Source organism: Canis lupus, chromosome X (assembly GCF_048164855.1).
Source record: "Canis lupus baileyi chromosome X, mCanLup2.hap1, whole genome shotgun sequence".
NCBI classification, from domain to species: domain Eukaryota; kingdom Metazoa; phylum Chordata; class Mammalia; order Carnivora; family Canidae; genus Canis; species Canis lupus.
In genome coordinates this window covers 49,056,726-49,196,591 of record NC_132876.1, presented here as the reverse complement: position 1 = coordinate 49,196,591, position 139,866 = coordinate 49,056,726, and the positions used below count along the sequence as shown (strand labels likewise).

The following is a 139,866-nucleotide window of genomic DNA, read 5'->3' as shown; positions in this document are numbered from 1 at the left end:
GTCTTCCCAAGGAGCATAATAAATACCTGTGAATTAAAGTCCACTTTTAAGTCATGTAGCAAGAAAGCAAATTTTTTCAGCTTTCCAGAGCCAGAGGCTGGATGTTGAGGAGTCCTTTCATTGCATTCATTTATTTATTTATTTATTTATTTATTTATTTATTTATTTATTTTTTCTTTCATTGCTTTTAGTTTTAGATCTATCATTAATGAATTGTGTGACCTTGGAAGTCACTTAAGTACTTTGCCTCTTGATTCCATCTTTGGTAAAATTCAGATTCTATGTCTATCTTTCAAAGGTCTGGTATACAAATGATAGAAATCTGTGAAATTTTATTGAAAATCCATAAAGGGGAAAAAGATATAAAAGTTTTTCCTACCTTTGAAGTATGTCCATTCAAAGTATAACAATAGAAATGCAATTGAAGCCTGTCCCAGAAGGTAGTAGGTTACTGAAGTAACACGCATTTTTCTGTACTTCACCTTCTGTGTGAACAGAGGTTGCCTGAGCCTTTCTGGAAAAAGTGCTCAATATATGAATAAGCATTTATTTAAAAATTTGACATCCTGGTCATTTATGAGTATTTCAATCCTGGATACAATAACCCAGTTAATATTACTTGAAATTGAACATGGCTACCATTTTTATATGCTTTACTTTCCCCTTGTATCTATTTGTAGACAACATTCTGTTACCTGGGGTAATGAGAGAGAAGATAGTATATAATTTTTAAAATTGGGTATTACTTTTAGCTTCAAAAAATTAGAAATGGATCATTTTTATAATCAGCTTTGTAGATAAATTAAATTCACAAAATTGATCACCAGTTTCTACAGTCAGTTAAAAATGAAAATGGAGAGGTTTTCTGGACGGCAATGTGAAGACTTCAATGGAACTCCCCAGAGAAGTATTTGTCTAATTGGTCAAAATTAGCAAAGAGTAATCATTCAACATCTCTGGAGAATAATAAAAGGATTTACAACAAATTGAGAACCATAAAAAAATAAAAACCAAATTGAGAACCATTTATTCAAAATCTACAGAATTCAGTAATAGTAATAGTAGGAGGCTGTAACATCTGAAGTAGAGGCTATAAACCTATTCTCTCACCCAACTCTGTTTCAGAAGAGGGATTCTAGGACAGTTGGAAACCAAGTGGCAGCTCCTGTCAGTACCAGATATTATTCTATAATACAGAGGTTCTGCCGGGGAGAGGTCAGAGAAACGCTGGCCCTGGCCTGAGGGGCCTGACTTTATTTGGATGGTGGAGCAACTTATGTCTCCAAGGAACTGTTCAAAATAAAAGTCAACATTTATTGGGGGCCAAAAACATAATATGATACTAGTGGAGACAAGTCAGAAGTTTAACAGGGAGATCAAAAAGAGACAGCATTTATGTAAGGCCACACTCTTAGGAACCACTGGAGAGGAAACTCTATTAGTCGTTGGCTAAATGTAGAACAAATTTTTAAACTCCCTGTAATGTGAAAGCAGTCTCTATGCCATCCAGATCACGTGGCAAAAAAATGAAAACCTTTAACTGGCTCAGGGCTTAAGTACAACTCTGATCAATCAGTGACTGACTACTAAATTGTGATGAACCAGGGATGACCCTTAGGATGCCAAGTTTAAAGATAAAACCAAGAAAAATCCAAACAGAAAAAGTAAAGGCTGCCCACTGTGAAGGAACAGGTTTCACAGAATTAGTCTAGCCAAGTTATTAAACAACAGCAATAAACCCAGGAGCAGGAACAATCAGTATCCAGAGCTGCTACAATATATTATCTGAACTGTTTGGTTTCAAGGAGCAAAGAAACGGGAACCCATACACAGGGAAAAAAGTAGAAATTTCCTTTGAGGGCATCAGATGTTGAACTTGGTTGACAAGGACTTCAAAGCAGGTATTATAATTATGCCTAAGGAACTTCAACCATGTTTAAATAATTAAAGGAATATATGATGATAATGACATCAAAAAGAAAATATCAGTAAAGAATAGAATGCATACAGAGACACTCCAAATGAAAATGCTGGACTTGAAAAGAGTGAAGAAAAATGAAAAGAACCTTATAGAAAGTGGTACACCATTAAGCACACAAACACATTCATAATAGATATACCAGAGGAGAAAACAAAGGGACAGAATAAATATTAGAATAAATAATGGCTGATAATGATAATGGGCCGAATTTGATGAAAACAATCTATATATTCAAGAAGCTCAAGGAAATACTAGCAAATCAAATCCGGCTGCATGAAATGGATTATACTCCATGACCCAACTGGGATCTATCTCAATCATGCAAGGTTGGTTTAACATCAATGTAATACACGATATCAAAATTGTTTTTTTAATAAATTTATTTTTTATTGGTGTTCAATTTACCAGCATACAGAATAACACCCAGTGCTCATCCGGTCAAGTGCCCCCCTCAGTGCCCATCACCCATTCACCCCCACCCCTTCCACCACCCCTAGTTCGTTTCCCAGAGTCAGGAGTCTTTATGTTCTGTCTCCCTTTCAGATATTTCCCACACATTTCTTCTCCCTTCCCTTATATTCCCTTTCACTATTATTTATATTCCCCAAATGAATGAGAACATATAATGTTTGTCCTTCTCCGATTGACTTACTTCACTCAGCATAATACCCTCCAGTTCCATCCACGTCGAAGCAAATGGTGGGTATTTGTCGTTTCTAATGGCTGAGGAATAGTCCATTGTATACATAAACCACATCTTCTTTATCCATTCATCTTTCGATGGACACCGAGGCTCCTTCCACAGTTTGGCTATCGTGGCCATTGCTGCTAGAAACATCGGGGTGCAGGTGTCCCGGCGTTACACTGCATCTGTATCTTTGGGGTAAATCCCCAACAGTGCAATTGCTGGGTCGTAAGGCAGGTCTATTTTTAACTCCTTGAGGAACCTCCACACAGTTTTCCAGAATGGCTGCACCACTTCACATTCCCACCAACAGTGTAAGAGGGTTCCCTTTTCTCCGCATCCTCTCCAACATTTCTGGTTTCCTGCCTTGTGAATTTTCCCCATTCTCACTGGTGTGAGGGTATCTCATTGTGGTTTTGATTTGTATTTCCCTGATGGCAAGTGACGCAGAGCATTTTCTCATGTGCATGTTGGCCATGTCTATGTCTTCCTCTGTGAGATTTCTGTTCATGTCTTTTGCCCATTTCATGATTGGATTGTTTGTTTCTTTGCTGTTGAGTTTAATAAGTTCTTTATAGATCTTGGAAACTACCCTTTATCTGATAGGTCATTTGCAAATATCTTCTCCCATTCTGTAGGTTGTCTTTTAGTTTTGTTGACTGTATCCTTTGCTGTGCAAAAGCTTCTTATCTTGATGAAGTCCCAATAGTTCATTTTTGCTTTTGTTTCTTTTGCCTTCGTGGATGTATCTTGCAAGAAATTACTGTGGCCAAGTTCAAAAAGGGTGTTGCCTGTGTTCTCCTCTAGGATTTTGATGGAATCTTGTCTCACATTTAGATCTTTCATCCATTTTGAGTTTATCTTTGTGTATGGTGCAAGAGAGTGGTCTAGTTTCATTCTTCTGCATGTGGATGTCCAATTTTCCCAGCACCATTTATTGAAGAGACTGTCTTTCTTCCAGTGGATAGTCTTTCCTCCTGTGTCGAATATTAGTTGGCCATAAAGTTCAGGGTCCACTTCTGGATTCTCTATTCTGTTCCATTGATCTATGTGTCTGTTTTTGTGCCAGTACCACACTGTCTTGATGACCACAGCTTTGTAGTACAACCTGAAATCTGGCATTGTGATGCCCCCAGCTATGGTTTTCTTTTTTAAAATTCCCCTGGCTATTCGGGGTCTTTTCTGATTCCACACATCTTAAAATAATTTGTTCTAACTCTCTGAAGAAAGTCCATGGTATTTTGATAGAGATTGCATTAAACGTGTAAATTGCCCTGGGTAACATTGACATTTTCACAATATTAATTCTGCCAATCCATGAGCATGGAATATTTTTCCATCTCTTTGTGTCTTCCTCAATTTCTTTCAGAAGTGTTCTGTAGTTTTGAGGGTATAGATCCTTTACCTCTTTGGTTAGGTTTATTCCTAGGTATCTTATGCTTTTGGGTGCAATTGAAAATGGGATTGACTCCTTCATTTCTCTTTCTTCAGTCTCATCGTTAGTGTATAGAAATGCCACTGATTTCTGGGCATTGATTTTGTATCCTGCCACGCTACCAAATTGTTGTATGAGTTCTAGCAATCTTGGGGTGGAGGCTTTTGGGTTTTCTATGTAGAGTATCATGTCATCAGCGAAGAGGGAGAGTTTGACTTCTTCTTTGCCAATTTGAATGCTTTTAATGTCTTTTTGTTGTCTGATTGCTGAGGCTAGGACTTCTAGTACTATGTTGAATAGCAGTGGTGAGAGTGGACATCCCTGTCTTGTTCCTGATCTTAGGGGAAAGGCTCCCAGTGCTTCCCCATTGAGAATGATATTTGCTGTGGACTTTTCGTAGATGGCTTTTAAGATGTCGAGGAAAGTTCCCTCTATCCCGACTCTCTGAAGAGTTTTGATCAGAAATGGATGCTGTATTTTGTCAAATGCTAATAAGAGGATCATATGGTTCTTGGTTTTTCTCTTGCTGATATGATGAATCACATTGATTGTTTTACGGGTGTTGAACCAGCCTTGTGTCCCAGCGATAAATCCTACTTGGTCATGGTGAATACTTTTCTTAATGTATTGTTGGATCCTATTGGCCAGTATCTTGTTGAGAATTTTTAAAATCCATGTTCATCAGGGATATTGGTCTGTAATTCTCCTTTTTGGTGGGGTCTTTGTCTGGTTTTGGAATTAAGGTGATGCTGGCCTCATAGAACGAATTTGGAAGTACTCCATCTCTTTCTATCTTTCCAAACAGCTTTAGGAGAATAGGTATGGTTTCTTCTTTAAACGTTTGATAGAATTCCCCTGGGAAGCCATCTGGCCCTGGACTCTTGTGTCTTGGGAGGTTTTTGATGACTGCTTCAATTTCCTCCCTGGTTATTGGCCTATTCAGGTTTTCTATTTCTTCCTGTTCCAGTTTTGGTAGTTTGTGGCTTTCCAGGAATGCGTCCATTTCTTCTAGATTGCCTAATTTATTGGCGTATAGCTGTTCATAATATGTTTTTAAAATCGTTTGTATTTCCTTGGTGTTGGTAGTGATCTCTCCTTTCTCATTCATAATTTTATTAATCGAGTCTTCTCTCTCTTCTTTTTAATAAGGCTGCCTAATGGTTTATCTATCTTGTTAATTCTTTCAAAGAACCAACTCCTGGTTTTGTTGATCTGTTCCACAGTTCTTCTGGTCTCGATTTCGTTGAGTTCTGCTCGAATCTTTATTAACTCCCTTCTTCTCTTGGATGTAGGATCTATTTGCTGTTTTTTCTCTAGCTCCTTTAGGTGTAAGGTTAGCTTTTGTATTTGAGTTCTTTCCAGTTTTTGAATGGATGCTTGTATTGCGATGTATTTCCCCTTAGGACTGCTTTTGCTGCATCCCAAAGATTTTGAACGGTTGTATCTTCATTCTCATTAGTTTCCATGAATCTTTTTAATTCTTCCTTAATTTCCTGGTTGACCCTTTGATCTTTTAGCAGGATGGTCCTTAACCTCCACGTGTTTGAGGTCCTTCCAAACTTCTTGTTGTGATTTAGTTCTAATTTCAAGGCATTATGGTCTGAGAATATGCAGGGGATGATCCCAATGTTTTGGTATCAGTTCAGACCCGATTTGTGACCCAGTATGTGGTCTATTCTGGAGAAAGTTCCATGTGCACTTGAGAAGAATGTGTATTCAGTTGAGTTTGGATGTAAAGTTCTGTAGATATCTGTGAAGTCCATCTGGTCCAGTGTATCCTCTTAAGCTCTCGTTTCGGGGATCCCTGGGTGGTGCAGCGGTTTAGCGCCTGCCTTTGGCCCAGGGCGCGATCCAGGAGACCCGGGATCGAATCCCACGTTGGGCTTCCAGTGCAAGGAGCCTGCTTCTCCCTCTGCCTATGTCTCTGCCTCTCTCTCTGTCTCTGTGAATATCATAAATAAATAAAAATTAAAAAGAAAATAAAGCTCTCGTTTCTTTGTTAATGTTGTGCTTAGAAGACCTATCGAGTATAGAAAGAGATAGATTGAAGTCATCAAGTATAAGTGTATTATTATCTAAGTATTTCTTCACTTCGGTTATTAATTGATTGATATATTGGCAGCTCCCACATTTGGGGCATATATATTGAGGATTGTTAAGTCCTCTTGTTGGATAGATCCTTTAAGTATGAGATAGTGTCCCTCTTCATCTCTCACTACAGTCTTCGGGGTAAATTTTAGTTTATCTGATATAAGGATGGCTACCCCTGCTTTCTTTTGAGGACCATTCGAATGGTAAATAGTTCTCCAACCTTTTATTTTCAGGCTGTAGGTGTCCTTCTGTCTAAAATAAGTCTCTTGTAGAGAGCAAATAGATGGGTCCTGCTTTTTTATCCAGTCTGAAACCCTGCGCCTTTTGATGGGGACATTAAGCCCGTTCACGTTCAGAGTTACTATTGACAGATATGAGTTTAGTGTCATCATGATATCTATTCAGTCCTTGATTTTGTGGATTGTTCCACTGAACTTCTTCTTAAAGGGGATTTTTAAGAGTCCTCCTTAAAATTTCTTTCAGAGCTGGTTTGGAGGTCACATATTCTTTCAATTCCTGCCTGTCTTGGAAGCTCTTTATCTCTCCTGCCATTTTGAATGAGAGCCTTGCTGGATAAAGTATTCTGGGTTGCATGTTCTTCTCATTTAGGACCCTGAATATATCCTGCCAGCCCTTTCTGGCCTGCCAGGTCTCTGTGGAGAGGTCTGCTGTTAACCTAATACTTTTCCCCATAAAAGTCAGGGATTTCTTGTCTCTTGCTGCTTTAAGGATCTTCTCTTTATCTTTGGAATTTGCAGGCTTCACTATTAAATGTCGAGTTGTTGAACGGTTTTTATTGATTTGGGGGGGGGGGGAGTCTCTGTATTTCCTGGATCTGAATGCCTGTTTCCCTTCCCAGATTAGGAATGTTTTCAGCTAGGATTTGTTTAAATACATATTCTGGCCCTCTGGCCCTTTCGGCGCCCTCAGGAACCCCAATTAAATGTAGGTCTTTCTTCCTCAGGCTGTCGTTTATTTCCCTTAATCTGTCTGTATGGTCTTTTAATTGTCTCTTTTTTCCTCAGTTTCCCTCTTTGACATCAACTTGTCTTCTATGTCACTCACTCGTTCTTCCACCTCGTTAACCCTCGTCGTTAGGGCTTCTAGTTTGGATTGCGTCTCATTCAATTGATTTTTAATTTCTGCCTGATTGGATCTAAATTCTTCAGTCATGAAGTCTCTTGAGTCCTTTATGCTTTTTTCTAGAGCCACCAGTAGCTGTATAATAGTGCTTCTGAATTGGCTTCCTGACATTGAATTGTAATCCAGATTTTGTAACTCTGTGGGAGAGAGGACTGTTTCTGATTCTTTCTTTTGAGGTGAGGTTTTCCTTCTAGTCATTTTGCTCAGTGCAGAGTGGCCAAAAGCAAGTAGTATTGGGAAAAGGAGAAAAAGGGAGGAGAGAAAGAAGGAAAGAAAAGAGAAAAAGAAAAAAAAGGAAGAAAAAAAGAGAAGAAAAAGAGAAAGAGAAAGAAAGGGAAAAAAAGGGTGGGGAAGCAAACAAATCAAAAAGAAAAAAACAAACCACGGGGGAGTATCTTCTGATTCTGTGTTCTTTAAGTCCCTTGAGTTCCCCTGGAACTTGTCAGTCTAGCTGGTCTTCTGGGGGAGGGACCTGTTGTGCTGATTTTCAGGTGTTAGCACTTGGGGGAGCTGCTGTGCCCCTGCCTGGTGCAGGGCTCAGTGGGGGTTGTTTACCCCGTGAGGCCGCAGGAGGAACAGCCCCAGTGGCGGGGCAGCTCTGGAAACCTGGATTCAGCTCCGGCAGGAACTCCGTCTGCAGGGCCTGGAGGCTCCGGGGCGGGGCCGCTGATCTGCTCATCTCGGGGCAGGAGCGTCCTTGCTGTCCTGGGCCCTCCCGGCCTCTGCCTGTCCCAGGGGGAGGCCAGATCCTGGGCTGTGTCCCCGGCGCCCAGTGCTCCCGGGCCTGCGCTGTTGGATTCGCGCTCTGGCCGTGCAGCCCCCTCCGCGGAGCCGCCCCCCGAGCCCCTCGGAGCTGCTCCGGGTCCCGCCGTGCGCTGCAGCCCTTAGGGAGCTCGGCGCACTCTCCCCGGGGCGCAGCTGCTCTGTTACTGTCCCAGGGACCCCGAGGGCACCCCCGCCCTCCTGGGGTCCTGCTCTAACTACCTGCTAGCGCCTTTCCACCCGGGAAGATTGGTGAAGCTCCTGCTTCTCTGGGACGGGGCTTTCCTGTCCTGGGGACACTCGCCCCGGCCTTAGCCCGGCTCCTCGCGGGGCCCCTCCTCCTTGGATGCTTTTTGTTTCTTTATTTCTTTTTTCCTGTCTTCCTACCTTGATAGAAGGGCAAATTCTTCTCATTGTAGCATTCCAGCTGTTTTCTCTTTAAATCTCAGGCCGAATTCGTAGATTTTCAGGATGATTTGAAGGTTCTCTAGGTAATTTGGTGGGGACAGGTGACTTGGGGACCCTACTCTTCCGCCATCTTGCCCCTCCTCCTCAAAATTGTTTAAAGTAAAAATACATCTAATAAATGCAGACATCCCATGTTCATAGATCAGAAGCCTGAATATTGTTAACAGTACTCCCCAAACTGATCTGTAGTTTCAGTATAAGCTCTATCAAAACGCTAGCTAACATTTTTTGCAGAAATTGACAAACTGATTCTGAAATTCAAATGGAAATAGGCCATGAACAAAATACAGAAAAAGAACAAAGTTGGAGGCCTTACATTTATCTATTTCAGTCTGCTACAAGGGTACACTAATCAAGACAGTGCTGCACTAGCATAAGGATACACATGTATTGATGGAATAGAATTCAGAGTCCAGAAGTAAACCCATTCATGCAAGGTCAGTTTGATTTCCAAGTAGGATGCCGAGACAGTTACTGAGAAAAGAATAGTCTTTTCAGGAAGAGGTGCTGGAGAAGTGGATATCCCCATGCAAAAAAAAATCTGGTTGGACCCCTATATCACATCATGTACAAAAATTAACTCAAATGGATCAAAAAATGTAATATCTAAAACTGTAAATCTAGACAAAAACTGTAAATCTTTATGACCTTGAGTTAGTGATTTTGTAGCTGTTATAACAAAAGTACAAAGAGTAAAAAATGAAATTCATGAAATTCATCAAATTAGAAACTTTGTGCTTCAAATGAGACCATCAAGAAAGTGGACAGAAAATGCACAAAAATGGAAGAAAATATTTACAGATCGTATATCTGAGAAATGTCTTGTATCTAGAGTACATAAAGAACTGTTAACAATTCAATAATAGGAAGACAACCTGGGACACCTTGTTGGCTCAGGGGTTGAGTGTCTACCTTTGGCTCAGGGTGTGATCCTGGAGTTCTGGGATCGAGTCCCGCATTGGGCTCCTCGCAAGGAGCCAGCTTGTCCCTCTGCCTGTGGCTCTGCCTCTTTGTGTTTCTCATGAATAAATGAATAAAATTTTTTTAAAAAAATTAATAACAAAAAGACAACCCAATTAAAAAATGGGGAAAAGTTCCAGATTGATATTTCTCCCCAGAAAAGTCTGTGAATGCATAATAAGAACACAAAAAGAACTTCAACATCATTAGGAGGTAAATTCAAATCAAAACCACAATGAGGTACCCCTTTACAATCATTAGGATGGCTATAATAAAAACAAGTGAGTATGTGGAGAAATTCAAACACTCATACATTGGGGCAGCCCGGTGGCTCAGTGGTTTAATGTGGCCTTCGGCCCAGGGCCTGATCCTGGAGACCCGGGGTCGAGTCCCATGTCAGGCTCCCTGCATGGAGCCTGCTTCTCCCTCTTCCTGTGTTTCTGCATCTCTCTCTCTCTCTCTGTCTGTTTCTCTTGAATAAATAAATAAAATCTTAAAAAAAAAATTCATACATTGCTAACTTGGACTATAAATGGTGTAGCCACTTTGAAATACAATGTGGCAGTTCCTCAAAAGTTTAAGCAGAGATACTATATGACTGAGTAATTCCACTCCTGAATATATACCCAAAAGAAATGAAAACATGTCCTCACAAAAAGTCATGCACAAATGTTCATACGCATAATGCAGTAAAATAGCATTATTTATAATAGCCAAAAAGAGGAGTCAACCCAAATGTCCAGCTGATATCAGTAAATACACTATTTCCATGTAATGGAATAGTTCTTGGCAAAAAAAGATTGAAGAAGTGGTACATATTTTAATCTGGAAAAACCTCAAAAATTTATGTGAAGTAAAAAAAGTCACAGAAAAGTACATATTGTATGGTTCTCTATATATGAAAATACCCATGATAGGCAAATCGATAAAGATAGAAAGTAAAATGGTTGTCCATAGGGCTGATGGGGAAAGGGAAGCAGATGATGGGGAGTACTGTAAACTGAAAGTTTGTGTCCCCCCACCTCCCAAGTTCATATGTTGAAACCTAATCTCCAGTATGATGATATTTGGAGGTGGGGCTTTTAGGAGGTGATTAGGTCATGAGGGTGATGCCCTTATAAGCGGGATAAGTGCCCTTATAAAAAGAGGCCCCAGAAGACTCCCTTGCTTTTTTCATCAAGTAAGATTATAACAAGAGAGGCACCTGGGTCGCTCAGCGGTTGAATATCTGCTTTAGGCCCAGGGTGTGCATGATCCTGGAGTCCCAGGATTGAGTCCCACATTGGGCTCCCTGCATGGAGCCTGCTTCTCTCTCTGCCTGTGTCTCTGCCTCTCACTCTGTGTCTCTCATGAATAAATAAATATAATCTTAAAAAGAAAAACGAACAAGATGGCTGTCTATGAACCAGGAAGTGGGCCCTTACCAGACACTGAATCTGCCAGCAACTTGATCTTGGACTTCCTAGCCTCCAAAAATGTGAGAAATAAATTTCTGTTGCTTATATGCCACCCAGTCTACGGTGTTTTTGTTCTAGCAGCCCCAATAGACTAAGATAGGGAGTAGATTTTCTTTTTAGGATGATGGAAGTGTGCTCTTAACTCTGTAAATATAATAAAAACCACTTAATTTTATGTAATTTTATTTTATTTTTTTTTTAATTCTTTATTTATTTATGATAGTCACACACACAGAGAGAGAGAGAGGCAGAGACATAGGCAGAGGGAGAAGCAGGCTCCATACACTGGGAGCCCGACATGGGATTCGATCCCGGGTCTCCAGGATCACGCCCTGGGCCAAAGGCAGGCACCAAACCGCTGCGCCACCCAGGGATCCCAATTTTATGTAATTTTAAATGGATGAATTAATTTTAGGTTATACCACTAAAGCTGTTTAAAAAACATGTAAGGAAAAAAAGATAAAAAAAAACAAGAACTGTTTCAAATCTTTTGGAAAAGGATGAGATGAGTAGTCTTTAATATATTGTGTTTGCATAATGATTACCTTAACTGTATAATAAAAATTTAGAAAAATTTTAGTCATAAAATTATTATTTGCTTCTCTTCTCATACCTTGTCCTCTTCCAGTCTAGGAAATTCAGAATATGCAAACAGAATTATATTTGGGAATTGTGGAACTATCAAATTTTTAAGAATTTTTAGGGTAAGTATCAGATTTACATATTTATATAAGATTTTTTTAGGGTAAGCAAGAAAAATAATGCTGAAATAATTTTCTAAAATACAGATAGATAAGTAGGAGTAGGTTATGAGGTCTCATGTGGGTAAAAATCATTGTATTATTTCTCTTTAAGAAAGTTTTTGATCAACTATAGAGGCACTGACATTTTCTACCAAGAATAAAATACATAGCCATAATGGCTATATTTAAACAAATAAGGCACAATTAGATTTCTAATAGTTTAATTTCCCCTATCCTGAATGAGGATACAGCCAGTGAATGATATTTTAAACAGAACTGGGAAGCTCTCAGGTTTTTTAGGTTGATCATTGTAGAAAAAAAATATATATATATATATATATACACACACACACATATTTAATTTCAGGTGAGAATTATAAAAATTAGGCTTATTTAAAAAACTTAACCCAGTTTTTAATATACTCTGTATAAAAAATCTTGTTTATTTTTTCAAAGATTTTGTTTATTTATTCATGAGAGACACAGAGAGAGAGGCAGAGACAGCCAGATGTGGGACTTGATCCCAGGTCCCCAGGATCACACCATGAGCCAAAGGCAGACGCTCAACCACTGAGCTACTCAGACATTCCTTAGTCATGTTTAGAATCCCATGGTATTATTGCAGAATCTAGGATAATTTACTAATCTCCCTGGCAGGACATTTATCCCACTACAAGGAAATAAGAATTCAATCCCTGAAACTTAGCTTCTACAGTGCAGAGAAAGCTAACAGTAGGGTAAAATTAATATATTTAGCTGAATGGGGAACTAGAGGACAGTTATGGTTTTCTGCTTTTCCTGACTTCAAAAAGCCATTTCCCATGTGTTTGGAAGTGAATTGAGCTGAACGCAAGAACTTGAGAATTCTTGGCCTATGACTTAGGTCCTAGGGCGTCAGACAGTAATTGAATCTTGCTGGGGTCTACACTTGAGAAGCTCTACCCCTGGGGCACCTGGATGGCTCAGTGGTTGAGCATCTACCTTTAGCTCAGGTCATGATCCTGGGTTCTTGGGATCAAGTCCCACATTGGGCTCCTTGTTAAGTGGGGAGCCTGCTTCTCCCTCTATGTCTCTGCATCTCTCTCTGTTTCAAATAAATAAATAAATAAATAAATCTTTAAAATAAAAAAGCTCTACCCCTAGCATCCATTTACATAAGAGGAGACGTATTGGCTAGTAGCTACAGTAGTCCTTTTTATTTTATTTTATTTTATTTTATTTTATTTTATTTTATTTATTTATTTATTTATTTATTTTAGTAGTCCTTTTTAAACTAAGTCTCAGACTTTTCCTTGACATTAAGGAGCATTAAATATTTTTCATAACATTTTGTCTTATTCTATCACCAGTAGGTTTAACTTTGACTTCTTAATCATTTTATATTTTATATATGCTTTTTATATTAGGTTTCTTTCATCACTTTTTAAGGCTAGTTTTGGTAAGACAACTGTTTTACATTTTACTACTTTTTATCCTGGTAATATACACACAATATTTACCATCTTAATCATTTTGAAGTGTACAATTCAGTGGCATTAAATACATTTACAATGTTGTACAATTATCACCAATATCTAATTTTAGAACCTTTTTATCACTCTCCCCAAAATGTACTCATTTAAACGGTTCCTCTTCATTTCTTCCTCTTTTCCCAGCTCTAGGCAACCACCAGTCTGTGTCTCTTTCTATGGATTTGCATATGCTGGATATTTCATATAAATGGAATCACACAATATATGACATTTTGTGTCTGTTTTCTTTCACTTAGCATAATGATTTCAATATTATGCAACATGTATCACTACTTCATTCCTTTTTATGGCTGAATAATATTCAATTGTAAGGATATACCACATTTTATTATCCATTTATCATTTGATGGACATTCAGGTTGTTTTCACCTTTGGCTATTGTGAATAGTGCTGCTGTGAATATTCAAATTTTTGTTTGAACACTTGTGTTTCAGTTCTATGGAGTACATACCTAGTAATAGAATTACAAGGTCATATGATAATTCTATGTTTAACTTACTGAGGAACTTCCAAACTGTTTCCCAAAGTGTCTTCACCATTTTACATTCCCATTAGCAATGTACAAGGGTTTCGTTTGTTCCACATCCTCACTAACACTTGTTATTTTTCTTTTTAAAAAAATTATAGCCATGCTAGTGGATGTGAAGTGTTATCTCATTGTGGCTTTGATTTTCATTTACCTAATGACTAATGATGTTGAGCATCTCTTTGTGTCTTGTTCGCCAACATGTATCTTTTGGAGAAATGCTTATTTGAGGCCTTTGCCCATTTTTAAAAATTGGGTTGTTAGTCTTTGTTGTAGAGTTGTGAAACTTCTGTATATATTCGGATTATGAGACGCTTATAAAATACATGATTTGCAAATGGTTGTCTTTACAGTTTCTTGGTAGTGCCCTTCAGTGCACACAATTTTTAAAGATTTTATTTATTTTAGAGAGCACAAGTGGGAGAGGGGCAATGGGGTACATGGGGGATAAAGGGAGAAAGAGGGGTGGAGGGAGAGGGAGGGGGTAGGGAAAGAATCTTTAGTAGACTCTGCACTCAGCTCAGAGCTGAATGTGGGGCCCAATATCAGGACCCTGAGATGATGACCTGAGCCAAAACCAAGAATCAGATGCTTACCTGACTGAACCACCCAGGGCCCCACGATGCTCACAATTTTTAAACTTTGATGAAGTCTAATCTATTTTTCATTAGTTGCTTATACTTTAGGCATCAAGTCTAAGAAATTTTCTAATCCAAGATTATGAAGATTTATATCAATGTTTTTTTTCTGAGAGTTTATAAACCTCTTAGTTTTTATTTTAGATCTTTCATCTGAGTTAATTATTTTATATGGTGTGAGTTATAGGTACAAATTCATTCTTTTCTTTTCAATTCATTTCATTCAATTCTTTTCTTTACAAATTCATTTCTTTTCCATGAAGATATACATTTGTCTCAATACCATTTAGTATTGAGTATTTAGTAAAAGGCTATTTTGTCCCCCATTGAATTGTCTTGGCATCCTTATCAAAAACCAATTGGCTATGGAAGTATGAGTTTATACTTCCAGTTTTGTTCTAATGATCTGTATGTTTGTTCTTATGTCAATACCACACTGTCTTGATTAGTGTAGTTTAGTGGTAAGCTTTCAAATTGAGAAGTATGGATAGTCCAACTTTGTTCTTTTTTTACAAGATATTATTTATTTATTCATGAGAGATAGAGAGAGGCAGAGACACAGAGGGAGAAGCAGGCTCCCTAAAGGGAGCCCCATGTGAGACTTGAACCCAGGACCCTGGGATCACAACCTGAGCTGAAGGCCAATGCTCAACCACTGAGCCACCCAGGTGTCCCCAACTTTGTTCTTCTTTTTCGGTGTTGTTTTGGCTATTCTAAGTCCCTTGCATTTCGTATGGATTTTAGGATTAACTTGGGTTTTATAAAGATTTTATTTATTTATTCATGAGAGACATAGAGAGAGAGAGGCAGAGGGAGAAGCAGGGTCCAGGCAGGGAGCCCAGTGTGGGACTCAATCCCAGGACCCTAGGATCATGCCCTGAGCCACAGGCAGACACCCAACCGCTGAGCCACCCAGGCGTCCCATAGGATTAACTTGTTAGTGTTTGCAACAAAATGCAATTGGAATTTTCATAGAGAATGCATTGAAAGGGGGAGTAGTGCTATCTTAACAATTTTAAATCTTTCAGTTCATGAACACCAGATGTGTTTCCATCTATTTACATATGCTTTACTTAAACAATGTTTTATAGTTTTGAGTGTACAATCTTGTACTTCTTACACTAAATTTTTTTTAAGATTTTTTTTTATTCATGAGAGACACAGAGACAGGCAGAGAGAGAAGCAGGCTCCCTGCAGGAAGCCTGATGTAGGACTCGATCCCAGGAACCCGGGATTACAACCTGAGCCAAAGGCAAATGCTTAACATACTGAACCACCCAGGCGCCTCTCGAATTGTTTGCTTAATTTCATTTTTATATTGTTCATTATAAGTGTGTAGAAATGCAACTGATTTTTTAATTGAAACTTTGTACACTTAGAATATTGCTTTTCCATTCTCACTCCCTCTAGCCCCTCACAATACCATTCTACTCTCTGCTTCTACAAGTTTGACTATTTTAGATTTTTCATATAAGCATCATATAGTATTTGTCCTGTGTCTGGCTATTTCACTTAGAATAATGTCCTCTACATTCACCTATGTTGTCACAAATGATAGAATTTTCTTGTTTTTTTTTAGGCTGAATAATATTCCAGTGTATGTATTTGCCATATTTTCTTTATTAATTCATCCATCAATAGACATTTAGGTTGTTTCCATGTCTTGGCTATGGTATATAATGCTGCAGTGAACATGGAAGTGAATGTATTTCTTCATGATCCTGATTTCAGTTCCTCTAGATATATACTCAGAAGTGAGGTTGCTGGATCATATAGTATTTTTAAGTTTTTGAAGAATCTCCATACTATTTTTTATAGTAGCAACACCAATTTACATTCCCAACACTTTATAAGGGTTCTTTTTTTCTCCATATCCTTTTTGTTATTCTCCATATCCTTGACAACACTTGTTATCTTGGGGTTTTTTGTCCCTTTGTTTTGATAATAGCTTTTGTATAGGTGTAAGGTGATATTTCATTATGATTTTGGTTTGTATTTCCCTAATGATTAGTTATGACCATTTCATATACGTCTTAGCCATTTGTGTATCTTTCAAAGAAATGTCAATTCAGTTTATTTGTCCTTTCTTACTTTTATTTTTTTAAAGATTTATTTATTTTTAGAGAGGGGGGAGGGGCAAAGGGAGAGGGAGAGAGAGTCCCAAGCAGACTCACACTGAGCGGGGAGCCCCACAAAGGGCTCAATCCCACGACCCCAAGATCACAACTTGAGTCAAAACCAAGAGCTGGATGCTCAATTGACTGTACCACCCAGGTGTTCCTCTTTGTCCTTTCAAAAAAATTAGATTATTTGTTTCCTTGATATTGAGTTGTAGCAGTTTTGAAATACAACAGATTTTAGTATTTTGATCTTGTATCTTGTAGCCTTGCTGAGCTTATTTAACGATTCAGATAGTTTTTTAAATATTTATTTGTTTGTTTGTTTGCTTATTTATTTATTTATTTATTTGAGAGATTGAGAGTGAGCACAAGCAAAGAAGGGCAGAGGGAGAAGGAGAGAGAATCTCAAGCAGATTCCACCTGATGCAGGACTTGATCCCATGACCCTGAGATCACAACCTGAGCCAAAATCAAGAGTCAGAGGTTTAACTGCACCCCTACGATAGTTTTTAAGAGGATTTATTTTGATTATCTATACACAAGATCATGCCATCCGCAAATAGAAATATTTTTATTACTTTGTTTCCAATCTGGATACCTTTTATTTCATTTTCTTGACTAATTATCTTGGCTAGTAGACCCTCTAGTACAATAGTAAATGGAAATAGAGAGAGTGCACATCATTTTTCTTGTTCCTGAACTCAAGGGGAGAGCTTTCATTCTTTCAGAATTCAATATGATGTTAGCTGTGGCTATTTAGTAATGTTCTTTATAAAATTAAGGAAATTCCCCTCTATTCCTCATTTGCTGGGTTCTTTTATTATATAAAAGGGTGTTGAATTTTGTCAAATGGTTTCTCTGCTTCTATTGAGATGACCATATGGTTTGGTTTTTGTTCTTTATTCTATTAATACCATGAATTACATTGGTTATATTTGTAGTTTACTCAACATTACATTCCTGGGGCAAATCCCACTTGGTCATGGAATGTAATGTATTTTATATGTGGCTGGATTCGACTTGATAGTATTTTGTTGAAGATTTACAACATCTGTATTCATGAGTGATATTGGTTTGTAGTTTTTTTTGTGTCTTTTGATATTGGGGTAATACTGGCTTCATAGAATGAGTTAAGAAGTGTTCTCTCTTATATTTTGGAAGAGTTCATGAAATACTGGCATAAACTCTTTAAATTAATTTAATAATTTTAATTTAATAATTTAATAAATGTAATTATTAAATACTTTAAATTCTTTAGAATTTGCCAGTGAAGCCATCTAGTCCTGGGCTTTTCTTTGTTGGGAGAGTTTTGATTACTGATTTAATCTCCTTATTCATTGTTGGTCTGTTCAGAATTTCCTGCTTCTTCAAGATTCATTCTTGGTAGGTTATATGTTCCTAGGAATTTATCCATTTCTTCTAAGTTATCCAATTTATCAGTATATAATTGTTCATAGTAGTCCCAATGATACTATATATTTTGTGGTATCAGCTGTAACATTGCTTTCATTTCTGATTTTATTTTTTTTGTTTGTGTCTCCTCTTTTTCTTGCTTAGTGTAGCTAAACGTTTGTCAATTTTATTTATTTTCAAAAAACTAGTTCTTAGTTTTGTTGCTCTTTTCTATTATTTTTCTGGTCTCTATTTCATTTGTTTCCGCCCTGATCTCTGTTATTCCCTTCTTTTTGCTACCTTTGGGCTTAGTTTGTTCTTCCTTTTCTACCTCTTCAAGGTGTTAGGTTAGGACATTATTTTCATTTCTTTTCCTAATGGAGGCATTTATTATTTCCCTCTAAGAACTGCTTTTGCTGCACCTCATAGTTTTATTATATTGTATTTTTATTTACATTTGTTGTGAGATTTTAAAATTTTCCCTTTGGTTTTTATTTGATCTATTGATTATTCAGGAATGTGTTTTTTAATTTCCACATATTTGTGAATATTCCAACTTTCCTTCTATAATTGGCTTTTAGTTTCATATCATTGTAATTGGGAAAGATACTTCATATGATTTTAGCCTTCTTAAATTTGCTTAGACTTGTTTCAGATCCCATAATGTAATCTATGCTGGAGAATGTTCCATGTGCACTTAAGAATATATATTCTGCTGTTGTGGGATAATATTCTGTTTATGTCTTTTAGGTTCATTTGATCTTTAGTATAGCTAAATCAATTCAAAGTTCTCTAATTGTTTTTTTGTCTGCATGATTTATCCATTGTTGAAAGTGAGGTATTGAAGTCCCCTGTTATTACTGTACTATTGTCTATTTTCCCCTTCAAATCTGTTAGAATTTTCTTAGTATATTTGATGCTCCAATGTTGGGTGCATATATATTAATGATTGTTGTATCTTCTCCTTTCTTATTATTTAAATATAGTTGACATACAATGTTATATTAGTTTCAGATGTATAACATAGTGATTTAACAATTATATACATCACTCAGTGCTCACCATGATAAATATATTCACCATCTGTCACCATATAACATTATTACAATACGGTTGACTATATTCCTTATGCTGTACTTCTTACTTCTGTGATTTATAACTGGAAATTTGGACCTCGTAATCCCTTTCACCTATTTCACCCATCTCTATTTGACTTATTTCACTTAGCATAATGCCTCCAAGGTCCATCCATGTTGTTGCAAATGGTAAGATTTCCTCATTTTTATGGCTGAATTATACACACACACACACACACACACACATATATATATATATATATATATATATATATATATATATACACACACACACACACACATATATATACATGCCTACCATAACTTCTTTATCCATCCACCCATTGATGAACACTTAGGTTGTCTCCTAAGTCTTGTCCAATATCTTGGCTATTGTTAATAATGCTGTTATGAACATGAGGGTGCAGATATTTTTTTGAGTTAGTATTTTTACATAAATTCCTTCCCATGTTTTTGTTTTTGATGTCACAGTTTACCCCTTTCTATATTGTGTATTTATTAACAAATTATTATAGCTATAGTTATTTTTAATACTATTGTCCTTTAACCTTTTTACTTGCATTAAGTGGTTAACATACCATCATATTAATGTAGGAGAGTATTTAAATATGCCTATATACTTGCCTATTCCAGTGTGTTTTATGTTTTCATATATTTTCATGTTACTTATTAGTATCTTTTAATTTCAACTTGAAGATATCCATTCAACATTTCTTATAATGTGGGTCTAATGGTGATGAACTCCCTCAGTTTTTGTTTGTCTGCTAAAATCCTTATCTATGCTTCATTTCTACAGGATAACTTTGCCAGATAAAATATTCTTAGTTGGCAGGGTTTTTTCCCAGCACTTCGAATATATCATCCTTCTTTCTCCTGGCCTGTAAGATTTCCACGGAGAAATCCATTGAATGAGTTATGGGGATTTTCTGATAAGTGATAAAATTCTATTCTGTTGATGATTTCAATATTTTGTCTTTGTCTTTTGACAATTTTATTATAATGTGTCTTAGAGAAGATCTCTTTGAGTTGAATTCATTTGAGGACCTATGTACTTTGTGAACTTGGATAACCAAATGTCTACCCAGATCTTTGAATAAACTTTGTGCCCTCTTCTCCCTCTCCTCTCCTTCTGGGATTCCAATAATTCATAGATTGTTTCTTTTGGTGATATCCTGTAGTTCTAGTAGAATTTTTCATTTTTTTCTTTGTTCTCATGTGACTGGATAGTTTCAAAGGTCCTTTCTTCTACATCACAGATTCTTCTGTTTGATCCAGTCTAATGTTAATGCTCTCTATTGCAGTTTTCATTTCATTTATTTTATTTTTTAGCTCCTGAATTTTTATTTGGTTCTTTTCTTTGATTTTTATCTCTTTGTTGAACTTCACATTTTATTTATGTGTTATTTTCCTGATTTTGTTGAATTGTCTTTCTGTGATTCAGACTGGCTTTCTGCATGTACTCACTCGCTGTCTGCAAAAGCTTGATCTCACTGTCATCAGAAGCCTGTGCAGGATGCTGGCTAAGGGGTGAGGGAGAGATGTGAGTAGAGTGCATGGAACTATGGGGGTGCCTGTTTGCCAGTTGGGGTTATCTGTAGGTGAGTGGTCCTTAGCAGTTTGGGGACAGACTCATGACATAGTTATTAGGATCCATGTCCCTTTGATATGTTCCATTTTTAGCCCTGGCTGCTGTTTTACCAGCTACTCACTGACTTCAAGTTGTGCAACACATAACTTGGTACTCTGGGTGAGGGAAGCAAGGAATGGGCCTCTTTTGCAGTATCCTGACAGCCAGGGAAGCTCAGTGCTTACATGCTTTTGTTTTTCCTTGTGGGAGAAATCACAAACTGAGGGGTGCTTTCCTGGCTCTAACCCATACTGACTTCAGGAAGGGATGATGCAGGTAAAATCCTATTGCTCATCTTACTCTCTCCACTGTGTTCAATCTCGAATTTTTTAAAAATTTTTTCTTAAACGATATGCTGGAACTTCACTGGACTCCTTGACTTTCACAAAGGCTCTCTTATCCATGGGTGATTGTATTGAATCTATATATATCAATTTGGGGAAAATTAACATATTAAAATAATGAGTTTTCTAACCTATGAACATGGTATATCAATCCATTTATTTAGGTTTTTTAAAAAACTTCAGCAATATTAATTAAAATATGTAATTTTCTGACTTATGTAACTTTTAAATAACATTCTTTTATTTCTATTTTGTCCTAGAATTTTTGCTAATCTCAAGAAAACAAAACAAAAAACATCAAACCACATTTGCTTAGTTTTTCTGTTAGACGTGGATTTTTCTTAAATATTGTATTCTTTCTCTATCTCCATTTCCTCCACCCCCCAACACAGAAGTACAATGAGGCATTATACTATGGCTAATGGTAAATTGAGAGAGGTGTAACTGAGATCATTACAGATGACTGAAATTCTCCACCAAAAATCTTAAGATAGAATTTGAAGGCTCTGAGAGAGCTTTTTCATCCCAATAATATCAGATTTCATACCACTTTCTTTAATATGCTTAGAATAGGGGAATAAATTTTAGCAAAAACCACTATTTATTAGTTATCTCTGCCACTTAAAACTTAATAGCCACTTAAGCAACTCTATTAGTACCTTGGCCAACTTATAAAAGAAATACTTCTGGTTCTGTATTTAAGACTAAGCCCTGGTTTGGAACTTCAGGCTGATTCTTTTTTTTTTTTTTAATTTTTTTTTTTTTACTTATTTATGATAGTCACAGAGAGAGAGAGAGAGAGAGAGAGAGAGGGGCAGAGACATAGGCAGAGGGAGAAGCAGGCTCCATGCACCGAGAGCCTGATTCGATCCCGGGTCTCCAGGATCGCGCCCTGGGCCAAAGGCAGGCGCCAAACCGCTGCGCCACCCAGGGATCCCCAGGCTGATTCTTCTGAGCATTCTTTGGAATCTTGTTTTTTTAAAGCCATCTTCTAGTTGAATATACCATGGAGTTTATGAAGTGCTTATATTTACCTTACCTTGTTTGAACTTTAGAACTTGGTAAGGGAGGTAGTGTTAGACAAACATATACACACAGAAGCTCCAAGAAATTTCTGCTGGCTTTCCTCTAACTTTACATATTTGAGATCACCTTTTTGTTAGAAAGTTCCCAACATTACCTAGTGTAGGAATTGATTTTTAACATTAGTGTCAAAATGAACTGGCAATTTTCCAATTTTTCACATCATTTAGTTCTCATGATTGGTCAGTATCTACTACAGTTTCTAGCTTATTTTTTCTATTGATTTGCATATGCTTGCTCCAGCTGAAAAGTCTCTGTCAACAGAAAACTTGCAGAGAAAATTGAGATATAGATTATTTCTGTAACTATTTTATTGCATTTAAAGACCTTGTGCTCAGGCAACTAGTAATACAGACCATTTTAATTTATCTATATTTATCTCCAAGAACTTTCTGGGACAACAAGGACAAGAATATAGTGTTAAGATGGCTGAAATATTTATACCATCTACCTACTGGTCCTAGTTCTGCCCTCTGAAAGTGCAGAGAATGAATTTAATTCCTCTTAAACATGGTAACCCTTTAAAAATTTTAAGACAGGGATCCCTGGGTGGCGCAGCGGTTTGGCGCCTGCCTTTGGCCCAGGGCGCGATCCTGGAGACCCAGGATCGAATCCCACATCAGGTTCCCGGTGCATGGAGCCTGCTTCTCCCTCTGCCTGTGTCTCTGCTTCTCTCTCTCTCTCTCTGTGACTATCATAAAAAAAAAATTTTAAGACAGCTGTGACTCCTTTTCTTCTGTACCTTAAGTCTTCTCTTTTTTCCAGACCAGCATAAACAATTAGACCTTTACTGTCTTGGTCATCCTTCACAGCATAATATCTAGTTCATTGATATTATACCAAATTGTACCTACTTTATTAATACAGCCTCAGATCAGACCTTGTTTGGTAATGATGTTTGTTTATATAATAGAATATTATAGAGCAATAACATGAATTAATTATAGTTCCTGGGGCACCTGGGTGGCTCAGTGGTTGAGCATCTGCCTTTGGCTCAGGTTGTGGTCCTGGGGTCCTGGGATGAGTCCTGCATCAAGCTCCCTGCAGGGTGTCTGCTTCTCCCTCTGCCTGTCTCTGCCTCTCTCTCTATGTCTCTCATGAATAAATACAATTCAAAAATCTTAAAAAGATAATTATAGTTCTTTGCACCAGAATGAATGAATCTAAGAAAAATAATGTTGAGTGAAAGAAGCCAGACACAGAAGTATACATATTGTTTGATTACATGTACATAATGGTTCAGAAAACAACAAAAAAACTAAGCTATTAATGTTCAGGCATTACCTGATGATTAATAATGCTTAGGCATAAAGCTATAAAGAAAGATGACATTATTTTCATAAAACTCAGGTTAATAGTTGCCTTTGTGGAAGAAAGAGGACTTCGTGATTGGCAGGGGGATTTGGGGGTGTTGGTAATGTTCTGTTTCATGACCTGGGTGCTGGTTGCATGGCTAATTCTTCATAAACTATTGAGCTATATATTTCTATGTTCTCATTTTTCTGTATTTTATTCTTTACAATACAAAAATTGTTTCTTAAAGTATAATGTTTCACTGCTTTCAGGTTTCTGATGCTATTCCTATAATTGTAACTTTCTCAAAGACCATTGATAGGGATCCAATAGTCTCATCTGTAAGTTCTTTGGGGTCCTAGGGTCCAGGCAGATAAAGAGAAATTATTCCTGGTGTTTCAAACAGGAAATTTAATTTAAAAAATTAGTTACAAATATTTTGAAAAGAATTATAGACCAAAAAGGAGGAGAGGAAAAAGGAGGAAAAGGTGATAGAGAGATCAGAAACTAATATTTCTGGAGTGAAGCTGGTACCTACTATTGTACTGTTAGAGACATTATTACAATCAAGTATAGATCTACCAAAGCAGTGTCACATTAACCAGGTCTAGAAACTCTACTGGTGGTGGCACTACAGGTCCTGCCTGCAACTGCCACTGACCAGAGCCAAAAGCAGGAAGCACCTCTCTTCCACTTGCCTTCTGATCTCCCACTACTGCCTCCTACTGGCAGACCCTAAGAGCAAGCTAAGTTGGTAAGAGAGCCTGGGAAATGTACAGAGCAAATGTAAACGTGAAGACCAAAGTGTAAAATAGTAGGAGCAAAGTTAAGGGCAAGGGTAAATTACTGGCACAAGTCCTAGAATTAAATTTACAGATTTTTGAGATGTCTTTAGAGTTGCTTAACTCACTTTTGGATATAAGATTCATACCAGTAATTGTTCTACCCTTTCCAGACCAATGCATAATCATTTTCTAACACAGAGAAAATAGAAGAAAAATAGGTACTGGGTAATTCTGTTTTCTCTATTTCATTCTTTAAAGTTTGAGTGTCTGAAAGCTTTGAACAAAACTCAGTATAGTGGTTAAGAGAGTAGACTCTGAAGCTAGATTGCCGAGGTTCAAATCTAGACTCTGCTATACTCTAGGTATGTGGCCTTGGGCAAGTTACTTAATCTCTCTGTGTCTCAGTTTCTTATCCATAAAACAGAAATAATAATATCACCTTCCTTTCGGGGTTGTGACAAGAATTATATGAATTAATATATGTAAGACACTTAGAACAGTGTTTAGTATATAATAATCACCTGATGAATGTTAACCATTATTATTATTACTTCTTTACCCAATTTATCATCATTAAGTACATTAAATACCTAAGGAAACATTTTGCTTAAAATGATAGTGTTGATGGATTCAGGATTCTTTAGCAATTCTCCTTTGAAGTGAGAATCTTAAGATACTGAGGATTTGCAGGGAGAAGTTGTGACATTGAGAAAAATATTTAATTTGGTTCTTATTAATGGTTGCCGTTGGTATATATTGTCAGAAAAAAGCACCAAGATACAATTGACAATTCAGTGACTACCTATTAAGAAAACAAAGGAAAGGGAAGCATTGGAAAGGAAGTGAGAATGAGATGTCAATGGTCTACTTTTGTTAAGTAGGGATAAAGACGCCTGTGGACTCTATGGCTACCAATAAATGAGTTCTAAGGCAGACATTCAGAGATGAAAAAAGTACTTGGCTATTACTTAGGATAAATGTCAGAATACTTCATCACAATCCTGTAATTACTGAAATTCTATAATCAGTACTATTCCTAATTCTATAAAAATCTCAATGAATATATTCCCTCTTTTAGAGAAACTCAGAACTGTAGAAGATATAGAGTAAAGCTGAATTATCTAGGTTAGTTTCTCTGAGTGCTTGTCCTTGGAGGAAAAACTTGTTTGACTGGATGATAGTATAACCAGGAAAGAAGGTTCAGTCTTACAACATGACTTGGTTTACCTATGAGGATTTTTTAAAGATACAGGGTGGAATGAGAAAGGTGTTCTAATTATCTTTTGTTGTGTAATGAACCCACCCCAAAGTCAAAACTATTTTTGTCTCACATACTTTTGTGACCTGACTAGGCTCAGCTGGGCTATTCTTGGCTAGAGTTAGATTCATTGAAGGACTTGATTGGGCTGGATACAGCTCATTCACATCACTGGTGGCTGATGCTAGCTAGCTGTGGGCTGAGAACCTAGCTAGGGCTGTCAACTGGAGCAGCTACATGTGCCTTTTCCATGTGTCCTGAGCTTAGTGTAATGGCTGGGTTCTGAGAGGGAGTGGTCCAAGTTGCTTAGGTAACAGCTGTAAAGCTTCTTTTTTAAAAGTTTTTATTTATTTATTAATGAGAGACACACAAAGAGAGGCAGAGACATAGGCAGAGGGAGAAGCAGATGCTCAACTACTGAGCCACCCAGGTGCCCCCAGCTATAAAGGTTCTTATGACCTTGCTTCAGCATTCACACAGTTACTTCTATCTATTGGTTAAAAAAAAAAGTCACAAGACCAGTCAAGATTCAAGGGAAAGGGAAGGATACGGGATATGTCCCATAGGGCATGAATATAGGAGAGGCATGGGCTCACTGGGGGATGACTGAAGGAAGAAAGGAAAATAGGGACACCTGGATGGCTCAGTGGTTGAGCATCTGACTTTGGCTCAGGTTGTAATCCCGGGGTCCTGGGATCGAGTCCTGCATCGGGCTCCCTGCAGAGAGCCTGCTTCTCCCTCTGCCTATGTCTCTGCCTCTCTCTGTGCATTTCTCATGAATAAATAAATAAAATCTTAAAAAAAGAAAAGATAATAATGTATACATTTTGGCCTGTATAGAAGTGTCAAAGCAACAAAGAAATAGAATGAAATAATGCCACTGAGGAATTGTTGGAGAATATCTAGCATGGGAAAGAGTGAAGGGAATTAACTATCATGTGTCTAACTATGAGTAGGCACTGTGATTACAAAGATGAATAAAATTGCCCTCCAAGAGTTAAGGCCTTTTGGGGAGATATTTTGAAAATATCTCATGCCTATTGCTTTGTACCATGTGGTGGAGGGGCAATTGAATTTTCTTACACAAATACTGGTTTTGTTTTCTTTTATCCAAGAGGGAGAATTATGGACAGGGGCTTAGTCATAAGTTGCCCTTTGCATTAACCTAAGGAATTCAAAGTCATCTTTAGTGGCATGGGAAACCACAAAAGGTATTAAATAGTGGAGCAACATTATCAGATTTGGGTTTTTAGAAAGCATCCACTACAGCATGAATATATTGGAAGGGACTAAGCTAGAAACAGGAAGACCAACAATGACACTTGCTGCCATCAAAGCAAGACAAGGGCCTGAAACGAGGCCATAGCAATAAGAATATAGAGATAGATGAGAAAGAAAGGTACAATTAATATTAGACTCTGTGACTGATGATATAGGTGTGTATCATCAGCCTAGTATTCTCAGGTTTCTAACCTAAACTACTGGATATATAAAATGGTACCATTCACTGAGTTTGGCTTAATCAGAGTCCTTTGGTTGCAAACAGGAAAGAAATTAAATTTAAAGTGAAAAAACTCTGACTTAAACAACGAAAAACCAAATTCATGGGAAGGATGGGTCACAACTAAAGGAAGAGCTGGGTCAGACCTTAGAAAGGACAGAATAAGAACAACTATGGGTTTCTCCAAGAACAGGAAATTAGGGATGTCTCTTTAGGGTGCTGATATTAGATAACCAAACCCTAGTCAACTTTCACTTCCCTATGCACTTGAGATTTCAGTTTTCTTTTCTTTTTTTTAAGATTTTATTTATTTATTCATGAGAGACACAGAGAGGCAGAGATGTAGGCAGAAGGAGAAGCAGGCTCCCCTATAGGGAGACTGATGTGGAACTTGATCCCAGGACCCCAGGATCACCACCTGAGACAAAGGCAGACACTCAGCCACTGAGCAACCCAGGCATCCTGAGGTTCAGTGTTCTAAGAGAATCCAATCTTGCTTGGATCACAGGCCCACTGCTGTGGTGGAAAGTTGGAGGTACTGTATCCATAATTCCGCAAGAACCAATGAAATGGTGGAGGGCCAATTTCCCCAAAGAATGATACCTGTTTTGTTTTTTTTTAATATTTTTCTTCTTTCATTCATTTTTATTGAAGCTCGATTTGCCAACATATAGTAATGCCCAGTGCTCATCCCATGAAATGCGCTCCTCAGTGCCTGTCATCCAGTCACCCCAACCCCCTGCCCACCTCCCCTTCCACAACCCCTTGTTCATTTCCCAGAGTTAGGAGTCTCTCATGGTTTGTCTCCCTCTCTAATTTTTCCCACTCAGTTCCCCTCCTTTCCCTTATATTTCTTTTCACTATTTCTTATATTCCCTGTATGAGTGAAACCATATGATGATTATTCTTCTCCGACTGACTCACTTCACTCAGAATAATACCCTCCAGTTCCATCCACGTCTATGCAGATGGTGGGTATTCGTTCTTTCTGACAGCTGAGTAATATTCCATTGTATATATAGACCATATCTTCTTTCTCCATTCATCTGTCAAAGGACATCGTGGCTCCTTCCACAGTGTGACTATTGTGGACGTTGCTGCTATAAACATTGCGGTGCAGGTGTCCTGGCGTTTCACTACATCTGCATCTTTAGGGTAAATACCCAGTAGTGCAATTGCTGGGTCATGGGGTAGCTTTATTTTTAACTTTTTGAGGAACTGCCACACTGTTTTCCAGAGTGGCTGTGCCAGTTTGCATTCCCACCAACAGTGCAAGGGGATTGCCCTTTCTCCACATCCTCTCCAACATTTGTTGTTTCCTGTCTTGTTAATTTTCACCATTCTCACTGGTGTGAGGTCGTATCTCATTGTGGTTTTTTTTTTTTTTTTTTTTTTTTTTCATTTTTTTTTTTTTTTTTTTCATTGTGGTTTTGATTTGCATTTCCCTGATGGCAAGTGATGCGGAGCATTTTCTCATGAGCTTGTTGGTCATGTGTATGTCTTCTTTGGTGAAATTTCTGTTCAGGTCTTTTGCCCATTTCATGATTGGATTGTTCCTTGGGTATTGAGTTTAATAAGTTTTTTATAGATCTTGGATACTAACCCTTTATCTGATATGTCATTTGCAAATATCTTCTCCCATTCTATAGGTTATCTTTTAGTTTTGTTGACTGTTTCTTTTGCTGTGCAGAAGCTTTTTATCTTGATTAAGTCATAATAGTTCATTTTCCCTTTATTTCCTTTGCCTTCATAGATGTATCTCGCAAGAAGTTACTGTGGCCAATTTCAAAAAGGTTGTTGCCTGTGTTCTTCCCTAGGATTTTGATGGATTCCTGTCTCACATTTATAGCTTTCAACCTTTTTGAGTTTATCTTTGTGTATGGTGTAAGAGAATGGTTCGCTTTCATTCTTCTGTACATGGCTGTCCAATTTTCCCTGCACCATTTATTGAAGAGACTGTCCTTTTTCCAGTGGATAGTCTTTCCTGCTTTGACAAATATCAGTTGACCATAGAGTTGAGGGCCCATTTCTGGGTTCTCGATTCAGTGCCATTGATCTATGTGTCTGTTTCTGTGTCAGTATCACACTGTCTTGATGATCACAGCTTTATAATGCAGCTTGAAATCTGGCATTGTGACTCCCCCCAGCATTGGTTTTCTTTTTCAATATTCCTCTTGCTATTCAGGGTCTTTCCTGATTCGATACAAATCTTAAGATTATTTGTTCCAACTCTGTGAAGAAAGTCCATGTTATTTTGATAGGGATTGCATTAAATGTGTAAATTGCCCTGGGTAACATTGACATTTTCACAATATTAATTCTGCCAATCCATGAGCATGGAATGTTTTTCCATCTCTTTGTGTCTTCCTCAATTTCTTTCAGAAGTGTTCTGTAGTTGTTAGGGTATAGATCCCTTATCTCTTTGGTTAGCTTTATTCTTATGGTTTTGGGTGCAACTGTAAATGGGATTGACTCCTTAATTTCTCTTTCTTCAGTCTCATTGTTAGTGTATAGAAATGCCACTGATTTCTGGGCATTGATTTTGTATCCTGCCACATTGCTGAATTGCTGTATGAGTTCTAGCAATCCTGGAGTGGAGTCTTTTGGGTTTTCTTTTTTTTTCTTTTGGGTTTTCTATGTAGAGTATCATGTCATCTGCAAAGAGAGAGAGTTAGATTTCTTTGCCCATTTGAATGCTTTTTATTTCTTTTTGTTGTCTGATCGCTGAGGCTAGGACTTCTAATACTATGTTGAATAGCAGTGGTGAGAGTGGACATCCCTATCGTGTTCCTGATCTTAGGGGAAAGGCTCTTAGTTTTCCCCCATTAATAACGATATTCGAAAAAAATAAAAATAAAAAATAAAAAAAGAATTATATTCGCTGGGGGCTTTTCAGATATGGCTTTTAAGATATTGAGGAATGTTCCCTCTATCCCTACACTTTGAGGAGTTTTGATGAGGAATGAATGCTGTATTTTGTCAAATGCTTTCTCTGCATCTATTGAGAGGATCATATGGTTCTTGTTTTTTCTCTTGTTGATGTGATCTATCAGGTTGATTGTTTTTCGAGTATTGAACCAACCTTGCATCCCAGGGATAAATCCCACTTGGTCATGGTGAATAATCCTATTGGCTAGTATTTTGGTGAGAATTTTTGCATCTGTGTTCATCAGAGATATTGGTCTATAATTCTCCTTTTTGGTGGGGACTTTGTCTGGTTTTGTAATCGAGGTAATGCTGCCTTCATTAAACGAGTTTGGAAGTATTCCATCCCTTTTTATCCTTCGAAACCGCTTTAGTAGAATAGGTACATTTCTTCTTTAAATGTTTGATAGAATTCTCCTGGGAAGCCATCTGGCCCTGGACTTTCATGTCTTGTGAGGTTTTTCATGACTGCTTCAATTTCCTCTCTGGTTATTGGCCTGTTCAGGTTTTCTATTTCTTCCTATTACAGTTTTGGTAATTTGTGGGTTTCCAGAAATGAATCCATTTCTTTTAGATTGCCTATTTGTTGCCATATAGCTGCTCATAATATGTTTTTGAAATCATTTGCATTTCCTTGGTGTTGGTTGTGATCTCTCCTCTTTCATTCATGATTTTATTAATTTGAGTCTTTTTTCTTTTTAATAAGGCTGGCTGGGGGTTTACCTATCTTATTAATTCTGTCAGAGAACGAACTCCTGGTTTTGTTGGTCTGTTATACAGTTGTTCTGGTCTCTATTTCATTGAGTTATGCTTGAATCTTTATTATCTCTCTTATTCTGCTTGGTGTAGGCTTTACTTGCTGTTCTTCCTCCATTTCCATTAGGTGCAAGGTTAGCTTGTGTATTTGAGTTTTTCCCAATTTTTTGAGGGAGGCCTGTATTGCGATGCAATTCCCTTTTAGGACTGCTTTTGCTGTATCCCAAAGATTTTGAATGGTTGTATCTTCATTTTCATTAGTTTCCATGAATCTTTCTAATTCTTCTCTAATTTTCTGGTTGTCTCATTCATCTTTTAGTAGGGTGTTCTTTAACCTCCATGTGTTGGAGTTTCTTCGAAATTTCTTCTTGTGAGTGAGTTCTAATTTCAAAGCATTATGGTCTGAAAATATGCAGGGGACAATCCCAATATTTTGGTATCGTTTGAGACCTGATTTGTGGCCCAGTATGTCATCTATTCTGGAGAAAGTTCCATGTGCACTTGAGAAGAATGTGTATTCAGTTGCGTTTGGATGGAAAGTTCTGTAAATATCTGTGAAATCCATCTGGTCCAGTGTATCATGTAAGGCCCTTGTTTCTTTGGTGATGTTCTGCTTAAAAGATCTGTCATTTGCAGAAAGTGCCCTGTGGAAGTCTCCTACTATTAGTGTAGTATTATTTAAGTATCTCTTTACTTTAGTGATTAATTGATTGATATACTTGGCAGCTCCCACATTAGGGGCATAAATATTCATGATTGTTAGGTCTTCTTGTTGGATAGACCCTTTAAGTATGATATAGTATCCCTCTTCATCTCTTACTACAGTCTTTGGTATAAACTCTAATTTATCTGATATGAGGATTGCTTCCCCAGCTTTCTTTTGAGGACCATTTGAATGGTAAATGGTCTTCCACCCCTTCATTTTCTGGCTGTAGGTGTCCTTAGGTCTAAAATGAGTCTCTTGTTGACAGTATATAGATGGTCTCCCTTTTTTGTCCAGTCCTTTGCCCTGTATCTTTTGATGGGATCACTTAGCCCATTCACATTCAGAGTAACTATTGAAGATATGAATTTAGTGTCACCGTAATACCTATTCAGTTCTTGTTTTTGTTGATTGTTTCTTTCGGCTTCCTCTTTCTTTTACAGGGTACCCCTTAATATTTCTTGCAGAGCCGGTTTGGTGTTCACATATTCTTTGAGTTTCTGCTTATCCTGGAAGCTCTTTATCTCTCCTTCTATTCTGAATGACAGCCTTGCTAGATAAAGTATTCTTGGCTACATGTTCTTCTCATTTAGTACCCTGTATATATCATGCCAGCCCTTTCTGGTCTGTCAGGTCTCTGTGGAGAGGTCTGCTGTTAATCTCATTTCTCCCCGTATAAGTTAAGAATCTCTTGTATTGCACTGCTTTAAGAATTTTCTCTTTGTCTCTGAAATTTGCAAGTTTCACTATTAAATATCAAGGTGTTGAATGGTTTTTATTGATTTTTTTGCGGAGGGGTCCTCTCTATTTCTTGGGTCTGAATGCCTGTTTCTCCCCAGATTTGGGAAATTCTCGGCCATAATTTGTTCAAATATACTTTGTGGTCCCTTCTCTCTCTTGGCATGTTTTGGAATTCCAATTAGACGTATATTCTTCCTTCTCAAGCTATCATTTATTTCCCTAAGCCTTTCCTTGTGAGCTCTTAATTGTTTTTCTCTTTTTCCCTCAGCTTCCTTCCTTACCATCAGCTTGTCTCCTATGTCAGTCACTCTTCCACTTCATTAACCATAGCAGTTAGAACATCCAGTTTGGATTGTGTCTCATTTCATCTGTTTTTAATTTTGACCTGATTAGATCTCAATTCTGCAATAACACAGTCTCTAGAGACCCTTACTCTTTTTTTCAGAACCACCAGTAGCTTTATATTTGTACTTCTGGATTGAATTTCTGACATCGTATTTAAATCCAAATTCTGTAACTCTGTGGCAGAGAATACTGTTTCTGGTTCTTTCTTTTGTGGTGAATTCTTCCTTCTAGTCATTTTATCCAGTGCAGAGTGGCTGTATGAGCAGGCTGAGTCAAGAATATCAACCACGATCTAAGTAAAATACACTCTAGATGATTCTGAAGAGATCAGAGACCAGAAAATAATGGGAAAAAAGAACAGAACAAAATAAAACAAAAGGACGACTAAAGTGAAAAACAAATTTTAAAACGAAGTAGTAAAAATAAAAAGCGAAAAACCAAAAACAAAGAAGAAGAAAAAAGAAAGAAAAAAAGTAAAGAAATGAGGAAAACGAAAAAAAAAGGGAGGGATGGTTGTGGTGAGGAAGTGGTAGTGGAGAGAGAATATAGTCTACCTGAGGGGTCCTAGAGGGTGATCCTCTTGGTTCTGAGTGTATTAAGTTCTGTATGTTAGATGATGCTCAGTCCCAAATTTATATAAACCAGCAATACTTGTGGAAAGCCTCAACTTTGACCACCAAAACATAAACAAGATAAAAGAGGGAGGCAGAATGGGAAGGAAGAGAGAATATAATCTCACAGAATGAACCAATACAGTTATCCACTTGGTTCTGAGTGTATGTTGGTCATGTTCTCCAAGGTACTAACTTCCACCATTGTAAAACAAAATGAGGCAGAAAAAATAAAAAATAAAAAACAAAAACCCATATCTCATATATCTACCAAAATTAAATTGAATACATTGAATGGAATCCAGAAGTGAGAAATATATTTAAGACATGTAATTGTAGAAATGTGAAAGTCAAAAAGGAAAAAACTTAAAAAGGAAGAGCTGGTAAAATATTGTAGTTAAGGTGGGAAAAGAGAAAAAATATTGGAAATTTTTAGTTTGATATAAAAATGAGTCATAATGGAAAAAGAAAAAAAAAGGACCCTCTAGTTCTACGTACTATTTTCCCTCAGTCCTGGAGCTTTCCAGTACTGATTGGTCAATAAACTTTTTCTTCCTTTTTTCTTCCAGCTAGTCTTCTGGGGGAGTGGTCTGCTGTGCTGATTCTCAGATGTCTGTGCCTGGGTGGAGATGCCCTACTCCCTGTCAGGTGCCAGACTCAGTGGGAGCTGTTTATCCTGTGAGGCCTCTGTTCCCTCGCTTCCCCCCCACCCCAGGCACAAGGTAAAACAAAGAGGAAATACAACAATATCAGCGGCCAGATTTCCAGCTCTGTAACTAACCGCAGTCTCCCAGTCCTCACTGGTCTAGATGCTCCTCGAGGCAGGTGTAGGTGCACTGATCTGCATAGCTTGCCGGGGTGCCCAGTGGCAGGAGAGTTCTTGCTTTCCAGTGCCATCCCCACTTCCGCCTGTTCCAGGGGGAACCCAGGGTCGCTGGCTTGGTCCGTTTGGGCGCCCTGGGATCTGGGGCCCTGTCCTGCTGTACCCGTGCTCCTGGGAACCACCTCTCCTTGGGAACATGATACAGCCACCTCCATCTGGAGCTGGCCTGCCTAACTGACTGGCTTCTCCCAAATGTCCCGGAAGGCTGCGGTGCTCCAGCCCTAGGCTCCGCCTATCGCTGGTCAGATATCGACTGTGGTTTGTGGTGAGATTTCCCCTGGCGCCCCTCCTCTTCTAGACTCCTGGAATCCTGAGGCTTCACTGCCCCTCCTGGGATTCTGCCCAATTTCCCTGCTAAGCAGTTTTCTGTCAGGGAAAATTCCAGTGCGGATTTCTAAAGTTCCACTTGTCTAGGCCTGGACTTTTCTGTCCCGGAGGATTTCACAGCTCCCCTTTAGCCTAGCTACTCTCAGTTCCCCTCCCCAACTTTATTCTTTTTTCTTTTTTTTCCCTACCTTCCTACCTTGTTAGAAGTGAAAACTTTTCTCTTTGTAGCGTTCCAGCTGTTCTCTCTTTAAATCTCAGGTCGAATTCATAAGTGTTCAGGATGTTTTGAAAGTTATCTAGGTAAGTTTGTGGGGCCAGGTGAGTTGGGGACCCCTACTCTTCCACCATCTTGCACCTCCCTCCAATCCCTGCTTTTTTTTTTTTTAAAGATTTTGTTTATTTATTCATGAGAGACACACAAAGAGAGGCAAAGACATAGGCAGAGGGAGAAGCAGGCTTCCTGTGGGGGACTGATGCAGGACTTAATCTCAGGAATGGGGATCTTGACCTGAGCGGAAGGCAGACACTCAGCCACTAAGCCATCCAAGCATCCTGATACCTGCATTTTGTAGAAGTAGAGCCAGCAGGATGTTTGGCAGACAGATGTTTACTCAGGAGAGGAGGATGTTGGGGGTGGGGGGGTTATATAGACCCGAGCTATGAGGAAGAGGTGTTCAATTTTAAGCATGTTGAACTGGAGATGCCTGTGGAACACCCAAAAAGTTATCATCAGTAGATGTATTTAAAAGGTGTAAAAGAGTAGTCATTAACTCATTGTGTTGTCGTGGAAGTTAAATAAGTGACTGCATGTATTTAGCATGGATGCTGACCCATGGAAAAATCAATAAATGTTGCTTCCTATTATTATTACATGGCCATCCTTCCAAAATGGATTTATCAAATACTTACTATGCTCAAGATACTGGGCTAGATGCCTAGGGTTGTTGAGAGAAGGAAATAAGAGAATGCATAAATAGCAGCACAGTACCCCCAAGTGGAAATAAGCAGAAGCCAAGAGGTAGAAAAAAGATTATTGTGCAGAGGGTGCCCCCTGCTGGTTAGTGAGGGTAAAGAAAGAGAGCCTTTTTTTTTTTTTTTGAAAAGTCAGACATGAGTTTATATGTGTGATTTCACTTATAATATGAACCACCTCCAAGGCTTGTAGTAAAAAATGAATACTATAGTGGGCTTATTATATAGGACATAAGATACTCAATATATATTTGTAAATAACAAATACTTTTCTAATTCTCCCATTGCATTTCCAGTATCATAAGTAAATAAAAAATGCAGGAAACAGTATGAAAATCCTCAGGAGAATATATTTTTCAGGCTTGGCTAATGATAACACTGTAAACCCTGGCAAGAAACCCCTTACTTTCCCTATAGAGAAAATCTTTCCTCAGAAAAATCCACCATCAAAGATTTCTCATGTGAAGCCTTCTTTAACTCCTATTTTTTTCCTTATATCCTACTAGGTCTTATCTCTGAAAAATAGTATTGCAAATATAAATGTTAAGATCAGTCCTCATTCATTCAACAAATATTATGATCCTATACTTGTGTATTAGTCAGCTCAGGCTACCATAGCAAAATACCATAGACTTGGTGGCTTAAACAACAGACATTTATTTTCTTGCAGTTCTGAAGGCTGGAAAGTCCAAAATCATGGTGCTGGCTGATCAGCTTCTGCTGAGAGTTTTCTTCCCGGTTTGCAGCCACATTCTTTTCTTGCTCTGTCCTTAGAAGCCTTCCCTCAGTGAATGCACGTGGAAGGAGTGGTTGGAGAAGGGTATGGAGAGGAGGGGAAAGGAGAGGAGGGGAGTAGGGGAGAGGAGAGAGAAAAAGAAAGAGGGTGCAAGTGAGCAAGAGAGTGCTCTGGTCTCTTTTACTCTTCTTACAGGGACAGAAATCCCTTGGATCAGGGACATACCCTTATGATCTCACCTAGCCTTGACCTCCACAAAAGCCCTATCTCTAAATACAGTCACACTGGGAGGTAGGGCTTCTACATATGAACTTTGTGAAGACACAGACATTAAGCCCATAGCATAGGTATACGCATTATGATAAGCTAGAGTTAGAAAGATAAAAAAGTCTCTGCCATGGTTTGTCTCCACAGCACACGTATAGACTAGCAAAGTGGTTTTGGAATCACACAGGCTTGAGTCCAGCTGTGTGTTCTTGTATAAGTTACTTAACCAATTTGTGTTTCATTTCTCTTATTTATAAACTGAAGAAAACAAGAGTGCCTAATTCATTCATTAATAGATATTTGTTGAACAACTACTATATGCCAACTGTTCTGCTAGACCCATAGGGTTCTTATGAGGGGGAAAGAACATAAAAGTATATAATGTTCGGGGCGCTTGGGTGGCTCAGTCCATTAAGCATCTGCCTTTGGCTCAGGTCATGATCTCACATGATCCCAGGGTCCTGGGATTGAGCCCTGCATTGGATTCCCTGCTCAGCGGGGAGCCTGCTTCTCCCTCTCCCTCTATTTGCCACTCCCCCTGCTTCTCTTTGTCAAATAAATAAATAAAATCTCTAAAAAAATACATAATAGGGGCACCTGCATGGCTCAGTGGTTGAGTGTCTGCCTTTGACTCAGGTCTTGATCGTGGAGTCCTGGGATTGAGTCCTGCATCAGGCTCCCCACAGTGAGCCTGCTTCTCCCTCTGCCTATGTCTCTCCCTCTCTCTGTGTCTCTCATGAATAAATAAATAAAATCATTTAAAAATTACAGAATGTTCTCAGTATAGTGTTAGTATTCCATTAATGTGAGTTATTGCTATAAGTCAGAGCCTCACTGAAAATTGAGTTTCAGGACTAGTACTTCCAACTCAACATTGTTAATACCCTCCTGGTATGCCTCTTAACTCTTAGTTGTCCACCATCCCAGACAAACAAACAAAATCTGTTTTTCCTCTGAAGTCCCCTCTCCCTATTGTTTTAACATTTAAGGAGTCATCCAAAGTAAACACATCCATCATCTTTGATTTTTCTCTTTTCACCCACATCTACCTGGTCACTTCTTAGGGGTACACTGGCTCGAAAGAGCTGATTGAGCTCTTCTCAATTCTATGTCCAGTGATGTCCAGTTGGTAGCTTGAAATCTGCCTTGGAGAAGTATTTACACTGTGGAAATCAGCAAACACTATAAATCAGGGCTTTTTTTTTTCTGGTGAGCCAGTTGTTTACCAGCATACTTCTCCTTCTTAGTGTTGTTCAAATATGCTACCTTTCAATTGCCACTACCACTGTCCTACACCTGGCTCTTCTTTCTTTCCTTTTTTTCAAAGATTTTATTTATTTATTTATTTGAGACAGAGAGAAAGAATGAGTGGGGGGAGGGTCAGAGGGAGAGGGAGAAGTAGACTCCCCACTGAGCAGGGAGCCCAACACAGGGCTCTATCTCAGGACCCCTGATATTATGACCTGAGCCAAAGGCAGATGCTTAACCAACTGAACCACCCAGGTGCTCCTGGCTCTTCTTTCTCAAGTAGCCCTTTGCTAGAACCTCCTAAATGGTCTTACCTTTGCCTATCAAACCTCTATACTGCCACCAGAGCTTATTTTGTAAATGTGGATCGGATTGTGTTTCATCTGCTTAGAACACCCCATTTCTAAAGGAGTAAGTCCACCTCCTCCTAAACGTGGCATTCAGTGCTCTTTACAATCTGCCTGCACCCCACCTTGATCCAGTCTCTTGGACATCACTCTCACTGCTCTGATACCATCCACTGTTACTCCACTCAACTATTCACTTTCTTTTTTTTTTAATTTAAATTTTTTGTTTTTTTCAGACACAGAGAGAGAGTGCATGTGCACGCAAGCAGGAGTGGTGAAGTACAGAGAAAGAAGAGAGAGAATCTTAAGTAGGGTCCACACCCAGCGTGTTGCCCGATGTGGGACTTGATCTGGCTATTCTGAAATCATGCATGACCTGTGCCAAAACCAAGAGTCGGATGCTTAACCGACTGAGCCACCCAGCCGCCCTGCTATTCAATTTCTTGAACATACCATGCACTTACATACCTCTGCACCCTTACTCATGCTGCTCCCTTAGCCTGGAACACCCTTCTGTGTCTGGTGACCTGTTTAAATATCAACCCCTCTTGGAAGTCTCACAGTGACTCCTTGAGGTCAGAATTAATTTCTCAATCTGTGCTATCAGGCTGAAATTCCCTGAGAGGAGAAACACTGATAAAAGTAGTAGTACTGGCAGTAGCAGCAAGATTTCAATAAGCAGAAATCTTTTGAATAGTTTGGTCTTGTTGGGTTTGAACAGCAGAAAAGACTAGACAGTGTGGGTGCTAACCCTGGCTCATCTCTTGTGGGAGTCAGGAGATTTAAATCCAGAGATTCACATAGCTGGAAGAAATAAATGGTCTCTTTGCTTTCTGCAGAACTGCACCAAACCCACCCTAAACTAGCAAAGGAGAACTTTTTGAAAACGTCTTATAGGAGAGAAAAATAATCATAGAAAACTACTTGCCTTGTCTGGTACCTCCCCTCACTGTTAATTTTCTTACCCTAAGTGGGAGGCATGAGGAACTTGGACACAGGAATCTGGAGAGCGTATCAGTGTGTAGGTGGGTAGTTTGTTGATGCTTAGGGGTCATTATGCTCAGTCTGCTATTGCCCTGGTTCCCTCACAATTAGATTGTTCACAAATGGTTGCTCATCAGCCCACTGTTTCTGAGGCTCAGCCCATCAGGAGTGGAAAACAAAAACAGAGCCTCCAAATGGCAAAAGGACTTAAGAGAAAACAGCAGAGCTAGCACAGGAATGCCCAATGATGTTAACCCACTGTGTGTATGCCCTTGGGCCCTCCAGCCCTTCCCTGGAAAGGACTAGAAATGTTTCACTGGGTTGGTTGTCGTTTAAAGACTATGGGAGGGATGCCTGGGTGGTTCAGCAGTTGAGCATCTGCCTTCGGCTGGGGTCGTGATCCCGTGATCCCGGGATCGAGTCCCATATCGGGCTCCCTGCATGGAGCCTGCTTCTCCCCCTGCCTCTGTCTCTGCCTCTCTGTGTGTGTGTCTTTCATGAATAAATAAAATCTTTTTTTTTAAATAAAGACTATGGGATGCCCATCCAATGAGAGAACATAAACATAGAATATTATACAGTTTTGGCTATAAGCCTGTAACAAACAGAAGTGCCCACGCCTGGTTGTATGTCACTCTCTGAATTTAGTTCAAGAGGCCCTAACTCCAAGTACTCTGTGTAAAATAAAATCAGTTAGTGAGGCTGTTATCATGGTGCTCCTCAGTCTGGAATCCAGTTACAGGCAGAAAATGCAGAGTATTTTCCCCATTTCTGCTTCATCGCAGTTCGGAAACAGGTAGCCCATTTGTTGCTTCCGTGGTGTGTCATCTACAGCTTAGCACTACTGTGTACAGAGTAGTTGCTTGATAAACATGAAAGCCAGGAATGGGGTTAAAGATTCCTGCCTGACAGCCATTAGCCTGGTCAAAACAATATCCTCCCTAGTTCCTTGCCCCAGCAAAAGACCCTCAAGATAGTCCTAAATCAGTCTTCAGTTGGCCCATCAGTTAAATTTTCTCTCTCGGCCACAGTTTTGACTTTTCTTGGGATCACTTAAGGTACCCCAACTTGCAGGGCTAATCCTGGGGAAAATGCTACTAGAAGAAAGTTGGAATGATTTGTCAGGTTCCAGGATTTCTACCAAAGAATCACTGCCCTACTCTTTGTCATGTGATGGAAAACAGGACCGGTAGGGGCCAGGGTGTGTTAGAGGAATCATTTGCCTTAAAACAGAATGTATTATCCCTGATGAACATGGATGCAAAAATTCTCAACAAGATACTAGCCAATAGGATACAACAATACACTAACAAGATTATTCACCATGACCACGTAGGATTGATCCCCGGGATGCAAGGCTGCTTCAACACTCGTAAAGCAATCAATGTGATTGATCATATCAGCAAGAGGAAAAACAAGAATCATATGATTCAATAGATGCAGAGAAAGCATTTGACAAAATACAGCATCCATTCCTGATCAAAACTCTTCAGCATGTAGGAATAGAGGGAACATTCCTCAGCATCTTAAAAGCCATCTACGAAAAGCCCACAGCAAGTATCATTCTCAATGGGGAAACAGTGGGAGCCTTTCCCCTAAGATCAGGAACAAGACAGGGATGTCCACTCTCACCACTGCTATTCAACATAGTACTAGAATGCCTAGCCTCAGCAATCAGGCAACAAAAAGAAATAAAAGGCATTCAAATTGGCAAAGAAGAAGTCAAACTCTCCCTCATTTACAATTGCACCCAAAAGCATAAGATACCTAGGAATAAACCTAACCAAAGAGGTAAAGGATCTATACCCTAAAAGCTACAGAACACTTCTGAAAGAAAATGAGGAAGACACAAAGAGATGGAAAAATATTCCATGCCCATGGATTGGAAGAATTAATATTGTGAAAATGTCAATGCTACCCAGGGCAATTTACACGTTTAATGCAATCCCTATCAAAATACCATGGACTTTCTTCACAGAGTTGGAACAAATTATCTTAAGATTTGTGTGGAGTCAGAAAACACCTCGCATAGCCAAGGAAATATTAAAAAAGAAAACCATAGCTGGGGGCATCATAATGCCAGATTTCAGGTTGTACTACAAAGCTGTGGTCATCAAGACAGTGTGGTACTGGCACAAAAACAGACACATAGATCAATGGAACAGAATAGAGAATCCAGAAGTGGACCTTCAACTTTATGGTCAACTAATATTCGACAAAGGAGGAGACTATCCACTGGAAAAAAAGACAGTCTCTTCAATAAATGGTGCTGGGAAAATTGGCCATCCACATGCAGAAGAATGAAACTAGACCACTCTCACCATACACAAAGATAAACTCAAAATGGATGAAAGATCTTAATGTGAGACAAGGTTCCATCAAAATCCTAGAGGAGAACACAGGCAACACCCTTTTTGAACTTAGCCACAGTAACTTCTTGCAAGATACATCCATGAAGGCAAGAGAAACAAAAGCAAAAATGAACTATTGGGACTTCATCAAGAGAAGAAGCTTTTGCACAGCAAAGGATACAGTCAACAAAACTCAAAGACAACCTACAGAATGGGAGAAGATATTTGCAAATGACCTATCAGATAAAGGGCTAGTATCCAAGACCTATAAAGAACTTATTAAACTCAACACCAAAGAAACAAACAATCCAATCATGAAATGGGCAAAAGACATGAACAGAAATCTCACAGAGGAAGACATAGACATGGCCAACATGCCCATGAGAAAATGCTCTGCATCACTTGCCATCAGGGAAATACAAATCAAAACCACAATGAGATACCACCTTACACCAGTGAAAATGGGGAAAATTAACAAGGCAGGAAACCACAAATGTTGGAGAGGATGTGGAGAAAGGGGAACCCTCTTCCACTGTTGGTGGGAATGTGAACTGGTGCAGCCCCTCTGGAAAACTGTGTGGAGGTTTCTCAAAGAGTTAAAAATAGACCTGCCCTATGACCCAGCAATTGCACTGCTGGAGATTTACTTCAAAGATACAGATGCATTGAAACACTGGGACACTGCACCCCTGATGTTTCTAGCAGCAATGGCCACAATAGCCAAACTGGAAGGAGCCTCGGTGTCCATCGAAAGAGGAATGGATAAAGAAGATGTGGTATATGTATACAATGCAATATTACTCAGCCATTAGAAATGACAAATACCCACCATTTGCTTCGACGTGGATGGAACTGGAGGATATTATGCTGAGTGAAAGAAGTCCATCAGAGAAGGACAAACATTATATGGTCTCATTCATTTGGGGAATATAAAAAATAGTGAAAGGGAATGAAGGGGAAAGGAGAGAAAATGAGTGGGAAATATCAGAAAGGGAGACAGAACATGAGAGACTCCTAACTCTGGGAAACGAACTATGGGTGTTGGAAAGGGAGGTGGGCGGGGGGTGGGGGTGACTGGGTGATGGGCACTGAGGGGGGCACTTGATGGGATGAGCACTGGGTGTTATTCTATATGTTGGCAAATTGAACACCAATAAAAAAAACAAAATAAAATAAGAGGCTTTTGATTTTCCCACTGAAAACAAAACAAAACAAAACAAAACAAAAAACCAGAATGTTTTGACATGCAATGATTTCCCCTTTGGTGTTAACATCCTTCTGAAACTTCAGTAGTACAATAAGCAGCTCTCTGGCCTCCAAGTGTCATTTCTCCTCTTTAAAAAAATTTATTTAGGGCACCTGGGTGGCTCAGTCGTTGAGAGTCTGCCTTCAGCTCAGGTCATGATCCCAGGGTCCTGGGATCAAGTCCTGCATCAGGCGCCCTGCAGGGAGCCTGTTTCTCCCTCTGCCTATGTCTCTGCCTCTCTCTGTGTGTCTCTCATGAATAAATAAATAAATCTTTAAAAAATAATTTATTTATTTGAGATGGAGAGAGAGTCACCCAGGCAGTCCCCCAAGTGACATTTCTATTTACCTCTTCCAATCATGGCACCTTTACTACCACTCTTCTCAGTACATACTTCTTCCCCAGAGCAGTTCCAGCAATGAGCCCATGAAACTGGCCGAAAAGCTGTAAAATTTTACTCCCATCCATTGATCATTGACAGATTTGCTGTGATTCTGCGCTAATAGCAATAATAGCTAACATGTATTGAATATTTTCAGCGCACCAGCCAATGTACTAGGCCTTTCATATACAGCTCTCATTTTGTCCTCATATCTACCCTATGTCATGAGTAATTTTATTATTTTCATTTTACTAAGAGGGGAACTAAAGTCAGTAAGCAAGCGTTAGAATCAGGATTTGAGTCCTGGCAGCTGACCTTCAAAACCCATGCTGGTAACCCCTATGCTATTACTATATTACTACTCTGAAGTATTAAACTTGGTAAGTGCTCAATAAAAATTTGTGGGATTTTTTTGATCAATAAATATTTGAATACATAAATACATGATTGGAGGTCTCTCTTTTCCAAAGGGCTTCCCTAAGACCTCCCCTCAGGTGGAATCATGTGTTTTTGCAACTCCCTGGCCCATTGCTCTGAGCAAGGTTTAGATAGATGGCTAAGAGCAATTAGGTTGTGCTTGACATTTTTCAAGCACAATTGAGTCCTACTTCAGAAAAGTGGAGAGCAGTTCACAAGTTAAGTTACCTTCTCTGGTCTGTTGAATATGAGTTAGCTCTGCTCAGGTAGGCTGCTTACTCTTACCTAACTCTCAGGAGAAAGGCTTAAGACTTGGGGAAGATGTACCCCAAACTCAAAACCTTAATAGCTTCAGCTTTTTCATGGGTAGAGGTAATGGCAAGACAGGGTAGATGGACATCCAGAACTTCAATTTGATAGCATGATTTAAGAAAACTTATTGGGTTGGGACGCCTGGGTGGCTCAGCAGTTGAGCATCTGTCTTTGGCTCAGGGTGTGATCCTGGAGACCCAGGATGGAGTCCCAAATCCGGCTCCCTGCATGGGGCCTGTTTCTCCCTCTGTGTGTGTCTCTGCCTCTGTGTGTGTGTGTCTCTCATGAATAAATAATAAAATCTTAAAAAAAAGAAAACTTATTGGGTCATTTAATCTCAATGGGCCTCAGCATCTTCATTATGAAATAGGAGCAATCTCTCTGGCTTGCCTTCTATTTCCAAAGCCAAATCCTGAATCAAAGTACTTGTAAGACCACAAAAAGCTCTCTGAAGGCATAGCTGCTTGTAAGCATTATCTTCAGAACTTGGGGTATACTGCAGAGAGGTGGAATGGGAACAATTCAGGTGAAATAGTAGATTGGAGAGGGGGCAATGAGGCACTGCTGGAATTGGATTTGCTTGCTGTCGGTAAGAAGATTGTGATGGGAGATTATTATTTATAATGCACTTCAGAATTACAAAGCAAGTACTTTACAGTCATTCTTCAGGGCAGTCCTACAAACTGACAGAAGACTAAATGTAATGAGGCTAAATCTGCAAGATTCAGCCAATGGGTAGTAAGTTTGAACGGTAATTGAAATGAGAAAGTGACAAATATATCTCTCAGGCCCAGAGCAGTGTATCTCTAAAGCCTCGTTCCCTGCTCTCATGGCCATTTCCAAAAAGACTCCGATTTCATGCAGTGGCTGCATGGGGGTGGAGAAGCTGGGTTGCTTTGGTGCCCTTTGGGGCTGCTTAGCACTATTCTTTAGGAGGACTGCAACTGGTTTGCCCTACCGCCCCCTCTGGGCGTCCCTTGCCTTAGAGCACTTCTCTCATTCTACTTTGTTTTGTGGTTGTTTGAGAAGACGTCTGCCTCCCCTATAGAAAAGGAGCATGGCTCAGTTATCTTTGTATCTTGGTTTGGTGTTGGAAATGTTTTACACGACAGGCCCTCCCTCATATGCCTTTCAATCCCGAGATCCAAATCAATTCAAGCTGATCTCAGTCCTGGGTGGCCTGATAATAGGCAGATTAAGCATATGCTTCGGAAACCAGCTAAACAGAGGCATTGAAGATATATCTATTTTTGAAGATATATATATTTTAAAGAATCGGATATTTGATATTTTAAAAAAAGATGGATGCAATGAGATCCCACTTCATATCTTCTAGGATGGCTATAATAAAAAAGAAGACAATAATAACTATTGGTATGGGGCACCTGGTAGCTCAGTGGTTGAGTGTCTGCCTTTGGCTCAGGGCATTATCCCAGGGTCCTAGGATCCAGTCCTGCATTAGGCTCCCTGCGGGGAGCCTGCTTCTCCCTCTGTCTATGTCTCTGCTTCTTTCTCTGTGTCTCTCACAAATAAATAAATAAAATCTTAAAAAAATAAGTATTGGTGTGGTAGGAATATAAAATGGTACAGTCACTTCGATAAACAGTCTGTCAGTCTCTCAAAAAGTTGAACATACAGTTTACCATATAACCTAGCAATTCCATTCCTAGGTATCTACTTAAAAGGATTGAGAACGTATCCCCATACAAAAACTTGTACACAAATGGTCATAGCAGCAATACTCATAATAACCAAAAAAGTGGAAACCACTCAAATGTCTACCAACTGAGGAAAAGATAAGTAAAATGTGGTATATCCATGCAGGGGAATATCATTCAGCCAAAGAATGGAATGAAGAACTGACACATGCTACAAGATGGAAGAATCTTGATAATATTATGCCAAATAAAAGAAGACAGACACAAAAGACTACATATTGTATGATTCCATTTATATGAAATGTACAGTATAGGAAACTCTACAAGGACAGGAAGTAGATTAGTGATTGCCTAGAGCTGGCGGGGGTGGGGGGGTGAGGGTAGGGTGGGCGTGGGGATGACTGATACAGGGGTTTTGGCAGGGCAGGGGTGGGGTAGGGTGATGAAAGTGTTCTAAAATTGTTTGTTGTAGGGCACCTGGGTGGCTCAGTGGTTGAGCATCTGCCTTTGGCTCAGGTCTTGATCCCAGGGTCCTAGGATCGAGTCCCACATCAGGGTCCCCACAGGGAGCCTGCTTCTCCCTCCAACTATGTCTCTTCCTCTCTCTCTGTGTCTCTCGTGAATAAATAAATAAAATCTTTAAAAGTAAATAAGTAAAATTGCTTGTGGCAATGGTTGCACAACTCTGATTATGCTAGGAGTCGTTAAGTTGTATACTCTTAAAAAGTGAATTATATAGCAATAAAAATAATTATGGTAGTAATTATGGGAAAGATCAGGTTTTCGTTGAGCTTATATTACAGGTTGGTATTATTATTTTTATCTTGAATTTTAGGTGGGTTTGTGGGTTTATGACATTATCTCTTTGATGCTTTGGATTTCTAAATGTCTTGATCTGGCCCTGCAGGACTCTCATCATCAAATGTCACATTGAATCTTTCCCTCTGCCTTCCCCTTCGAAGTCATTTGCCCTGTGTCTCCTACCTGTCTGGTGATTAGAATGAAAGTGATAAACTAATGAGTATAATGTATAGTGACTGAAGATAGCACTTATATTTTGACAGATGCCTTAACCTGAAAGAAGTGATTAATAGGGAACCGTAGGCCTCATGGCAGGGCCAGTGTGGGAAGTCGTTTTGATTAGTAATAGCATATCAGTCCTCCTTAAACCATAGTAAGTAGGTACCTACTGACTCTACCCACTCATATAAGATTGAATTTAAGACTGAATCTAAGGAGAGGCTAGAGCTTGCCTGATTATTTGCTGAACAGCACTGTCTTAGGCGTCCTTTTATTATTGACAAATTCTTACCTTGAAATTGTAATTTTGCCTCTGCCAGGCAAGTATGTTGCCTTTCTTTTTGTGTGCTGTATGGAGCTCATTACCTGATGTAAAAGATTGATGGCTCTTGTCTCTTAGGCCCAGGCTTGCTTTAGATTCGAAACAACTTAAATTTAAAAGTATCCCTGAAAGAGGCCTCTACCTGTTGGTGACCAAGATGGATACGGGCTTGAACCCAGGACCCCAGGACCATGACCAGAGCTGAAGGTAGACACTTAACCGACTGAGCCACCCAGGTGCCTCCCACTATTGTGCTTTTAAATGCACCAAGAAGTGGTGATTTCTGGGATGTGCTACTTTTAATACTGAGGCCCTGTCTGGAAGGAGAGAAGTTGGAAGAGTATCAGCGTTGGAGTTGGAGGGATTTGGAAGAGAATTCCAGCTTGCATTTCCTATTAGCTTAATAAACTTGAACAAGTAACTTAAAATCTAGGAGCCATAGTTTCCTTGTTTGTAGAGTTGGGAATAATAATCCTTACTTCACCAAGTTGTTGTGAGAATTATAGGAGGTAACATTTGTCAAGTGCCTTACACTGTGTTTGGCACGGAGTGTGAGCCCAAAAAATATTAGTTCCCTTCCCCCTCTCAATTCAAGTTACAGGCAAGAAATGCCCACCTTGCCCCAGCAACCTAAACATAATCAAAAGTAGAAATCAGTAGCTGTTCTTGTTAGCCTAGAAAACCAGTAGTTCTTAGTGCATTTTATATCCTAGCCTAGAATCTCATTGTAAATGCTATTAGTACGTGTGTACATGTGTTTAGCATTCTGGGCTGGCCAGGAGGATGGGAAGATTGATAATGTGAAAGATGATTAATAAGACTCTGACTGCCTTGTTGGTATGTCCTCCTAAAGCACTGTAATATCTGATCTATCATGGAAACAGGAGCTAATTACATTCCTGGCAGTTCTTCCTTTGTCGTCAAATACTCTGAGTCTTTATGTCTTCTTTTTTTTAAGTTTTTATTTTAATTCCAGTTGGTTAACATACAGTGTAATATTAGAATCTCAGGTCTTTATGTCTTCTGCAGATAGGAAAATCACTAGGACCTGGAAGCAATGGAAATAATAATCTTTTATGTTTGAATAGCGCTTTATAATTTCAATCTATTCAATATAGGTTCACATTCATTATCCTGTTTGATTCACAACCTAATCAAGTGAACAGGACAGATATTATCCTCTTTCTGGAAGAGAAAAAAAAACATGGCTCAAAAAGGTTGACAACAATATAGTAGCAAAATTGGGATTAGAACCTTTGTCTTCTGACCCCTAATTCAGTGTTCTTTCTGCTTTAACTGTAACTGAAATGGTTTTGGCCTAAATGGAATATGTTTGAAAACAAACAGAACATAATACTTGGTTATATAACAGCTGCTGGCTCAGATTTAGCAGAAGCTTTAAGAACAGTAGAAGAGGGTGGAAGGTAACCAAGTGTGTAAGATGAGTTCTGCATTTTGAGATGTTCAACAAAAGCCGCAGAGGGTGCTCAGAACATTGACTGGGACAACACTGTGACTTCCGTTCTCAGCCTGTCATGGCTTTGCATTATTTCTTATCAACTCCAATGACAAAATCCAGCCTTTTCAGCATCGTGCCCCTACATTCCTAACGTGTCCCTCCAACTTATCTCCTAATTTCCTGCTTCCTTGCCTATGTCATACACACTCAATGAAACCCCTCCTCCTACTGTCTAACTGTCTAACTCATTCTCACATCAAAACTTCCCCTGAGGCATTTTACCCTTGTCTATCTCTCTACTTAACCCTTTTAGTTTTGTTGCATGAAATCCCCATTCATTGGAAGCAATCTTTGCTAAATAAAGAAAAGAAAGTGGTAGAGATCACTCTGTAAATAACTGACAGAAGTTTATTCTTATTTTTTTAGAGGTGACAGGGGCAGAGGGAGAGAGAGAGAGAGAGAGAGAGAGAGAGAGACTCTTAAGCAGACTCCATGCCCATTGCAGAGCCTGACAGGGAGCTGGATCTCATAACCCTGTGATCATGAAGTGAGCTGAAATCAAGAGTCAGGTGCTTGATGGACTGAGCCACCCAGGCTCCCCAGAGGTTTATTTTTCTTACACTTTGCATTTTCTTTTTTTAAAGATTTTATTTATTTATTTATTCATGAGAGACACGGAGAGAGAGAGGAGCAGAGACACAGGTAGAGGAAGAAGCAGGCTCCATGCAGGGAGCCCGATGTGGGACTCGATCCCGAGTCCCCAGGATCAGGCCCTGGGCCGAAGGCAGGCGCTAAACTGCTGAGCCACCCAGGGATCCCCACTTTGCATTTTCTTAGTGCTGTTTTTGACTCGCCAGCCTGACCTCAAACCCAGGATTTCTTTTCCCTGACGATTTTATTTCCCTCTAAACTTTCTCCAGTTTGTCTGTGAAAACAGTCTGGACATGGTTATGTGTGTGTGGTGGGTTGTGGCAGGGGGTAGGTGTGAAGGGGCCCTTCTCTAGGAGGGAAACATTTTTCCACTTCTCAGCTTGCAGAAGTCAACAAAATTCCTGGTCCTCACGTCTATGTAGATGGCAGGAAAAGTGTCAGAAGCAAGGAAAAGACTGAAGATGAAAGCATGAGGAAGAAAATGGATGGAAATAAATTCCAGAAGTGATAGAAAGAGAATGTTATGATATCATGAGCAGAGGTATTGGCCTGAAGAAGGGGGAAATGGGGGTTTGCTTTGTCTGGGGAAGATAAAAGGGGAAGAAAACTGGAAGAAATTCTGAGGTAGAAAAGCATTTTGCAGGGGTATCTCCCAACCTTCTCAGTAAAGCAAGAGTACTTTTTTGCTGAAGTAGATGGTGGAGCATTTGAGAAGAGTAGAAACAATTTGAAGTCGTTTTGGTAAACATGGCCAGGGAGCCAATGAATAAGGTTGTGGAACAGCAATGGGAATTACTAGACTACCTTTCCCCCCACCCCTCCAAAGCACAAAAATCTATTCACAGTTTATTTCTCCTTTAGCAACCTAGCAAGTAGTAAGGCTAGGAAGAAATGATTAAAAAAAAGATAATATGAGGAAGATACACTGGGAGAGAATATTGGTTTCTTTTTTTAAAAAGATTTTATTTATTTGAGAGAGAGGGAGAGAGAGAGAGAGACCACAAGCAGGCGGAGAGTCAGAGGGAGAATCAAACTCTTGCTGAGCAGGGAGCCTGACATGGGGCTCTATCCCAGGCCCCTGGGATCATGACCTGAACTGAAGGCAGATACCTAACTAACTGAGCCACCCAGGTGCCATGAGAGGGTAGTGTTTTACCCTCACTACCAAATCCTCTGCTTCAGGCCCCCAGCAGATGAGTACCTGCAACTGCCCCCTACCAGGCACTCAAGTGTCTGGCCTTTCTCACCTCAAATTCATCCTTCACTGCACTTATCATTCTATTGTATTCGTTTTTTTTTTATTCTATTGTATTCGTGTTTAATTGTCTCACCCATTAGGCTGTGAGCAACTCCAAGGCAGTTTCAGAGTCTCTGCATCTTTTCTGTGCCTCTGGCGTCCACTCAGACTTAGTGTGTAGTAGGAACTCAATAATTGTTCTTTACATGAAAGCCATTAGAATAATTTTTCTTTTTTTGTCTTGTTTTGTTTTTTTCTTTTTTTATTAAGATTTTAGTTATTTATTCATGGGAGACACACAGAGAGAGGCAGAGACAGAGGCAGAGGGAGAAGCAGACTCCCTGCAGGGAGCCCAATGTGGGACTCGATCCTGGGACCCCGAGATTACGACTTGAGTCAAAGGCAGACGCTCAACCACTAGCCACCCAGGTGCCCCTTGTTTTCGTTTTTTTAGAATAATATTTCTAAAACATAAATCTGATCATGCTGCTTGCCTTTGAAAATTATCTTAAATGATCCTTAGCATGGTATTCTAGCACCTCCATGTATGCTTCCATAGCTTCATCTCCTGCCACCTCCCATTTCTCACCCATATCCATAATTTAACTTAGCCATACTTAACTAGTACTTGCAGTCCCTTAGCAAGCTGAGTTTTCTGGGCTTTGTGCCTTGGCACATGTTTTCTCTCTACCTACCGAGAAATGTCCTACCTATCCTTATCCACCTCACAGAGTCCTGCTCAATGACACCATGGTGGGTGTTAAGCATTCTTCTACAGGTTATCAGGGGCGGGCCACAGTCAAAGCTTATGGCCCAAACCACTTTGATTTTTCTCTGCCCTCCTCAGAGAAATAGTTAAAGCTAGCTTATGTCCTTGCTCTGATTTGTCCAGATGTCCCCTGGGTGAGAGAGAGTCTCCTTGGGTTTTTTTTTTCCCTTTGGGTTTAAATGTCAGGGTGAACTTATCTATTTAGCTGGTAAGGAAAGCTCTTCCCTCTCCTTTTATTTTTTAAAATATTTTATTTATTTATTCATGAGATACACAGAGATGGAGGCAGAGACATAAGCAGAGAGAGAAGTAGGCTCCTTGTGGGGAGCCTGATGCAGGACTCGATCCCAGGACCCTGGGATCATGACCTGAGCCAAAGGCAGATGCTCAACTCTTGAGCTACCCAGGCATCCCAAGCTCTTCCCTCTCCTGCAACACAACTAGAAACTCTGTCTATCCTAATACGCTCCAGGAGAAAAAACAAATAACTCTTCTCTGAATGCCTCAGAAGGCCAACAACGGTCAAGTATGTACCTCCAGTGGCCTGTGAGATGGAACATAGTGAAAAGCCCACAGGGGCTAAGCCAGTTGACCAAATACAGGAAAGGAGAGACGTATAGTAGGCTAGGTGGGAGCCATGGCAAACTGGAGGACTCTGCCTCATCTCAAGGTCATTTGTCTTTCCTTTTCATTTTTTTCTTTTTTTAAATTTATTTTTTATTGATGCTCAATTTGCCAACATATAGAATAACACCCAGTGCTCATCCCATCAAGTTCCCCCTTCAGTGCCCATCACCCAGTCACCTCCACCCCCCGCCCACCTCCCTCTCTACCTCCCCTTGTTAGATTCCCAGAGTTAGGAGTCCCTCATGTTCTGTCTCCCTTTCTGATATTTCCCACTCATTTTTTCTCCTTTCCCCTTTACTCCCTTTCACTATTTTTTATATTCCCCAAATGATATCTTTTCCTTTTCATACTCCATGCACGGCCTTAACCAATTTCCAATTTCTTTCTTTCTTTCTTTCTTCTTTCTTTCTTTCTTTCTTTCTTCTTTCTTTCTCTTTCTCTTTCTTTCTTTTCCTTCCTTCCTTCCTTCCTTCTTTTTATAAAAATTTATTTATTTATTTATTCATGACAGAGGGAGAGAGAGAGAGGGAGAGAGAGAGAGAGAGAGAGAGAAACAGGCTCCACGCAGGGAGCCCGACATGGGACTTGATCCCAGGTGTCCAGGTTCACACCCCAGGCTGAAGGTGGCGCTAAACCGCTGGGCCACCAGGACTGCTTCCTTCCTTCCTTCCTTCCTTCCTTCCTTCCTTCCTTCCTTTCTTTCTTTCTTTCTTTCTTTCTTTATTTCTTTCTTTTAAATTTTATTTATTTATGAGAGAGAGAGAGAGTAAAAAGAAAAGAGCAGAGAAAGAGAAGGACAAGCAGACTCCACGCTGAGCGTGAAGCCCAATGTGCGGCTCAATTCCAGGACTCTGAAGTCATGACCTGAGCCAAAAACTAAGAGTCAGATGCTCAACTGACTGAACCACTCAGATGCCCCTGAACCAACTTCTTTTTTGGGGTCTGCTCACTTGAGACACTTGAGAGAGAGAAGTCTGGCTTCTGAGGTCCCTGTGTCTCTAACCTTTAAAGGAAAGGAGGCAGTGTGCATAGAGGAAATAGCTTGAGAAAGGCAGAAAGGATGGAAAAACCATTGGGAATTCTTCTGCCCTACTCACATTTGTCTCAGTGACCTACCTAGGCCTGACATCGGTTCAGGCCACTACTAGATGAAGGAAAGCAATATAACAGTGTTTCATCATGTGGACTTTGCCCAGAGAGATCTAGGATAAGTCTTACTCCATAACACATTAGCCGTGTGACCTTGGACAAGTCATTTAACCTCACTATGTTACAGTGCTTTATCTGTAAAATGGAGGCAATAGGAGAAGCTATTTTAAGTGTGTTGTGAGGATAGCTTGTAGTATATGCTCAATAATGTTAGCCATTATTATCATTATTAGCATGATCTATAACTAGCTGATAACAGTCTAATGTTTTTTTGTCTCATAGGTAACATTCCCATTTTCACAGGAGCTGTTGGTGCCTTAAACAGAGAAATAAGGAGGGGAGGTCTTTTCCATCATGATGGGGTCTGTGGGAAAGAGATTTCGGGAAGTCTTTTCTTATACCCCTCAAAACAAACTCTGTGGGTTTATTTCCGTTGAGGCAAGTACTGTACTTTTGTATCTGCAGCCTAAATGCTTTCTCTTGAGGAAGAAAAAGAAAAGGATTATTCCAAGTGCTCCTTATGATCTGGATAAGCCCAAGTGCAGTCAATGTAAGAGCAAGTACACCCTTCAGTTCACCTTCCTCTTTCTAGACCTAGGCCCTGGTTCTGTTTGGCTTATTGGTGAGCTGGTGCTAGGGTGAGTAGTGAGTCAGGTTCCCATGTGTTTGGTGTATGTCTGTTGCAGTCATTCTGCATCTGTACTAGCCCAAATAATTTCTCAGAGTGTTCTCTCTGGTGTTTCTTCTAGCCAACCCTCCCTTCCAGGTCATTCCAAGTTAGCTCTAAAGGACTCCTGGGACCCTATGTTTGGATGGTGTTGAGAAACCCTGAAAGCTGCCAGGGCTAAGATTGGGGCTGGGGCTCATAGCCAGAACTAGGCTAGGGTGGGTAGCTAAGAAATGCTCTGCTGAGGGTGTGTAGTTTGAGAAGACGTATGTGCTTCCAAAAGGTCTTTTGGGAATCAAAGACCCTTTCTGCACCTGCATGGAGGCCTGGCTGCTGCTTTGGCCAAGCAGGAGGAGCCACTCATGCAACTCTTGAAAGCCTATCTGGAAAGGGGGGTAGTATTTTATTCCCATTCTGTTTGCTTTTTCTTTTTTTAAGATTTTATTTATTTATTTATTCATGAGAGACACAGAAAGAGAGGCAGAACATAGGCAGAGGGAGAAGCAGACTCCCTGTGGGGAGCCCAATGCGGGACTTGATCCCAGGACCCTGGGGGTAATGCCCTGAGCCAAAGGCAGACACTCAGCCACTGAACTACCGAGGCAACCCTGTTTGCTTGGTTCAAAGAGATTAGGCCTTATCGTTAAACTTTTACTGAAACCAGAAGCTTAAGTTTTTAAAAATTTTATCTCAAAAGAAAACACACACATACACTTACACACTAATTATTTCCTAACTGAGGATTTTCTATTATTATTATTATTATTATTATTATTATTATTATTATTATTCTGAGTCTCTGTAAACACTTTGTAAACACTAGACCCAGGTCCTTGGGGCCATGAAATATGTTCTGTTCTAAATTCCACTGCCATCAGAGCTTATAGAATTTGTAGATGCAAATTATTAAAGTTAAGTAACACCCCAAGCCCCCAAAATCAATCTGTTTCTCTCTGTCATGCATCATGTTCTCAGAAGTGGAAAGATGAAAGAATGTTTCTCTTTTCCTTTGCCCTGGTGTGCAGCTGCTAAACCTTTAGGTATGAGTATGTTTGTGTAGGAGGATGGTGATGGTGAGTTTCTGTTATTCCATCCATCTTTCTGTCCATCTATCTATCCATCCAATTCACTCATTTAACAAATATTAAATAACCAACTGTGTGCTGGGCACTCTGTAAAGGTCTATAATCCCCTCTGTCCCCTTAGTGGATTTTCCAAGGTCTCTCCAGGGTGTTTGGAGCTTTACCCTCTTCTCTTCAACAGGGGTGGTAAAGGAGTAAGCGGTAGGGACAGCAGGAGGGAGGGTTACTGGGGTAGTTGCTGAGGAGAGGCATGGAGGAGATCTATTTTCTCAAATCATTCAAGGTCCATTTTGTTTCCCTCATCGTGGAGGCTCTTTCGACATGTACAGCTAACAGAGGTGAGCAGAGAACTTTGGGGTAACAGGAAGTCAGCCCTGGCCCACGACTGCACCTTGGGTACCAATGACAGTTCTAGAGCAGAGTGTTTCAGTCTCCAGCACGGAAGCTGAATCCTGGACTGGCTGACCGAGGGACCCTGCCAGCTGCTGGCTCTGAAGTTGGCTTGGGCTCTGGGCAAGATCCGTAGAAGTTGGGGCCCAGGCTCCTCGCTCAGCAGCTCCCGTATTGATCCCCGGGCCTCTTTTGTCTCCTCCTCCCCAGTGGAAGCCTCTCCCCCTCTCCCCCTCTCCCCTTCTGCCTCTCAGCCTCTTCCGCTTTCCTCCTCTGCTCCTAATGAATTGAGATCTCCGAGAGACAGCCGCTAAGGCTCCGGTGGTTTTTACAAAAACTGTCCTTGCCCTTCCAGCATTTGCCCAGCCAAGGGTATCTTGGCCGCGCCGAAAGTCCCGATGCGATTGCATAGCAACACAGAGCGGCTCTGAGAGGGGAGGAGGAGGAGGAGAGAGAGAAGAGGGCAGGAAGGTGGGAGAGACAGAGGGAGAGTGTGCACACGGCAGCTGTCGGCAGCCCTGTCTCAGGGACTTCTTTGCTGATTCACAGAGGCAGCCGGCGCCCCATTGCAGCCTGCTCCTCAGACCTGACGGAAATCAGAAGGTAGGCCACAGAGAAAGGATCCCCCAGCCTCGCCCTTTCTCAGCCCTTTCTCAGCCGGCTGAGGGGAAAGGACTGAGGGAAGGGAAGCTCCAGAGGTACTGTGTGTGTGTGTGTGTGTGTGTGTGTGTGTGTCCCTGCCTGCTGCCTGCGTGTGCCTTTGGGGGAAAACTTGCATTAAAAAAATGCCCACGATGAAGTAGCTGCTGCTCGGACTCGGAGTGGGGAGAAGAACGGTGCCCTGAAATGCAAAGTCAAGCCAAATTTGAGCAACTAATGACTAAGAGGAAGGTCCACAGTTTGCTTCTCAGGGAGGAGAGGGGTATTATTTATTTATGTATTTGTTTGTGTATGTGTTTGTGTGTTCATTTGTGTTTGTTCTCAGTGACATACCTTTCTTGTCCAAGGGTGGATTTCCTGGCGGGAAGGAAAAGGGAGGGGTGTGGAAAGCATTGGCTGAAAAGGGAGGAGAGAGGAAACGTGGGACCTCAGAGCAGGTTTCCCCCTCAGAGCAAATGACTGTCTAGTCAGCAAACAGGACACAGGAGTGCTTCCTTGGAGTCCAGTGGGCTCTGCTTAGGAGCCTGGTGCTGGAGGCACATCCTTCTCTCCGCCCTCACTTCCTGGCTCCTTTTACCTTCCTTTTGGTTTCCTCTCAACCCCCTTGTCACCAGGAGATACTTCTTCACTACTCAAAAGCATTCGCTTGGGCGTGCTTTGCAATGGGGCTGACCTCTCCTGGAGTCAAACACCCTGTTCTTTCCAGTCTTCTTATCTTTCCTGGCTCCGGGCCCAGGGCCCCAAGCCTGGTAAGTGGGCTTGAGACTGCAAAGTGGTTAAGGTTTCTCCTGCCTTTGGCTGGCAGGCAGGCAGGCAGGGCTAGGCCTCGTGAGTGTGGGGTTCAAGCAGGTGGCTGGGCTGGGCTGGGGTGAAGTGGAATAGACAAGGAGGGACAACAGCAGTAGCAGCATGCTGAATGGAAGAGAGCATACTTTTCTCTCACCTTTTCTTTTTGATCATTCAAAAGAACGAAAGCCTTTAGAAAGCTCTGTGTCGGGTTCACCTCAGCTCCTGACTTTTCTAAAGAAATCCTTGTTTCCAGATTAAAGACCCTCAGGTAAATCACCTTTTAAAAGGCCCTGTGGGGATCCCTGGGTGGCGCAGCGGTTTGGCGCCTGCCTTTGGCCCAGGGCGCGATCCTGGAGACCTGGGATCGAATCCCACATCGGGCTCCCGGTGCATGGAGCCTGCTTCTCCCTCTGCCTGTCTCTCTTTCTCTCCCTCTCTCTGTGACTATCATAAATAAATAAAAAAAATAAAAATAAAAAAAAAATAAAAGGCCCTGTGGGAACCACTAAATCTCGGGAGGTTTTCCTCTCTGGGATTTGGGCGGGGAGAGGGTCACAGAATTTTGTGGACTCGGCTTAGGGAAACCCTCCCTGAAAAGGCAGTGCTGCCAGTGGAAGTGGTAAGTGTCCTGTCCCTGAAAAAAGACTGAGCCCCTCTTTTCTTGGGCAAGTCGGCCTCTTCCCTGCAGTCCTACTTCCTGCAAACTATTGGGGGAAGAAGACACATGGAGAGGGTTCTTCTTCCTATGAGATTTGAGCCCCCCCACCCCCACCCCGCCCCCGGCCCCAGGCATTCTGCTCTTGCCAAGTATCTCTGAGCTCTGGGACAGGGCACCCACCCTTCAGTTCCAAAATCACCCAAAGGAGGAAATATGGCTCGAAGCAGTAAACTTATCAAAGGCCCAAGAGCCAGAATTAGAGAGTGTATCTGGGATGTAGCACTTCTAAGTATAGACACCCAGAAGTTTCTGATGTTAAATCTGCCACAGTGCCAGATAGGATGGGCTCTCACCAAGGAAGCCCAAGAAGATATCCTTCTAAACTTGCCAGCAACACTCACTCAAAGGAAACCCACTCTATGGAAGCTATACCATGAAACTACATTCCTCCCTTATAAGGGATTCTAATCACACATCTGAAACTGAAATAGCAAGTGAGACAAATCCTTCCAGGACGGCATTTACCAAACTGATGTCTCACAGAACACTGATCTGAGAGAATGTTAATAGATTCTGTTTTAAAATAAGGAGTGATGGTGGTGGCAGTGTGGGGGTGCATTCTGTGGGCCAATAACTTTGAAAATGCTTCAAAACTGAATTCTCCTCTTAGAGAGTCACAATGTATTTAAGCATCTTAAAGGCTCCAAGACATACTGCCATAAATAAATCTGTTTAGTTTCGTTTAACCCAGTATTTCCCAAACTGATTTGACCAGGGAACACTTTCCTACATGGAAACACTTTATTTAAAAAAAAGATTTACTTATGTATTTATTTGAGAGAGAGAGAGAACAGTGAGCACACAGAGGCAAAGGGAGAGAGAGAAGCAGACTCCCTGATGAGCAGGGAGCCCAGATGCAGGGCTCAATCCCAGGACCCTGGGATCACGACCTGAGCCGAAGGCAGACACTTAAATGACTGAGCCACCCAGGTGCCCCTACATGAAAAACACTTTAGTATCTTGCAAACACGGTTTTGAGAATTGCTCTAAAAAAAAAGCTGGAAGAAATTATCATATAGAAAAGTTTGTAAGATAATCTAGTCCAACATTACATTTTTAAATGTGAAAAGAGATTAGTCAAATTGTTCTCCTCTCCGAAGCTGATGAATATCTGAGAGAGTGGAACCCTCATCTCCTGATTATCAGTCCACTGCTGCTTCTCTAGCAGGTTTTCTTCTGTGAAACTAGTCCTAGGAAAATGAAACAGGTTTAAGGAATAATCCTGTCATTTGGAGTGCAGTATTTGCATCTCATACATTTCTTTTAGTATTTTGTTACATCTGGAAAAGTGTGGATTCTTTTCAGCCTGAGATTTGTTGCATTCTTTCAACTGATGCTCTGTGAAAAATTTTATATGTTCAAAAAGATAATAAGGAATAATATAATAAGAATCAGAATACCTACCACTCAGCTTAAGAAAAAAAATCACCGATAGAATTGAAACCCTCTGTCTATCCTTCTATGATTAAAGCTTTCTCCTCACCTCACCATCTCCCTCCGAAGTAACCACTCTCCTGGATTTGGTGTTTATGATTCTCATGCGTTTATTTATACTTTCACTGCATATGTATGTGTCTTTATTTTTTTTACGTATATGTCTTTAAACAGCATATACCACTTTGCATGTTTTAAAAATGTATATCAACGGGATGTATTTTTGTCCAATTTTTTATTTCATTTTTTTAAGACTTTTTAAAATTTTATTTTATTTACTCATGAAAGACACAGAAAGAGAGAGAGAGGCAGAGACACAGGCAGAGAGAGAAGCAGGCTCCATGCAAGGAGCCCGATGTGGGACTCCATCCCAGGACTCCAGGATCATGCCCTGAGCCGAAGGCAGACGCTTAACTGCTGAGCCACCCAGGCGTCCTTTCTTGTCCAATTTTTAAAAATTTAGTGTTATATTTGTGAATCATCCATATTGTGACATGTGCCTCTAGGTCACTTATTTTTTCACTATTGTATAGCTTTCCATTTAATGAATATGCCATGAATTATTTATTCATTCTACTATTTATGGACATTTGGGTGTTTCCGGTTTTTGGCTCACAGGGCTATTAGGATCATTCTTTTGTAGATATTCTTATGTGACTGTTGCTATTGGGTATATATCTAGAAAGGAGTCAATCGTATCCCAGGGTAGGAAAATCTTCACTTTTGGGAGATATTGTCAAATTGCTCTCCACAATGGTTTACTAACTTATACGCCCACCAGTGATGTATAATCATTTCAGATATATTGTATTCATTGGCCTTAGAACAAAATGCTTCCCATGGGGATGCATCTCTGATTCTTTTCACTGGAAAATAAACTTCCTTTCTCAAAATTGCTTGATAACAGCTAACTTCTCAGGAACATATTTCATTGTTTCTGTTTGTAAATGAGGGATTGGTCTAGATAATCTCTAAGGTCCCTCCCAGTTTGACAACCCGAGTCTCCATGATTTATTCATTAAGTAAGAGCATCTGAAGCAGAACCTCAGTTTTTGGCTACATTGCAAGAATTATTTTAGGACCACACAACAAGGTTAGGTACCAATGAAATGTGTGTCTTGTCTCTTTGTGCCATGCTGTCAGGTAGAAAGGCAGCGCTGTGAGAGAGGGGGCCATCATTCAGTGTTACGTTTGATTGGAGGGAGGAATCTATAGCCCATGAGAGGGGGGATCTTCTTCCCACTGCCTTGTTCTTTTCTTTTTTTTTTTTAATTTATTTTTTATTGGTGTTCAATTTACTAACATGCCTTGTTCTTTTCTAAGCCTCTCATGATTTAAAAGTCTTTCCTATTTATCTATTTTTCCCCAAGAATAGTAAATGCTTGTTATAAGATACCTACATACAAACATGTGTGTGTATATGTGTATATGTATGTGTACATATATACACACACCAAGTGTATAAATCAAAGGGAGAATCCCCCTCAATGCAACCCTCTAGAAATAATATTGCTGAACGGTTTTGTGTATCCTTGCAGGCTTTCTTTCTATGCATATACACATGTAGATTTTTTTTCAAAAGCTTTTTACATAATTGATGTTCTATCAGACATATTATTTTGAATATGTTTTCTTTTATCTAAAATATATACCTTCAATATCTGTTCAAATCAGTGGGCATAGATCTACCTCTTCCTTTTTAACAGCTACAGGATATTTCATTTCATGTGTGGCTATAATAGTAGGCAAGGTTTGAGTACTTCCTAGATGTCAGAAACTATGAATGAATTCCTTGCAATAAGGCTAAGAGGTAGGTCTTTTCATTATTCCTGTTTTACAGAGGCAGGGATGGAAGCACAGTAAGAATAGGGGGCCTGTCCAAACCTGTGCTGATAAGTAGGAGAGCCGGGATGCAAACTTGGGTGCCCTGGCTCAGAGTGCACACATTTAACCGTCATGCTGTGCCACTTCTTTGACATATGGTCCACTTAGCTGGTCCCCAATTAATGACCACTTGAGTCAATTGCAGAGTTTTGCTATTAGAAACATACTACAGCAGATATCCTCATCCATTTCTGCAAGTATTTTTTTTAAAGATTTTATTTATTTATTTGACAGAGAGAACACTAGCAGGGGGAGTGGCAGGCAGGCAGAGGGAGAGGGAGAAGCAGGCTTCCTGCTGAGCAGGGAGCCCAACTCGGGGCTGGATCCCAGGACCCCTGGGATCATGACCTGAGCCGAAGGCCGATGCTTAACTGACTGGGCCACCCAGGTGCCCCTCTGCAAGTATTTCTATAGGATAGGTTCCTAGACTTCTCTATAGATAGAAAGACTACTCATTCATTTAAAAGAATATATATTTACTGAGTTCTAAGGCACAGGAGAAGCTCAGAGGTCAGACTAGGAGAGTTCACCAGAATTTTACTTTTCAGATGTCCTAGAAAGGTAGGTCATCTACCTGTTCTGTAGGGTTTGCCAGCTGGGTGATACCCCAGACCCCAGACTTACTGCATCCTCTTAATTGCTTGTGTCTGCCTGGGGATGACAGAACTGAGTCAGTGCTTGGGCTCCCACCTGGTGGCCCATAGCCAAAAAAAAAAAAAAAAAAAAAAATCTCTGCTTGCTAGGAGCCAGTGAATACAATGCCTCAGGGCCTGGGTTCTAGAATTTACAGAGGCCGAATAGTGTAACAGTGAAGAATTTGTATTCTGTGACACATCTGTCTGGATACAAATCCCAGCTTCTCACTCCATATTCACAATATCACTTTGAACAAATTACTTACTGCTTCCTTTCTTCGGTGTCCTTTTTTTTTTTTTAAGATTTTATGTATTTATTTGAGAGAGGGAGTGAGAACAAGATAGGGAGCAGAGAAAGGGTTGGGTAGGAGGAGAGGGGTAGAGGGAGGGGAAGAAGTAGGCTCCCTGCTCAGCGGACTTAGCAGGACTTGATCCCAGAACCCCGGGATCATGCATGACCTGAGCTGAAGGTAGACACTCAACCAACTGAGCCACCCCGGCACTCCGAAACCACATCTCTTGTTAGTGGCACAGGACTTTTGTGAATGTGGGTAATTATTCTGTTTTTCAACTCAAGTAGTGACTATGTGGGAATTTGCTTTATAATAATTCAGCATATTTTACACATATGCTTTATACACTTTGTGTAAATGTAGTGTATTTCTCAGTTTGAAAAAGAGAGAAAATCCCAAAGGAATGGAAAGCATTCTCCCACCTCTGTCTGGTAGCCACTTGGTTCCCTTCTCCAAGGGCAGTCAATATGAACTGATTCTTTTGTATATTTTTATTTTATTGCATGTGATTTTTTTGCATAGACATATGTTTTCCTTTTGGTTTTACACAAATGTAAACTAACTACCTTACGTTTTCTTCTTTTCTTTTTACTTAAAATTATGTCCTAAGAGATTATTCCATAGAGGCACATAAAGTGTTCTTAATTATGTTTTTAACAGGTATATAGAATTCCATTGTATGGATATACCATTATTTATTTAACTAGTCCCCTAGTAATAGAAATTTGGGTTGTTTGTAATTTTTGTTTTGCCATTTCAAGGCTTGCTTCAAATGCTAATATTCTGTATACATCACTGTATCCAAATGCAAATAAATATGTGTTTATTTGCAGTGTTTTTCTTCATGCCTTCTGGTATTTGTACTGACAAATTTGAGGACTTATACATTTACCTAATTGGAGTTCAATTCCATAAATCAAGTCAGGATATATTCACTAGTGCCTACTGTGTACCTGGCACTGTCTTAAAAAAATATGTAGGATAGAAATAAATATCAGACATGGATCTTGTCTTCCATTAGCCAATAATTTTGCTTTCATGTTGGAATCCTGGTATTTCTGACATGGTTTTAAGGCTTTTATCTCTGCCAAAGAGAAACAATGTCTCCCAACTGAATCTCCCTGGGAGGGCCTCTATGTGCTTTGGAAACCAGAAAGAGTATTCCTAGTAGCAGACAGCCACAGCTTGGTATCTAGCAGGAGCCCTAGGGAAAAGCACAGAAGAGTTAGCTCCACCACCAAAGCATTTTTCACACTACTCCATGTGTACAAATCTTCTCACCTTAGCTCATAAGCATCTCTTCCATAAATATGTCCTAAATCCCTCCAATTTAAGGCTAACACTTCTTCCTCTGTGACCTCTCATAGCATGGTTTCTGTGTACCACATAAGGTATGAATCATTTTTTCCCTTAACTTATACTTTTTAAAAATATATCTTATTTCCTACACTTGGCCATCTGGGGACTAAGATTCATCTCCAATTCCTTACAGCCTCTGCAAACTAAAAGGAATAGGAAGAGAATCAGTATGTATAGGTAGTAATGTGGGACATCATGGAGATAGAGAGGTCCAGGCTCACTCATGTCTCAGCATCTTAATCTCTTTTTTTTAAAGATTTTATTTATTTATTTATTTATTTATTTATTTATTTATTTATTCATGAGAGACACAGAGGGAGATTGAGAGGCACAGACACAGGCAGAGGGAGAAGCCGGCTCCATGCAGGGAGCCCGACGTGGGACTCGATCCCAGGTCTCCAAGATCACACCCTGGGCTGAAGGCGGTGTTGTTTTGTAATAACCTGACATCAGGGCAGTAGAGAAATAAGAAGCAAGGAAGTTAACCTGTAGAGGTTGACCTCAAAAGAGACAAAGATGTAGCTCACAAAAGAAGAAATACAACTGGTCACTAACAATGTAGGGAAAAGATTAAGCATCTTTAGTAATTAAGGAAGTACAGAGTACTCCTCAAGATGCCATCTTCTCTTATAAAATTGGCAAAGATACTTTAGAAATAAGAATACTCACTGTTGGCAAGTGTGCCAGGAAACTGGCACTCTCATACATTGCTGGTGTTAGTATAAAGTGATCTAACTATTTTTTCTATGGCGATTTAGAAATGTGCATCACAAGCCTGAAACTTTGGTCCAGGAATTCTCCCTTCTAGGAAATTATCAAAAGAATCACAAATATGCACAGGGCTGTTCATTGCAGTGTGACTTATGTCTGCTTGTTAAAATTATGGTATATCCATTCAATTGAATAGTATACAACAATGATTACAGCTAGCATTTATTGAGCAGTATACTATTGCCAGACACTGCGCTAAGTTATTTAAATACATTATTAATTTTAGTAGTTAGAATAATTCTCGAAGGCAGTATCATTGTCATTTCCATTTTGCAGATGAGAATACTGAAGCTCAGAGAGGTTAACTCATCCCAGGCTGCACTGCTATTAAGATGAATAATGTGGATCTGACTCTAGATCTATATGATACCAAAGCCTGTGCCTCACCCATAGTGCTCTATCACCTTTGCAGCCATTAGAAATCATGTTTTAGAGGAATAGTTAGTGACATTCTAAAATGATCATGATATAAATGGCAAATGAAAAAAGCATAATATAAAATGATATATATCATATGATGACAAGTAGATATGTATGGATTTTTTTTTCATAGAAAACTACTGTAAGGCTTCTCACCTATTAGTAATATTCTGGGTGGTAGTATTATAGGTTATTTTAATTTTCATCCTTGTGATTTTTTGTGTTTGCCAGTTTTTCTTTAAAGAACATACAATACTTGTGTAATCTTCAAAAATAATAATGTTAATATAAAAAGTTCTGACGGCAAGTCTTTTGTAGCCTTCATGCTTATAACACATCTATAGTAATACTTTTTAAATCTGAGTTACTAATTATTTTATGTTGGTGTCAGATAAGAGAGCCATCTTTTCAACCATTCTTTGGAGAATCTCTTCAAGCATGAGGAGCTATGTAGCTGTGTAATCTTTAGAGACTTTGAGTACAATAAAGTGTTCTTCAGACCATAAACTCTTGCATCTCTATGATCTGTAATAGTCCCCAATTTTGGACCAGGGACCCCTGAGGAGGAAGGAAGAATACTCGATGCAAGAACTCCACAGATCTTTAAATGTATGAGTGTTTTTTTTTTCTCACTTTGTAAGTACTAAAAGTACAGCTACTATTGTAGGTATGAGTGGGTGAAGTGAGATTCTTTTTTTTAATCTTAAGAAGGGGCCCTTATACCTAAAATGTTAGGAACCACTGAAATAGAGAATAAAAATGATGGCTCTTTAATCATCAACATAAGGAGTTACAGGTACTCACTCCCTGCCCTTTGGATCAGGGTTTGCATGTCTTTGCCCAACACTGAAAGATAGCACTTTTAGCATTTACAAGCATTGTCTTTGTTACCCATTCTCATTACACTTGTGTACATTCACTAAACTGTCCACTGATTTGTGCACCCAACTTTTTCATTCATATCTTCCTTTTTGCAGCTCTTCTAAAGCTGAATATGTCTCAAGCATAGGTTATTATGGAACACTGCCCTCACTCCCTACCACACCAAATTTGCTCCTTCTGTCTTCCGTCTTTTGCTGTTGGCAACATATTCCACCCAGCTCCCAACTTAGAAACTTTTCACTCCTTCACCTCCTTCACCCTTCACATCCAATTGATCACTGAGCTCAATGTATTTTACCTCTTCAGTAAGTATCTCATTCTGTGCACTCTACTCCTTCCTCACTGCAACTGCTTGCCAATTATAACAGCTTCTCAATAGGTTCTTCCCCAGGGAGAATCACTCCACAAAAGCAGCCAGAGGGCTCTTTCTAAAATGCAATTCTGGTCGAGTCACTCCCCTGCTTAAAATCCTCAGTGCCTCCCAATTGTCTACAAGATAAAGCTCAGAATTCTCTGCTTGTCATTCAAGGCATGACCCAATCTGGCCACAGCCTCATTTTTCAGCCTAGTCTACTGCTTCCTACAGGACACCTGCCTTGTACTCTGGTCACACCATACATTTCATTTTGTGCTGTTTGAAATTATTATTTGGTTTTATCTCCCACACCTAATGACAATCTTGATTTCTCTTTCATGGCTCAACTCAAGTGTATTTCCTCTAGGGAGGCTTTTCCTGACATGACCAGGTAGAACTCAACTCATCTATCCCTTCACTCCATCCCATAAATACTTCTATTATTAATACAAATAGCACGTTGTGGCTTGATTTTTCCCATGCCTGTTCTTTCTATATGGGAACTCCCCGGGGGCAGGCACCATGTCTTTTTCATCTCTGTGCCTCCTAAATTCTAGCTGAATGGAGCTTACTGTGCTCTGAACATGCTATGCCTTTTTTGGTGGCATCCACTTTTGCATAGGTGGGTTCCTCTGCTGGGAACACCCTTCTCTGCTAGGCAAACATCTACTTGTCCCTTGAGATCCATCTCAAATGCAGTCTCTCTGAAATCTTTGCACATTCTCGACTTAGTTGTTGCCCAGTCTGTGCTCCCGTAGCCTTCTGGTCAAATCTCAATTATAGTGCTTGCCACATAAGCATTTTACTATAGTTATGAGCTTATATGACTGCCTCCCCCCACCCTGATCTCCCCCACCCTCTTGTCTAGGTTGTGAGATCTTAGACAGCAAATCATCTTTGTGTCTGTAGCACAAAGCACAATAGATAAACAATAAATACTATTTTGGTCTATGATTTAATAAAGTCTCTTATGGTAGATGGCAGCCTGGGAAAAACTACTGGGTAGACCAGTAAGCATTGACTACTTATTTACATAATTGGCGAAGGCACCTTTGAGTAAGTGTTGGGTTCATAGGCCTTTTCTAGGTCTTGACTCTTAACCTCTCCTTGTTACTTTTCCAGGTGCTTATGGTCAACAGTCGGTGCATTGCCCATTCTCACCCTCCATGAGCCTTGGTTCTGATGCAACCTATGGTCATGCAGGGATGCCCTTACACCCTCCCACGATGTCATGAATGGCGGGCAGCTGACAAGTTCCATCACAGCAGCAGCCTCCGAAGCACTTGCCCCCAGCCTCAGGTAAGAGGCTGATAGCAAGACAACGTCCTGTGGAAAAAGTGTGGACACAGGATCTGTGTGTGTTCTTGTGGGTGTCCATGCTTCCTAAAATTCTGGGGGACTCTATATATACGAAACCCTTTGGAGGCCACGGAACCTCCTTCTGGCTCATCCCTTGTCACTCATGAAGCCTTTTATAGGGGGCATGGGGCAAGGAAATGTGTTGGCCTGGGTAGGGCCCATGTGGCTGAGGGGGACAAGTTCCATGTTAACTTCTTAAGAGAGATCCCAGAAGAGTGACCTTTTGGAGTATGACCTAGGACAAGGTGGGTCCTTCCTTTGCCTTAGCTTCTTTATGGCATACTTTATAGTCTGAACCTGTGGAATATTTGTTCTCCTTCCATTGGCTCTTCCTCTCAGGTCTTTAGTCTTATAGCTCCTGGCTCAGCCCCACTAAGAATCCCTCCAGCTTCACACCTGTCTCTCCTTTCCTCTCTCCTCCCTAAGAATAGAATGGTGGTGTTGTCTGTCCCTGCTTATGTATGTTGGTAGGTGGGCAGACTATGTACAAGAGACAGTAATCCCGAGAAAGTAGTCCCCTTTACTGACAATGAGGGAGGTCCATGAGAAGGTTAACTGGACAAGGGGGACTTAACATAAATATATTTTGGCTTGTCCTACAATGCTTTGAGGTCCCGGGGCCATGAGGATGTGAAAAAGTACTGTGTCTCTTAGTATCTCACAGATGGGCTGTGGTGCTGAGTCACTGCTGAGGGTACAGACAGCAGCAGAATATACAGGGAACAGGAAGGGAGGGAGAGCAGCAGCAGGGATTAAGAATGTGGATGCTGGGGAGTCCATTTTGCAGAGAATAATGAGGGAAAAGTCTGGAGAGGCATAACATCCAGCTCTTCCTGAGCGGTCTTCCCACATCTAACCAGAGAGAAATTGCAGCCTCTAACATATTCTCAAGCCAGGTCAGCTTAGTGTACCTACCCCTTCCCCAGATTGGGACTTACATAGGGTCAAGGGATTGAGAAGCTTGGGCCCTTCCAAAACGCTTGCCCTGTACACTGTTCACCCCCTCCAAGCTTCACCACCTAGGCAGAGAGACCTGAGGGCTTCATTTGGTGATTGAGAATGGGAAGACTAACCCCTTTCCTCTACCACTGTCCAGTTTCTTCTCTTTCTTCCCTATGGCACTTTGTCTTAAAGTTTCAAGAGATAAGGAGAGAGCCCCCTGGGGATTGTGGTGAGAAGCAAACATCTTGGCCACAAAAGCCAGAAGTAGAAGGCCATTGGTAGGGAACAAAAAATGTTATTCATCATCTGCCTAGTGTGTACCTGGCTCTGCTAGGGGCACTTGTAAATATAAGGGGGAACCAAGAGGGGAGTCCGAGTGATGGTGTATAATAAGGGAACCAAGTGGGGATTCGGGAAACTAAGAAGTCTGAAGGGAATGAAAGCCTTATATGGGTGGAGCTCAGTTCTTCGTAAACACTTCTCTCAGAACCAGGACCACTTGGTTGTAGCTGGGTCACAAGGAGCCATTTCTAATTCTGGGGCATTCCCAGTCTGGGGGACTCTGGGAGACTTGCTTGAGCCCAGTCATCCCACCATAAGCAAAGCTTTGACCCAGAGCTAGAACCATTCCCTCCTCTTGGCCTGCCATCCCCTGCCATCCCCAATCCACCAAGAATAGCTCCACCTCAGACCCCCAGAAAGGGTCAGGCAGCTGCTCCAGCTATTCCTGTAGGTGGGCCTCAGCATGGAAACAATGTGGAACTGTGGAAAGCCCAGAAGACTCTGTGGGAGATAAACGAGGATGGGAACAGAACCCTTTTTGGTAAAAATGAAGTGTTTTCCCTCAGTGCTGAGGGGTGGGGGCCTAGCTTGGGAATGTTAACCTTTACCCCAGGCAAGTCGGCTGGAGGAAGAGTGGCCACTTCCAGAAGGGGCCCTGCCCCTCAAACCAGTGTCCCAGGGCAGCACAAGCAGAAGACAGGAGCCTTGCTGGCACTGGATCCCTGCACAGAACGGCTGGGTTCCATTTTGCCCTCTCCCTCCCCTAAGGAGGTCCAGGAGGATGTCCACAGACCCATTTCTTTCCCCCTAGACTTAGAGTGCAGTGAGAGGTCTGGGGGGGATGGATAATGACTCTCCCTCCATTTCTCTCTGTCTCCCCAGGGCAGGGCAGAGCACCCCCTTGTTTTCACGGTGGGCTTAGATGAATCTTCTGCTGGCCAACTTCCTGATCCTGCCTTCCCATGGCTCCATCCCCAGGTGTGCCACACACATTGCTCACTGCCTCTGAGCACACTTAATTAGTTAAAGACTAAGGCTTATTTCCAAGCCCAGCCTCCTGCCAGGCTTTGGGGAAATAGCTTACCAGAAGTTTGTCACCAAAGTGGTCTGATCCTTTCTCCTAACTCAGGGGAGGCCGAGGGGGGGCTAGAGGCAGAGTCCTTTGGGTCTTCCATGGAAAGGGAAAACAGATCAAGGGAAACTACCCTCTGCATGCCCCTTCTCAACACCGTGGAATGCCCAATCCCACTCCCGCCATCCTTGGCAGCCTGGGAGGGCCTTCCTGGCCCCGGTGTGGCAGGCTGGAAGCGAGCTGGAATTCCCCAGGGACAAAGCTCTGATTCACAAGCTGAGCCCTGACATAGCCGCCCCCTCCAGATTCCTGGGGGGTCAGTAAACAAACAGGGTGACAGCTCCCGCCTCCTGACCTGGCTCAGCTCTGCTGGCCCTCCCTGAGGGAGCCTGCTTAGAGCCTGTCAGGACTCTGCCTGAGGCTCACCAGGCACTGATTCTGGATGCGAGCTGAGGGATAATCATGGAGCTGCCTAATCCTACAGTGGACTCCCCAGGTAGCACAGGTATGATCAGCTCTTGGGGACACAGGGTAATTGAATTCAGAACTTTGCCCCTGAGCTCGGTTGCTCCCTTACTTCCCTTTCAGTATGTGGATGTGAGCTGTGGTTTTAATGTGATGATTGGTTTCCTAAATTGCCTGGAGAGTCTTAAGTGGGAAGGAAACGTGGTTTTGGGAGAAAGGGAAACTAGAGGAGTCTCAGCCACCACCAAAACCATGTTCTTTCTACAAAAGGCAAACAAGTAGACAGACAGGCAGGTGGGTTTCCCCAGGCTGGGATTGAGCAGCATGGGCTGAGATTTCCTCCTCCAAACTCTCCTTCCCTCTGACCCCTTCTGCCCCTGGCTGGGTAGTCCCGGCATTGTGCTAGAGGTAGGGAACTTCTTAAGGGCTATTTGGCACAACCCTCATTCCCCCCAAGCCTTGTAATACCCTTTAGGGTGAACAAGTGATGGGCTCTGAACTTGAGTGCTCAAGGTGAGCCTCTGGCAGGCTCTAAGGCTGGTCCTCTCGGCAGCTGACTCTGGTCAGAGTCGTTTGGAGAGCAGGATCAAAAATGTGGCTTTAGCTCTTTCTCAACCCCTGGAAGATGAACAGTGGCCTTTAGGACTATTTCTAGGCTTCCTGATTGGTAGAAAATGCAGGTGGAGGAAGAGGGAGTGGGGACACCAAAGACTAGATTCATTTGGGAAGTAGGACATCTATTACTGATAGGTCTCTCTGGCTGGTCTACTCTCTCTCCCTGAATCTTTGAGGAAGCCCCTCAGCTTTCTTTTCTAGAAGGTTGGGTAAACTGTGGGACACTGAAATGTGAGCCTACAGCTTACCTTGAAGGCTGTGGTTGCCAGTGTTTGGGTAATTCTGAGCAGATCTTTATCTAAAGCAAATACTCTACTCCCAGAATCCCATCTGGGCAGTAAGTAGTCTTGGCAGAATTTACAGTAGTAAGAGTAATAATGATAGTAGTTAGCAGTTAAAAGTGACTGACCTGTACCAAGAGAGGACCTTGCAGTGAACAGAGCCATGAAGTCTTCCTTTATCTCGCTCGTCCCCTGCACCACCCCCCAACATACCCTGGGACAAGCCCTTCTCTCCCCTTGTTCACATTTGTCCCATTCTTGGCTTGGTGCAGAGCAGAGTGTGGCACACTCTGGGGATCACAGGATATCTGTGTTTCTGTCCAGGTTAGAGCTGCTGCTACTGCCCCTGCGCCTCCTCAGGATGGTGCTGGGGTTTCCTGCCTAAGCCCAAAGCTCTTCAACGGGTCAGTTGGTGCCGCTGGACCCCTAGAACCACCAGCCATGAATCTGTGTTGGAATGAAATCAAAAAGAAGTCTCACAACCTCCGGTAAGGCCCGGCCCCTAGAAACAGGGGTCTTAGGCAATTGGCTGGGACAGTGTGGGGCTCCTTTTGCTGCTGCGACTTGTCATTCTCTCAGCCTGTGTGTCACCCTCTCATCAGCCTCATCATCCACTTCTCCCTTTCCTTCTCTGGACTTTGGAAAGGACCCTGAGTCAGAATTTGGGAGACTTGGATTTGAGCCTGTTTTTTTTTTATAAATTTATTTTTTATTGGTGTTCAATTTGCCAACATATAGAATAACACCCAGTGCTCATCCCATCAAGTGCCCCCCTCAGTGCCCATCACCCAGTCACCCCCACCCCCCCGCCCACCTCCCCTTCTACCACCCCTAGTTCATTTCCCAGAGTTAGGAGTCTCTCATGTTCTGTCTCCCTTTCTGATATCTCCCACTCATTTTTTCTCCTTTCCCCTTTATTCCCTTTCACTATTTTATATTCCCCAAATGAATGAGACCATTGAGCCTCAGTTTTAAGTAGTTGTGTCACCTCGGATATGTGGCTTGAGTTATCTGGATTTCACTTGTTTTTTTAAACTATAAAAAAAAAGAGTGAAGAAACTGTCCTAACTCCCTCACAATGTTGTTGTGAGGATTGTTATAAGGTATGAAAATGCTTTCTGAACCTAAAAGCACTGATGTATAAATGAAGGATACGATTGCTCCCTCCTCCTCTTCCTCTCATAATTGTCCTGTCTCCATCTCAGTAGATCTTATCTGCTCTTTTCCTGTCCTTTTATGTCTTCTACTCTCATCCATTGGTTATCAGCAAACCTATTCCTCCTCAGGCTAAGGGTAAATCAGTAAGAGCATGAAGGCAATTCTGGTATCAATTGTCCCTCTTCTCCCTACCCCTCAATGTAACCTACCCCCATACTTTTCCTCTCCAATCCCTATTATCAAAGCCCAAACGCCTGCCTTTTGGTAGGCTTTGCCTGGAATGAGGTGGCATAGAGAAGTTGAAAAGAATGCAGGCTCTGGAGTAAATCACCCTGAGTTCAAATCCTAACTCGACCAGTGATTTCACTTTGTGACCTTGGGCAGATTACTTAACCTCCCTAGGCAATAGTAGTACCTACCTCATAAGGTTGCTGCTCTGAGAATTAATGGAAGCAATAATTTAGGTCAGGGCTTAGCCCCAGTGGTAGGGAGGCAATGAAGAGTTATTGTCAGCGAAGGGAAATGGGCTTGATGTCTATAGCTAGGCTGGCCTCCAGCTTGCTACCACTTACTTGGTCCTCAGCTCATGTTTCATTTGTGGAGGGAGGCATACAGAGGTGATTATAGTATGCGCATTTTTCTCCATCCATATGTCAAATCTCTAGCCTGCAGTGCTGTCATCCTTTGAGACCCTTGGGTTGCATATACTTCTATGTGTCCTCACACATGTGAGTGCCCACATTCATTCACCTGGCTTACCCTTTCTACTTACTGTATCCTTTCCTGCTCAGAAGGCAGCTCTGAGAAGCTTCCGTTGATGAGTAATTCGGCATGATTGGAGTTCCTCCAGGGCGAGAGGGCAACCTGACGGCTGTCACCCCTAATGCCTTTGCTCAGTTTCCTCCCCTTTCCTGGCCTGATGCTGGGCATGCAACTGAATAAACAGTGTGCACACTGACACTCCCCACCCGTGTACTCACTCATTGGTTTTAGTACTGCACTCCATGTGAAGGTACCTTGGAAGCCTCGGTGGGTGGGTTAGAGGGAGGGCTCTGGGCCTCCTCCTACTTCAACCAGAGCAGCTCCTCTTGAATCTGTTTCATGTATTAAAGTTCCACATAAATATTTGGGGAAAAACATTTTGCCACTTAAAAAAAAAAGATTGAAAATCACTGGTCTTATGCATTGTGTGCAGCGCTCGCCTAGAAGCCTTCTCAGACCATAGTGGAAAGCTTCAGCTCCCTCTGCAAGAGATTATTGACTGGCTCAGCCAAAAGGATGAGGAACTGTCAGCTCAGCTGCCCTTGCAAGGGGATGTGGCCCTGGTACAACAGGAGAAGGAGACACATGCAGTAGGTTTGAATTATGGGGGCTGTGGTGTGTAACCTCTTAGCTGGGAAAGGATCTTTTTTGCAGTATTCTGACAGATGGGCACTTAGCCTCTGCTTAGACACCTGAAGTAACAGGAGGCTGGATACAGTTTTACTGGTTTTTGTATAACACTCCACCAGAGTCAGTCAAACCTTTTCTCTTTTGCCCTTTCATCAGAAATTGGCTTCCCTTAAAATCCTGCCCTGATTTTCAGTGGGGACATGGGAAAATGAACATAATATACTGTTAAGTGGAAAAAACATAGGCTACAAAGCTTACGCAGGTGGACCTCAGTTGTACCAAAATCTATGTAGATGTGTGTGCATGTATACACACATACAAAAACAAGAAGGAACTATATCAAAAAGTTCACAATGGTTAACTCTAGGTAATGAGATTAGAGTTCTTTTTAGTTGTCTTCTTCATGCTTTTCTGAGATTTCTAAGATTTCTGTGACATATATTACATTTTATAATCAGAAACTAACAACAGATATTTCTTTTTTTAAAGATTTTATTTATTTATTTGAGAGAGAGAGAGAAAGAGAGAGAAAGCACAAGTAGGAGGCAGGGACAGGGAGAAGCAGACTCCCTACTGAGCAGGGAGCCTGATGCAGGGCCCATCCCAGGACCCCAAAATAATGACCTGAGTGGAAGGCAGATGGTTAACCAACTAAGCCCAAAACCAACTAAGCCCCCATATATTCCTTTTTTTAAAGATTTTATCCATCCAATTGAGGGAGAAAGAGAGAGAACAAGCAGCGGAGAGAGGCAGAGGGGAGAAGGAAAAGCAGACTCCCTCCATGCTGAGCAGGGAGCCCAATGCAGGATTCGATCCATCACAACCAGAGCCAAAGGCAGAAGCTTAACTGACTGAGCCACCCAGGCTTCCACCCCCAGATATTTCTTAAAAATGAATACAGTAGGGATCCCTGGGTGGCGCAGCGGTTTAACGCCTGTCTTTGGCCCAGGGCGCGATCCTGGAGACCCGGGATCGAATCCCACGTCAGGCTCCCGGTGCATGGAGCCTGCTTCTCCCTCTGCCTGTGTCTCTGCCTCTCTCTCTCTCTCTCTCTCTGTGACTATCATAAATAAAAAAAAATGAATACAGTATGTACTAGAAGAAATAATTGTGTGACATAGCAGAGGTGTACCTAAGGTGACAATGGCAATCATATTGCAATATAAATGCATCAAATCAACATGTTATATACCTTAAATTTATACAATCTTATATGTCAATTATATTTCAATTTAAAAGGTGGATACAGAATGGAATACAGTACAGCAAGAAAATAAACTATAGCTACATGCCACAGCCCAGATGACTCTTAAAAACAGTATGTTTAGTGGGGAAAAAAAAGCCAGATACAAAAAAAAGAGTATATACTGTATGATACCATTTATATAAGGTTCAAGATGGGCAAAACTAATCAGTGGTATTACAAGTCAGGATAGTGGTTACCTAAGGGGGAAGGATGAGATAATGACCAGAAGGGACCACTGAGTGTGCCTTCTGGGATGCTGGTGGAATTCTGTTTCTTGATCTTAGTACTAATTACAGATATGGAATCACTAATGGAAATTCATTGAGCTGTATATATTTGATTTGTGTACTCTTCTCTGCATATCAACAAAAAATTTGAGTAAAATTATGCTTTTAATCCTGTCTATCTGGTTTTGATTTCTCTAAGCCTCTTACAGGGACTTTCTGGGTCTTCCAGAGAACCAAGATTCCCAACCCTAAATCTCCACATTTCTCTCTACCTTGTGGCATATACAGACCCATTTCATACTAAATAGACTTCCCAGTGTCAAAGTCATTCTTCTGCCCATAGGGAGGACTGCACCTCTTTATGTCTGGGTAGCCCAAAGATACATGATAATGCTAAAGGATCAAACTGCATGGAAGAAAAGAAAGGTTGTCAATTGCAGAATGGAATTTAAGGCAATTGAAAGATTTTACTTCCCTGTTGACTGTGTTGCTACACTTCATAGGCCTTTATGGAAGATGTCAAGTCTCGGGGCCCCTATATCTATTCTGTGCTGGAGTCAGCTCAGGCCTTCCTGTCCCAGCACCCATTTGAGGAATTAGAGGAACCTCGTTCTGAGAGCAAAGGTAGGTGGTCTTCCTCTTTTTTGTCTTCTTAACAATGAACTGCTAAACACCTTCCTGCCTTCCCCCAACTCATTTTCTTAGCTGTTATCTGGGAGGATAATTTTCTCTTAGGAGTCCAAAGCTGAGAGGGAGCAAGATTCACATTGCAAGAAAAAGCAAAGAGAACCAGAACCTGGAGCAGGGGAGACAAACATGTGGCCCAAAGCTGTATGTGGCTCTGTGGAGCATCATGTGTGGCCTTCTAATGAGATATAAAAAAGAAAAAAAAACAAAAGACTCAAATGCATTGAGCTGACTCAGTAAATAAAAGTAGTAGTATGTCCTTTCAATTGGAGAAAAACAATCCACATGGTTTCACTCATATGTGGAATATACGATATAGTGAAAGGGAATATAAGGGAAAGGAAAGAAACTGAGTGGGGGAAGAATTAGAGAGGGAGACAAACCATGAGAGACTCCTAACTCTGGGAAACAAAGGGTTGCAGAAGGGGAGGAGGGTGGGGGGATGGGGTAACTGGGTGATGGGCACTGAGGAGGGCACTTGATGGGATGAGCACTGGGTGTTATACTATATGTTGGCAATTGAATTTAAATAAAATATTAAAAAACAAAAACAAAAAACATACTGCTTTATTCCAACATAGAGAGACATGCAGTGATGCACTAATCAACCAGAAAATTAAAAAAAATCTTTTTACAATCTAAAAAGCTAGGTGATGACATTTCAGGAGAAAATTTACTGTGTATCTTTGCTACTGATCCTGGTGACTTCTAGTCCCTTCCCTCAGTAGAGTTGGCCACTCTAAGTCTAGGTTCAAGTAAGGTAGCAGGGTGGGATTCATGGTGATTAGGTCTGAGTGGTAGCCCAGTGAACTCTCTTCTTCAGTAAGAGTCCTCAACCTTTCAAGACTGGCTATGAATCCTCTGGAAAGACTCTTTGTTTTATTTTTTAAAAGATTTTATTTATTTATGAGAGAGAGAGAGAGAGAGGCAGAGACACAGGCTCCATGCAGTGAGCCCAACATGGGACTGGATCCTGGGTCCCTAGGATCACACCCTGGGCTAAAGGCAGCGCTAAACCGCTGAGCCACCCGGGCTGCCCCTAAGGACTCTTTGTTAATTGAGCCCTTTGTAAAGCTGTTGAATCTCTCAGTTTACTTCCAGCTCCTGGGTAGGAAGCTAGTAGTCAATTTACTGCCAAGTGGGCCGCACATAGGACAAGCTCAAAAGAAAGCAGGGCAATTCCAATTAGCCTGGAGTTGTGGGGGTCTGAATCTACTTCTGAGGGGAGAGCTAAGGGAGGAAGAAGAAACCAACAATTTAGAAGCCTAGGTGGAAAAGCTTGGGTAAGTTATGCTAAACTCTCCTGGGCAAAAAATGCCTCCCTTCTTTGGATGGAAGTGGCAGCAGACACTAATGCAAAAATAGCATTCTTGAGTCATGTAAATAAGACTCTTAATGACTTGCCTCACTGCACCTCTTCAAATATTTTACTCACTCTTTACCTTGTCCATTTTTTAAGAATATGAGGAAATAAAAAAAAAGAATATGAGGAAATCCTCATAGTAGGGGAAAGTAACAACATGTTCTCCTGACTGTGGTGGGGGGACGCACAAATCCACATGTGTGATAAAGCACATAGAGCTGAACACACATGAACACATTTTACAAAAGTCTGTCTTGGTCCCTCCTTCCCTGGCCTGTCCCTGCCGGGTTGGCCTGACCTGGCTTCCTGCTTGCTCTTACAGATACCTCTCCCAGACAGCGGATCCAGAACCTTAGCCGCTTTGTGTGGAAGCAGGCAACAGTGGCCAGTGAACTATGGGAGAAGCTGACAGCCCGCTGTGTGGACCAGCACCGCCACATTGAGCACACTCTAGAGCAGCTGTTGGAGATTCAAGGGGCAATGGAGGAATTAAGCAATACTCTGACCCAGGCCGAGGGAGTCCGAGCCACATGGGAGCCCATTGGGGATCTCTTCATTGATTCACTCCCTGAACACATCCAGGCTCTTAAGGTATACAGGCCCCTACCTAACCTGGCTATGGTCCACCCTGATACCTGACCCTCCTCCCAGTCCCCGCTACTGAAACTTCATTGTTGGCCCAGACTGCAAATGAGCCTTTCCCTGAGTGATGGTTTGGGGGGCTGGTTTAGCTGGAGTCTCCTCTGCCCTTCTACTGTCTTTTCTTTCCCTAGTGTTTTCTTTTATTATTATTATTTTAAATTTATTTATTCATGAGAGACACAGAGAGAGAGAGAGGCAGAAACATAGGCAGGGGGGCAGGGCGGGGAAGCAGGCTCCACGCAGGAATCCCAGTGTGGGACTCTATCCCGGGATCTTGGGATCATGTCCTGAGCCAAAGGCAGATGCTCAACTACTGAGCCACCCAGGCATCCCTCCCTGGTGTTTTCTGAGAGCAGAAAAGGAAGAGAGTAAGGACAGTGGCCACCCACACCTGAGTCCAGATGGTGTCATAGCAAGTACCTGGGTCATGCTGTTTAAACAAAAACCTTTGAATGAAGAGGGAGGGGTTGAGGTGAATGACTAACAGTTCCTCTTTCCCATTCTCTGTTTGCTGTGGGACTTGGGTTCTGGTTCTGTAGCTATTCAAAGAAGAATTTTCCCCCATGAAAGATGGAGTGAAATTGGTGAATGACCTGGCTCACCAACTTGCCATTTCTGATGTACACTTGTCAATGGAGAATTCCCGGGCCCTGGAGCAGATCAATATCCGGTGGAAACAGCTACAGGTAGAAGAGAAGCCTGGAGTGAGCCATCAAGAAGAGCTCTGATTAAAAAAAAAAAGAAAAGAAAAAAAAAGAAGAGCTCTGATAGAACCATGTTTGGGAGAATCTTCTTCAGGCCAGAAGAAAGCAGAGAGGCATTAAAGTGGGACCTCCACAGGAAAAGAGTAGTAGAGCATTTAGGGCCAGGGAACAGGCTTCTCAACCTCCAGGCTGCAGGGAGTAATTGAAATGAGGATCTGAGAGGGGCCTAGGGTGTAGGCATTTAGGGTGGATGGGGGCAGTGACTGTGGCCTGGCAATAAGGATGCTTTTCTCTGACCCTTGGGAGTGACGTGGATGGGCTGAGGTGGGCGACAGGGATGGGGGGAAGAGCTAAAACCAGAGAGGAGCTAGCCTGGGAGGGCCTTCACGAAGATTTCCAGAGGTGCCTGGAAATCCTGCACTAAATATCTAGAATGAATTCACCGACTTTCTGCCTCTTGCTTTAGGTGTCAATTGGCGAGAGGCTTAAGCAGCTCCAGGATGCCCACCGAGACTTCGGGCCTGGGTCACAGCACTTCCTCTCCTGTACGTGAGACAGACTAGACTTCACTTAGCAGAACCTCAGATACCTTCCAAGAGAGTCTACTCTTGTGCCTTGGGGGCCTGGGAGGAGCCCAGTGTATCTTGGCATCTGCGAAGCACACAGGATAAAGCAATGTAGTACAATGGTTGAAACGACAGGCTCTCCAGTCAGAGAGGCCAGGGTCTGAACTACTGCTCCTTGACTTGATAGCCATGCAAGCTTGAAAAAAAAATAGCTCAACCTTTCTGCACATCAGTTATCCCATATGTAAAAAGAGGGGTAAATATGACCTAACTCATAGGGTTATAGGAGTTAAAGAACTTCATTTTTTCAACAACATTTATTGAGGACCTAATGTGGGCCAGGTAGTGTTTCAGGCACCGGAGTTACATCAGTGAACAAAACAGACAAGTCTTTAGACTTACAGAGCTTATACACTAGTCAGAGAGGCCAGAACATAAACAAGTAAAATATGTCTAAGGTGGGGCGCCTGAGTGGCTCAGCGGTTGAGCGTCTGCCTTTGGCTCAGGTCGTGATCCCAGGATCCTTGGATTGAGTCCTGCATCGGGCTCCCCTCAGGGAGCCTGCTTCTCCCTCTGCCTATGTCTCTACCTCTCTCTGTGTGTCTCTCATAAATAAATAAATAAAATCTTAAAAAATATATATGTCTAAAGCAAACTGGCAACAAGTGCTGTGGGAAAAAAGTAAAGCAGGGAAGACATTGAAAAGGTGGTGTGGACTTGATGAGGGAGGTCTTGCAATTTTGGATGGCACAGTCAGGAAAGACCTCACCAGGAGTGTGGCAATTGAGTAGAGACCTCAAGGAAATGAGGGAATGAGCCATGTGGATGTCTGAGGGAAGAGCACACCAGGTGGAGGGAACAGCAACTTCTAGGACCTCAAGGCAGGGGCATGCCTGAGGAACAGGAAGGAGGCTGGTGTAGAGGTAATAAAGAGAGGAGATAGTGGGAGAGCAGAGGGGTAGCAGGAGACCAGAGCCCTGAGGACCTTGTAGGGTATGGTTAGAACTTGGGACTTTCCTCTGAATGGAATGGAGAGCCTTTGGAAGGGTTTGAGCAGGAAGCTGACATGATCTGACACAGTCAAGTGTTGAGGGGCAAGATTGGGAGCAGGAAGATCTGTTAGGAAGCATAGTGTAATAATCCAGGCATTATTCCACCATAATGAGGCATTATGGTGACCCAGGTCCGGGTGGTAGCAGTGGCAATGGTGAGAATATACGGATATGAAAATTAGTTATGTACACAGAGCACTTAGCGAGGTATCTGGCTCATAGCAGGAATTCAATAAATTTTTTTAAAAAGATTTTATTTTATTTTTTTACTTATGAGAGACACAGAGAGAGAGAGAGAGAGAGAGAGAGAGACAGAGACACAGGCAGAGGGAGAAGCAGGCTCCCTTTGGGGAGCCTGATGTGGGACACAATCCCAGGACCCTGGGATCACAACCTGAGCCGAAGGCAGATGCTAACTGCCAAGCCACTCAAGGCGCCCCAGGAACTCAATAAATATTACTGGCAGTTAGAACTAATCCTATTATAATAACTGATGTGCAGCTATAACTACAGTGGGCTCTTATACTCAGGGAAATTGCAGTGTGGTGGTTGACCAGGTAACTAAGCCTCTCCTGGAACATCTGAAAGATAAAGACATGGAGCAGAGAAGGGCATCCTCTTCTGTAATTCCTCACCAGAGAGAATTAAGCGATACCATTCCCAATTGTCCCATAGGACTGAGAGGCTTAACCTTCCCAGGGGAAAGGCTTTGAGCTCCATGAGGAAAGTAGGGTCCACTTCATATCCACGGCAGCACTGGAGCTACCCGCAGCTGAATGGGCAGAGATGGCAGCCTGCTCAGGGAAAAGATGGTCAGTGTGGCTGAGGCCAGGTATTCCTGCTCATGCCCTTGCCACATCTCTGAAACATGAGGGTATCAGTGACAATTTCTTCCCTTGCCCTAAATAAGTTCAGAGAGAGAAGTGCGTTCATTAGTTTTGCCCCACCTTCAGTAAAGCAGGCATCCCCTTTTGGGCTTGACCTCCTATTTAGGAAGATAGAGAAGATAGAGCGGGGGAGTTGCCAGGGGCCTAAAGAGCTTAAGTGGCCAATTCCTTTCTCTTTCTCTTCTCCTTTACCAGCCTCTGTGCAAGTTCCCTGGGAAAGAGCAATTTCACCCAATAAAGTTCCCTACTACATCAAGTGAGTGACCATCTGAATTAGAAGTGGGTCATTCACCTGCCCACCACCTTCCCTTGCCTTTTTTTTCTCCCTGTCCCTGTCACTCATCTATTGGGATTCCCCCATCCAGTCCAGTTTGTCCTCCTACTCATCTCAAGAGCTCAAGATGCTACCTGGGTAAAGGTGAACGCTTGTGCTTTGGGATCTTCATGCTTCACCCTCAGATCCTGCAGTTCCTTGTGTTCAACCTCTCACTGAGGGATGCACACATGTGTGGGGGGGAGTGTGTGTGTGGGGCGGCATGGACCCTGGTATTATTGATGCTTTTGTTTGTAGCCACCAGGCTCAGACCACTTGCTGGGACCATCCCAAGATGACTGAGTTATACCAAACACTGGGTAAGAATTCGGGGTTCCTGTATAGGGTGGAGATCTATCTGGCTGCCTTTTTCCTATAAGAACAGAAGGGAATTCCATTCAACAAGCAGGCGGGGTGGAAGTGAGTGCCTTCTCATTTCTCCAGCAGCCTTCCTTCCTTTCCCCTCTGCACCTCCCTCAACTGGAGGCTCTGCATTCCTCTTGAACCATTTTACTATCACATTCCGTAATGATGCTTAGAGATGTGATGCTTAGAGATGCTTTTCTGCTTTGAAAGACGCTGTCCAGGCTATGATTATTGTGACTTTCAGGTGCTTTAGTTTTGACTACTAAGAGAGATTCACCATTAGGTTGCAAATATTATCCATGCTGCTGCATGTGAATATAGTTCATTCATTCTCCCTGTTACAGAGCATTCCTTTATATATACCACAGTTTCTTCACCCAGTCTACTGTTGATAGACATTTGGGTTGTTTATAACTTGGAACTAATAAAGACAGTGCTGCTAAGGAGCTCTGGTACATGTGTTCTGGTACACGTGTGCATGTTTTTCAGTCTCTGGATCTAACATTGTTTCAGTGCCTTGTGAATAGACTAAGAAATTTGAAAGTGCAACAGATCCTGAGCAAGAGTCATATTTGACGTTAATTTGTCATGTTTTTACTTTATCAAATCTAGCAAGGTGTTTCCTGAAGTGCTTGATTCAGTTATTTATACATGCACAACTGTGTGTACATATCGGACCCAGATGTCAAATGAATTTCTTACTATGCGTCTTGGTCAATAAATGCTTGAAAAGCATGGATTTAGGATCCATATCCAGCTGGGTTGTAGGATATGTGAATGTTCGGTTTTACCAAGTGATGCCAAATTGTTTTCTGCCAACTTGTTACATTCAACTGATTGTATCAGTTTACCCTTCCACCAGCCTTCCTCATTTATCCAGATCTTTTCTGACACCTGCTATTGTCAGACTTTTGTTTTTTGCCAATCTGGTGGGTGTAATATGGTATTTTGTTGTGGTGTTAATTTGCATTTCCCTGATCGGAGTATATCTCTTTCTAATCTTTGCAGCTGATCTGAACAACATTAAGTTCTCAGCTTACCGCACTGCCATGAAGCTACGCCGGGTCCAGAAGGCACTGCGTTGTAAGCTTCCCATCTCACTTCCCTGTGGCCTCCACCCCACTCCCATTCTTCCTCGTCTGTTGGCTGTTTTCCACTTTTATCCCACCTCAGCTGTCCCCTCTGTCTGTCCTGGCCCTCCCTTGGAGTCAGTGTTCTGCCTTCTGGGGCTGGCTTTGAGGAGGCCACCCTACCCCACGAGGTGGGGGGCCTGCCTAGTGGGGGAGGGGACAGGCCACCTCAAGGACCCTCTCCCAGGGGTTGCCCAAAGCCCAGTCAGGCCCATTTTTTACTGGTTTATATTATGGTTCTTATTTTTTAAAGCAACGCTAACTTTATATGGATGCTGTCTCAAGTGTATTAAATGATATTCTCTAGAAAAAACAAAAAACAAAAAAAACCACTTGTTGATTGGCTTAGTGGGAACTTTCTGAAGGCTGGGATATGCTGACTCTGGATACCTGTTCTTTCTAGGCGCCTTCTATTGTCCCCAAACCCCAGACTTGTTTCCAAACCCATAATTATCCTCCTACTTGTCCCTTCCCTGCCCAGCATAGATAACCAAGCAACTGTTTTGTGGCGGAAGTATCTCAACCCAAGGTTTGGAGCCATCAGGGGCTTGTGTTCTTTTGCCATCTTAGGGTTATTGAACACAGGAGAACTATTGAATCAAGTGCCAGTGGTTAGGGGACAATGTGGATGTAAATAAAATGTGCTCTCTGACCTTTCTCAGGGACACTATCCATTCAATCTTCCCAGCCCAGGCATGTCTGGCCAGGCAGATTCCAGCATTGACAGTAAATGAGAAAGTCCTCCTGATGTATATCACATTTACCCAGGCATACCTGAGTCTTCATAACTAGTATCTAGATTCTCAGAACAAGGTTCATGGACAAACCTATTTGCTATTGAAATGTGTGTAAAGCCAGAGAGACTTAAAATAGGATTTGACCCTTTAGGAGCTAATACAATAAAGGAGGTGAATTTACTCACATCCTACCATCTTCTTGAAGCTGATGTCAAAGAACAAATGAGTATATACACATTTTGGGTTAATTTAGGAGGCCTTTCACTATCATCCCCCTCTTTGGGATGAGAGTTTTGATGAAATGCAATCTTGTATCATACTTACAAATGATAGGTCTGGAGACTGAGTCAAACTTGGTGATGCTGGTGTGCTATTTCCTTGTCTAGCCTTAGGAGTTCTGTTTTTGGCTATACTTTCTCCTGTCTCTTTTCCTTCCCAGTGGACCTGGTAACTTTAACCACAGCCCTAGAGATCTTCAATGAGCATGATCTGCAGGCCAGTGAACATGTGATGGACGTGGTGGAGATCATTCACTGCCTGACTGCCTTATATGAACGGCTGGAGGAGGAAAGAGGCATCTTGGTCAATGTGCCACTCTGTGTGGACATGAGCCTCAACTGGCTCCTCAATGTTTTTGATAGGTAAGGGCTTGTATCCCTGGAAGCCTCCATGATGAAATCCAGTGGGACATTTGAAGTGGGCATGGTGGGAAGAGGTTGCTTCCACAGTGGACTTGGACTTAGCTCAGCTCGGGGCCTGGTTGGCACAGAGCCCTGCTGGGATCAACTCTGTGAGGGAAATTAATGCCAAGATGTTAACTCTTTACATGTATTCGTGTTCTCAGTCTCTTCTCTTAAACCTAGTGGTCGCAGTGGAAAGATGCGGGCACTGTCTTTTAAGACCGGCATTGCATGTCTGTGTGGCACAGAAGTAAAAGAAAAATTGCAGTGTGAGTACAGCCCCAAGTCTGGAGTGGAGTTGGGCATAGGGAGAGGTGTTGTGGGAGGAGAAAGGGTGGAAATAAGCAGAAGGCACGTCTTAATGACTCAGCAGAGCACTACTCGGACTACATTATAATAGTGGTCCAGGCTATTGCAATGAACCTACAACAGCCCAAAGCTAAGATGGATCTAAGGCCTGTTACTCTTTCTAGTGTCACTCCAAGGGGGTTGGCTTCTTCTGATCCAATGTGATTAATTGACCAAGGTCTGAGCTGGTATCCTGTGGCCTATCAGGCTTATTAGCTCTCTCCCCGTTGGAAGCTCAAGCCATGTCACACATTCTACTGGAGACTTCCCATGTGATTACACAGGCAGGGCACAATTATTAATCCTTATTGGGGTTATTATTGGGAGGTGAATAGGATGTCCTTCTGTCATATTTAACCTCTCTGGTTTATAGTGCCTTTGCCTTTCCCTCCATCCTCCATCCAGTACAGCATTTTGTACTATTCTGTGCTAAGTGTGGCAAGTACAAGGTTCGATCAGATATGGTCCCTGCCTCAAGCTGTTGAGAGTCCAGAGGAGGAGACAGAAATACATAGGAAGCATTTTTGAAAGTGCTAATTAGAATAATCTGAAGGGCAAAGGATATGTGCTATATCAGATCACAGAAGAGGGATGACAGTGGTCTGGGAAAGCTTTACAGGGAAGGAGACAGAGCAAAGCATGTTCATTGCAACACTATTATTGATTTCTCCCCACATACCTTTGAGAAAGACCAGACAGTGATTATTTTTCCTCAGTTTACAAGAAGAAAACTGCAGCATAGAGAGGTTCATGATTTCCCCAAGCTCCTACAAGCTAGTCAGTAACAGATCCAGAACTAAAACGCAGGCTGTCTGCTTTCTGAGTATTTTCTAAGCCATAGGTGATGGCATGAGACAAGACAAAAATCTTGGAAGGAGCTTCTCTAGGGTCGGGATAGGACGGAGGTGGTTCTCACTGATCAGATATAGCCCATGTTCAAATACAAGTACCATAGTCTATTCCATAATCATTTAGAGGTAATTATTAGATGATGAGCTCCTCTTTGTGGATTATCCATGCCAGGGTTTCTTTCCATTTGTGTGGAGAATTGAGAGCTTACTACAGTGCCAGACTCCATGAGCTACATGAGTAGAAGGGGACTCATGTTCAGACACCCCTACACCCCATGCCCCTTCATCTTGCTTCTTGAGAATCTGTTTTCCCGGCAGTGTTGTATCCATGTCTGGCACTGGTCTCACATGCAGCCTGCTCTCTGTCTTCATCTCTCACTCCCCCTGCTTCTGATGCTCTGTCTCTTTGAGCCTGTCTCTTTTTCTCTCTCTGAACGCAGAGGATGCTTTTTTTTAGACCCCATGAGCTTCTAGAAGGTCAGGGATGGGCCTATAAGTATTCCGGGTTTCAAAAGTCATTAGCTCAGTCTGTGTGCTCTTTCTCTGTCTTCCTTCCCTGCTCTTTCTCCTTACACCATTCTCTGGCCATTCCATCTTCGGGTGGGTGGGTGGCTGTGACTTATGGTGTGGCCAGCAGACCTCTTCAGCCAAGTAGCCAACTCAGGCAGCCAGTGTGACCAGCGCCACCTCGGTGTCCTGCTTCATGAGGCCATTCAGGTGCCCCGGCAGCTGGGGGAAGTGGCGGCCTTTGGGGGCAGCAACGTGGAGCCCAGTGTCCGCAGTTGCTTCCGTTTTGTGAGTATGGAACTGGGGATGGATGACGAGAGGCAGGGTGGGTGGGAAGAAGGGAGGGAGAACTAAGAGTGAGGCTTCTCATCTGAACTACTCAGATGTAAAGGGAGGTCTGATCAGATGGGACAACAAACCAGAGGGTTCTCTGGACTTTTAAGATCAGAGTTCTGTTAGGGTGGCAGGGGGTGGTGGTGGCAGTTTGACAGCTCAACTAGGACAAGGCAAAAGGTGGACACCTCTGTAGGATAGGCCACGGGCCAACCCAGGCCTTGCTGGCTCTCCTGCCCCTCTAAGGGCGGCCATTCTGGGGACAGGGGCCTCAGTCATTGTCATTGGCCTTCTTGTTTCCCTAGAGCACTGGGAAACCAGTCATTGAAGCTTCACAGTTCCTAGAGTGGGTCAACTTGGAGCCCCAATCCATGGTATGGCTGGCTGTTCTGCATCGGGTCACCATTGCTGAGCAAGTGAAGCATCAGACCAAGTGCTCTATCTGTAGACAGTGCCCCATCAAGGGCTTCAGGTAGGGAAGGCAACACCTGATCATTTTGAATAAATAGACCATGTGACATATAAAAACATACATCATTAAACAATGTATTCTATAATCATATAACTACAGCTAATCTATGGTACAATGCTACATATGGTAATCCTTTCTACTGCAGAATGTTTAACGATTTAAAAAAATTGGAAACGATTAAATACTTCCTTTTGTTTTAGTTTATATTATGAAGTATTCCAGACCTACAAAAACGTATAGAAAAGTGAAAGGGGGTATGGGAGGCAACAGCGCAGAAATAGTTTGTTGATTGTGTCCCAGGGAATATTAAATAGAACCCAGAAACCCCAGCATCCGGACATAGAAGAACACCTCTGAACCAAATGGTATGCTGGCAAGTGGTTCACAACTGACTCCCCAGAAAGCAAAGCAAACAAACAGAAACCAAAACCTGGTTTGTAGTATGTGCTAATTTCCATGATGTAAATACTCCCACTGTGGCTGATGTTGAGAAAAGATGCATGGCTGTACACTAGTTACAACATTTCCACATTGTAGCTATGACAGACTTAACCTCGAGGGCATAGATAATAGAAAAATATTTAGGAGGAGATGAGTTCTGAGCATTTGTTACCTTTGTTTTTAAGATCATTTACTTAATTTTGAGTTTATATATATATTTTACAATGGCTGTATTTAACAACTGGCTTGGAAGATCCCTGAAATTTTAACAGCTGGCTCTTGTGAGCTGGTGTGCACCCACCACCAAGCTTAAGAAAGAAAGCATTATTGCAACACATTTGAAATTTCCCTGGTTATATTCTCCTTCTCCTCCCACTATCCTGAATTTGGCTTTCATCATAAAATGCTCCATTTTTAAACTTTTTAAAGCATTAAGGCACTCTCTTTACAACTGCCCTGCTTTTTATAAGCAAATGAGGCATGGAGGTGGCATTTGACTTGCCCAAGTTCACACAGTTGGGTAGTATAGATCCAGGATTAGATGTTGGATCATCTGACTTTTCTAAGTCTAGGCATTTCACTTTTCTATACTACTAGGTCTGGGCAGTTCAGCCAGGCTTTGGACCTGGATCTGAAGGGCTAGTCAATATTCAGTAATAATAGAGTTATTATTATTATATTTTTTTGAGAGAGAGAGAGAGAGTGTGTGTGAGCAGTGGGAGCGGGGCCAAAGGCAGGGAGAAAGAGAATCCCCCCTTTTTAAAGATTTTATTTATTTATTTGACAGAGAAGAGAAAGAGAGAAAGCACAAGCAGGGGGAGTGGCAGGCAGTGGGAGAGACTGATTCGGGACTTGATCAAGACCTGAGTCAAAGGCAGACATTTAACCAATTGAGCCACCCAGGTGCTGGAGAAAGAGAATCCTTAAGCAGTCTCTATGCCCAGCGTGGAGCCCAACTTGGGGCTCAATCCCACGACCCCGAGATCATGGCCTGAGCCAAAATCAGGAGTCCGATGCTCAATCAACTGAGCCCCCAGATTCCCTGAGTTATTATTATATAAAGAAGTCTTGGAAATAGCTTAGCCAACATGCCCAGGGCTAGTAGAACAAGTGCCTTGGTATTGTAAGTGTAACTTCTCCAATGTAGTAAGTGGTACCTGTGAGACTGGACCCTTTGGAGACATCGTTTAGAAAGCTATTTGATTGCAGAAGGGGAGGTGGGGGGGGAGGATGGGGTAACTGGGTGACAGGAAGTGAATCTTGGGCACTTGATGAGATAAGCACTGGGTGTTATACTATATGTTGACAAATTGAATTTAAATTAAAAAAATAAAGCTATTTGATATCAAGAGCTCTTTACCCCTGCCCACCTTTGTAAAAAAGATGGTGAGGCAATACTATTTCCCACGCAGAGTCCTGGGACTCTGACCATGTACATTTCATGGAGGCTTATGGTCTTTAGAATAAGGTGAGTCATCTGGTGAGGACACAGCCACTGTTATGTACAGAAGGTTGCGCACATTATGACTCCATGCCTCACCCCCTTCTAATGTGTGTGTGTATATTTGGATGTAGGGAAACGGAGAGGTCACTATGGTATACTGTATTCTCTGTCCTACCGCCTCTTGTCTCCCCAAGGTACCGGAGTCTGAAACAATTTAACGTAGACATCTGTCAGACCTGCTTCTTGACAGGCAGGGCCAGCAAAGGCAACAAGCTGCACTACCCCATCATGGAGTATTACACCCCGGTATGGAGCCTCTGTGTGGGGCAGGAAGGGGAGGCAGCAATTGGGTTCTGGGCCCTTGATCTACTTGGCCAAGCATGGACTAACTATATTCTGCTCTCCCTTGGGGAGCATTCTCCCAGCAGTCCTGGTGATTCACCAGTTTGGGGGATTCTGGCCTTTCTGTTTTTCCAGCAGAGCTTTTCCCTCACTGGGGCCATAGCTGGCTTTAGCAGCCCAGGGCACTCATGGCCATTTAAAAGGCATTTACTATTTTCCTGCAGAGAAAAGTCTCGGGGAAAAGATAGAGCAAGGCAGTTCCAGGCAACTAGCCTTCCTTCCACGGCTCACTTTAATTTTTCCTACCTAGCTTCCTGCATTGCTCCTGTCACCTGGTCTCCACCTGATACTTTGTCATTTCTTCCATCCCTTCCAGTCAATACCAAAGTTTCTGTTCAAATCAATTATTCAGTCTCTTGGAGGTAAAAAAGAGTATGTTCTTTACCCAGGTCCCCAAATTCTACTTCATTTTCATTGGAAACTGTGCAAATCATAGCTACCTGAGCCCAGGTTGGTCAGCATTCCTGAACTCCACTCATAGAATTTCTCCTCTGCTGTGGTCAGGACCCAGAGCCCCATGCTTAGCTCCCTGAGTTGACTCTGCTCCCCAGACTCTTTTATCCCTTTCTGCTTCACAGATACTCCCCAAGTCCCAAGCATATTGCCAGCTCCCCCCACTGTTTTCTCCCATCCTACCAACTCCATCTTCCAGTGTGTTTCCCCGTAATCCATCTCTCCAAATCATCATCTCTCCTCCGAATTCTGTTAGCACAGAAACATGCGTGACCCAGGGGGAACAGGGGCTTGCCCTTTATTTTTCTTTTATTATCATTTCAAAATAAACATACATAGAAAACTGGCTTGAGATGGTTGATTGATGATCCCCTACCTCCTGCTCACCTTTTACACCCCTAGAATTTATATAAAGATACTTTTAAAAAAGATTTTATTTCTTCTTGAGAAACATAGAGGGAGAGGCAGAGACAGGCAGAGGGAGAAGCAGGCTCCTCACAGGGAGCCCGATCACTCCCTGAGCCGAAGGCAGATGCTCAACCACTGAGCCACCCAGGCGTCCCTATATAAAGATACTTTAAAAATTAACACATATATGCTTACTGTAAAAGATTCAAATTCTATAGAGGTGTACAAAGTATAAAACCAAAGTCCCTCTCTCTCCTCAGCCTTGCCCCCACCTCGCCAGTCCTACTTCCCCAAGGCAACCAGTGTTCACATTTTGGCATTATATCCTTCTAGACCTTTTTCTAAGAGTGGGGTGTGGTAGACACGAACAAGTGTAGATGACCAGTCATGTTCCCTGCTCTAGGGGAGCATCCACACTTCCCCAGCAACCCAAAGCCATTAGGATGAATCCCTCTGCCCTGTCTCCCCCACTAGACCACATCCAGTGAGAACATGAGGGACTTTGCCACAACCTTAAAGAACAAATTCCGCTCCAAGCATTATTTCAGCAAACACCCTCAGCGAGGTTATCTGCCTGTGCAATCGGTGCTGGAGGCTGACTACAGTGAGACGTGAGTACCAGGGGCTGAACTGGGGCTGTGGGCCCTGCCAAGCTGGGGGTGCTCTGTGTAGGGGCTGAGTCCCATAGGGGCTACAGGCATATTCCGAGGCAAACCCGACTAGCGACTGGGAAGTTCAGCTTGGGCCTGACTGGGAATCTGGCCTAAGAAATAGTTTAGAGTCCAGTCTCTGTAGCCTTTTTCCCATCAACTCTTGCCCATCTCCCTAGTTTGGTGGTGGGGGATGGAGGGGATGGTGATAAGGAAACAGACTGCTCAGCTGCCTGTTCCTTGGTCCTCTGAGTCCGCTGCTTTCTTCTAGGCTGGCCTCTTCCCCGATGTTGCCACACGCTGACACACACTCCCGCATTGAGCATTTTGCCAGCAGGTACCACCAGGCTTGGGGGAGGGAGATTTTAAAGAGTCTAAGGGGGATGGGATTTCCAGTGAGGGCAAAGAGACTAGGGGGATGCACAAAGTGGGGTATGTGGCAGCCAGTAAGGCCCAGCACTTAGGGGTGGTTGGGTCAGCCCCCAAAGCTAATGATCCTATTGTGGGATTAGTGTCTTTGAGATGAAAGCAGGCCCCACATCCTGCTTTCCCTTCTGTTCCTGCTCTTTCTTCTCAGGCTTGCCGAGATGGAAAGTCAGAATTGTTCCTTCTTTAATGACAGCCTGTCCCCAGATGACAGCATGTAAGTTTTCACAGCTGCTTGTTTTCTAAGAATAGTTCTCCTTGGGATCCCTCTGTCACTATCTGGGAAGGCTATATCTTCAAGGGGGAGGTAAGTGTGGTGGTTAGGGTCCTAGAAGCCCTGAGGAAGGGAGGCTGGTTTCTGGGCACAGTGTTTAGTAATAGAAGCCCTCTATTGACTGAGCTGCCATCTTCCCAGGCCCCTTCCTCTTGCAATAGCCCATCCTTCCATGCCTAACCCTGAAGGAAGAAGAATCTGCCCTCATCTAACATTGCAGATGTGAGTCATTATCTCCTGCTCAGGATGTCAAAGCCCCATCCAGTGCCACACCCTGAGGAGATGGCAGGGACTTGACTGGAGTGTGACTAGAGAGATTCTCTCGTGTTATAGCTCAGAGATGGGGCCCCTTATCCCTAGGGAGGTCCCCTGGCAAGCTCAGGGGGCTTAGGAGCCACTGGCCATGGATCAAGTGGGCCCTGATTGGGACTTAAACAGTCAGTGAGCTGCCTGGGGGTGGCGAGGAAGCAAAGGAGGAGGCCGTCAGGAACTGCACGGAACGGGAAGTGATTTGCTCATTGTTTCCAGGGGGCTTCAGGTAGAACCCAGAAGCCCCAGCATCCTGAAAACACTCTCTCGTACCCTCAACCATGACCTCTGCCACCTTTAAACATTTCTGTCCCTCTTCACCCTCAATATATAGCCTCGCCCTCTCTCTGTGTCTTAGAAGTGAATCTTCCGGCATATGTCTCCTGGGATCTGAGCTGTGAGCTGAGAACTTGTGCCCTGAGAGGTTTCCTGCTTTAATGCTTTGGCCACCCTCCTTTTCTCTCCCCACATCCATGCAGAGATGAGGACCAGTACCTGCTGCGGCACTGTAGCCCCATTACAGACCGGGAGCCAACCTTTGGACAACAGGCTCCATGTAGCATGGCTACAGAAAACAAGGGGGATCTAGAGAAGATCCTGGCACACTTAGAAGATGAGAACCGGTGGGTGTGGTGATGGCACAGATCTGTGTGGGTTTGAGCATCAAACAGTTTAATTCTGAGTCTTGACTTCCACATCGAGCTATGTGGCCTTGACTGAGTTTCTTATATTTGGTGATCCTCCATTTCCTCATCTAAAAAATAAGAAGGGTGGTAATAGTATCTACCTCCGTAGGGTCACTTGTGAATTTCAAAGGAAATCAGGCAGATTTCTTTTTTAATCTTTTTTAAGATTTTATTTATTTATTTATTCATGACACACACACACACACACACACACACACACACACACAGACACAGGCAGAGGGAAAAGCAGGCTCCATGCAGGGAGCCTGACGTGGGACTTGATCCCGGATCTCCAGGATCACACCCTGGGCTGAAGGCGGCACTAAACCGCTGGGCCACCGGGCCTGCCCAATGCTAGCTATTCTAATAATTATTTGAATCCTTTTAACTCAACTCAAATATCTTCAAGTACTCAGTAGATGCAAGCAGACAGAATGCAAACACAGAGACTACAGAAGGCAGTATGCATGTCTCTGGCCTCAAGGAACTTTCAGGGTTGGAAATAGAAAGAGGCACTTGGCACTTGCTGAAAGTAATAAAACAAGAGAAGGGTGACATTGCATGGAGTGTTTGAGGACTTGAAGAGGGAAGGTGAAAATGACAAAGATGACTTTAATCTCCATAAAGTATGGGTGTCAGTGGGGGCCTGGGTCAAATGGTCCAAGCCACTTTGGGGGCATTCAATAGAACCCAAAGTATTCCTCAGACCAGTGTTTCTCAAACATCAGTGTGTATACGAGTCAATTGGGATGCTGGGTAAGAGGCAGATTTTGATTCACAGGTCTGGGGCAGGGTCTAAGTTCTGCATTTTTAACCAGCGCTCAGGGGAACCCCCTGCTGCTGGCCCACAGGCTACTTGGAGTGGCAAGTCCTTAGAACAGGGCTGGTCTGTCAAGCATTCGTTACTGGTTCAGGACAAGATAAATACAGAAATACAAAGTCGGCTTTTAGAAACTTTTTATAGCAGTTCAACATTGGCATGTCTTCTAGGCACATCATTGGTGGACTTTTCATCGAATAAGGTCTGAGTGTTGAACTTGTGTGGCAAGTCATATGTGATGGGAGCTGTGTACAGCCATAGACATTATGGGTCCACAGTGATTGAACTCCCCACTCCCACCCCCCAATTTTTGGCTATGGATAGTTTGAGAAGCACTGCATTAGGTCAGCAGTGGGCAGGCCCTGGGAAGCGCTGGAGAGAGGGTGATTCTGTTGCAAAGCAAAAGTGATGTCCTGCAAAGTAGACCATCTTTTTGGAATCTGTTTCTTGATGATTCAGCATGGGTGTTCAAAGTGGGCCACAGAGGATGATAAGTGGAGAGAAGAGGCAAGGTAGGTGATCTTTTGTTTAGGTCTTCCATTGGAATCTAAAAATCTAAAAGTGGAGTAGGTGAGTCAGTGGCCCTTAATGCTTCATTTATTTGCTGACTATGTTCCTGCCTGATTTTAAGTTCAGAATTAATCCCTGAAGCAGTACATCAAAGCCCTGAGACATTTTTTATACGAAATGTCAGCAATTCTTGCTCTGAGGCCCAAGGATGGCAGAGTAAATGACATGTGTGCTGGAGAAGAATGCATATGGCCATAAGAGGAAGAACACAGCTGGGGCGGGGGTGGGCAAAGGGAATGCTCACACTTAGGTCCAAGGGGACATCTGGGAGCTGGATGGTCAATACTTTGTTAGGGCCTAGGTCTCAGCTCCTCTGTCCTTGATAGGATTCTCCAGAGTGAGCTGAGACGCCTGAAGTGGCAGCATGAGGAGGCTGTCGAGGCACCCACCCTGGCTGAGGGCTCTGCAGAGCTAGCACAGGACCACCGCAATGAGGAGCTTCTGGCTGAGGCCCGGATCCTTCGGCAGCACAAGAGCCGCCTCGAGACCCGCATGCAGATTCTGGAGGACCACAACAAGCAACTAGAGTCTCAGCTGCAGCGCTTAAGGGAGCTGCTCCTGCAGGTGAGGCTGGAGCCAGGGGAAGGACCAAAGCAACCCCCCCACCTCTGCCCCACAACCCTCCCTGCACCCCTGGAGAAGTGGGGAGCTGGGGAATGCAGCAAAGAGAAGGAAAGGAAAAGCTCCTTGGCAGTGGCTGTTGGATGACTTTCTAAAGAGAATGGGGCTGACAATTAGGGAAGGTGGGGGAAGGAAGGGGCCAGTGTGTCCCATTGCTTGGCCAACTCTGAGTGCTCACTTCTCTACAACCCATTTGAATCTGGTATTGAAGGAACACAGTTCAAAGAATCGTCCAAAACATTGATTTTGCTACTGTGATGTTTGCTGGAAAGAAGCAGGTTTGGACATGCTGGGCAAGAGAAAGATTTTTGCTGGGAAGGGGGCTCTTGACTACATTTGTTCCTTTCCCCTTTGAGAGATAGAATATATGACATAATGTAGCTCTGGATTCAGACAGCCCTGGGTTTGAATGTGGCTCTGCCCACTAGTGACTGTCAGGTGTCAGGAAAGTTATTTAGCCTCACTTATCCCCAGTTCCCTCATCTGTAAAACAGAGATAGTAATATACTAACTTCATGGAATTGTGAACATAAAATGAGATAATGTATTTAGCATGATAGCCAGGAATATAGTAAATACTTTGTAAATGTTACCTATTACAGTTGACCCTTGAACAACACAGGTTTGAACTATGTGGGTCAACTTATATGTGTATTTTTAAAAAGATTTTATTTATTTGAGAGAGGGAGAGTGCACACAAATGTGCATGAGTGGGGGTGGAGGGGCAGAGGGAGAGGGAGATGTACAGCTCCATCCCAGGACCCTGGGATCATGACCTGAGCTGAAGACAGATGCTTAACCGACTGAGCCACCCAGGTGGCTATACATTACTGTAAATGTATTTTCCCTTCCTTGTGATTTTCTTTTTCTTTTTTTTTATAGAGGGAGAATGAGGGGGATAGGCAGAAGGAGAGAAACAGAGAGAGAATCTTAAGTGCAGAGCCCGACACAAGGCTCAATCTCACAACCCTGAGATCATGACCAGAGCAGAAACCAAGAGCCAGATGGTCAACCAACTGACCCCTTATGCTTTTCTTAATAACATTTTCTGTTCTCTAGCTGACTTTATTGCAAGAATATAGTACATAAGGATGCCTGGGTGGCTCAGCGGTTGAGCATCTGCCTTTGACGAAGGGCGTGATTCCGAGATCTGGGGATTGAGTTCCACGTCAGGCTCCCTGTGAGAAGCCTGCTTCTCCCTCTGCCTGTGTCTCTGCCTCTCTCTCTGTATCTCTTATGAATAAATAAATAAAATCTTTAAAATAAAAAAAGAGTATAGTACGTAGTGCATATAACATACAAACTATAAGTTTGTTTACTGTTTATGTTATCAGTAAAATTTCTAGTCAATAGTAGCCTATTAGTAATTAAGTTTTTTTTTAAAGTAGTTAAGTTTTAGAGGAGTCAAAATTATATGTGGACTTTTGACTGCACGGAGTGGGGGGTTACTAACCTCCGCATTGTTCAAGGGTCAACTGTCTTATCATTTTATGTACTAAGTAATACCAATCCATACCTCTTCCCCAGATCCTCCAAGGGATAGCCTCTAGATGAATTCCTGGAGGTCTTAATATATATCATCAACTGAGGATCAGGTGTGCAGCTCTATGTTTTCAGGGAGCGCTGGGTACTAAAAAGCTTAATTATAGCTGAGGTGACAGCAAGAGAACTTTAGGTGCAATGCCAGCCTTATAAGTGCTGGGAGCCTTGGGGCACCTGGGTGGCTCAGTTGGTTACCGTTTGCCTTCGGATCAGGTCATGATCTCAGGGTCCTGGGATTGACCTCATTGGGCTCTCTGCTCAGCAGGGAGCCTGCTTCTCCCCGTCCCTCTGTCTGCTGCTCCCCCTGCTGGTGCTCTCTCTCATAAGTAAATAAAATCTTTAAAAAACTGGGAGCCTTTGAACATGTTGTTGAGGGAAGAAGGTAACTGGTAACTGAATATTCTACAAAGTTTCTTAAAAGGGGAAGCCACTATTTGAGGCACCACGGAAAACTTCTTAAAGTCCAAGGGCAAAGGGATGGGCATGAGGTCTCTAAAACCCCTTCTAAGCTCAGGAGTCTGTTAAAGTAAGGTCAGAAAAGCAAAACCCCTAAAGTCATGCCTTACCTCCTGTTAGCCACCCACCGAATCAGATGGCAATGGCTCTGCAAGCTCGTCCCTAGCTTCCTCTCCACAGCAGTCAGAGGGCAGTCATCCCCAAGAGAAGGGACAGACTACTCCAGATACTGAGGCTGCAGGTAAGTTCCTCCGGCCCTTCCTAGCCCCTTCCTCCATGGCTTCATCTCCCCCAGATCTACCCAAGGTCCTGCTAGGGCTGGGACTGGTTTTTCCTCATGGCTTTGAGCTTAGCATCAGGGATGATTGACTTATTGACTGATTCATTTATTTGCTTATTCTACATGTGTATGTTGAGCACCTCCTATGTACGAGGTGTGCTGGGAAGACACAGATACTGTGTGTTTGTCTTTCAGCTGGCAGCATCCCACCTCAGCCCCTTAGCCTCTTCAGGGGATCCCTAGTTCTCTTCCCAAATCTCTCTTTCCCAACTTAGATGATGTGGGGTCAAAGAGCCAAGATGTCAGTCTGTGCCTGGAGGACATCATGGAGAAGCTCCGCCATGCCTTCCCCAGTGTGCGAAGTTCTGATGTGACTGCCAACACCCTGCTGGCCTCTTGATGGAGCCAGATCCCCATCCTATAATCCATAGTCCTCTCCCGATTCTGGCAAATTCTTCCTTCAGCCTTCACCCAACCTTTCCAGTCCCTATGGGGCCCACATTCCTCAGCCAGAGTTCTTTGGGCTCTGGGCAGCAGCAGGGATCGGCTGGTATGTGAAGTGGATGCTTCAGGGCTGGAGGAGGGAGAGGCACGATTCCTCCAAATATAGAAATGTGCCCTTTAACCCTCAAGTTTGAGACAAGTCGCTGACATATGTTTCTGTTGTAGTCCAGGCAAATGGCACTTGGAGGCCATTCTGACGGGGAGCAGAGAATCTACCTTGCAGAGCTAAGCAGTGCCCATTACCCCTTTCCCTTCTCCATGGAATTATGGAAATAAGGAAGCCTACTGACCCCAGGGTTACAACATTATGAATCCACAGGAGTTAGCCCTATTCTCTGGCCCAACTCAGGGAGGCAGAAAGGTATCCCCAAGACACACCCCCCAAAAAACGTGCCCCTGAAAATGTTTTGGCAGCATGTGTCCTGTGATTTTAGTTTCATGGTACCTCTCTAGCCATCCTAATGTTGTTTCCCCTTTGAATATCTTCCGTTCCTTCTGCCTCAGGCCCTGGCAGACCTTCCTCAAGGGGGGAGGGGGGACCAATTCATTCTGATTCCTACTTACACCTTACATTTGGAAACATTAAAGAAACACTTATGTGCTTAGTTTTTTTCCCCCTGATCATCCTCCTTCCTGAAGGCCTCAGCATTCCGAGACACCAGCTGAGTTGCTCTGGGGATCCAGCTGAAGCCACCCTTAGCTCAGCCGGGTCTGCCCTCACAGCCCTGGGGTAGGGGCGGCAGCTTCCTCAGCAAGGGAATCTTGCTGTACTTGGGGTGAGGAAGGGGATGCCACTCACCAGCCTAGAGGAGTGTGACTGCCCAATACTCTTGCAGGCTGTGACCCTTCTTTCTTTCGGGTGGAATCAGATGGGGCGGCTGATTTTCCCCTGCTAATCATAAAGCAGATGCGAGTGGCAACCCTAAATAGTGGCACCTTCCTAGGAGCCACTGGCCACAAATCAGGAAGCTGGCCACTTTCCACCCAGACAACAGCAAGGCCTTCCTTTGCATAAAACGGTTCTAACTCTGGAAGGTGAACCCAATCCTCAAAGTAAACTAACTCTTCCTAGACTACATATACCATAATCCCTTTATCCAGAAACCGTTCAGAGCGGATAGCAGGTGATTGGGGTGGGGAGGGAGTTGGCTTGGGAAATTGGGAACAGAGTCAGAGCCCACTGAGGCAGCATTTTACAAGAGGAGCTTTATAACCTAGAACCCTGCAATTGATTTAATTTGCCTGTTTATATACATATATATCTATCCTGCATATTACTGTACCTCAGTACTCCTCTGGCCTCACTCACACATTAAATTCTAATACCTCTTAAAGTATTAATGTTCTGCCTTGCTCTTTGTTAGCCCTATCCTCTGGTTGGACAGATAGAGGCATCCTGGTTGCTCCCCTAGGATGTCTCTCCACAATTGTTTGGGGTGAGCTGTCCTCAAGACCAAAGCAAGAGAAGCCTGTGGCCACAGTGGAATCGAACAGAAAGGGTCACTCTGGTCTCTTGACTCATTCCAAATCTTCTTCCCTGGAGACCTGGGCCTTGGATGAATTTTCCTGGTCTCCCCTAAATAAAGGATCAGGTGTCAAAATAGAGCAAAGGCAAGCTTTACTCATCCCATATAGACAAGAAGGAACAGATAGGCTTTTATTGGCCTTTGCCAGGCTAAGACACAGAGAATACCCCCGGCCTCTTCCAGTTCCTAGGTCTGGCTCAGGGACTTAAGGAAAGCAGTGGTTGCCAACAAGATCAGGAGGGTGTGAGATAGTGGGGGTGCTCTGTTATAATCAAGTAGCCAGCCATGGGTAGAACTGCTGGGAAGCTAAGATGTATCTGCTGCAGGGGAAGGAGGGCAGCAGCTTGGGTTCAGAAGCCTAGGACTAGTCCCTTCTAGAATGGCCAGGGAGCACTAAGTCCTAGGTCCAGGCTATCAGACCTAACCACAACATCTGCCTTAGTGCTCATAAGGTCTCTGGATGGGAGGACTGGGTATCCAGGTGTATGGTGGACAGGTAGTAGGCAGGCACCAAACCAGAGCCTGGGCCTCTGTCTATGGTGGGGGTGGGGGGGATAATTGTAGGGGCCTGGTTGTGGACTGGAATGGGATAGAAGGAATTTGCTATATAGGTAGGGAGCTCAGGGTCTTTGAGGCATATCCTGCCTAAGCCATAGAAAGGCAGATGTTATGAAACAGTCTTTTACTGGGGAAGTCCTTGAAAATCCTTTCCATAACCATCCCTCCCCTTTCCCCTCCCCCTCCCCACCCCCGCCAAGAGATCTTGGGCTGCTGAGGGCCTGTGGCAACTGCGTGGGCTAGGTATGGTAGAAAAGATGTAGATCTTGCTATGTAGGATTTTGTGCTGTAGGTGGACCGAAGCAGCAGGTTAAGAGTTGAATTGTCACTAATGGGGCCATTGCCATTTTGTGTGTGGTCCTGTGTGTACTTTAATGCCCGAGATGAGTATATCACTCGAGGGTCCAGTGACCATCACAGCAGCATGTGTGGGCAGTTTGCCCGCGGTGAGGTAAATGGGTCCTTGGGCACTGGGAATCTAAATTAGGGTGAGATTTACTGAGATGTGTTGCATGTTGTTAGGCATCTGTCATGTATTGTGTTTCCTATAGGTTTTTTTTGTGAGGCTGCTTAATTTATGGCCCTGTGCCAGAGGAGTGGCAAAGAGAGTTTCTGGGCAGGCAGCCTAAAGAAAACCTCCGACTTGTGAGATTAGCATCAGTGGAAAGGAATGTGTTTGCTGAGGTGGTTGTCAAATGGTATCAGGGGACAGTTGGGATTGATAGGCGATTTATTCTGGACAGAATCTGACACAGGCCCAAAAGCTGTTATGAGGGTGCCTCTGCTCCAAGTGAGAGCAGAGTTGGGTTATGTTGACTGGGAACTTGTCAGGAAAGGCTAACTGGCTATAAAATATCAAGCTCTATGTTGTATGGTTCCCTAAGGAGGGCCCTACCCAGGAGGACATGTGCCCTTCCCTCCAGGATGGCAAGGCTGAAATCAAGGCTCTCAAGTGCCCATTTCCTTCAAGTCCCCAGCTTTGGAAATATTTCCCTGTGGAGAAACCCGCTTGAGGCCCTTGTGCTCCGGGAACAGGGCCAGTAGGCCACAGTAAGGAGAAACCCTGAGGTCTGGCAGAGGCCAAAGCCAGGAGATGCTTTCCCTCCAGGTTAATTTTAAGGAATATCCGTGCTGCCTGAGGTGTGTATTTGGGACCTGGGCTCCATGTCCAGCTTCGTGCTTAGAACATTCCTTGAGCACACATTCGTAGTGAACGACTCATGGCCTCTGACCCTGTTTCAGGCCAAGAAACTCATTAAAGTTCCCCTGACATAGGTGACAGCTAGCCAAGAAAGTAAGCTGCCTTAAAAATAAATAGTCCTGGGGGAGAGATTGAGGGCCTTGCCCTGGGGCTGTGGAGACTTAGCTGCTCAGCTGGGCAGCTCTATCTCTAGGCTTTCCTGCCAAAATCTGGCCCTAGGAACAAAGGAATACTTGAGCTCCTTACTTTCTTAGCACCACCGGCTGTGGGAGAGGGCAAGGCTCAAGGTCAGGGCTCAGCTCCTAGCCTCGATCTCCTTCCACAGCTGCTGCATTTGGGGTGACCTGCTGAATGTTCTTGATGCCCCAGGGCAGTACTGAGGCCAGAGTGGAGGCTCCTGTGCTGCTTGCTGGCTGCAAGAACTGGTCTCAGGAATAGAAGTTGGGGAAGGGATCAAGGGGAGGGGGAAGTGGCAAGGGTGGCACACAAGTCTAGAAAAGTTTGGGACAGGGGTGTGGCTGGGGAAAAATTGGTTAACTTTGCCACTCACCGTGGTGCTTTTCCCCTTTCCCTTGAATTCTGCTTCGAAAAGAATAAATTTGTATTTGTTTACTTTGGTTCTTCTGGTTATACTCTGATATTCTACATCCTTCCCTCATTTGGGTGTGGAAAGAGAGGGTGGGCCAAGGCGGCACAGGAATACTACACAACACAGGCCACCAGATGAGTTCAACACCTGCTGGACCAAAAGAAAAAAGAAACCCCCCTGCATTAGGCCCCATCCATTACTGTTACCTAGATTGGTTGCCTTTCAAGGTCCCACACAAATTAGCCAGTTAGTTATCCCCTCATGGGAGGAGCTCTCTATAGCAATAGTTCTTAAATACCATCCTCATCAATCTGAGGGATTTTTCATCAGCCCAAAGCAATATGAGAAAAGTCAGGACAATGAAGTGAGTTTCCATAAAGTTACATTTATTCAATTCAAAGGCCTATCTTTTATTATGGATATATATGTTTAAGGTGTTCTTGTAGCTATGGCAATAAAACTATGACAATAGTTTTTTTCAAATGCCATTTTCTGGCAGAATAAAACCCTGTGAGTCCCTCTTCCCCACCACCAATTTTTTTCTCACCAATCCTTAACAGCACTGTCCAATAGAAATTTAATGCGAGTCACATACACAAATTTTCTAGCAGCCAGATTTTAAAAATAAACAGGTGAAATTAATTTTAATATTTAACCCAGTATATCCAAAAGATTATTTCAACATGTTATCAGTATAAAACAATTACTGAGAGACGCTGCATCCCTTTTTTGTTTTTTCACTAAATCTTAGAAATTGTCAAGCGGGTTGACAGAATCAGTTGGGAAAAAACCCAAGACACCCACATCAATCCAGACACTCTATTACTCATAGAGGCAGCAAAAGCAAGATCAGCAAGGGTCTCACCTCCCTGCATCCCTTGTGCCACAGGTTGCCACTGAAACAAAAGGGGCCCGAGGACATGCAACATGAATGGTGGGACCTCCTGTTGCTGAGTAGCCAATTCCACACTGCTCTACCCTCTGGGGGTGGTGGGGCAGGCTGAAAGTCTGGTGCCTCACTCCAATGAGGGAGGCAGATGAGAAACCGCCTCCCAGAAGCTTCCCTGGAGATAGGGAGGTGAGTGAGAAATGGTCTTGTAGCGACTTCTCAGGAGACTGCCTATCTTCCCATGTTCTGGGAGGCTCATGGGGCATTCTGCCAAGGCCTGCGGCAGCCTGCACACAACCCTTGACAACGTGGCCTATGTCAATATGTGCAAGGTCGGCAGGACACCAGCATGGAACAGTTCGCCTTCCAGAAAACCAGTGTGTGTTTTACACTTACTGCACATCTCCGTTCAAGCTAGCCGAACGCTGAGGGCTCGAAACCCCCATGTGGCTAGTGGCTACCATGTCGGACAGCACAGGTCTGCGACATGCAAGATTCAGGATTACGGGACCGTAAAAAACGAAAACTTCCTGAGACATGGTATGTGTGTGCATGCGTGCTTGTGTGTATGTGTGTGTGTGCACGCACGCGCACGAGCATGCGAGCGTGGTGGGGGTAAGGTGAAGGGTCAGGGTGGCAGGAAGCCTTGGGTGACTGGAGGGCATGGTGAAGCAGTTGCCCTGGGTTACAGTGAGATGTGGTAGCAGAGGGCTTGGAAGGTGACTGCCAACATGTGGCTTCGCCCTTGCCTCTTGCTGTTGTCTTCCCTACCATCCTGCCTCTCAGCACGGTTCTGTCTGCTCCTGATACCACGACCTGAGCCCAACCCAAGAGTCAGATGCTCAACCAATTGGAGCCAACCAGGTGCTCCTGAAAAAAAAAATTTTTTATATCATGATTTTCTAAGATTATTTCTTTATTCATGAAAGATACAGAGAGACACACAGACATAGGTAGAGGGAGAAGCAGACTCCCTATGGGGAGCCTAATGCAGGACTCAATCCCAGGACCCCAGGATCACGACCAGAGTCAAAGGCACATGCTCAACTACTGAGCCACCCAGGTGTCCCATCACCTTGGTCTTCAAGCGGTCTTCTAACTTCTCTCCTAGTCTTCATTTTGTTTGCCCTTAACATGTCTAGCTCCTTTCACCCCACTTCTTCTCTGCATTTGCCCCCAGTATTCCTTGCCTTCCACCCTCATCCATGGGCCTTGCCCATACATATTGATCTGCTCTTCACTGCCTCTAGCTGATTAACTTCAACTGGGAATGGGAGCACTAGAAGTGGCCCAGAAAACTTGGGAGTTCATTTCCTAGAGCAGCACCAACTTTGTCGATTGGGACTAGATCTGGGTCTAGCTGGACTACTTCCAGAAACCCCTCAGATGCCTCTTGGTCATAAGTATTATCACCCTTGATTTCCAGATGAGAAAATACTAGAGCTCTAAGTGGTGTAGGGACTTTCCCAAGGTGAACAGCAGAACCAGGATTCCAACCTTGTGTTCTTTCCACTACAATGTAATGAGATTCGAATATTGGAGCTGCCATTTTTTTTTGGAGCTGCCATTTTTATCACTTCTCTAGACACTTTCTCGAAATCCCAGTGCTATATGGTTAATAGGAGACGATCTGCTTAGTTCATTAGAAGTTATCCCAAGGGCTCTTTAGGAGGATGGCCCAGTACTGGCACCATCTTGTCATTTCCTAATGGTAGTTTATTGCCTGTATCTCCAGTTTTCTTTTGGATAGGAGTACAACCATCATGGGAGCAATTTAATAAAGTGACAGCAATCCATTTAAAATGAGGAATTTATTTATTGCTCAAAGAACACAGACCAGAAAACCTTAACAGTACAGCAGAAAAAAACAAACCCATCCAGGGTTTTTAAGGGAGTCTTCATAGGCATCACAGGCATCTGATTTTTCCTAATCTTTTCTGGTGGGGATTTCAATGAAGAGGCTCAGAATATAGATAACAGCTCAAAATTTCATCTCTGCTCTAACTATTCTCTTAGCTGGCAAATAATAACCAGACACAACTTATAAACACAACAGAACAAAGCTAACAGCAGCAAGAAATCATCCCTGAGCAGGAAAGCAGCCCCTATCACCTAAACAGAGACAGGACACAACCTAGTGCTAACTGCTGCGAGGTAGGCACTTAATTCACTGTGGCAGGTCCTGGCCTTTGGTAGAAAAGATTCTTTTTGTGTCTTAGGAAATATTTAAAATTTATAGGAAAAGGGAACTGGAAACATATTCAAACCAGCTATATAGCCTTCAGGCTAGAGTGTCTTTGGCAAGCATGGCTGAATCATTTGATGGCATCAACACAACAGAAGCAATATAAGCAATTCTCAAATTGATAAAGAGAAGCAAAGTTCCATATTGAAGTTGGGTTTTTAGGTCTACTATGTTTTTATATTCTGTCCCTTTCTACACAACCCTAAACTTCAGATATGACTAGAAAACAAAAGTTCAGATAAACAAATACAAATGACTCAAAAAAAGGGTCAGAAACACATACAATTTCATCCAGTCTTCAGGCTGGATAGTGAATCCAACGTTCCTGCGCCAGGGCGAAGGCTCTCTCACTTCTCCAAAAAACATTTCAATTGTTCCCGTAGGGAAATGAGCTGTAGGGAGAGGTGGAAAAACATGAAAAATTCATCCAAAATCTTAAGTTCCATTACTTGACCTAGAATTTACTTGAATGAGCCAAAGAGAACTACTGTAATTTGGTATTTATAGGGTTATCTTCGTCTTGCAGTGTTCCAAAGAACAGTGCCACGGTAAGTCGAGTGCTGCATGCTGCTTTCTTTTATGGTGCCAAACTTATAAAAGGAAGCTTTAAAATTGAATATGCTTAAAAATTCAACATGCTTGTTGTTAAGACTTTGTGCTTCTGGGAAAAGCGTACAGAGGGATCACTGTAGCCACATTTGAAGAATATAAAGCAGCTGGGATAGCCTTCACTCCCACGGAACACACCAGATCTTAAACCAAGTCTTAGCTGCTGCTTCTTGCCATGTTATGCTAGATACTTAGAAACCGAGCCGGAGACCTGACCAGTCAGGAGTCCTGATGATGTTCTACTTATTCTGATTCTTTCTAAGTCAGAAGTCCTGAACCTTTTGTGATGTAGGATTTAATTTCTTTTTTACTTGAAATGGCAAAGTGACCAATAACATTAAGAGAGACATTACTATCTTTGGGACAAAGATTGTTTCTGAGTGTTACTCAATTTAGGTCACTCTGTACCAGTGTAGATTTTCATTCTGTGAAAATGAAAGGACAGAGCATTATAAAATGATTCTATGCTGCACATAACCTACCAAACTACCAGAATTGCTTACTACAGTAATTTAGAGGCTCTTTACCCTCATATGCTGATGTGATATCAACTGCTGCATGCTCCAGTTCTTTCCCCCTTACAGGCTCTTCCTCTCACCACCTCCAGGTTCAGACTTCTGGCTAAACAGTCGACCTAACTCATCTAAGCCTCACAGCTTCAATGATCGGTTCTCTGCATGAGCCAACCTCTACTCTTCCATTTTCAAAAGTACTTCCAAGGCACCATGCTTCCAATTTGACTCATTAGCCTCTCCACCCCCAAACCCCCGCCACCCCTAATAATTCCCTTCCTGTTGTGGTCTGCTAGTGGCATACCATTTACCAGTCACTCCGGCTTCGGACTCCTCCTTGTTCTCCTTTTTGTCCTGTAAACCCAATCAATTGTTAAGCTCTGATTCCTTCTAGCACTCATATCTTCCTCTAGTCTCTCTCCACTCCAATTCCTCCTACCTACTGCTGGCAGAGAAGTCTTCCTGAGTTATTCCCCAGTGAGAAAAGCTTTGATGGCTCATGATGCCCTCCATCAAAAATCTCAACTCTAGCCTGTCAACAGCACCCCTGAGCTATAGTACTTTCTATATAGAATGCCCTCCTTTCCTTATATCTTTATTAAAACCCTACCTTTCAAGGCTCCAGCCAAACATCATTTCTCCACAAAGTCTTCCCTCATCTCTATGGACAAAAGTGACCCCTAATTCCTTTAAATTCCTGTCTCTCTCATGAATCTCTCTCCAGATGGAGGCAGAGACTGGGCTGTAAGTATTTTGTAGCTCCCTGCAGAACCTAGCTTAAGGCGGGCACCCATCTACGCTAAGTGAGCTAACATAAAGGACTGTGAGTGAATAAAGTTTATGGCTACATTTCTGTGTTGGAAGTAGCACTCCCCAATACTACTTAGATGGACGGAAACAAAGATGTTTGGTGGGTCCTAAAGTAATTTGGCATTAACTGTTCATGTGGTTGTTTTAAGTAGTACCTGGTTAAGTGATTTGCTGAGGGGAAGGGAATATACAGAATTCCCCTCGCCTTGCTGGTCTGAGGAGTGGGGATGAGGGATGGTGTCTCCACCTTAAAAGCCCCATGCTAAGCCCATCATCATATGGCCTCCAGTTTCTTTGAAATTGTGATCCTCAGTTTTTTAGGGCTGAAGTCAGCATCCATTTTCTGTACAGCCAGTTGACCCTCACTTATCCCACATTAACCTCTTCTCTTTTCACTCTGTTCATTCTCTCATGGCTTTAAATAATACAGTTGTTCCAGTTAGAAATCTGGCATGCATCCTTAACACTTTCTTCAACACCCACTAATTGATCCAAGTCCCATCAATTCTATCTTTAAATTACATTCTCCCATATATGAATGTTTATGGCAGCATTATTCATGATAGCTAAAAAGGGGAAACACCCAAATGTCCATCAATAGATGAATGGATAAACAAAACATCGTATGTATGGTATGGTATGTACATGCATGCACATGCATGCACGTGCACATAGACACAGACACAGACAGACACACACACCATTGAATATTAGAATATTATTCACCCACAAAATGGAATAAACTACTGATACATGCCATGACATAGACTAACTTTTAAAATATACTAACTGAAAGAACCAGATAGAAAAGACCACATATTATGTGTTTCCTTTAAATAAAATAAGCAGAATAGGGAAAATAGATTAGTAAAAAGTACATTTGTGATTGCCTAGGTCTGGCAGGTGGGAGGAATTCAGAAGAAACAGGGAGTGACTAGTAATGAGTGCAGGTTTCTTTCTGGGGTGATAAAAATGTTCTAAAATTGATTATGGTGATGGTTGCACAATTCTGTGAATATACTAAAAGCCACTGAACTGTCCAATTTAAATGTATGGCATATGAGTTATACCTCAACAAAGCTGTTATAAAAACATTTTTTTAAAATTTTTTTTCATTTATTTATGATAGTCACACAGAGAGAGAGAGAGAGAGAGAGAGAGGCAGAGACATAGGCAGAGGGAGAAGCAGGCTCCATGCACCGGGAGCCTGACGTGGGATTCGATCCCGGGTCTCCAGGATTGCGCCCTGGGCCAAAGGCAGGCGCTAAACCGCTGCGCCACCCAGGGATCCCTAAAAACATTTTTATTACAGTTAAAAAAATTCTATTCTTCCCATATCCACTGCCACCACCTTAGTTCAGGTGGTCATCACCTCTTATTAGACTACCACACAGCCTCCTAACTGGCCTCCCTGCTTCTAGTCCTGCCTCCCTATAATCCATTCCCCAGATAACAATCAGAGTGATCTTTAAAAAGTGTAAATTAAATGTGACTCTCTTGCTTAAAACTCTTCATGGGTTTCCCACTACACTTAAGACTAAAACTCATCCTCCTTATCATGGCCTGCAAGGGACCATATGCTATGGCCTCTGCCTACTTCTGCAACCTTATGTTAAGTCACTCCCTTCCTTGCTTTAAATACTCCAGAGGTCCTCCAAGAGGCCAAGTTCTTCTCCAACGTGGGACCTGGCATATGCTTCACCCAAGAGGCTCTCCATTCCCTCTTCGCCTGGACTTCTCCTGTAGGTCAAAGCTTACATATCGCTTCCTCAAAGAGGCCGCTCATTTTAATTCCATTTAATTCACAACTCTTTTTATACAAATAGCACCGATTTTTTTTCTGCTTCACAGCACTTCGTGACTTGCACTTTTATATTTGTATGATAATTTGCTCACTGCCAATCTTCTGTGGTAGATAGTTAGCTCCATGAGGACAAGCACAATTATCTGTCTTATTCAACACTGTATGGACATCTTGTGCTTTTCACTTAATAGGCATTCAATATCTGTTGAATGATTGAGTTTTCACAAAAATCTTTCCAACCTGCTACCCTCATTTAAAATATTTGGCCGTTACTACTTATGTGAAAGGAACAGCAGAAATGACATTGGAGATGGGGTGAGGGATTCTTTGTATCAAATGTTTTCTGGTTGATTCAAAAACTCACTTCTCACCTGCTCATTTTTTTGTATTTCCTGTAGCTGAAGCTGCTCCAGCATAGACTGTAAATGATTCTGGAAAACAAATTGTATAAATGATGAATGCTGAGTCTCAAGGGAAAAGAGAATCAAGTGAGACAAAGAGTTTGACAAATGGTTTGATAAGAAAATGGTCAGTTGTAACAAAAGAGCGCTCTTTTTAAAGGATTCGGAGTCTAAAAACTGTACCCCCTAACTACAGAGCCATGTCATTTGATTGTATAACCCTACACACAGAATTTTTTTCTTGCCCTAAAATAAATGGTTAGAATGCCTTCATGTTACCTTTTTCTAGTTTTAGCACAAATCCTTTGACTATGGTGAACTATTTAAAAAGCTGGCTTGGAACTGGATGCTGACTCACTCATTTTCCTGCACTAGGTTAGAATATTACTATTACTAACTAGTACTTCATGCAACAGCATAATAATACCATATGGGTGTATCTTTCACAGTGTGCCCGCATCTATTAGATCACTTGGTTATTCTAAAGGACAACACTCTAAACAGGTATCATTCTATGTCACGTTGCTCCATTTTGATGACTACAGCTCTCCAGAAAATGAAATCTGGCAAGGAATTTTCCAGATGCTTCAGAATTTCCCTTACAATAAAAAAGCATTCAGGGGCAGCTGAGTGGCTCAGTGGTTGAGCGTCTGCCTTCAGCTCAGGTCATGATCCTGGGGTCTTGGGATCGGGTCCCACATCAGGCTCCCTGCGGGTAGCCTGCTTCTCCCTCTGCCTATGTCTCTCCCCCTCTCTGTGTGTCTCTCATGAACAAATAATAAATAAAATCTTTAAAATAAGCATGCAAACATGGCCTAAACATACATTTTCCTTTGGTTGAAATATGTATTAACAAAAATAAAGCAAAATATTTATTTTTCTTCAGGCATGCATCATAACATTTAGAAATGAATTTAGTTAATTTTCTTTTACTGCAATGAATACATTTTGGTACAAACAACAGGATTCAATCTATGTCTTACCACTTGCTGTGGTCCTTGGCAAGTTACTTAACTTTGAATTTCCAATTCCTTATCTATAAAATAGGACTAGTGACAGTACCTGTATTTCAGGAATGTGAGGATGAAATGAGATGATACATGTAAAATGGTTAGCTCTTTATGTGCCTTTCTTATGATAAATGTTCAATATTGGTGATTATTATCTCAGGCCTCCTGGTCTCTTCCCAAAAATGCTTATGTGAGATGATCAAAATTACTCAGGTAAAAGGAATAGGGCTATGTTTTATTAGGGGTTTCTAAGAGGCTCTTTAGGTGTGCAAATGAATAAGAATGCTGCACAGAGACAACATGAGTAGAAACACAAAGATAGAATTTTGAAAGTAAGATATCAGGATATCTTTATCCCAGCCAGCTAGAATTTACCTTGAGCGTCAGGTTTTCCACTTTCATTATGAGATCCTTCTGTCTTTGTGCTTTGCATTGAATCTCTTGGAGCTTTCTCTCCATGTAATGAATCTGCTTCTGAATATCCATGACTAACAGAGATAAACAGAAATTTTATCTAAACAGAGCCTAAACTAGTGGGCCGAGATAAAAAGAAACTAAAACTCCAGTATACATCTCAGCAATAACTTCTCAAACTTAGTCCTGCATCTAACATGTGTTTAGAGTCAATCTTCAGCACTGCCACCCAGTCTGTCTCGCCCTTTTGGTTTTTCCTTTATAACTTACCTACTGAACTGGCTTCTTCCTTTGCCTCATATTGGCCAGATGCAAAGAACCTGGCCTGTAGCTCCCTTTCCAGATCCTTTTCATAATAATCTTCCTCCTCTTCCTCAACTTCATACTCATCACCATAGTTGTCCTTTTCTTCATCCTCCTCATCCTCATCCTCGTCGTCATCATCATCCTCGTCTTCGTCGTTGTCATCGTCGTCGTCGTCATCATCATCATCATCACTGTTACTGCTAGAATCACTGGACATCTCCCGAAGCATACCATATTCTATTGGTTTTAAGGAAGAGAGGAAGGCGAAACTATCTGAATCTTTTATATTTTTTAAAGATTTTATTTATTTATTCATGAGAGACAGAGAGAGTCAGATACACAGGCAGAGGGAGAAGCAGGCTCTTTTGCAGGAGCCCAATGTGGGACTCCATCCTGGACCCCAGAGTCAGGCCCTGAGTCAAAGGCAGACGCTTAACCGCTGAGCCACCCTGGCATCCCTATCTCAGTCTTTTCAAATGACTCCCACTCTAGCTGCAATTATCCTCCTTCCCCTCAAATTCACCAGAAACCAATGCATTTTATAAATAATTTTCTTGAAGGAAGATTATTCTCGGGATCCCCGGGTGGCTCAGCGGTTTAGCGCCTGCATTCGGCCCAGGGCGTGATCCTGGAGACCAGGGATCAAGTCCCACATCAGGCTCCCTGCCTGGAGTCTGCTTCTCCCTCTGCCTGTGTCTCTGCCTGCCTCTCTCTCTCTCTCTCTCTTTCTCTCTCTGTGCGTCTGTCATGAATAAATAAATAAAATCTTAAAAAAAGATTATTCTCTTCCCAGAACAATGAGGGAACTAAATGCAAAACACTAACATTCATTCATTCATGTATTCAATGATCAAGACATTTAGAGTATCTAAGAGCCCAGAGGCATTTAGAATACCAGCGATGGATGAAATGACAAAGGCCTCCTTTTTCTGTGATTGGCCAGTGAGTCTATGGAGAATGGCTTTTCACACAGTCAACACCTGTCCTCTCTGAAGCTCTTATTTTGCTGCTATAAACCTACCTGACAAGATATGACCCTGCATATAGTCACTTAGCCCTGGGGACACTGCAAAACCCAGGATGGAGCCTTGACTTTCAATTTCCTTGGTTTCATCTTCAGCAATGACTTCCCATCCTGAAAGGTAGGGCAATCAAGGAACAAGTACAAAGAAAGGAAGAGGCACTCTGGCTGAAAATGCTATTTAATTTAGTCCAAATTCTATCTGGATTCCTAGTATGAAGAAGTACCTTATATTGAGTCACGCAAGTAAATACATTTCTATCATGTGAGTTTAGTGTTCCTAGCTAGGAAGTAACATTTCCCCAAATCCTAAGTTCTACACATCAACAATTGCACACAAATACGTGAGGACTTGTCAGCAAGCGCATATGGGCTGGAACAGACAACACAGAAAATATTTAGTATAAAAGGATACGAGCACTGACAGCTTCAGCATCTGAACACAAGAGTCTTTTTACTTCCTTTTCCACATCAGGAGATTCAATGTACTGAACCAAAGTGGGGGAAGGCGGGATACCAGTAAGGTCATTTAACATCCTGTGTTTTCCAGAAATGTCCTTGTCCTACATACAAATGAATTCAAATAATTAGGCTCTTCAATATACATCCAACCAAATTTCTACTTTAAGCAATGCTATTTACGAAAGAATCTTTATACCCACCAGGGTCTAGGGTTTTTGTAGTAAACTTTTTTCCCCATTCAAACAAATTATTTGATACATTTAATCTTTTCAATCTGCAATTCTGTGTTAAAGACCTCTCTCAGAGGCACAACCTTAGGTCTCAGTTATTAATTATTTGCCCTTATCCATATTGGCAAAGAACTACAATTCCTTATTTGTTCTTTAGAAGTAATTTCGCCAGCGATCCAAATTCCCAGGGTTTACTTCTTCATATCTTTATTGTTACAGATTTTCCTATAAAAACTGGGTCTTAGCTACATGTTCTCCTTTAAATACAATTTTAGACAATTATCTCCACAGCAACCAATTCGTCATGCCACAAATAGAAATTAGAACTTTGCAGGGGGGAACAAGCAATTGCAAACAACTGCTGGTAAAAGCAAACACTGGCTTCCAAGAAATGGCTTTTAAAATAAGTATCAGAGAAAAAAGCAGATTGGAATACACAGTCACTAGCCAAATTGTATCTTTTCCTCTAGGAGTTATCACACATTGAACAATGAATCCATTTTTCAATTAATCCAATTCAGTTTACATGTATGGCAGTGGCAGATGAGAAGGAAGGCTTAAAAATAACCTTTATGATTTCTTTGATTGCTTCAAAGTAATAAGCTATTGAGGAAAACATACTAAGGGTAAACAGTAAAGTTATATGATGATTGCTCTACCTCAGGAAAGCTGATTTCTTCAATTTGTTTGAAATCAATGAGCTATGAAATAAAACACAATAAACAGTGAAGTTATATTATGATTTTCTACTTGATTAAAGCTTAAAGAATTCTAAAAGTATTCTTAACTTAGTTTCACATTTAGCAGGCACTCAATAAATGCTGTTGACCAACATTATAAAAGCCAAGGCAACTGTGTTCATAGACTGATTCAACATGGTAAAGCTGTCAATTCTCCCCCAAATTGATCTATATATAGGTTTAATGCAAATCCTACCAAAATTCTAACACGGTTTTCCATAGACATAGTGGGTGGCTCAGTGGTTGAGCATTTGCCTTCGGCTCAGGTCGTGATCCGGGGTCCTGGGTTCGAGTTCTGAATTGGGCTTCCCGCAGGGAGCCTGCTTCTCCCTCTGCCTATGTCTCTCTCTGTGCGTTTCCCATGAATAAATTTTTAAAATCTTAAAAAACTTTTTCTAAACTTCAAACTTATTCTAAAATTTATGTGGAAAGGTAAAGGCTCTAGAATGGCTAAAGCAATCTTGACAAAGAAAAATAAAGTAGGAACAGCCTTCCTGGTTTCAAGACTTCTTATATAGCAACACTGTGATATCAGTAGAAGGATCAACATATGGATCAACAGAACAGAATAGGGAAACCAGAAACAGACATGCACGAATATGCCCAAGTGCTTTTTGACAAGGTGCAAAGGCAATACAATGGAGGAAAGATAGTCTTTTAAACAAATATTGCTAGAGCAATTGGATGTGAAAAATGCAAGAAAAAAATGAACCTTGAATTAGGGGCACGTGGGTGGCTCAACTGGTTAAGCATCTGCTTTCAGCTCAGGTCATGATCCTGGGGTCCTGCTCCAAGGGGAGCCTGTTTCTCCCTCTCCCCCGCCCCTCTCCTTACATAGGTGTGTGCTCTCTCTCTCTGTCTCAAATAAATTAATAAAGTATTTTTAAAAACGAACCTTGGACTAAAACCTACACCTTTTACAAAAATTAGCTCAAAAATGGATTGCTGGCTTAAATATAAAATGTAAAATTTTTAGAAAAAAGAAATAGAAAATCCTCAGGATCTGGGCTAGGCAAAGAGTTCTTAAACTTGACACAAAGGGAAGATCCTTAAAAAGAAAAGTCAATACAGTGGACTTAAACAAAAAACTTTCGCTCTTTGAAAGAACCTGTGGAGAAAATGAAAAGATAAGCTATAGACTAGGAGAAAATATTTGCAAATTTCTACATATCTGACAAAGGACTAGTATTTGGAATATTAAAAGAGCTCTTAAAACTCAATAATAAGAAATCCATCTAGAAAATGGGCAAAAGGCATGGACAGATATTTCACTGAAGTGCAATATATGGACGGCAAAAAAACATATGAGAAGATGTTTGACATCATTAACCATCAGGGAAATGCAAATTAATACCACAATGAGATCACTACATATCAGAATGGCTAAAAAAAAAAAAAACTAGTGACAAATACCTAATTCTGGTGAGGATGCAGAGTAACTGGATCACATGTACACTGCTGGTGCGAATATATAATGTTACAGCGACTTTGGAAATAGTATAGTAGTTTCTTATAAAATTAATCGTTCAAAGGGCACCTACATGGCACAGTAGGTTAAGCATCTGACTTGACTTGGATTCAGGTCATGATCTCAGGGTTGTGAGATCAAGCCCCACATTGGGCTCTGCACTGGGCATGGAACCTGCTTAAGATTCTCTTTCTTGGGGCACCTGGGTGGTGCAGTCATTTGAGCATCCAACCCCTGGTTTTGGCTCAGGTCATGATCTCCTGCATCGTGGGATTGAGCCCAGCATCTGGCTCTGTGCTTAGTTTCTGCTTGAGTCTCTCTCTCCCTCTCCCTCTGCTACTCCCTCTTCCACCTGCACTCCACCTGCTCTCTCCCTCTAAATACATAAAGCTTTTTTAAAAAAAGAGATTCTCTCTCCTTCTGTCCCTCCTCCTCTCTGAAAACTAAACTAAACTAAACTTTCAAGTACCATACGACCCAGCAATTTCACTCCTGGGCATATATCCCAAAGATATGAAAACTTATGTTCACACAAAAACCTGCTTGAAATTTTATTTACAACAGTAGAAAACTGAAAACAACCCAGATGTCCTTCAATGGGTGAACAATTAAACAAGCTGTGGGACATCCATATGACAGAATACTAATCAGCAATGACAGGAATCAGCTATTGACACGTGCAACAACTTGCACAGATCTTCAGGGAACTATGTTGAGTGGGAAAAAAGCCAGTATTAAGGGTTACATATTGCATGATTCCATTTATATGACATTCTGAAAATGACAGCATTACAGAGATGGAGAACATAACAGTGACTGCCAGAGGTTAGAGACTGGGGGAGTGGGGTATAAGGAAGATGAGTGTGACTATAAACGGGCAATGGGGCACCTGGGTGGCTCAGTTGGTTGAGCGTCCGACTCTTTGTTTCGGCTCAGGTCATAATCTCAGGGTCTTGAGATCAAGCCCTGTGCTGGGCTCCACGGTCAGTGGGGAGTCTGCTTGAAGATTTTTTTCCTTCTGCCCCTCCCCCCATTTACTCTCCGTCTAAAATATTTAAAAAATATTTTTAAAAAAGAGCGAGATGAGGGATCCTTGTGGTGACAGAACTACATAGTATTTTGACTGTGTAGGTGCCCACAAACATACACGTGGGATAAAATTGCACAGAACTAAATACACACACAAGTAAAACTGGAGAAATGTGAATAAGATTGGTGAATTATATAATATCAATTTCCTGTTTGTGATAATGAACTGTAGTCTTGCAAAAAGTTACAATGAGGAAAACAGGATAAAGGGGACATGGTATCTCTTTTATTTCTTACAACTGCTTGTGAACCTACAATTATTTCAAAATTAAGTTAATTTAAAAAATAAGCCAAGCCACAATACTCCTATAGCTTGCTCTAGGTTCTACAAGTCTGAGATAAGGTTAGGAATATAACCACAGTTCTCAATTCCCAGGTTCTAGATGGGTTCGCTTTAAAACTAGATCTTGCAATTGAAAACTGAAAACATTAGCAGAAGTTTCAAATTCATGACACATCCAGATCCCTAAATGATCAGGTCTGTTTTTGTTAGTATATAGTCCCAATTGCTACCACACAGTGCCTGGCATTTAGCTCACAATAAATGTTTATCAAACATATAAATGAATGAACAAATTAATCCCCAACTGATTATCTCCCTTTCCTCCCCGCCCATAATCCTCTTCCAATCTACCCACTAGACACGGAAATAGCATGAAACTAACCTTTTTTGTTGTTTTGCGGAACCTTTTCTTTCTGACATTCTTAAGTGGTGGAGTAACTAAAATAAATTCAACATGGTGAAATGCATATATGACTGTTAGTAGTCACATTCTATCTGAATTTGATAAAGAGAAAGGTCATGCTATAAGCCACTGGCATGACATGACCTGTTCCTTTAAAAGTGTCTGGATGCCTAATGAACCAAACACCTAAGTGTGGTAACAGGTCCCTGGATCACAAGTAATTAGGATTTAGCAGATAAATATAGTCAGCCAGAATGAGCAAGGGGCCGGTGACTTACTGCCATGCTTCCAGATATATTTTTTCTGTCTCTCTTTTTCACTTTTCCTAATTGCTTTGAGACCAGTAGAAGTAACTGGTTCTTCCGGAGAAGACTGGAGCTCAGCACCAGGAGTGCACACAAGCATCTAAATTTAACAAAGATAAAGAAGTTGACTTTGGGCCACAAATTTTGGATTATTATGAATCACGATCATCTTTACTACCAGAAATCCTGGAGCATAGAAATAAGGAGACTGTTAACTTGACGTTTCCAGAAAACCAAGTATTAATATACATGCCTATTCGTTCTCTCTGTCTCAGCAGCATTGTATATGGATTCTGGGTTTTGTTTTTGTTTGTTTGTTTTAGTTCAAATTCTTACCACTGCAGAGGAAACATGTTAAAAACAAACATATCTTAGCATTTTGATTTAAAGGCAAACAGGAAGTCAACAATTAAGATGATGAAAAGAACAAATATAAATTTCCAGAATTAACAGCATCTTGCTTTAGCAGAAAGTTCAGAAGAAGATCCCAGATCCTCATTTTTTTCAGGTGAAAATCATTACAAATGGCAAACATAAACCTTTTTTATCTAAAAGCTATTTGGATAAAATTAAACAGTCAAAAGTTATGGATCAAACACCAAACCAGAACATGCCTTTGTATTCCTGTGCAATTGAGCTGGAATTAGAAATGATAAGCAGCCATTCACCAAGTGGGAAGGAGCACTGAAAGAGAGTAGGGAGAAAGGGACTCCTCAAAGGGTATAAGGGCTAGTAGATTAAGAAAACTCATCCATACCTGAGAAACATCTGCTGTTTTATAAAAAGTTTTTTTATCAAGAGTTTTCAGACTTCCAATAACACATGGCAAATCAACCAGCTTTGCGGCTAGTGAGATTTCTTCTACCTCAACAATTGCATGACGTCCATCAGCTGAAGAGAGGTAGGAAAAATTAAAGTTAACATCTTCCCAGTGCATTCCTAAGCTTCCTAGGATTTGAGTAATGAAGACTTAAGTGGGACAGACTAGTCTTTCAGCGAAACCTACTATTTCTCATAATGCTAGAATTGTGTATGTAATTAGTAACTTCCCAGAGAAAAGAAGGCAGGGTATATGTTTATGCTGCTCGATCAAAAGCAGCTAAGTTTCTTGTAATCACTGTGAACTAAATGAGGATGAAGTGGTTTCATTCTCCTGAAAGGCAAACTCCATGCTAGCCCATTCATTTTGACACCATTAGAAGCACTCACTTATGTCATTGTACCTGGATATTTTCAAAGGGTCAAGCGAAGAAAGGGTTGATCTCAGAATAGTGCTAGTAAAACTGAAGTTATAATCTCCACAAGGATAAGATTCTACACAATATCCATGCACCGTAGGAATATATATATATTCATATATGGACAACTCTGACTCCTGCCCAGATGTCTCAAATATGAATGTCCTTTTTATTTTATTTTTTTGAATGTCCTTTTTAACACAAGAGGATTCAAGTGTAATCTTCTAATATTACGTGAAAAAGAAAAATTCAGAATGATGTTGGACATGACTCATTTTGTGTCTTTAATTCTTTAAGGAACCTTTAAAGATATAGACGATTTAAATGTTAGTTGTGCATAAAAATTTTATATGTAAGGAAACATGAGGAGAAAGTTATTATTAGTTACCTTTGGCATTAATGCTGGGGCATTGCAAAGGAGAGTCTCACTCTTCTTTTTGAACTTTTGTTTTATTTAAATTTTCTAACTATGAACTTGTATTACCTTTTTAAAAATGTCAATAAGGGCTACCTGAATGATGGCATTATAGGCCATTTTAAATTTTCTTCTTTATGTACTTCTCTGTATTTAAAACACCTAATAAATATCATTCAAAAGAGAAAGATATGTCACTTTCATAAACAAAGAACAGTACATTCATTTTTCATTCCCCTGGACAGTCAGAAGTCACAAAGTTTGTATGTAGGAGACAAAAATCAGGATACAAATTGCATAGTCAACTCCCATGTTTTTCCTTATACATACTATAATAATTACCTCAAATTACATAATTTCTAGTTCCTTTCCTCAAAAAAGAAGATATGAGAATGAGTTAAGCCTCTCTTAGAGTCTTTCAAGGCAGAGACCATATCCTGTTCTTTGCTACACCCTTAGTATCTAGTATAGTGTCTGGCACATGGCAATCCCATAATAAGCTACTGTTCGATGTATGGTAAATGGATATTAACTACTTACAAGATAAGTCAATTTTTAGTTTATCCTTCATGGCAACACTTCTGGAATGTACTATCTTCCTGACAGTAGATGCATGTTCCTAAAAAGGAGGTAGATTGAAAAATCAGGATGAATTGTCTACTTGGCAACTAATAGATGTGTCACAGACAAGTCCTCTCTTAAATTAAATCTTAAACCTCCCAAATGTTAAGAATAATGCCATGCACTATGACATACTGTGCTCTAAGTCAAGTTGGGGTGAGGCTGACTAACCTCATTGTTGTTTCTTAGCTAGAGTTAATGCCTTTTTCTTTTTTTTTAATGCCTTTTTCTAGCTCTGCATTCCTGCGTCTCACTGCTGCCCTTCAGTTGTTGCTAAGGAAAGGCTTAGCTGCAGTTTACTGGGTATATTAAGTAGCTCTAATTGGGAAAATACCTTTTTGAAACCTGTTTTTAATATAGCTTTCTTAGACTAAATACTACTTGAATGCAGGTATCAAAGGGAGAAGAGACACTAACACAATGTTAAGATGAGCTTCAAGAGCCTTGCATGGTGATGAATTTGAGGAAATAGTGATGGTCCCCCTTTAATTGCCCCTTTTGAGGTGACAGAAAGGATTTTAGAGGAGTCTTATCTTGGCTGTCCAGTGAACAGACTGTTAGCACCTCTGGTAAGTGACTGAATCCCTCACTGTCACAGCTGTTTGTCAGGAAATCAGCCCACATGATAGGCAGCATGTACAAGATGAAAGAAATTCAGCTAAAAGAGTACACACTAGGATAGGACTGTTTAATAGAACACGATTCCTGGGAAACAAATGTTCTTAGTTTTTATAGCATACCTTAAATAGAAATGCTAGAGAATCCAAGCAGAGCTTATATGCAACTGATGAATTATTGAACACTACATCTGAAACTAATGATGTACTATATGTTGGCTAATTGAATTTAAATTAAAAAAGAAAGGATCCAAGCAGAGCTAATACATATGTACTAAAGATATTTGGTCTGAGATACAAGGGTTTCTTACCAGAGGCAGACGCAATATAAACTGGTTCTCAAGTTCATGAGGAGGTTCATCCTGGGTTTTACTCATCTCTGTTTTTGAGTTCATGAAAGCAAAAACAAAATTGACAGTGACCAAAAACTCATCTTGCTCCCTCTGCTGACCACTTCTGGTAGTACTGGTTACATTATACAAGATCTAGCCCATAATCCTCACTGGAACGATGCCTGCACACCTTGAAGTACCTTATTTGACATAACTTGATTATTTCTAAAAGTCATCTTATATCCCTTCCAATATATATGCACGTTTTCCAAGGATAGCCCAAATTACATGATAACCAATGAAGTAACAGCTGTTAGGAAACATGATTTAGTCGTCTTAATATTCTTAGACCCTTAGGTAAAGGACCACAATTCATCAACACAGTGGTGGCTACTGAAGCAAACTACATGCCTCTATAGGGAAGAGCGCCAACCAAAGGCCAAAATCATCCAAAACCACTGGCAGAAATGTTCTATGATGATTTGAAGAGAACAGCTTAATTTTTAATATTTCATTCACCTTAATGGATTGGTAGGAATTAAGCTAGTGGGAGAGCAGGTAGCTTTTACAACTCTAAAGTCAGCATCAACGGCTCTGAGCTACCTTGGAGAAAAGTCAGGAGTCCCGTTCTTATGGCTAGGCCATCTATATGAGCACATTTAAGTTCACAGAATAAACCCTTTCTTGAAGGGATAATATGAAATATTATAAAACCCAATTAATGAATTCATTATTAACACTTATTGTGTACATTCTGTATGCTAGGAACTTCACTGTGTGCATTTGGTCTGTTATTTCATTTAGTTCTCACAACCACCACTTACTTGAAATACTCCAAAAGTTATTTAAAGGAATCCTAAGATGGATTCCTTTATTTCAAAACAAAACAAAAACAACAACAACAACAAAAAAAACCCAACCTTTTGTAAAGTGAATAATCTCATCAACGTTCATCTTTATTTTTAATCTAATTTTCCACCTATTTGGGATATATCTGTAAGTGGCTTGCATGTTGGATTTTAGGGCTCACACTGCTGAGGAAATTTTTTCTCACAGGGTGGAAAGAAAGTGCTATACATATATGAAACCTGACAAGGTCTTCCTATGCTTTAAGGACATTATGCTATACACCAAGTTATAAAATCTTATACCTTAAATTAGATTAAAATCTCCAGATAGTCACAGCTCCTAATACTTTGTAAACCATTTGAATCTCACTTAAAAGCATTGGAATCATTTTTAAAAACACATACAAGTGAGTCTGAGACCCTATTATGGTGAAATCATTCACCAGTCCTTTACTATGACTTCAGAAACTACCAGAAACGCATAGAAAGCAAGAGAGAGGTCAGCAGTGGAAAAGGAGACACCCAGGATGAGAGAGAGAGATTATTTGTGATAGTCATTTCTTCTCTTCCTGCTTCATAGAATTATATCTATCTATCTATCTATCTATCTAAATACAATACAGAAACTGAATGTAAACATAAGGGAAAAAATTAATTAAAATAAATGAAATTAAAAATCTTGGAGCTGGGCACATTGCTTAACAGAATGAAAAGTAGCAAATACAACATTGGGGGCAGAAATACAGATTATTTGAAGAACTAGCTGCTAAGCAAGATTTTATCAAATCAGAAGTAACCTTCAGATTTTTCTGCAGAACTACAAATAGGGCATTTTTGTTCGTTTCAGTACCTTTCTAGCATCTCCTCTCTTAAAGAATTTAAGAGTCGAAACAATTTCAGAAGAGATGGATAACCCTAGTTGAAATGAGCTTTAATTATTTAAAAATTTGTTACCTTCATTTACCCAATGAACCGGGTTATCGTATTTCTTTTAAGAAAAGGCATCCATTTTTTCCCCAGACACTCTTTGATAAGTAATTAAACTAACAGGACTGCTCTCCATCGTTCACCCCCAGCGCCGCCTCGTTGCAGCGCAATCAGACCTGGCATTAGAATTATAGCCAGCTAGAGGGTGCCTAACAGCATGCTCCAGGCAGCACAAGTCAGCACAAGCCTAAATTGGTATTTTCTCAAGTTCACAGTCCCTGGCTGCAATCTGGAAGCAATGACCACTCCATCCTTATCCCAGGGGCACTAAGCTTCCAAGGATGAGTCCAGCTCATAGGATTTGATCCAATTTCCCAGGAAAGCTTCTCGCGGGGCCAAGGGTCCCCAGCCTTCGCGCCTCGCTGTCCAGGCGGGCTTGCGGAGCTAAGCGCGGCGCGCGGGAGCGGGGCGCTGACCCGCCGGGGAACCCTCTGACCGCCCGACTCACCCGCGGCTCGGCTGTGTAGCGCCAGGACCGGAAAGGCTGCGCGGGGGGAAGCCGCCTCTCTTCCCTGGGTAGGGGGGCGGGTTCCGGCGAGGGCGTGAGTGGGCTCACGGGCAGCGGGCGTGGAGGCGGGCTGCGGACCCACCGCCTGGCGACAGGTAGGAGCCGCGCGCGCCGCCCCGCCCCGCCTAGCCACGCCTCCGCGGCCGGGGCCAACTGGACCGGCGGGTGGCCTCGAGGCGGCGGCCGGTTCACCGCGTGCCCTGCCGGGCAAGGAAGGCTGGAGGGGCGCTGAGCGCCGCGGGGACCTAACTGAGCAAAGCTTCAAAACAAAGTCCTCTCCTACGGGGCGGGGGGGGGGGGCACCTGCGGGGCGGTACACGGTGGTATTTGTAAAAGGGGAGGCACGTTTTGTTTGCTCCTCGAATCCGTTAGGTTTTACCGATTTGCCCCTTGGCAAGGCGACCTCGCCTGGTGACAAACACGCCGCCACGCAAAGCCACTAAATAACTAGACTCCGTGCCCCAAATACTTTAACTTAATGAACTGCTCTCTTCTTGAGCGAGAGACACTACTGTACACCTTTCAGACGGGGACGTGCAAGTGATAAGCACTTATTTCACCTAAAGGGAGTCTCAGTTCAGATAAACTTATGGCGGTTCGCTTCTCTCAAACAATATCCATAACCTATGAGGAAAAATAAATAAATAAAGCCACTTACCTTTCCCTTCCTGTAAGTTTTCCACAGCAGTTGACGTAACAACCTGGCTGCCGCTGTCGGCATCAGCTTGGGTGACATGGTCGCCTGGAGTTTGGGTGTCCGGGCGGCTGGCAGTACTGGCGGCCTGGTCGCCAGCGGTTTCAGCTTCGTTGTCGACCGGAATTTGCGGATCTTGTGAGCTCGTTACTTCTGATGTTGAAGCTGTTGGTGTCGAATCATTTTCTAACGGGCGGGGAGGCGGTACCTCAGGGTGCTCCATGGTCTACGCTCCTTGAGGTTGTAAAATGGCTTCCTGTTTAGTCACGTGAGTTTGAAGCTTCCAGAACTTTCATGAAATGATGTCAAAGGTATCCTCCTTAAAGACGTAGGGATAATATTAAGGGACAGCATGGGTGCCTGTTAGAGATGATAGTGGTGAAATCTCTACTGCCTAATATATATCTAAACTTAATCGTAACGGATAAATATTTTTGGAAGACTAATTATTGTACAATCGTTTCTCCTGAATAAGAAAAACAATTTTTTTTTCATTCAGTGAAGCTAAATTATCAAAGTTTCAGATAGGCAGAATTATTTTGGTCCTTTTTGGAATCCATCCACCGATCTTTATATCAAGGGTTATAATACAAAATAGACCAATGAAACTAATTTTTCATGTAGTACAGCATATTCTTAAAGGCATTTGCATCGCAAAATAAGTCTTTAATAACTCAAAGGAAAAATTCCATTTTTTTGGTAGCTAAAATAGCTGATTGTGTTTTTAATCATATTGACAATGTGAATTATGTAATTAACTTTCCTTGTGATGGCTGCTAGGAAGCTCAGAACCAATTTTGCAGCCCACCTCTAACAACTGTGAACTTTATTTCCATATGCTGATATCTTTTTTCCTAAGATTTTGTTTATTTATTTGAGAAAGAGACAGAGAACAGGAGGGGGGCAGAGGGAGAGGGACAAGCAGACTCCTTGCTGAGCAAGGAGCCTAATTCCAGGTTATATTCTGGAAATCATGACCAGAGCCAAAGGTAGACACTTAACCAACCGAGCCGCCCAGGCACCCTGGTATATGCTGATCTTTCTGTTATCTTAAATAACCATATTCTCTCCCAATCCCCTAATTATTTTTATCTTGTGCAGTAACATTGAAATCTGCTTCAAGACTTTTTTTTTTTTGATTTTTAAAAGTAATCTCTATACCCATTGTGAGGCTAGAACTCAGGACCCTGAGGTCAGGAGTCTACTGACTGAGCCCTTCTGAAGGGCAGGAACCCTTCAGAACTTTAAAAAAAAAAAAAAAAGGAATCAGAGGGATGCCTGGCTGGCTCAGTCAGTAGAGTGTGTGACCCTTGATCTTGGAGGTCCGAAGTTCAAGCACCACTTGGGTGTAGTGATTACTTTAAAAACATTAAAAGAGGGATGCCTGGGTGGTTCAGTCAGTTAAGTGTCTGCCTTTAGCTGGGATCATAATCCCAGGGTCCTGGAATCAAGCCCTGCATCAGACTCCCTGCTCAGTGGGGAGTCTGCTTCTCCCTTTCCCTCTGCCACTCTCCCTGCTCATTCTCTCTCTAGCTCTCTCTCAAATAAAATCTTTTAAAAAATATTAAAAGAGTCAGATATAAATAGTATATAAATAAAAATAGTACCCTGACAAAAGTGTCATGGGAACATCCTATAGGTAGAAAGGTACATAGTAACTGCTCACTTAAAATTCAATCATCTAACAGACGTTAATTGAGAATCTCATTGCCAGATTTGATTTTAAATATTTATTAGATCCTTAAAATATGGTAAAAGTTTCATGGAAAGAGACAAAAATTACCCTTAAGATACAGGCATACATTTATGTGATTTTTTTTCCCTTTGTTGCCAGATTTCCAGCCCCTTCTTCAGGAAGAATGGAATGGGATGTGCAAGAAGGCAAAGGGCATGAAAATTGTGGTTTCTCTTGTTGGGAGAGAGCTGATCCAAGATGTGCCACTGATGTACAGATAAAAACGTATCATATACATATTATAATATTGTCAAATACATACAGATATATTTCTGGGCTCTGGTTTGTCATGTTGCTGTCTTTCCAATAAATTCTTCGGGACCCCATCCTCTCCCCCAACTGTGGGTTCAATCAATTTCATCATTATAGCACATACACAGTTTCATGTATTCCTTCAACAGAAATTTATTGAGTTATGGGCCAGAAACCATTGGAAGGCTAATAATAGCTAACATTCGTTGAGCACCTTTTAGATGCGTAAGCTCTTTGCTAACCATTTGGTATGCATTATTTCAGTCAACCCTTACAATTGCTCTATGAGTTTGGTGTAACTATGTTCCTGGGTTTTCTTTCCAGATAAGTAAACTGAGATTTGGAAAGGTTAATTAACTTGACCCATGTCACACATGTAGTAAAATGGTGGACCCAATACATAATTTAATCCCAGGTTCCTTGACTGTGTCTGTTTACAAAGACTTCCCCTATACAACTAGATGTACAGGTATTCCCCCATTTTCTGCTCCCCTACAGACCCTGGTAACTTCTATTCCACTTTCTGTTTCTGTGAATTTGCCTATTCTAGGTACCTCATATAAGTGGAGTCATACAATATTTGTCCTTTTGTATCTGGATTCTTTCACTTATACAATGGGTTGGGAAGTATTTTCTCCTTGTATATTTTGGAATAGTTTGAGAAACATAGGAGTTAATATGTGTAATGTTTGGTAGAAGTAATCAGTGAGGCCATCTGATTTGAGTTTTTCTTCGTTGAGAGGTTCTTGATACTGACTTAATCTCCTTATTGATAATAGATCTGTTGAGATTTTCTATTTCTTTATAATTCAGCTTCAGTAACTGTGTTTCTAGGAATTTTTCCATTTCATCTAGGCTGTCCAACTTGCTTATGTCCAATTGTTAATAGTATTCTCTTATAATCCTTTTATTTCTGTAAAGTCAACAGTAATGTCCTCAATCTCTTTTCCAGTGTTATCAAGTCTTCTTTAGTCTAGCTAAAGATTTCTCAATTTTGTTGATATTTTCAAAGAATCTACTTTTGGTTTCATTGATTTTCTTTATTGTTTTTCTATTCTCCATTTTATTTATCTCTGCTCTAATCATTATTATTTCATTCCTTCTGTTAGCTTTAGGTTTAGTTTGTTCTTTTTTTGTTGCTTAAAATGTAAAGTAAGGTTGTAGATTAAAGATATTTCTAAATGGGCTTATAGCTGCAACTTTCTGTCTTAGCACTGCTTCTGCTATATCTCATAAGTTTTGTTATGCTGCATTTTCATTTTCATTGGTCTCAAGTTATTTTCTACTTTTCCTTGTGATTTCTTCTTTGGCCCAATAGTTATTTATTCTGCCAATCTTTCTTCCTTTTTGATTGAAAATTTTAATCCATTTGCATTTAAAGTAATTTCTAATAAGGAAGGACTTCTGATATTTTGCTATTTGTTTTCTACATGTCTTATAGGGTTTTTTTTTTTTGTCCCTGATTTCCCTTTGTGTTTAGTTCTTTTTTTTTTTTTTTTGTAGTGACACATTGTGGTTCCCTTTTCATTTCCTTTTGTATATATACTCTATAGATATTTCTTAGTGATTACTATGGGAAATACATATAACATTCTAAAGCTATAAAAATGTAATTTTAATTAATAACAACTCGACTTCAATTATATAAAAAATTCTACCTTTATTTATAGCTCTGTCCTCCTCTTTATGTTATTAATGTCACAAATTATACCTTTATGTATTGTGTGTTCAATAGCATAGATTTATAATTATTGGTATGTATTTGCTTTTAAATACTGTATAAGATGAAAAGAGGAGTTACAAACCAAAAATATGATAATACTGGCTTTTACATTTGCCTCTGTAGCTACCTTTGCACTGTTCATTAGTTTATCATATGGCTTTGAGTTACTGTCTAACGTCTTTTCATTTCAGCCTGAAGGACTCTGTAGCATTTCTTATAGGTCAGATCTACTAGTAGCAAACGAGTTTTTTGTTTACCTGGGAATGTCTTAATTTCTACTTAATTTTTGAAGTGTAGTTTGACTGATACAGAATTCTTGCTTGACAAGTTTTTTTCAGCACTTTGAATATGTGACCCCATTGCCTTCTGGCCTCCATGATTTCTTTTTTTTAAGATTGTATTTATTTATTCATGAGAGACACATAGAGAGAAGCAGAGACATAGGCAGAGGGAGAAGCAGGCTACCTGTGGGGAGCTTGATGCAGGACTGGGTCCCAGGACCCCGGGATCATGACCGGAGCCAAAGCCTCAACCACTGAGCCACCCAGGTGCCCCGGCCTCCATGATTTCTGAAGAGAAATAAGCTGTTAATCATATTGAGGCTCTTATGTACATCATGAATCACTTCTTTGTGCATTCAAAATTCTCTTTGGCTTTGTTTTTGACCATTTGACTATAGAGTATCTTTATGGGTCTCTTGAATTTATCCTGCTTGGAGTTTGTTGGCTTCTTGGCATGTAGATACATGTATTTCATCAAATTTGGGGAGTTATCAGCCATTATTTCTTCAAATATTCTTTATTCCCCGTTTTCTCTGTTCTCTCCCTCTGGAAATCCCATTATGTTAATATGGGATTATGGGTTAATATGTTTGATAGTGTGCCACCAGTTTCTTAGACTCTCTTAATTTTTCTTCATTCTTTTTTCTTCTTACTCCTGAGAGTGGATAATCTGGATTGATCTATCTCCAATTTCACTGACTCTTTCTTCTGCTTGGCCAAATCTTGCTCAAAACTCTCTCCTCTAGGGAATTTTTCATTTTACTTATGGTACTCTTCAACTCCAAAGTGTCTTTTTGGTTCTTTTTTATAAATTATATCTCTTTATTGATCATCTCTATTTGGTATGACATCATTCTACTGATTTCCTATAGTTCTTTGCTCTTGGCTTCCTTTAGCTCTTTGGACATATTTAAGACAATTGATTTAAAGTCTTTGTCTAGGGGGAATCCCTGGATGGCTCAGCAGTTTAGTGCCTGCCTTAGACCTAGGGCGTGATCCTGGAGTCCCAGGATCGAGTCCCGCATCGGCCTCCCTGAAGGGAGCCTGCTTCTCCCTCTGCCCCCCTCTCTCTCTGTCTCTCATGAATAAATAAATTTTTACAATCTTAAAAAAAAGGTCTTTGCCTAGTAAATCCAGCATCTCTTCAAGGAAGTTTCTATTAATTTCCTTTTACCTGTGAATGGGCCATGCTCTCTACTTCCTTTGCATGCCTTGCAATTTTTGTTGAAAACTGGATATTCTGAATATTACAATATGGCAACCCTTGAAATATTATTCTCGCTACTCCCCGGGTTTTGTTTTAGCTTCTTGATGTAGGTGGTTGTTTGTATGTTTAATAGTCTAAACTATTTTTGTAAAGTCTCTATTCTGGAATATGTTCAGTGGAATTTGCATTCAATTAGCTTAGTGGTCAACTAGTATTTTGACAGAATTTCCTTAAATGCCTGGAGTCAAGAAAAGAAAAACAGAAGAGGAAAAAAGAGAAAGAAAAAGTACTCTCCCAATTTTTGCCAACTGGTTCTGTGTTGGGGGACTCCTTCAATGCTTAGCCAAGTCCATTAATGACTCCGCTTTAGCCTTCAGTTCTTGCTTGCACAAATCCTGAAGGTCAGCCAGAAGTGAAAGCTTAGGTCTTCTCAGGACTTTTCTGATCATGTGTGCAGCTCTGGGCATGCATGTGGCTCTCTCGATTTCCCAGTACACATGAAAGCTATTAAAAACTCTTATTCTCCCACATATTTCCTTTTGCAGCCTCTTCTTTCTCAGGCCTTTCAGTCTATCTATTGGTTGTCCTAATTATTATTCTTTTCCTGGGCTGCTCCAGACAATACTGCCTTTAAATGCTTTCTGCAAAAACTACCCAGAAAGCCCGAGGAATGCTCTAAGTCAGGTGAAATAAAGGCAGGCCCTTAATCTTTGAGAATAAGACCCATATTGCTCTCTCTGGTGGTATCAACCTGTGCCATGACTGCAAGATGTCATATTCCTGGCTGCTGGAGACCTGGGAAGTAGGAAGTTGGTAGGCAGGTGATCAGAAACACCACTGTACTCTTTTACTGCAAAGCAGCCATTTCTTTTTACACTACCTATTGTAAGTTTTTTACTAGATTCCAGACTTTTCACAAAATTTGGCAGCTTTTAACATCTATATATTTTTGTGGAGAGATGGAACCCTGGAGTTCCCTAGTCTGCAATTTTTGGTGATGTCACTCAACAAGCAAAGATGCTATAAATTTTTTGTTATCTTCTAGAGTTCTTATAAAGTTGATTTTGACAGTGTCAGTTTATTTCCTGCTTTTGTGAACGGAAGGACTTTTGGAGTTTCCTGCTCTGTCTTTTTGCTGATGTAGCTCAAACACAGGGATTCTTTATTTCTGGACAAATTGTCCATCCCAGTATTTTATCCCACCAAAGAACTATTGCTGGAAGGAGACAATGTCTGGCCACTCTGGCTTCAATTTTGGCTTAGTGTTAACTCTCAGCTCCAGCATTTTTCATTGGAGGAAGCTCTGTCTTAAGGAGATAGGATTTATTAAAATGACCAGCAGCACTTCTATTAGAGCCATCTCTACATTTTTAAAAAAAGATTGTATAGGGGTGCCTGGCTGGCTCAGTCAGAAGAGCATGCATCTGTTGATCTTGGGTTCATGAGTTCAGGCCCCATGTTGGGTGTAGAGATTACTTAAAAATAAATAAACTTAAAAAAACTAACTAACTAAATAAATAAACTTTTAAAAAGTAACTAAAAAACAGGGACTCTGGGATCCCTGGGTGGCGCAGCGGTTTGGCGCCTGCCTTTGGCCCAGGGCGCGATCCTGGAGACCCAGGATCGAATCCCACATCAGGCTTCCGGTGCATGGAGCCTGCTTCTCCCTCTGCCTGTGTCTCTGCCTCTCTCTCTCTCTGTAACTATCATAAATAAATAAAAATTAAAAAAAAAAAAAAAACAGGGACTCCTGGGTGGCTTAGTGGTTGAGTGTCTGCTTTTGGTTCAGGTTGTGATCCCAGAGTCCCCAGGGTTGAGTCCCACATTAGGCTTCCTGCATGGACCCTGCTTCTCCCCCTGCCTATGTCTCTGGCTCTCTCTCTGTGAGTCTCTCATGAATAAATAAATAAAATCTTTTTAAAAAGTAACTAAAAAATAAATAAATAAAAAGTAACTAAAAAATAAAAATAAAAAGACTATTTAGCTTTTCTTCTCTTCTTTGTGCTTTACTTTCCATTAACACATTTTCTTCCTTTTACTTGCTGTATTTTCTTGTTTCTTTGCATTTAACATGCATGTCAATTTTATAATCAGAAAAAAATCAATATTTTTCAAAAACAGGTAAGTATCTTGTTTCATAAATGAGATAAAAGAAGTTTCATGAATGTGACAAGAAAAAATCCAAGCTCCTTACTAAAGCTTATGAAGAACACTTTTTTTTTCAGTTACATTTTTCAATTGTCTTTTAACCTGAGGAAAAATATAAATAGTTGCAGTATTACTTTATTATATTACAGTGTTCTAGAATTGATAGTTAATAATTTTTCTGCCTTTCTTTAGGTCACTGTAGTCATACATATCTGGAGGAATGGTTCTGGTAGGTTGAACTAATATTCAGTAAGCAGTCTTCAGTTTATAACCTATTGAAAATATATTTACCTAATGCTCATATAAAAAAACAAGTTAATTTTTTTTTCAGAGATCACAGTCAGGTTTAGAATAAGCCAGCTAAGATTCAGGATTTCGCTTTTTCTCAGATATTATCAGCAAAATATCATTTCTTCCCATAATTACCTATACACTCATATACACAGAAATAGTCACATAAACATTACTTACTTTTCTATAACAAAAAATTATCTCAAGAGTATATTTCTGTCTCTGCCCTACATTCAGATCCATTTCTGTGTGCTAAGTCACAAGCAAACTTAACTTCAGCTCTCATTGACTTGGCCTATAGTTGAGTCTCACAGTTCAAGGCCTGCACTATAGGTAAACAACTTTCCCAGAAAAATTCTCCAAATGAGGGAGCATTCTGGGAACAAATAACAGATTGAGATAAGGATAAAGTTGATGTCAGGCTCTAGAAATTGAGATTGTCTGTGAACCTTTCAATAAAATCCTGCCTTTTTAGTCATCTCTTCTGGCAGAAGTAGCGTTTTCTTAATCATAGTGAAATAGAAATTAAATGCTTCTCTACTGCTCATTTCTCTGGAAAACATGATGTATTTTCTTCTCATTTACCAGTCATTTGCACATATTTGCTGATACTTTGATTGGTGGGTCATAACACATTAGAAATTATCAACCTAAAAAAAACTATCAATCTTGGCTCACTGGAATAATAATAACTACTAGGACATCGGTAAGAACTATCCTATTTTATAGCTGCTGTGGGATTTATTTAATTGAGAAAAAAGCATAGCACTAAACTGGAATTTGGTAGATGTTCGGAGTTTATATAGCACAAGTGTATATATAAGAGCTTTTGCTTCTTTACATGGGCTAGACTTGACTTTAGGAAGTGCAGTGTATGTAAAAAATCGTACAGATGTGCCAAGTTTTGTTTATAGGCGTGTTCCCTTACTTAGTCATGAGCTTTGTGTCTCCTGTGCAATGGGAATTGGAACAGCTACCAATTTTGTAGTCTGTGCCTTTGCCCTAGCACCCCCTGGGTGCACTAAGTATATTAGGTAAGCAGAAATAAGATGCTTTATCTAGAACTTCTGTCAGCCTGAATAAGTATCATGATGACACTAAATTCCTATCTTTCAATAGTAACTCTGAACATGAATGGGCTTAATGACCCCATCAAAAGGTTCAGGGTTTCAGACTGGAAAAAAAAAGCAAGACCCATCTATTTGCTGTCTACAAGAGACTCATTTTATACGTAGGGACACCTACAGCCTGAAAATAAAAGGTTGGAGAACCATTTACCATTCAAATGGTCCTCAAAAGAAAGCAGGGGTAGCCATCCTTATATCAGTAAAATGTTTATCCCAAAGACTGTAGTAAGAGATGAAGAGGGACACTATACCATACTTAAAGAATATATCCAACAAGAGGACCTAACAATCATGAATATGTATACCCCAAATGTGGGAGCTGCCAAGTATATCAATCAATTAATAACCAAAGAGAAGACATACTTAGAAAATAATACACTTATACTTAGTGACTTGAATATACTGCTTTCTACAATCGACAGATCTTCTAAGCACAACATCTCCAAAGAAACAAGAGCTTTATTATTTTTTTCGATTTTATTTTTTATTTTTTTTGTAAATTTACTTTTTATTGGTGTTCAATTTGCCAACATATAGAATAATACCCAGTGCTCATCCCATCAAGTGCCCCCCTCAGTGCCCGTCACCCAGTCACACCCACCCCCAACTAACCTCCCCTTCCACCACCCCTAGTTCGTTTCCCAGAGTTAGGAGTCTCTCATGTTCTGTCTCCCTTTCTGATATTTCCCACTCATTTTTTCTCCTTTCCCCTTTATTCCCTGTCACTATTTTTTATATTCCCCAAATGAATAAGACCATATAATGTTTGTCCTTCTCCGATTGACTTATTTCACTCAGCATAATACCCTCCAGGTCCAACCACATCGAAGCAAATGGCGGGTATTTGTCGTTTCTAATGGCTGAGTAATATTCCATTGTATACATAAACCACATCTTCTTTATCCATTCATCTTTCGATGGACACCGAGGCTCCTTCCACAGTTTGGCTATTGTGGACATTGCTGCTAGAAACTTCGGGGTGCAGGTGTCCCGGTCTTTCACTGCATCTGTATCTTTGGGGTAAATCCCCAGCAGTTCAATTGCTGGGTCGTAGGACAGATCTATTTTTAACTCTTTGAGGAACCTCCACACAGTTTTCCAGAGTGGCTGCACCAGTTCACATTCCCACCAACAGTGCAGGAGGGTTCCCCTTTCTCCACATCCTCTCCAACATTTGTTGTTTCCTGCCTTGTTAATTTTCCTCATTCTCACTGGTGTGAGGTGGGATCGCATTGTGGTTTTGATTTGTATTTCCCTGATGGCCAGTGATGCGGAGCATTTTCTCATGTGCTGAAACAAGAGCTTTAAATGATACACTGGACCAGATGGATTTCACAGATATTTACAGAACTTTGCATCCAAACTCAACTGAATACACATTCTTCTCAAGTACACATGGAACTTTCTCAAGAAGAGACCACATACTGGATCACAAATCAGGTCTTAACCGATACCAAAAGATTGGGATTGTCCCCTGCATATTTTCAGACCATACTGCTTTGAAATTATAACTAAATCACAAGAAAAAGTTTGGAAGGATTTCAAACACATGGAGGTTAAGGACCATCCTGCTAAAAGATGAAAGGGTCAACCAGGAAATTAGAGAAGAATTAAAAAGATTCATGGAAACTAATGAGAAAGAAGATACAACCATTCAAAATCTTTGGGATACAGCAAAAGCAGTCCTGAGGGGGAAATACATCGCAATACAAGCATCCATCCAAAAACTGGAAAGAACTCAAATACAAAAGCTAACCTTGCAACTAAAGGAGCTGGAGAAAAAACAGCAAATAGATCCTACACCCAAGCAGAAGAAGAGAATTAATAAAGATTCGAGCAGAACTCAATGAAATAGAGACCAGAGGAACTGTGGAACAGATTAACAAAACCAGGAGTTAGTTCTTTGAAAGAATTAATAAGATAGATAAACCATTAGCCAGCCTTATTAAAAAGAAGAGAGAAAAGAATCAAATTAATAAAATCATGAATGAGAAAGGAGAGATCACCACCAATACTAAGGAAATATCAAATGATTTTAAAAACTTATTATGAGCAGCTATACGCCAATAAATTAGGCAATCTAGAAGAAATGGATCCATTTTTGGAAAACCACAAACTATCAAAACTGGCACAGGAAGAAAGAGAAAACCTGAACAGGCCAATAACCAAGGAGGAAATTGAAGCAGTCATCACAAACCTCCTAAGACACAAAAGTCCAGGGCCAGATGGCTTCCCAGGGGAATTCTATCAAATGTTTAAAGAAGAAACCATATCTATTCTACTAAAGCTGTTCGGAAAGATAGAAAAAGATGGAGTACTTCCAAACTCTTTCTATGAGGCCAGAATCACTTTAATTCCAAAACCAGACAAAGACTCCACCAAAAAGGAGAATTATAGACCAATATCCCTGATGAACATGGATGCAAAAATTCTCAACAAGATACTAGCCAATAGGATCCAACAATACATTAAGAAGATTATTCACCATGACCAATTAGGATTTATCCCTGGGATGCAAGGCTGGTTCAACACTCGTAAAGCAATAAATGTGATTCATCATATCAGCAAGAGAAAAACCAAGAACCATATGATCCTCTCCATAGATGCAGAGAAAGCATTTGACAAAATACAGCATCCATTCCTGATCAAAACTCTTCAGAGTGTAGGGATAGAGGGAACATTCCTCAGCATCTTAAAAGCCATCTATGAAAAGCCCACAGCAAATATTCTCAATGGGGAAACAGTGGGAGCCTTTCCCCTAAGATCAGGAACAAGACAGAGATGTCCACTCTCACCACTGCTATTCAACATAGTACTAGAAGGCCTAGCCTCAGCAATCAGGCAACAAAAAGAAATAAAAGGCATTCAAATTGGCAAAGAAGACGTCAAACTCTCCCTCTTCATAGATGACATGATACTGTACCTAAAAAACCCAAAGGCTCCACCCCAAGATTGCTAGAACTCATACAGCAATTTGGCAGCGTGGCAGGATACAAAATCAATGCCCAGAAATCAGTGGCATTTCTATCCACTAACAATGAGACTGAAGAAAGAGAAATTAAGGAGTCAATCCCATTTACAATTGCACCCAAAAGCAGAAGATACCTAGGAATAAACCTAACCAAAGAAGTAAAGGATCTATACCCTAAAAACTATAGAACACTTCTGAAAGAAATTGAGGAAGACACAAAGAGATGGAAAAATATTCCATGCTCATGGATTGGCAGAATTAATATTGTGAAAATGTCAATGTTACCCAGGGCAATTTACACGTTTAATGCAATCCCTATCAAAATACCATGGACTTTCTTCAGAGAGTTGGAACAAATCCTCTTGAGATTTGTGTGGAATCAGAAAAGACCCCGAATAGGCAGGGGAATATTAAAAAAGAATACCATAGCTTGGGGCATCACAATGCCAGATTTCAGGTTGTACTACAAAGCTGTGGTCATCAAGACAGTGTGGTACTGGCACAAAAACAGACCCCTCGATCAATGGAACAGAATAGAGAATGCAGAAGTGGACCCTCAACTTTATGGTCAATTAATATTCGACAAAGCAGGAAAGACTATGCACTGGAAAAAAGACAGTCTCTTCAATAAATGGTGCTGGGAAAATTGGACACCCACATGCATAAAAATGAAACTAGATCATTCTCTTACACCATACACAAAGATAAACTCAAAATGGATGAAAGTTCTAAATGTGAGACAAGATTCCATCAAAATCCTAGAGGAGAACACAGGCAACACCCTTTTTGAACTTAGCCACAGCAACTTCTCGCAAGATACATCCATGAAGGCAAGAGAAACAAAAGCAAAAATGAATTATTGGGACTTCATCAAGAGAAAAAGCTTCTGCACAGCAAAAGAAACAGTCAACAAAACTAAAAGACAACCTACAGAATGGGAGAAGATGTTTGCAAATGACATATCAGATAAAGGGCTAGTATAAGATCTATTAAGATCTATAAAGAACTTATTAAACTCAACAGCAAAGAAACAATCCAATCCTGAAATGGGCAAAAGACATGAACAGAAATCTCACAGAGGAAGACATAGACATGGCCAACAAGCACACGAGAAAATGCTCCGCATCACTTGCCAACAGGGAAATGCAAATCCAAACCCCAATGAGATGCCACCTCACAGCAGTGAGAATGGTGAAAATTAACAAGGCAGGAACCAAATAATGTTGGAGAGGATGTGGAGAAAGGGGAACCCTCCTGCACTGTTGGTGGGAATGTGAACTGGTGCAGCCACTCTGGAAAACTGTGTGGAGGTTCCTCAAAGAGTTAAAAATAGATCTGTCCTACGATCCAGCAATTGCACTGCTGGGGATTTACCCCAAAGATACAGATGCAGTGAAAGACCGGGACACCTGCACCCCGAAGTTTCTAGCAGCAATGTCCACAATAGCCAAACTGTGGAAGGAGCTTTGGTGTCCATCGAAAGATGAATGGATAAAGAAGATGTGGTTTATGTATACAATGGAATATTACTCAGCCTTTAGAAACGACAAATACCTACCATTTGCTTCGACGTGGATGGACCTGGAGGGTATTATGCTGAGTGAAATAAGTCAATTGGAGAAGGACAAACATTATATGGTCTTATTCATTTGGGGAATATAAAAATTAGTGACAGGGAATAAAAGGAAAGGAGAGAAAATGAGTGAAAGTATCAGAGGGTGACAAAACATGAGAGACACCTAACTCTGGGAAATGAACACGGGGTAGTGGAAGGGGAGGTGGGAGGGGGGGTGGGGTGACTGGGTCACAGGCACTGAGGGGGGCACTTGCCGGGATGAGCACTGGGTATTATTGTATATGTTGGCAAATTGAACTCCAAGAAAAAAAATTAAAAAAATAAAATAAAAATATAAATAAAAATAAGCTTATATACCTTAAAAAAAAGGAATGGGTCATTTGAACCCCAAATTATAGCTGGTCGGTAAAAATGCAGGTGACAACCTGGGACTTTGAACTGGTGTCTGAAGTGGGGCAGTCTCGTGGGAGTGAGCCCTTAACTTGTGGGATTTGATGCCAACTCTAGATAGTGTTAGAATTGAATTGTAGGACACCCTGCCGATATCAGAGAATTGCTCGACATGTGGTAAACCCACATATCTGGTGTCAGAAGTATTGTGTGGCAGTAGTGCGAGAGTAAAGTAGAAACACAGGAGGAAAAGTGTTTTTTCCATACAGGTAATCTTACACATTGATGGTAGAAATATTTAGTATCATAGTCGTAACTAGCAATCTGGAAATATCAAAAATTTTAAAGATGCATATAATATGACCCCATTTCAAGAAACAATCAATGATCAAAAGTGTATCTGTCTATCTATCCTTATCTCTGTATAGAGGCGATAGAAAGATATATATTAAGTTGTTAATATGTGTGACAGGTAGAAATGGAGAGGAGTTGGGGTAGCCAAGCCAGAAACAGAGAAAAAAACAAAAGAAAGAGAAAGAAGAAAAACAGGCTGTGGTTATTAAATAAAGGATCCATATATTCACAATTATGCATATAGCTAAAATTGTATGGATATATGTGAAAATATTTTTTACTTATTTAGAAAATATAACGAGGGGAAAAGATCCCATGTCCTATTGCAGTGTAAATTTTTAGATTGCCTAGGAATAAAATGCATGTAAGTGCCTATATGAAAAGAATTTTTAATTTTTAATGAGAAACATAAAAAAAGACTTGAACGAAGTATGCCGGGGCACCTGGGTGGCTCAGAGGGTGAGCATCTGCCTTTGGTTCAGGTCGTGATCCCAGGTTCCTGGAATCGAGTCCTGCGTCGGGTTCTCCATGGGGAGCCTGCTTCTCTCTCTATGTCTCTGCCTCTCTGTGTCTCTCATGAATAAATAAATAAAATATTTTTTAAAAAAGAAAAGTATGCCGTGTTGCATGAGAAGACTCAATATTGCAAAAATATCTGTTCTCAAATTATTTATAATTGTAATGCAACCCCAATAGGATTTTAAAAATAATTTTATTTATTTAATCATGAGAGACACACAGAGAGAGGCAAAGACATAGGCAGAGGGAGAAGCAGGCTCCATGCAGGGAGCCCAATGTGGGACTCCATCCCGGGACACCAGGATCATGCCCTGAGCCAAAGGCAGACTCTCAACCACTGAGCCACCCAGGCGTCCCTCCAATAGGATTTTTTATTTTGGAATTTGGTAAAATATTCTGAATTTCATCTAGAAGAATATACAGCCCATTTTTGGAGAGAACAGTGAGGGTACTTGCTCTACTAGATATTAAGATGTGTTAAAAGTAACAATAAATAAGATAGTATGGCAATGGCACAAGAATAGGCAGTGGATAGGGTAACCAAATATCACAGTTGGCCTAGGATTGATGGGTTGCACAGGACACAGAACTTTCAGTGCTAAGCCTGAGACAATTCTGAACAAACTGGAATGGTTGGTCATTCTAACAGTGGAAAAGAATGGAAAGCCTAGAAGCAAACCTTAATAGGTAATAGGGAATCAGAAATCAGTGGGAAAAGGAAGGATTTTGTAAGATAGGGTTTCAGAGAAATAGCCAGTATTTGGAAAAAAATAAATTAGGCCTCTATTTCATACTACATACCAAAATAAATTCCATATGGATTGGTGAATTAGATATAAACATGAAAAGTGAAAATGTGAAACAATAAGAAATTATATAGGCAAACATTTCCTTCATTTGGGGTATAAGGAAGAACTTCCTAAGTATAAAGACAGCAGAAGATATCACAGGAGAAAATGTTGATATACTTGAATTTAATATATATATTCTATGTATAGACTTTAATTTTTATACACATCAGAAAACACACATAAATGAGAAAAGTAAATTACAAATTGGAAGTAAAAGATTTGCAAGAATATATGATAGATAAAAATATCCACAGCCAAAGGAACCTGAGGACACATGACGACTAAATATATTGTGGTATCTTGGATGGGATTTGGAACCAAAAAAAGGACAATAGGTGAAAAATAAGAAAATATAACTGAAGTATGGACTTCAGTTAATAATAAGGTATCAATATTGGTTCATTAATTGTGACAAATGTACCATAGCTGTTGACAGCAGGGGAAACTGAGTGTGGGGTATATGAAACCTCACTGTACAATCTTCATGATTTTTCTTTCTTTTTTTAAAGATTTTATTTTTAACTAATCTCTACACCCAACATGGGGCTCAAACTCACGACCCCGTAATCTAGAGTCACATGTTCCACCGACTGAGAGAGCCAGCCAAATGTCTCATTCACAATTTCTGTGACTCTAAAGCTATTCTAAAATAAAAAGATTGTTAAAATATATATATGATATAAATACAGAAAACAAACTGATGGTTGCCACAGGCGCAGGGGTAGGGGGGGTGAGCAAAACAGGTGAAGGGGAATGGGAAGTAAAGGCTTCCAGTTATGGAATAAATAACTAATGGGGATAAAATATATACCATAGAGAATATAGTCAATAGTATTGTAGTAGTGTTATATGGTGACAGATGGGAGCTACACTTGTGGGGAGCAGAACATAACTTTAGACTTATATAGACTTGTGGAATCACTATGTTGAACACCTGAAACTAATGTAACATTGTGTATCAACCATACTTCAGTAAAAAAGTACATGAGAAAAAAAATTACATGAGAACTGCAAAAAAGAATATATATACACAAATGTGTGTGTTTCTAACACTAACCAATATACATAACGTATAACTATATATGAAAGTTAATATATGACAATATATTATATGTAACATATTTACACATCTAACATATATAATATATACAAAATGCAAACAAAATTAGAAAAATGAACATCCTAAAGAAACATGAACAAAAGCATATAAATTGGTGGTCAATATGTGAAATGTTCAACCCTACTCTCATACACTACCAGTGGTACATAAATGAATTTGACCTTTCTGGAAAGGAGTTTGCCAGCATGTATTAAGAGCTTTAAGATGTTCATACTTTTTGACTTAGTAAGTCCACTTCAGAGTAACTACCTTAAAGGGTACCTAACTCACACACAATGTTTTATGGGCAAATATATTCTTCACCAGTTTTTTTTTTTGTAATAAGTAAGTGGAAAAGATGTAAATGTGCAACATTTGGGGAAGACGATGGTGAGCTTTATGATCTATAGATACTCTGAAGCCATTCAAATATATCAAAGAAGAGTGTAGCGTGACAATCAAGAGCATAGGGGTGCCTGGGTGGCTCAGTGGTTGAGCGTCTGCCTTCGGCTCAGGGCATGATCCCGGTCTGGAGGTTGAGTCCCACATCAGGCTCCCTGTGAGGAGCCTGCTTCTCCCTCTGTCTATGTCTCTGCCTCTCTCTCTCTCTGTCTCTCATAAATAAATATATAAACAAACAAACAAACAAACTTAAAAAAAAACAATCAAGAGCATAGGTTTTGAAGACAGATCTAGATTCAAGACAGATCTGAATTCAGGTTGAAGTACCATCATTGGCTGATTTGGGGCAAATCACTTCTTAGTCTTTCTAAGCCCCACTTACCTATAAAATAGCGGCAATAAGAGTTTCAGCCCATGTGGGTTTTGTGAAGGAAGATTCGGCGAGTTTATGTGTTAAGCACAGTGCTTGCAGGTAGCTTAGTAAATAGTAACTCACAGTAACTCTAGGATGTATGTAGTTTTTTATAGATGAGAAAGTGGGATCAGAGAGGGGACAAGTCACTTACCCAGGTTCACATATTCACATAGCTAGTAAGTGGGAGTTGGGATTCAAACACAGAAATTTTGACTTCAAAATCCATGGTAGTAACCAACACACTATAATGTTAGCTATTGTGTATGTTGTTGCAGCTGCTGCTGCCTACTGACACAGGAAAATGCTTATGGAAAAATATTGAGTTAAAAAAGTAGAATACAAGATTATACATAATATTATTCTGACTTTTCTTTGAAATTTATGTATATAAAAGATATATAGATGAATCAAAAGATATATATCTATATGTCTATGTATCAATATGCATGGATAAAAGGCTGGAAGAAAAGATGCTAATATATTAAAATGGTTATCTTTTAAATAGTGTTTAGAACAATCCTGGCACATAAAAAATGGTAAGTATTATCATTATGATCATTTGTTTTGATGTTCTAAAGATTCACCAAAGTGGTTTGGGAATTGAGTAGTATTTATCTTGCTGAGGACTCAGACTTCCTGAATCTGAGAATTCACATCTTTAATTCATCAGTTCTGGAACACCCTCAGTCATTACTTCTTTGAATATTACTTTTTCATCCCATTTGTCCTCTATGTGTCACCTCTCTTTCATATTTTTATTTCTGTATCTCTTTGTGCTGTTTTCTGTATATCTATATTCCAGCTTACCATTATTTCTCTTTAGCTGCGCTCAACCTGTGGCTTAATCTGTCCACTGAGGTTATTTATTTATTTATTTTAAAAAGATTTTATTTATTTATTCATGAGAGATACAGAGAGAGGCGGAGATATAGGCAGAGGGAGAAGCAGGTGCAGGACTTGATCCCAGGACTCTGAGATCACAACTTGAGCCAAAAGCAGACACTCAATCACTGAGCCACCCAAGTGCCCCTCCACTGAGGTTTTAATTTTAAAACTATTTTCCTTTCATTTCTAGAATTATTTTTTTTAAATTTTGGTCTTTTTTGTTGTTAGTGAGGGCCAAGTGGCTGAGGAAGAAGTACATAGGGATGTGGAGGCCAGAGTCCAGCTTGATGAGCAGGATGATGAGCAGGTTCCCCAGCACCATGGTCAGGTACACACCAGAAACAGGGCAAAGTACACGCCTTGTAGCTCTAGCCAAATGGAGAGCCCCAGGAGAAGGAGCTCAAACACTCTGCTCTGGTTCTCCTACTTCATGTTCATCTTCTTCTGCCAGGGATAAAAGAAGAATGGAAAAAGCAGCAATCAACAAATGTTAATTTAACAGCAGGCAGATTGAAATGAGATCCTTCCTACCAATGAAAAATAGTTGGTCTTTTTAAAAAATTAATGTCATTTTCTCATGTTTTCAGTTAGGTCTGCAATCATTTTATAGAGTGATAGTGTTAGATGATTCTAACACTAAAGATTTATCTGAGGATTTGGAGTCTAATCTTGCTGTTCTATCTTTAGGCATTGGCTATGGTGGGGTACTACCTCATGTGTTTTTTAATTTTTTATTAAAAATAGTGGTCGGTGTGGCTTTACCTGTGGGGATCTTGAGGACGATTGGTCCTTCTAGAGCTGTTTTCTGTTGCTTCTGCTGGGTAGTTCAACAGCTAG

General features: G+C 41.4%; 2 protein-coding genes across 10 annotated transcripts; one reads left to right on the top strand and one right to left on the bottom strand.

Annotated features, from left to right (window-relative positions):
- The first annotated feature begins 54,636 nt into the window (after nt 1–54,636).
- DRP2 (dystrophin related protein 2) lies at nt 54,637–122,760 on the top strand. 7 transcript variants are annotated; one of them, XR_012026639.1, is made up of 25 exons: nt 54,637–55,108; nt 65,828–66,004; nt 68,171–68,266; nt 70,046–70,209; nt 72,075–72,231; nt 74,248–74,368; nt 76,117–76,385; nt 76,976–77,122; nt 77,607–77,685; nt 79,841–79,901; nt 80,217–80,278; nt 81,333–81,407; nt 82,631–82,832; nt 83,055–83,140; nt 84,708–84,865; nt 85,216–85,382; nt 87,462–87,573; nt 89,005–89,141; nt 89,452–89,517; nt 89,758–89,823; nt 90,669–90,812; nt 92,592–92,829; nt 95,005–95,125; nt 100,432–100,971; nt 122,638–122,760. XR_012026639.1 is itself a non-coding variant. In XM_072817731.1 (24 exons), exons 2-24 carry the CDS (start codon nt 65,888–65,890, stop codon nt 95,562–95,564), a joined length of 2,970 nt encoding a protein of 989 aa, XP_072673832.1. In that variant the 5' UTR covers nt 54,639–55,108; nt 65,828–65,887; the 3' UTR covers nt 95,565–99,565. The 7 variants fall into 7 exon arrangements, 6 of the variants coding, with proteins under 6 accessions (XP_072673834.1, XP_072673832.1, XP_072673833.1 ...); XM_072817731.1 differs by lacking the exons at nt 100,432–100,971; nt 122,638–122,760 and adding an exon at nt 95,440–99,565 and having other exon boundaries at nt 54,639–55,108; XM_072817732.1 differs by lacking the exons at nt 100,432–100,971; nt 122,638–122,760 and adding an exon at nt 95,440–99,565 and having other exon boundaries at nt 54,639–55,203.
- On the bottom strand, nt 102,228–121,063 carry TAF7L (TATA-box binding protein associated factor 7 like). 3 transcript variants are annotated; one of them, XM_072817738.1, is made up of 13 exons: nt 120,768–121,062; nt 117,746–117,813; nt 116,737–116,815; nt 115,301–115,434; nt 114,517–114,643; nt 114,218–114,273; nt 110,915–110,956; nt 109,979–110,126; nt 109,564–109,677; nt 108,507–108,779; nt 108,198–108,310; nt 106,783–106,842; nt 102,228–103,068 (listed from the first exon to the last, which is right to left on the bottom strand). In XM_072817738.1, the coding sequence occupies exons 1-13, from the start codon at nt 121,024–121,026 to the stop codon at nt 103,024–103,026; spliced, it is 1,518 nt and encodes a 505-aa protein (XP_072673839.1). In that variant the 5' UTR covers nt 121,027–121,062; the 3' UTR covers nt 102,228–103,023. The 3 variants fall into 3 exon arrangements, with proteins under 3 accessions (XP_072673839.1, XP_072673841.1, XP_072673840.1); XM_072817740.1 differs by lacking the exon at nt 120,768–121,062 and adding an exon at nt 120,050–120,203; XM_072817739.1 differs by lacking the exon at nt 106,783–106,842 and having other exon boundaries at nt 120,768–121,063.
- Nucleotides 122,761–139,866: the final 17,106 nt, after the last annotated feature.

Excerpts from the sequence above, each read along its gene's own strand:
- TAF7L (XM_072817738.1), bottom strand. The coding sequence starts at position 121,026 with ATGGAGCACCCTGAGGTACCGCCTCCCCGCCCGTTAGAAAATGATTCG. Across the intron at positions 114,274-114,516 it reads ATATATCTGGAAGCATGGCA|TTACTCCACCACTTAAGAAT; the intron begins GTAAGTCACCGG and ends AATTTATTTTAG. Across the intron at positions 110,957-114,217 it reads TCCGCAAAACAACAAAAAAG|CTCATTGATTTCAAACAAAT; the intron begins GTTAGTTTCATG and ends TTTATTTCATAG.
- DRP2 (XM_072817731.1), top strand. The coding sequence starts at position 65,888 with ATGCAACCTATGGTCATGCAGGGATGCCCTTACACCCTCCCACGATGT. Across the intron at positions 80,279-81,332 it reads TGAGTTATACCAAACACTGG|CTGATCTGAACAACATTAAG; the intron begins GTAAGAATTCGG and ends TAATCTTTGCAG. Across the intron at positions 89,824-90,668 it reads CTGTCCCCAGATGACAGCAT|AGATGAGGACCAGTACCTGC; the intron begins GTAAGTTTTCAC and ends ACATCCATGCAG.